The sequence below is a fragment of the Electrona antarctica genome (genome assembly GCF_951216825.1).
Source record: "Electrona antarctica genome assembly, chromosome: 5".
Classification (NCBI taxonomy): Eukaryota; Metazoa; Chordata; class Actinopteri; order Myctophiformes; family Myctophidae; genus Electrona; species Electrona antarctica.
In genome coordinates this window covers 19,379,503-19,506,364 of record NC_136810.1, presented here as the reverse complement: position 1 = coordinate 19,506,364, position 126,862 = coordinate 19,379,503, and the positions used below count along the sequence as shown (strand labels likewise).

The 126,862-nt window shown below is 43.2% G+C and overlaps 2 protein-coding genes across 2 annotated transcripts; both read left to right on the top strand.

The window, feature by feature from the left end:
- The first annotated feature begins 9,917 nt into the window (after positions 1 to 9,917).
- On the top strand, positions 9,918 to 75,532 carry tp53i11b (tumor protein p53 inducible protein 11b). Its single transcript, XM_079501942.1, has 7 exons — positions 9,918 to 10,070; positions 55,773 to 55,910; positions 59,373 to 59,431; positions 59,712 to 59,760; positions 61,855 to 61,951; positions 68,827 to 68,928; positions 72,756 to 75,532. The coding sequence occupies exons 2-7, from the start codon at positions 55,785 to 55,787 to the stop codon at positions 72,884 to 72,886; spliced, it is 564 nt and encodes a 187-aa protein (XP_079358068.1). The 5' UTR covers positions 9,918 to 10,070; positions 55,773 to 55,784; the 3' UTR covers positions 72,887 to 75,532.
- A 3,563-nt stretch (positions 75,533 to 79,095) lies between these two features.
- On the top strand, positions 79,096 to 123,938 carry cd82b (CD82 molecule b). The gene is made up of 9 exons (XM_079501526.1): positions 79,096 to 79,187; positions 88,720 to 88,804; positions 91,827 to 91,899; positions 113,140 to 113,264; positions 114,885 to 114,959; positions 120,325 to 120,423; positions 121,583 to 121,756; positions 121,939 to 122,022; positions 123,790 to 123,938. The coding sequence occupies exons 2-9, from the start codon at positions 88,742 to 88,744 to the stop codon at positions 123,865 to 123,867; spliced, it is 771 nt and encodes a 256-aa protein (XP_079357652.1). The 5' UTR covers positions 79,096 to 79,187; positions 88,720 to 88,741; the 3' UTR covers positions 123,868 to 123,938.
- Positions 123,939 to 126,862: the final 2,924 nt, after the last annotated feature.

Sequence of the window (126,862 nt, the reverse complement as noted above, 5' to 3'; positions counted from 1 at the left end):
TTTGTCATTTACTGTTTTAATTTATTTGTAATAATTATTTTGGAAAATAACCTCCTGCAGCTCCAGCTCCAGCTCCTCCTCACAAAATCAAAAATAATTATTAAAAATAAATTAAAACAGTAAATAACAAACCACGGCCCCTCACGTATTAGAAGAACATTATCAGTCAACAGAAAATAGGTCGGGTGTTTTCGATGAATAATGTTGTATATAGGAAGGGGGCAGGGCAGCTAAAATTAATATCAAATATCTAAATACTGACTGAAGCAACTTAAAAACTGTCTGGGGTGTTCACATGAGACTGGGTAGATGATGAAATTACCAAAAGTTTTTTTGAAAGTGAAATTAAAAACTACAGATTGAAAGAGGATAATTCAAGCTACAATTTATCGACCAACTGTGACTTTTTATATGAGTCAGTAGGGGTCAGCGTAGAGCTGTGTTTGTGAAACAGTTTTATAAAATGTATACAACTGTTTCACAAACACAGCTCTACGCGAATAAAAAGTAAAGTTCATTTCTTTAACATTTAATGTTAAAGAGTTGAACTTTACTTTTTATTTGTACTTTTATGCATACATATTTTCTCTGCAACATAGACATTTCCATTTAATATAATTTAAAAAAGAAGGATGAATCAACAGCAGGTGTGGAATGTCATCATTTTAGAGACGAGGACAACAATATTATTCTACTTGTGACATTTTTATATAGCCTACTGTAACTATAATAATACCAATGAATGTCACGTGGCATTCAGAGGTACAAAGGTAAAATAGTTCATCTGTCTGTCTGTCTGTCTGTCTGTCTGTCTGTCTGTCTGTCTGTCTGTCTGTCTGTCTGTCTGTCTGTCTGTCTGTCTGTCTGTCTGTCTGTCTGTCTGTCTGTCTGTCTGTCTGTCTGTCTGTTTTAAATCAGTGCTTCACAAACTGGGGTCAGGAGACGCTCAGGCTCAGGGGTCTCTCTGGTATATGTTGGGGTCTCTGCCAGACTGCCACAGGAAAAAAATATCCCTGGGGATCTTGGTCTGGCATTCCTCATTTTGAATTACATTTCACTCATCCCAGAGTTGTGGGTGACCAATTGATTGATTGATTGAAGTATTTATTAACAGGTTTTGATTGATTGATTGAAGAATTTATTAACAGGTTTGCAGAATTACAGTACATTTCAAGCACAAACTCAATACAAAGGCTGTTAACTGTGAGTGGACGACCCAATTAAGCATTACACTTGTTTCCAATAGGGTCCACCATGTTCAAATCATCAAAACATTTAGAGACGTACAAATAGACACTTCTATAGACAGAACAGGAATTCATCATAAGGGAGGTAAAAAGGGAAAAGAAATATATACAGTGAGGGGAAAAAAGGGGGGGGGCGGGGGGGGGGGATTCAGAAAATAATTTAGTCCCTTGTTTGTGCCGAATCTGGGTTGTACATGGTTCGTTGCACTCCCTCTGGTGTTGTGGGTGTGGACTTCGTTAACATTAAGGAAGTATCTAGACAGGTACATGGGTATCTTGGTGGTGTATCGAATCTTGTGGACCAGACCCATTGCAAGATGCTGTACTCTGTCGTCGACCCTAAGCCATTCCAGCCTGTCGAAGTTGGCAGGGGTGAGGTGGGTTCGGGGGGCTAGATCAAGTAGGAGCCTGACCAGTTTGTTTTGGGAAGTCTGGAGCCTGGTTTTAAGGGCCTTTGAGGTGCTGTGGTACCAGGAGGTGCATGCATAGTCAAAGAAACCTTGTACAAGGGCTCCTGTTAAGGTCTTCAAGGTGTTTTTGTTGACCAGTGAGGAGATCCTGTAGAGGAATCTTGTTCTATGGTTGACTTTTTTGATTACGTTGGTGGCCATTTTATCACCGGAAAGATTAGCCTCCAGGATGGAACCTAGGTAGGTAATTTCATCTTCACGTGTGATAACATTGTCACCCACTCTAACCAAGAAGCCATTTGCCTTGCTGAGATTACTAATAGAGCCAAAGATAATGGATTCAGTTTTTCCCAGGTGTAAAGATAGTTTGTTATCAGCGAGCCAGGTGCAGATTCTACCGAGTTCAGAGCTGAGGGCATTTTCAACCTGCAGTTTGTCCCTGTCCGAGACCAGCAGTGCTGAGTCATCTGCGAACAGGAACAAGTTGCAGTCACAAGCTGAAGTCATGTCGTTTACATATATTAGGAACAGTAGAGGCCCTAGTATGCTTCCTTGTGGAACGCCACAGCTCACTGGGAGGGGGTTGCAGAATTACAGTACAACTCAATACAAAAACTGTTAACTGTGAGTGCACGATCGACACCATAAAGCATTACACTTGTTTACAAGAGGGTCCACCGTTTTCAATTCATCATAAGAGACGTACAAATATACACTTCTATATAGCCAAAAACAGGAAATAATCATAAAGGAGGTAAAAAGGGGGGAACAAACATATACATTGAGGAGGAAAAGGGGTGGGTGGGGGATTCAGATTTTATGGGGGCCAGTTTCGAATTGCAGCCGTCCGTAGGTGCCCTTTGAGAGTGGTTTTGAAGGAGTCAAGGGATTCACATGTCTTAATGACAGTTGGTAGGGCGTTCCACATTTTTGTGGCATAGGAGCGAAATGAATTTAGCCCCAATCAGATATTCAAAGTGAGACTATTTTGTTGTGATGTTGGAATCTTGTTTGTATTGTAACCACCCTTTGGAAATAAATCTTCCACACACTTCCAGACTATGTCAAAAATATATGGTATAGCATTAAAGCTTTTAAGCTACACAAGAGAGTGTCATTCAAGTATGGGCATGCCTTGATTACCATTATGCTCCACAGTTATGTAAGGGCATTGGCTGAAATGCAAATCAAATCACATGTAATTTCTTTAACCAATTGACATTTTCCACATACCGCTATTCTCCCCAATTTAATCATTATGCCAATTTATCTTGGTCAATGTTGCTGCTACCCCCCTAGTGAGTCCAGTGAGTCACTTGTGATTCTTTAACTCTGAAGGCTCATACATAGTCTGGATTTTCGGTGGTGAGGTGACCACCGAACTACAACATGACGTCACGAGCCGCGGTGAAGAGCAAACCACCGCCACCGCCCCAGGCCTTCTCTCTGTTTTTACTCACCACTGCTCAACGTTATTTCAGCTCTGGTGGTCACCTCACCACCGGAGCGGTGGTCACCTCACCACCGAAAATCCAGACTATGAATGAGCCTTGACAGTGCACAAATGGAACCAAATGGACCCTTGCAGGTCTTTAATTCTGAGAGTAGGCCTATACAAATGGAACCAAATGGACCCTTGCAGGTCTGTAACTCTGAGAGTAGGCATATACAAATGGAACCAAATGGACCCTTGTCCCTTACAGGTCTGTAACACTGTACGTAAGTCAATTAAGTCATGTATCAGTTTGTGGAAAAACAAAAATAAAACGATCTTTTCTGTAACACTGCAAATTAAACCAATACAAAATTGAGAACTCAAGTTAGGATTAGAAGGCATGCATATTTTGAATCAGCCTCAGGTCTAAATGGGTTCATCATTAAGGGCCTTTCTCGGGCACACCCTTCTCCCATTGTTTATATTGTGTTTAGTTTCCAAGATGGCCGCAGCACCAGGAGGGGGTGGGGCGGAGGTGAGCGTGCGGGGTCGACATACTGGGCTGCAAAAGTGCCCTCTTACAGGAGTGCCCCCGCCTCTCTGTCACTCTGTGCACGTCCCTGAGCACCAGTAAACATTGGATGTTTGTGAGATCATCCGTCACCCACTTAGGAGACAATTTTGCAGGATTTGGGTACCATTTTATTTAGTTTACTTTAATTTAGTCAAATAAAAAATAGGTTAATGTTTGACCTGTCTGTGTGTGTCTGTGTGTCTGTGTGTCTGTGTGTGTGTGTGTGTGTGTGTGTGTGTGTGTGTGTGTGTGTGTGTGTGTGTGTGTGTGTGTGTGTGGGTGTGTGTGTGGCAGTTTAATGTTTTCACTCTCTGGTGATCTTCCTGTATACGGTGTAATCCACTCTAATCTGTTTCTACTGGCTGTAACACACACACGCACGCACGCACGCACGCACGCACGCACGCACGCACGCACACACACACACACACACACACACACACACACACACACACGTTATAGCCATGATGGGGGAATCCAAGCTCATAGAAACTACAGCCTCTCTCTTCTTGGAAAGTAAACATGCCGAAATAGAAGCCATGCATTCTGAGCGTTAATTAAGATGTGCAATAAGACAACATGAATACAACATGAAAAAATAAATAAACTACCCAAGCCTTAACCTGAGGCCGATTCTAAAAAAAACTTTTCTGAAAAAGCTACGTATGTTTCTATGTCAGTGGTGCTCAACCTTTTTCATGTCAAGGACGCCCCGAATTATCTGTATTTGGCCGTTGACCCCCATCCGGAAATATGTAGTTCCAGGGACCCCCCCAGGAGCAAAGATTTGAGTTAAAAACATTCGCTCTGAATATATATATATATATATAATATTATATATATATATATTCAAAATATATTCAAAGATTTGCACCACATTTTCACTATTTTTCAATAGCTAAAGCATAACATAATGCTTAAAACACCAAAAGGTTCCCGTACTGAATGGGTTAATATAGCACTTGACTGAGATGAAATGGAAATTTAATTAAACTTGAAAGAGAAGCGACATTGTTTAGCAGATTAGCTCTCTGGCCACGTTAGTTTAATCCACTACACAAACATTGTACGTCCTTAATTCATCCTTTCATGTTTCCTTCATAAATGTACGCCTTCATTTATACTTATAAACAGCTCTCAGCTGATTATGCAGGGCCAAATTAGCCATTGGGCAATGGCTGGGAAACTGGACTATGTGGTACTGGGTTTGAGGCCCTGAAATGGCTCCTGGGGATTGTGTTAAATTTTTGCAGATATTTTCTCTTAATTATGCCTATATTAAATCCAGTCCCATCTTTATGCAAATACCTCCTTCAAATCATTTTGCATTAATTTAAACTCCTAACCCTGACTGCAGGGGAGGGAGTCTGGGAGATCTAATGATCATTACAATGTCCTGATGTGAAATAAAATATATATTTTTTTGTATAGATGCACTGTGGGTAATGTCTGAGAAACTCTGCTGTCCATTTCACATGCACAGTGTGCACGCACGCACACATACATGGCGCACACATGCACCTCCATTCTGGATGAGATTATTTTCCAGCTGAGACCCTTCAGATCAATGTCAAGTTGCCATAACCACTTAAAAGCATTCACACCTGCAGCCCAGGCAATGACATCCCTAATCTTGGCATCACGTCATAACAGGCCAAAATATCTACCATCTGAAATAGACCTGAGGTCTAAACCTCAGGTCAAATGCTTGGCTAGCCTATACGGTGTGTAGTTTACCAGCATTCAAATCCGAGGGGGGTAAAAAAAAATGTCTGGCCTTCTTTGGCCCTTGGTCGTGGAACAGTCCAGACTAAAATTGGCTTTGAATGTTCCCTTGAGAAGTTTCAAAAGGATCATCTTAGATGTAGTCCAACACCTGCACATGTTTGGATATGTACTAGCCTATATGTTCATGCCTATATATTTATTATTCCTGTTTATATTTTGTACATTGTGTATTTTGCCCTGTTACTAAAAGATTAGGACTTTGGTGATTTGTTGTATTTATTTCATAGGTATACTTTGAGGTGTATTTACATGGATGTTTTATTTGCTGTTCCAAAACGTGACATTTACGATGTAGTATTGAAACTGAAAGTGTAATTTTATTTCTGCCTCTTGGCCAGTTCCCACTTGTAAAAGAGATGCAGTCTCAATGTGTTTTTAATGGTTAACTAAAGGTTAAATAAAAATAAAAAACAACCTCAAAGTAGATCTAAGCTCAAATGAAAAATGTTGTCCCTCGATCCCTGCTCCCCCTCCCCCTCCATTTTCTTTTTCTCTCTCCTTCACACCTGTAAACCTGCCATGTGACAATCAATGATATCCTATAATGGGATGTGTTTGTACTCGATGGGTATGAGGTGTGTCTATGAGTGCGTGCGTGTGTGTGCATGCATGCATGCATGCGTACGTGTGTGCGCACGTGCGTGCGCAGACTTCACACCGTAGTCTTCTGGATCCTGAGGAGGATAAATAGCAGTCAGGTTGTCATGGCTGCGTGTAGCCTATGCGAAGATGGTAGACATTCCTCTAATGGACCACCCCCTGGCCTGCACCCCATGTGTCCCTGTGCACCAGAGCAATTCAAACACATCATCTCTCTCACACACTGCTGTATACCCTCAATATCACTGCATCGCTTCTGAATCGTGTTGGGCCTACAAATCAGTTTGGTTCTTAATAACTAGATTTCCATTTAGATCTGCCTCTTTCACACGCACGCACACACACACACACACACACGCACACACACACAGAATTGCATGCACTGCGCTAACATTGTGACTTCGATATGGACTATTGGTTCCCTTTCTTCCATTACTTCTATTGAGTATACATTGCAATTTGTACCCTCTTCCACAGTCATGAGATAGGAGATAGGAGATAGGATATCTATGTGTGTGTGTGTGTGTGTGTGTGTGTGTGTGTGTGTGTGTGTGTGTGTGTGTGTGTGTGTGTGTGTGTGTGTGTGTGTGTGTGTGTGTGTGTGTGTGTGTGTGTGTGTGTGTGTGTGTCACTCAGATTACACTGGATGCATGCTTCTAGTTCCATACATTACGGTAGAGGCAGTCTATTCCACTGTTTCCCAAACTTTTTTATGGGTAATTAAAAACAAAATCACAACTTTTCACCAATTAAATGAATTCCAATATCAAAAGTATTTCATAAATAAAACTAGAAAAAGTGCCCTTCTGGGCACAGGTCTAGGACAGGATAGGAGTGTGTGTGATGTTTGGCAAAATGTTTAGGAGTAATATAAACATGTTTGTGTGTGTGTGTGTGTGTGTGTGTGTGTGTGTGTGTGTGTGTGTGTGTGTGTGTGTGTGTGTGTGTGTGTGTGTGTGTGTGTGTGTGTGTGTGTGTGTGTGTGTGTGACACGACTTGGCCTGTTGTAGCGCCACCATGACGCTGATTTGAAAACTGTCAAGTGGCATTTCTTCCTCAGCCTATAGTGGGAATATGCATGCACAGTTTTACCGCAATCGGACGCTGCGTACAAAGCGGGCTACTCCTGAAAACATTAGAAGCCAATCGTAGCCAATCAGGATGGATTATGAGAAATCAAACAAACCTGTCTTGATCACATGACTATGGAGAGCATGTGTACCGATTTGCATTACATTTGGATAAAATCTGAAGGAGTATTATTATTAGAAAATGTGTTTTACATATGTCGGCCTCCTGGTGGCGCTATAAAGAGCAGATGTGAAAAATTCCAGGCAAAGATTTTTCCTTGGCCTCTAGGGAGTGTGCATACAAAGTTTTACACAGATCCGTGCAGTTAGAGGTAAATACCCTAATTGGCAAGTTATAGTGCCACCATGAGGCTGAGTTGAAAATGTTCCAGTGGCATTTCTTCCTGGGCCTAGTGGGAATGTGCGTGCACAATTTCCCGGAAATCACACGATGTATTCATGATTTGCGGCATTTTGTTTGAAACCATGCACTCCTGCGAACTTTGGTAGCCAATCTTAGCCAATCAGGTTGGAATCTGAAAAATCTGAAGGACATGTTTCGTTGAATGGCTGTAGCGAGGCTGTGTACCAATTTGCGTGATGTTTGGACAAAATCTGTAGGTGTACTGTCCAAAAAATTGTTTTGCACAAAGCGGCCTCCTGGTGGCGCTATAAGAGGCCAATGTGAAAACCTTGGGGCAGAGGTTCAGCTCTGGCCTCCAGGGAGTGTGTGTGCAGTGTATGGCTGCGATCGAGCCAACGGTGCCGGAGATTAGCTGTCCACAGACGGACGGACACACAGACACACGGACGGAGTGCAAAACATACTCTCTCCCCATGCCTTCGGCCTGGTGGAGACAATAAAATAAATCAAATAATTTCCATAAATAAATAAAAGAGACCTTCAACTCTCACTGGAATCGGTCCATGGTCGATTGTGCAGTGGCTGGGATGAGATGGGGGGATTGGATTATACTGGATCTCCACACATTGGGATCCCCCAGGAGGAAGTTGCTAATGATACTCTGGAAAGGGAAGACTGGACATTTCTGTTGGAACTGCATGTTCCAGATAAGCGGTTGAAGATGGATGGATGGATGGAAATAATGAAAAAGCGTTTAAGAAGTAGTGAAAATAGCCGATCTACAAGATCACAACGTGGCTCGAAGCAACTAGTTTGGGTCATAGGCGAATGTGTAATATCTCTTTTGGGCTAATGAAAAGGGATTCATTGATTGAAATGAAAACATTTTGCAAAAAAACAAATCACATGAAATACAGTTTAATACAAATACAATACTAAAATGATTGAACCCAAGAAAGCACTGGCTTGTTTCCATTGGGGTCTTGTGTATTCAATTCATTGAAGCATTTAGTGCCAGACACATGGCCTACAATACTAACATGAACAGCAAAAACATCATAACTATTCTATTCCACACAGTATGGTAGAGACTGAAAACTGAATCCATTTTCTTTGGTTCAAATAGTAATCACACTGGCACAGCCGACAGCTTTAAAGTGGGTGACAACAATGTTATCACAAGAAAAGATGAAATTACTATAACTAGGTTCCATCCTGGAGGCAAATCTTTCCGGTGAAAAAAGTGGCTACCAATGTAATCAAAAACGTCAACCAAAGAACAAGATTCCTGTACAGGATCTTCTCACTGGTCAGCAAAAATACTTTGATGACCCATAACAGGAGCCCTCATACAAGGTTTCTTCAACTATGCATGCACCTCATGGTACCACAGCAGCAAATGCCCTAAAAACATCCCAAAAAATTCCACACATCCCAAAACAAACTGGTCAGGCTACTACTCAGTCCTTATACTCCCAGAACCCATCTCTCCCCTTCTCATTTTGATAGGTTGGAATGGCTTATAGGGACGGCAGAGTACAGCAACTTGCAATGGGCCTGGTCTACAAGATTCGCTACAACACTAAGATACCCTGCATGCATGTAGGCCTACCTGTCAAAGACGTATCAAGGCAGAAATGGAGAGTGGGCTCAACTGGGGAGATCTCGAAAGAACGACTCAAAGCCGAGTGAAATGGAGGACATTCAATGGGCTAATGCACCCTAGGAGCAAAGGAGTCAAGTACCTGTACAAGTACTTCCTTTAATGTCAACAAAGTCCACGCGAGCACAACACCAGAGGGAGTTCAACGAACCACGTTCAACCCAGATTCAAACAAGGGGTTAAATTAATTTAGCTCCTATGCCACTAAAATGTGGAACGCCCTGCCAACAGCCATTAAGAAATGTGAATGCCTCCTTCAAAACAGCTCTCAAAGAGCACTTATACGGGAGCTGCAATTCAAAACTGGCCCCTGTAAAAAGTACCCCCCCCCCCCCCCCCCCCGCCCCCTATATTTTTCTATAGTGTACACGTTTCCCTTTTTTAACGTATTTGATGATTTTGTATTTTTTTGCATAGCCTAGATGTGTATATGTGTAGGCCTTTTGTCTTTAAATGTTTTGATGAATTGAAACTGGAGGACTCTGATGTAAACAAGTCTCAGTGATTTTTTTCTGGTTTTATCCTCGTAGCAGTTTCTGTATTGACCTGTACCTTTTGAACGGTAGGCCTGCCCATTCTGCAATACTACACATTTCAAGCAGTCAATCAGACTCAGACTCAGAATCTATTCCACACACTACGGTAGAGTAGAGGCAATCTATTCCATACAGTACGGTAAAGAGGCAGTGACTCCAGTCCACGCAGCTCTGTTATGTTTGCTTCTCCAGCGCGCGCGCACACACACACAGAGTGTGTGCGTGTCACACACACACACGCGCACACACCCAACAGCCACACGCATCCAGCGTGTCCATCTGAGTGAGCGTGCGTGTGTTCCAATCCAATCCATTCTGCTACAGTGCTACCTCACACCGCGGCGCGGACTACATCGTGCGCGTCCATTCCTGCCTTCATTCCTGTAAGTTATTAATTTCTTTAACCTCATGTTTGTATGGAAGTAATGGCACGGCATATTTGCATGTAGCGCGGGGTTTGTGTGCGTGCGGGTTGTCTTTGATTCATGTTTTTTTTACGCGCTGCAGGTTTTTAGGCGTGTGGTTCGGAATTCGGATCGGTTTGTTTAGTGTTTGTGCGTGCTGCTGAGTTGTGTTGTGAATCACACACGCTGTTCAAACTTGTCAAGGTGTTTTCAACTATAACGCCGGCATATTTTAACATAAGCCTATGCGACAAAATGCGTAACACAGAAGTCTGGGGAAGAGATGATGAGTCAAAAAGATAAAGTAGTTTTCATGTTTTTTATTTATTTATTTGAGTTTCGAGCGTACCAGACAGTGGAGCTGGAGCACATTTAATAGTTGAAAGACAACAAGTGACTTTATATTTCCACGCAAATGTCTTAAACATGTTTTTTTAACGGATTAAATGAACAAAGTAATTTATGTTGTATTCGTTTTAATGTGTCTGACCTGTTGTCAACCCCGCCCAGAGAATAACGCTCTGGATTTCTGGTTTCTTAAAGAAAAGTAGAAAACCATATTAGACGTACTATATCTAAATGATTGAGCCATATACAGTTTCATATCATGATATAACTCAGACAACACGTGCAGCTTAAAGGGACTTCACCCTTTTTGCAAAAAAATATATGTTAACTAGAAAAAGTGCCCTTCTGGGCACAGGTCTCCACCAGGAGGATAGGAGTGTGTGTGACGTTTGGCAAAATGTTTAGGAGTAATATAAACATGTTTTTTTGTTTGTTTGTTTCTTGCAACAATTTTCTTCATTTTGTTGAGGAAATGCATAGCCAGATCACTCATAGCATCTCTGAGGATAGAATTCTGGATGAGCAGGACATGTGCAGCATTTTGTACAAAACGGGCTACTCCTGAAAACTTTGGAAGGCAATCTTAGCTAATCAGTGTAGAATCTGAGAAATCCAACAGGCTCGACTTGATCACATGACTACAGAGATCATGTGTACCGATTTGCGTGAGATTTGGATGAAATCTGTGCAACATAAACAATGTGTTTTGCAGAAATCGGCCTCATGGTGGCGCAATAACCGGCAGATGTGGAGGGATGCAGGGAAAATGTTTTTCCATGGCCTCTAGGGAGTGCACATACATAAGTTGTCGATGCAGTTATAGGTAAAAACATGAATTGGCCTGTTATAGCGCCACCGCGAGGCTGATATGGGAAAAAAATTGTAGCAAGTCATCCTTGGCCTAGTGGAAATGTGCGTGTATAATTTCATGGAAATTGGACACTGTTTGTGATTTGTGGCATTTTGTTCGAAACGGACCAATCATGTGAGCTTTGGAAGCCAATCTTAGACAATCAGGATGGAAGATGGGAAATTGTGCAGATCTGTGTTGATCACATGACTATGGAGATAGTGTATACCGAATTGTGTGATGTATGGATAAAATGTGTACGAGTTATCTACAGAAATGTGTTTTGCTTAAATTGGCCTCATGGTGGCGCTATAACAGGCCGAATATTTGGGGCAGAGGTTCGTCGTTGGCATCCAGGGAGTGTGTGTGCAAAGTTTGGCATGGAACGGGCCAACGGTGCCGGAGATTAGCTGATAACGGACGGACGGAAGGAAGGACACACACACACACGGACGGAGTGCAAAACATACTCTCTCCCCATGCCTTCAGCCTGGTGGAGACAATGACGTTTAGAAGCTTTAGAACACTTTCCTGGGGGTCTTATGTGTAATATGTGGTTTTAGTGAGCCCATAGCAGTGAGCCCATAGTGTCTCTGATGTCATGGACACTGTGCTCACTTACTTCCTGGACTACTATTCCCATAATACTTTGGTGCACTGCTCCTCAGTGACGTAGACTCCGTGGGGGCGGCGGGGCTCGAGCCCCTAGACCTGAATAGTATATTCGCCTAGTCGGTTCGTCACGACTCGATGACTCAGTGCAAGTGTTTAGAACCTAAATGCTTAGGTTCTAAACACTTTTTTAGGGATTTGCATCCCTAATGGAAAAACGCACTTCCCATTCAAGTCTGTGGCGAAATAAAGTTTATCTACCATAAATAAAATCCGGCTTTTTCCATTCAAGTCGATGACATAATGAAGTTTATCTACCATAAATAATATCGGGCAATTCCCATTAAAGTCAATGGCAAAATAAAGTTAAGTCACAGTTGGCACCGCTCAAAACGTTTAAGCATGCAGGACGCCGATGGACATACAAGCTTTCTATATGACAGAATATAATTACGTGAACAGCTTGAATCTCAACAGGGGAGTTAATTAATTTATTCCCTATACTCCAAACATTATACAGTCGTAGGTCTTAAACATGAAGCTGAACTTTATTAAACCTTTTATGGAAACACTGCTATTATTAACCTCTACAGCTGTTTGTCAGGCTAAGGATCTCTTAGCTGAGAGAGGCAGGGATCCCCCATACGCATTGGATTAGTGTTAAATGTGTGTGTTTTCAACCCTCAATACTTTGTAATCTTGACCTTTTTGATTGATTGATTGAAATATGTATTAACAGTTTGCAGAATTACAGTACATTTCAAGCACAACTCAATACAAAAACTGTTAACTGTGAGTGGACGACCCAGTAAAGCATTATACTTGTTTACAAGAGGGTCCACCTTGTTCAATTCATCAAAACATTTAGAGTCATACAGATATACAGTACACTTCTATCTAGCCAAAGAACAGGAATTCATCATAAAGGAGGTGAAAAGGGAACATAAACATATACAGTGAGGGGGAAAATGGGTGGGAACCTTTGGCTCGGTCTGCTCTTTTTCTTCTCCCTACAGCAAACCTCTTTGCCGAAAATAGCCGATATACAATCTCACAACGTGCTGTGAGCCAGCTTGTAGATCTGCTATTTTCAGCTAATGTTACCCGCGAGTGGTATGCCTACTGTATTGTACTACTGTGCGTGTGTGTGTGTGTGAGTGAGTGAGTGAGAGACACTGACTGCTCAACAGTACCATCCAGTGTAGCGGACCTGCTGGATAATAAGGAGCTGGAGCTCGACTGATGAGTTATAGCCTGGTATCCAGCCTGCTTCGCTACGTTCGGCGGATTTTTTTTTCTCTCTTCGCTTATCAGTCTGGAAAGCCTCCCATTGGGAGGTTTTGCAGAACTACACTAGAACTACATATGTTACGTAGTCAACGTCGTTGCTGATTGGATGTTGTTCCAACGAATGAGAGTAGCGTTAGGCAACCTACGTCATCAGCCAGCGCCACCCTCCATGCTTTTCACACGCGCTTTGCTATGACGTCTCACTGGTGCTTTGTCCCGCCCCGCACCACAGACCAATCAGAAGCCACGTTAGGTTTCGAAGCTTTTGGCATGTCCCGCCTCCCTTGGAGATAGGAGGCTTTCCAGACTGATAAGCGAAGAGAGAAAAAAAAATCCGCCGAACGTAGCGAAGCAGGCTGGATACCAGGCTAGATGAGTTATACCTTTTTCCCCCTTTCCAGCCAGGTGCTAATTCATTGAGTTTGTCCGACTCAAGGTCCATCGTGTCTTAAAAGTTACATGACAAGTTTCTCTTTGTCCATGTAAATCAAGCCAAACATTTCTGCTTTTGTTTGTGCCACCCTTGCATGCTGTCTGTAACAAACATTTCTGCCCATGCTTCTTCTTCTTTTAGGTTTTCCGGCAGTGTAGACGCTACTAGGCGTATTACTGCCCTCCACAGTTAGGGAGTAAACTCCTTTATGATTTATCTCATTCTTTAAAATGGCTTAGTCCACCCATGTTACCCCATCTCCATCTGTGCTCCCATTTCCCCCCCTTCTCATTTCTCGTTGGTCATCCACTCCCTGGCCCACTCGCCGGAGTGGACGAGAATCCCTCCCTTAGCTTAGTGTCCAGATCTTCTCCTGTTACATCCACCACATTGAGGAACCTGCTGGCTGCATCCAGCACCCTTTTAATTCTCTCTGATTTCGTTTTTATATCCGCGGCACAGTTGATAACCATAGCAATGAACGCTAGAAATTGCCTTCTATCCATAGTGATGTTCTTATCGTTATTATTCTCCTGAGTCTCCTCTGTATTCTCCTTTTCTGCCTCACTCGTGCTCCCCTCCACTTTCCTCACTGCTTCCGCATATGACAGTACTCTCTTCGATTCTTCCCGGATTTTGCTCACTTTCGCCTCCTTCACTTTTCTTGGGCATGCCGCTGCCCCTGCGTAATGCTTTCCACTGCAGTGCAAGCACTTGGGTTCTTCTTCTCTGTTGCACTTTTCCTCGCAACAGTTGTCCTTCCCACACCTCCCGCATCTACTACTTCCCCCACATACGGCCACAACATGCCCATAGTCCTGGCACTTAAAACACAAAAGGCCTGACCCTGTAGCATATGTAATCCATATATATTCTTTCTGGTAGCGCAGTCCCCTCAAACGTCAGGCGTACTGACTTGGATTTTTCCCGTTCCCCTTCTCTAAAGCGTGTTAGCCTTCTAGCTTCACTCACTCCACTGACCTCGCAAAATACTTCCTCCTTCATTGTTGTAGGCACTCCGCTGATTACTCCTCTTCTCCTTTTCTCTTCCTTCGAGTCGAAAGCATCTTACCGGGCACTCTCCAAACTTTTTAATCTTCACAGCTTTTCCCACCTGCTCCTCGTCCTTGCACTGGATGATGACCATTCCGGTTCTCGTGATCCTCACTAGTTCCACCTTCCCGACTGCACTCTCCACAAACTTTCCCACTTGACGTGGGTCACTGAAGACACCATCTCTCTGAGCCACCGCTGTCATTCCGACAGCACATTTGTCCTTGTCATCCCTGGCCCCACTAGCTTCGCTCCTCCGCCTTTTCCCATGCACTCTTCTGTCCTCACTTTCTTCAGCACCTGACATTTCCTTGTCCGACCCCAACTCTTCTTCACAAGATGCCACTTCCTCACTCCCTTCTCTCGTTTGTCTCAGGTCATCGTCAGACACGGTCGGGTTGTAGAACGGACTAGTGGGCCTCCTTTCTCTCATTTGTCCCAGCTCGTCATCGTCAGACATAGTCTGATTGTAGACCGGACTAGTGGGCCTCGACGGCAGGGAGCTGGATGGGTTGTACCCACCCTCGTTCCCCGCCACCTTCCTCACTCGCCCCTTCTTCCTCCCTTTTCGACTACCTCCTGTGTCCTCCGCCATCCCTCCAGCGGAAGACCACACGCCTCACAGACAGTCACTCACTACACAGTCACAGTGACAGCACTCCGACCTGCGTTCAAACTAGCCGCCCCACTCTAAACAAACACTCAACTCTTCCGGAAAAAGTAGGCTGGCTGTCATGTTTCTGCCCATGCTGTCACTGAGCCAGACTTAAATAGCCCTCTTGTGGCAGCAGGAACAACCTGGCATCTACTTCCGTCTATACCCTTCAAAATAAAGGTCTAGCCTTCTTGGGGTCCGTTGCATCCAGCGATATTGTCACGGTACTTTCGTGCTCATACAGACAGACACACACAGACACACATAGTCACGCATAGGAGTGACTAGCACCACTCAAAAATAAAAACTAATTCCCTATCACACAAAGATTTGGTGCCCCCATAGAACACTGCCATTCTTATGTCTATGTTCTGGGAGGGGACAGAATATTTTGTATTTTAATGACGGTCATTGTATTTGCGAGGAGATATAACATTTCGTAATATTTGTCATTTTAATGCCTCACTCTCACCCTGCTGCTAGCAGGAAACGGTCTATTGTGCCAACATGGGGGGAGGAGAGAGAGGGAGAGAGAGAGAATATTGCTTGTGTGTTGCCCTCATAATGTGTGTTTTTGAGAAACAATGTTTTGTTTTTCATGTTCTTCTTTCCCCGCCATTCTTAGTCGACTAATAGATGATTTTATAGTAATATATGTAAAATATCTATCTATAATAGATACTGGCTGCTTTTTTGGCCCAGGTACCCCTTGCGGGGAATCATTATTTTCCAGGTACCCCCTCATCCTCGCAACACCGATAAGCATATTTGCAACCTTACATTTAGATGCCATTGGAACTATTTGTATTAAAACTTTTTTTTTATAATTCAACGTTTTATTGGTTTTTCAAAATTGTACAAAATCTAGATTCAGTACAAAGCAGCATCAACATTATAAACCTTTACAAATAGCCAGTCCAAGAAACGTAACAGTTAAAATGAAAAATAAAAAAAGAAGAAAAATAAAAGCAAAGAAATTAATGTTCATTTAGGGTTCATATACATCCAGAATTCATCCCATGTCTCTTTCATTTTGCTTTCTGCAATTACCCTGCCCAACATTCATATGATATTTATATAAAATATAAAATATGTTATTTTGATCATTTCTTCCATCATTCCATTCTTTAAGCCCAGGTGTTCTGGGGACTTTCCAATGACGCAACCGTATTCTGGCAGCGGTAACAAGTCCAACCTTTATAATATTGAAATCATTTTTAGATATGCCATTAAAACTTTTCAATCAAAGTCACAACACATTTTCACAACATTTATTTAAGATGCTATCTTAGAATAGACTAGATTACCTATTTGACAGTGCAGAAACATAATTGCCTTCCTTGATGCATCAATTAAGCGTCAACGACCATCAGCTGGTCACAGTCACAGACACTCAGCCTCTGCAGCACTCTAAAGGTGGCCTTACACTAGCCGATAATCGGGCATTTTTGACGCTCGGGGGGTGCCCGAGCGATCAAAGCGCGATCAGGATCGGCCCGATCAACATCAAGAATGTTTGATATTTGCTCTGCCCCGCTCCGATTATCCTGTAGTGTGTGCCTGTGTGGTGCTATCAGATTTCAGATTGGAAAAATCGGCTAGTGTAAGGCCACCTTAAGGCCCAGGCTACACGTATATGGATCTTGTTGTGCGTTTGGGCCTTTCAGCCACACGCAAATGGCGTTTTCGGCCACTCAAACAGAGGTTTTTGGAAACCGATAAATAAGTGAAGATTTTGAGCTTTTGAGGATCGATGATGTCACCGCTTATTAGCATCATTTTTACTATAATTAGGTGAGAAATGCAGCTTGCGCCTGCACGGAAGCTACACGGATCCAATTGTTCACTGTTAACAACTTTAAAACTTATCATATGGTTGCACCACGTCACCAGCGAGCAAAGGCTCCAATAATAAATAATATATCGGCCTACTATAGTCCAGTGTAGTCATTTGTATTGGTGCCGTCGAGTGCGAAGCTTGAACAATAGGTTAATTGCGGACCGCTACAGAGAAACTGTGGATATATTAACCTAACAATAAGGACCCAGGCCAAATAACATTGCACAGTAGCCTACACCAACAAGTCTATGCGTGGCGTGTGCATAGCCATGCTGCATGTGAAACTATTCTCGTGCCGCATTTTGCTCTCCGTTTCATGGTCATGGGGAGGGAGAGAGAGAGGGTGCAGAGAGAGAGAGAGAGAGAGGTGTGTGTGAAATGCAATATCGCATCGAATTAAGTATAGTAGGTCATGTCAGTCGCAAAGGACTTGCCAGCCAGAGCAATGGGTAAGTGTCTATCATTTTTAAATTATATGGAGAGAAAAGTCGAGAGTCGGCATTTGAAGATTTACGTACATAGTGTGACATGAGTTTAGAGTTTAGAGTTTTCATTAAGAACAATACAGTGCCTGCTTTGTGTTTTTTTTTGCAAAAATAAATATTGACCAAAAAGGTGTAGGCTGAAGCCTAAGCTTATTGTGCCTACCCTTCTAACAAATAATTAGCTTTCATAGGTAAAATAATACAACAAAGCAAACAACAGAAGGGAAATAAAAAACAAGAAAACAAAACAAATACAAACAAACACAACACAAAACGAAAAACTAAGCAAAAACAAGAACAAAGACAGACAGGAAAAAACAGTTAACAGGAACAAGACAAAAAAGAACAAAAACAACAAAAAACAACAAAAACGAAACATGCTGACAGACAATGAAAGAAACATGTTCCACTTCCACTCACAATTTAGGTGGCTTTTAAAATATGGTACTTATTCCTCATTAAAAAATATGATAGGCATAGGCCTATGTATTTGGCACCTCATAAGTGTAAATATAAAATCAAATATAATGTAGCCTACAATTGAAACCTGCTACTGCAGCTATTTTCTTCTGTGTTCAATGCGTTTCTGCGTTTGTGTGTGGATACAAATATCTCTGTCGTATGGGCAAGGATTCTTTTTAAACTGAGGACGAAAATATCCGTTTTGCAAAAGATCCATATACGTATAGTATAGCCCAGGCCTAACTGAAAGTGACTGCATGGAGTCTGTTTCATTTGTATCCAAAGGTAATTGAATGATGGAATATGATTAAAGGATTACTGTGATTATGGTAAACTCGCATATCATAATTCACTGGCAAAAAAACAAACATTTCTGGAACCCCACTTTGGGAACCACTGCTGTAGGCTATATTTGGGCTCAGAATAGGGACTCTAGCCTGGGATCAGGTGGTTAAGTTTGAAGTGTAAACATGAGTGTTGGATCACCGCAAGTACTGTCAACAAAGCCTGACCGCATGTGAGGGCTGTGTCACCCTCACCACTACTTTATTATTTAAGTTGGCGATAAATGATCATACAAATAATGGCAATTAACGATTGAATTGGTGTGTGTGTGTGTGTGTGTGTGTGTGTGTGTGTGTGTGTGTGTGTGTGTGTGTGTGTGTGTGTGTGTGTGTGTGTGTGTGTGTGTGTGTGTGTGTGTGTGTGTGTGTGTGTGTGTGTGTGTGTGTGTGTGTGTGTGTGTGTGTGTGTGTGTGTGTGTGTGACGTCGTGACTGTTCTTTTGGGCACATGGCTGAGGCACAGTTTACATCTGTACTCCTATAGATTAGGCTATCTATGTTAGCTATACAGTTTATAGATCATGCTTTTTTTTTAAAGATTTGTTTTTGCCTTTTATTGATAGTTATTAGTGAAGACAGACAGGAAAGTGGGAGAGAGAGAAGGGGAGAGACATGCAGCAAAGGTCGTCATGAACGGGACTCTAACACGCAGCATGCTGTCAGGCCAGAGCCTATATGTGGCATGCGCCTGGACCACTAGGCCAGCGGGCGGCCCATAGATCATGCGCCTGGACCACTAGGCCAGCGGGCGGCCCATAGATCATGCGCCTGGACCACTAGGCCAGCGGGCGGCCTAGTAATCACCCCCGTGTGAAGTGAGGGGCGCTAATATATTAAAGTCTAACTCATGTTGCTATGATTAGGTGATGTAATGGTGAAACAAACATTAAACTCTCTTTATTGTTAAGGGCATTTAATGTTTGTTTTGACAACTAAAGTAGAATGTGGTTCTTTGATGCGCATTAGGATTCGAATGAGGCTTCACACCTGCCAAACGAAGCACACTTTCCGACAATGTGCAGCAGGATTCATTTTAATCGTAGTAAAGCTTTCTGGTGTGAAGGCGACCTAAGACAAAAAGTATCCAAAGGCATTCCTGACACTTAATATTTGTATGTGTGTTTCTTCCGACATGGAAACGATTAAGACGATTATGCAAAATAAATTAGATTATTGCAAATAATTGACGAGCATTTGACGATTATCATGTAATGTTTGTGACGGGCCTAAGTCGAAGTAACGTCGTAACACAGTTTCTGTCTAATGTGTGTGTTTAAATCTGATCCCATTTTATCCTCATACATCATCACATTACGGAAAGAGGACTTTTCTGTCCTCACTTTTTCCAGTGTTAGCTCTTGAGCCCCCAAGGGCTAATCATTTGTGCTTAAGAGGTCTGAGTCTGAGTATTGTATCTCTCGAGTATTGCTCAATCACGCAGGCCAATCACAATTTGGGTCCTCACTTTTCCGTCCTTCATTTTCCGTCCTCACGTTTTATCGTCAATAGAGGGTTATATGTGCATGCTTAAAGTGAATGGCACATCGAGTGGCAAAGCAACAGGCAAAGTGAGTTTAACATTGTTTAACGTTGTTTAATGCAATCAGATGGGACTTTTCTGTTTGTATGTATGGGCTGTCAAGGCCAGAAAGTAGTTTTTTGCCACTCAGTAGGCGTTCCTGCATAACCTCCAGGTTTGATGATGCTGTCACTCGCATACCCTCTATAACTTTGCTCGGCCATTCAAAGCATCGCTATGGGGTGCTCAGCCATTGGATACACACAAACACACAAATCTGGGCATGAGGGTAAAAGAAAACAAAAAGATATATACAGTGTATATATATTTTTAATAATTTTAGAGCATATTTTTATATTTGTGGTCAGATGCCAATAGATATATTGGGGAAAAAGCCAATCTTAATTACTTCCCGTGAACGAAAATGTGCTGCATGATGACATAGATCGACTTTCTTGAATACAAATGAATCAAGCTGCACATTCATCCAAAAACAGCTGTTTGTTTGTATTACTAATTGTAAACTTAAAACCTTACTGGGTAATTTGAATTTCCCTGCTGGTCACTACCATACACCGCTGGTCACTACCATACACCGCTGGTCACTACCATACACCGCTGGTCACTACCATACACCACTCACAGTTGGTACAGAATGCAGCAGCTAGACTTATCACCGGGACCAGGAGGTCAGAACATATCACCCCGGTTTTAGCGACACTGCATTGGCTCCCTGTAACCTTTTAGAATTTATTTTAAGATTTTATTGTTGACTTTTAAAGCCCTTAACGGCCTGGCACCTTGAATCAGACCTCCTGGAACCACATGTGCCGGTCCGCTGCTTGAGGTTTGATTGATTGAAATATTTATTAACAGTTTGCAGAATTACAGTACAATTCAAGCACAACGCGGTACAAAGACTGTTAACTGTGAGTGGACGACGCAATAGCATTACACTTGTTTACAAGAGGGTCCACCTTGTTCAATTCATCAAAAAAGGTCCTCCAACTTAGCCCTTCTAGAGGTCCCTAAAACCAATCTGGTGACCAAGGGTGACAGGGCCTTTGCAGCCAGGGCCCCCTCTGGAGCAGACTCCCACTTGACCCCAGGGTTGCTAGTTCCCTCACATTTTTTAAAACGAAACTAAAGACACATTTATACAGAGGCCTTTTTAATTTAACCCCCAGAACTTGATTGATGCCTAGTATAGCCAAAAGTACCTAGTATTTTGGCTGTAATTGCTGTGACGTTTGATTGCATTTTATGTTGTTAAGCACTTGGAAATGGTGGGCATTTTATTTTGAAGTTTCAGCTTGCCTATGCTGGAAACGCTGGCTCTGAAGTTTCTGAACCAATCAGAGCGTTGCATCCCTCCAGGCTATGGGTCCTATATGTCCGTCTCATGCACAGTGGTTTGTTTACAAAGTGACAGACTGCAGAAAAGCCAGGGGATGTTTTTCTAACCTGTACACAACCTATATATACATATTTTAGCGTGATGATTCGGTTGAAAACGAGTAATACACTGTCTGGATATCATCTTCAATTGGATTAAAAACAGAGGATTTCTGTAATCAGTAGCACCTGTGTTCTGACGGACGTGCAGATATGGGAATCAAACTGGTGAGCTTCATTTTTATTGGCTTTTATTGATGTGGGCCTCGACACGTCATCACGCACATTTTCGTTTTCAGGAAGTCATTAAAAAAAAATTTTTATGGACTTTTGATATAAAAACCACACACAAATGAGAATTTGCCCATTTTTTTTAGCATCCATTGTTAGGTATGCCCATATGATGATCATGGATATGGTCTAAAAGTGTGAAACATATTTTTCATTTCACTACAACTTTAAAAAGGTGCTATATAAATAAAGATTATTATTATTATTACCATCTCATTGCAGCAGGTATTTAGTTAATTCCTGCACTTCCCAGGAGCTCTGAAGTTCAAAGGGATTAATTAAAAGGGGTTGTCAACCGTGTCCTGTGCTCATTAGTGCACCGACAGCAATCGCCAATCACTTTAATAGCCGCCAGGCTAGAGCCCCCCCCCCCCCCCCCCCCCCAAGATAACCTTTCAATAGAAAATATGTTTGGAGAAGGCTTTGCATTTTGTTGTGAAATCAAATTTAACCTTTTTATTTTATTGAAAAAGTTACACGGTATAACTTTAATCAGCACACTAAGATATCTATCTGAAAATATTTTAGGTTAGAAATAAGCAACTTGTTTAAGGGAAATTGAGTCCCTATTCTTTACAATGGAGAAGTTGCCGGAGGATGAAGCCGTGCGCTGCAGTGTTGTTTTTGGCAGCAGTTTTAGTCATAGTCTTTTGAATAGTTTTCCTTTATTTTTAGTCACATTTTAGTCACCAGGAATGTCTTCGTGTTAGTCTAGTTTTGGTCGACTAAATCTACTAAATCACATGCTGAAAATAGCCTTCACACCTGTGTGAATTGAGCAGTGCTCTTATCATCATACATCATCGGCCAATCAGAATTTCGTCTTCAATGTTTGTTTTCATAATGTTTTGTGTTTACACGAACACTAAAAACTGTCCATTCATTACTGATGACGTAACTAAGGTACGTTTGGTGATCGGCTGGGTATGTATTAGAGACTGACACGGGAGTGGACTTTCACTCCTGTCCTGTCCCACTCCCACAGAAAAAATCCTGTCCTGTCCCAATCCTGGGCCAGAGTTTAAAAAAAATCCCATCCTGTCCCACTCCTGTAGAATGACTCCTGATCCCATCCCGCTCCCACTCGAAATTACTCCCGCTCCCATCCCGCTCCTGATTTATTTTGATTTATTTTATTTTTAGTTAGTCATTAGGCAATTGATCGATCGGTCCATCTATCCATCTATCTATCTAGGCCTATCTATCTATCACTTCTGGCTTCTCAAGACAGATATCCTACCAATAAAATTAAAATAAATAAAGTGTTGGATTTAACTTTGACTACCAAATACAGTTCCGACACTTAATTTAAGTCCTATGACACTGTTTTTCCCTGAACAGAACTTAAAGCTTAACAGTTAAAAAGTGCTTTGTCAATTAAGATAAAAAAAACCCCTCAGTGTTAATTTAACTAATAGTTTGGAACCAAATGGACCCTTATGGGTCTAACAAATTATGTTATGGGAGTGTACAAATGGAACCAAATGTTGTTCCATTTGTACACTCAGAGTTAAATTAACTTGATTGATTTTACAATATAATTTGGGGGTCCCAGCGATAAAAATGCCATTAAATGGGGGTCCGTAGACTAATGCATGTCAAACTGGGGGTCCTTGCAATTAAAATGGTTGAGAATCACAGCTAGAACCGTAATAAAAATATTCTCTTATGGGGGTCGCCGCCCCTGGCATCTTTTCAAATGGGGGTCCGCGGGCTAATAAATGTCGATTTAGGGGTCCTTGACACGAACATGTTTGGGAACCACTGGTGTATGGGACTCGGTTGGGATAAAGAAGGCAGACGATGTATTGTAGAACATTCGCTCAGACAGCTGTTCAGGGAGCTAGCTAACAGTAACAGCGTTAGCATGTAGCTAACGTAGCATCACAATTGAAATGGCGATGGAATTTGGAACTCCATGGTAATGGCTGAGTCACAGCGACATGAGCGTGACCTCCCTAAAGCAATTATATTCATTTATTAATTTTGTCGATTGTTTATTACATGGATTCTGATTAGCTGAGGTCCATAGAGTATTTGTGATATGACGCAAAATGAGTTTCCACTGCATTGGGTGTGGGGAAAGCAGAGAGTTGTAGGCAGCTCTGAAGTGAGTGCAGAACAATACAAGCGTGGCCTTAAACCCCTTTTTAGACCTGGTCTGACCCCATGCGTGTTGTCAGGCACGCTGATCATCATCATTTGGGAGCCAGGCTGGTATACACGTGAGTGTAGGTCCCGTTGGCGGCACACAGGCCACTGCTTGTCTCCAGTCTGGCAGCACTGTTGGGCATCGCTGGCCTGTTCTGACAGTAAGGCTCTCTCAGAGTTCATTTTGTAGAGGAGCTGGGGTCAGTGGGCTAGGCAGGGGGATATGCACATTATACAGTCTAAATGTCTGTATCCAGGGGAAGGGGGCAGGTGCGGGACAGAATACAGATGTCGGTCCGGTTATAGACACATTCATGATCATTCATTTCACGTGTCTTTGCGACTTGCCAGCCTGCAGGAATTAATGTCTGTGTGACTCAGGGTTACAAGAACCACTGGAACCAAATGGACCCTCGCGGGTCCATTATTTTGGTTCCATTTTGACATTCGTCAGTTATGGTCGCCCACTGATATTGTAATTGTATAGCAGACGTGAAGTCCATATACCAGCTCCATATACAGTGTGATGAAACCCATTGATTGGGTTCAATGGGTTTCGAACGGTTCCATCACGCATGATGGCAAAAACAAATCTATATATTCCAGTGAATTGCTGTCATGTGTGCATCAGGTCTTCGATGGAACTCTTCCATATTTGGAGTGAAATGCATTACTGGCTGACTGGGGGTCATTTTATGAGCAGACTGTGGAATGATAATGGACTGAGGAAGGAGCAGAGATGGGAGCCATTGATAGTGGGCTCATTTGTATTCATTTATGATCTTTCTGTATTCTTTCATAGACAGTGGATTCATTGTGATTTTTTTATAGACCATAGATAGTGGATTCATTCTGTATTATTTCATAGATGGTAGATTCATTCTGTATTCATGTATAATCTTTGCCATGTTCTTTCATAGACGGTGGATTAATTTTGTATTATTGTATTATTTCATAGATAGTGGATGTATTCTGTATTTATTAATAATCCGTAGACTGTGGGATTTTATTTTCTGTATTTGTTTTTTTGGATTTTCATGACAGCCCATCATAATCAAACATGCAGTTCACACCAGACACGGTATACTGTACAGTTACTTTAAACGCAATAACCTTTTTCATATATTTTATTTTTTCATGTATTTATTCATTTTTTCCCCCCAAAACCCTGGGTGCTCACAAGTCCAATTAGACATTAAAGGAGAATTCCATACTAATTTGTAGTTGTTACGTCCCCACCAAAGAGGTCCAGGTGTTATTTTGGGCAAAAGCACATTATTGGCTATTTCCCCTACCATAAGCCCTCAATGAATTGCATTGAATTGAATGGGGCTATGGGGTGCTAATTCGCTTATTTCCATCGCTCAAAAATCAATATTTTTGTATATATCCTCTCATAATGTAAATAGTATCCCAAGCGGCACACTTTACTACTTATTTCGATGGTAATAAGCGAATTAGCACAAAAACCCATCCCCATTGAGGGCTTATGGTAGGGGAAATAGCCAATAATGCACTTTTGCACAAAATAACACATGGACCTCTTTGGTGGGGATGTAACAACTACAAATAAAGGTAAGAAAGCCTTCTAGTGTGGAATTCTCCTTTTAAAGTGAAATATCCCTTTTAACTCGTATTTGGCCTCGGACCCCCATCTGAAAATATTCTGTGCGAAGGATACAAAATATGTTATTGTTCAAATGTTTCAAAAAGATTAAAAAAAAACGTGTCACCTTCTTTTGCAAGTGTTTTCCAGGCTCCTTGACAGTTGGCGCACACACACACACACACACACACACACACAGAAGAGGTGTGATCTGTTGTGCGGAGGGAGAGCTGGTGTCGTTCGTGTCAATCTTTCCTCGCAGCAGGCGGTCGGCTTGTTAGCATGCATTTGCATACATCTGCATTAAATATGTTTCTCTCCTCCTGAGCTCATCTGTCTCGTTATGTAACGGCTCATTAACGCGTGCAAAGCGATGTGACACGTCACACGCTGTGACACTTGTAGATGTGGCAGGTTTTTTTTCTCCTCCAAGCAGAGCAGCCAGGTGCTCTAATGAGGCTTTGATTAGACAGCGGTCTGTTATATAGTAGCCTTGGAAACCTGGATGTATTTATTTCCAGGGAGAAAAAAAAGATTCCACTTCAATTCGGCATACAGTAAACGTCAAACGTCTGTCTCTCTCTGCTGATTTCTGATCGTCTGCACCTTTGTTAAATTGACGGACACACGCGCCCACACACACACACACTCCTCTCTCTCTCTGTCGCTCTAATTAGTCTCATGTCCAGCAGCTGTGCCTAGTTTCTCCCGGCGGATCCTGCCGGGAGCTGCCCATGCCATAAAAAGCATAGGTGAGTTCCAGTCTAGTTATATAGCTGATAGTCATTATTCAGAATCTAGACCTGTGCCTGTCGGCCACCGTCCTACTTGGGAACGATTAAAGTTGGGAACCTATATGCAATACCCACCTATATGCATAGCATCTCTGTGTCTGTCTGTCTGCCTGTGTCTAAAGAGTGCAAACTGTCTGTGAAAACTGGAGTGGTTAAGTAATCAAATGGCAGGTGTGTGGTTGCCATGGCAATCAATAGGGCTTGCAAACCTCGCACCTTTGGTATGCAAATTCGGGGGGTGCACCATTTTGGTTGTGATGAGTCACTACTATACCTGGCCAACAGATAGGCATACAGTGGTGGAAAAAGTACTCAATTGTTTTACTTAAGTAAAAGTACCAATACTGCAATTTAAAACTACTCCGTTACAAGTAAAAGTATGGAATTGAAAATGTACTTGAGTAAAAGTATCGGCATCAAAATGTACTTAAAGTACTACAAGTAAAAGTACTCATATTGCAGGGCCAGGAGACCACCATGGCCCATCACCATTACTTTTTTTTAACCGATATTGATAACATCCTGCTTCTCAAGACCGATACCGATAACTGATAATAAATTCAAATATATATATATAAAAAATTATAAAGATATAGGCTATTTGTAAATGTATATTAATCTGTGTAGTATTAGCACACCTGAAGGTAACAAATACTAGTAGTGGCGGGCAAAGATGGATTTAACATAGCTTTGACTTAACCAAATACAGTATATCATTATTCATTATCATGACTATTAAAACAAAACCCAGAATAGTTCTGACTGAATGAACATATTTATTATTTCAAGTCCTAATATGATGATTCCCCCCAAGCAGAACTAAAAACCTATGGGTGCTTTGTCACTTGTCAAGAAAATAAAATGGACAATTGAAGAGAGCAAGAGACTCTCCGAATCAAATCTCCGCTTTGAAATTGTTTTTACGAAATAATGACTTTATGACTCAGAGTCTCAGTCACTCGATCTGTCCCAGACTAGTCGCTGTCCCAGTCAGAAGCAGAAAGCTAACGCATGAAGCTTAGCTAACAGGTAACATTGCCTGGAAGGCTGGAATGCCTTCAGAGGAAAATGTGTGTGTGTGTGTGTGTGTGTGTGTGTGTGTGTGTGTGTGTGTGTGTGTGTGTGTGTGTGTGTGTGTGTGTGTGTGTGTGTGTGTGTGTGTGTGTGTGTGTGTGTGTGTGTGTGTGTGTGTGTGTGTGTGTGTGTGTGTGTGTGTGTGTGTGTGTGTGTGTGTGTGTGTGTGTGTGTGTGTGTGTGTGTGTGTGTGTGTGTGTGTGTGTTAGGGATGTGTAAATGTGTCAAAAATGAAAATCGATTAGCATAATTCAATATTAATCAATTATCGACAAATCGATAAGCCCGTGTTGAGCCAATTGATCACCATGGCTTGATGCATGTTGGCAATGTTTACAACTTACTAGATGAGTGGAGTTGTGCACGACACACGTGGACATATTATATCCTTTATGGAAGAAGGGAGATGGGGAAACACCACAAGAGTGACAAGTGACAACTGATCATCAGGCAACTACAAACATGTGTTCTCTCTGCAGTAGAGGTTTTATGTTGCAGGCTAGTTTGTTGTGTTAGCCACCTAATTAATATAGCCGAGCTTGACTCTCATTGACTGTCGCCGTCGGTCGGAGATATTAAATAATAAAATGACCGAGGTGGAGGTTTGACAGACAGATGGAGCAGCAGGTAGGAAACGGGTCGCCGATCTACTCACAGACGCGAATGTATAACGTGTGTGAGATATATGAGAGAGAGAGAGAGGGAGAGAATAGTTATATATCCATAATATAGCGAGAGAGAGAGAGAGAGAGAGAGTCACACTCAGGCGGCAGTGAGATGAATGCGCCGGTGAAACGTTAGTCCATTATTTATTTTATCCCCTTTATTCTGACCTTGTTTATGGTGAGAAGCCTACTTGTATTTCACACAACAGTAGGCTACTCAAGTAGGCTTAATAAATCCCATTTTGGCGAACTGAAAGAGCTCTAGCACCGTGCACTAAACACTCAAACACCAACTTTATACACTTGATGTAGATCTAATATGTAGTAGGGCTTGTAGGCCATCACAATCACAATGGCGCCGGTAGGCGTGACAGCCTACCGTGACGTCAGCCTTGCATCTCCTATTGGCTGAGGCAGAGCATTGTTAGAGGTCTGGGGACTTGGCCTCATTAGGTCCACTGGCAGAGCCTGACCAGAGCCTTTCGTGGCAGTTCTGGACCACCGTGCGTCCGTCCGACCGACGCGAGGCCGGACACTGCACTCCGTGTGGTGGTGGGGAACGTGTGTCAAGTTTAAAGTCGGTGGGTCCTTGACATGGAAAAGGTTTGAGAAGACTGCTTTAAATCAAAGCTTCTACACGTTTCTCTTCCATGAGCAGTGAGTTACTGTAATCAGTTCCCTTACTACAGACGTAGTCATATGACTTTATGCCCCAGTGCTTGGGGGGTCAATGGAGCCAGCAGCACAGTATACATTATATTGTGCTGCAGTGAGGGATTAATACACAGTGCAGCAGTACAGTACAGTGTTTATATCCTAATGAAAGGATTAATACCGTTTAATACCAATGAAAGAGAACTTTTGTCCAAACAAGGAGTGCAGGGGAATTTGACACAAAGTGAATTCTGCCCCCGCTTACAATGATCCACTGTGTACAGCACGCACTGCAGCAACACACACACACACACACACACACACACACACACACACACACACACACACACACACACACACACACACACACACACACACACACACACACCAATTCAAAGGGCACAGACACACACACACACACACAGACACACAGACTCCAGGCAAGCAGGCAGTGTCTGTAAAGCAGACCTGCTATACACATGAATATCTTTTCACACACTGCACACTTCTTATACTGCTCCACCAGACACATCAGTACAGGCTCTGATGCCCCCGAGGCCCCGGGCCTCTGAGCTTCTGATGGCCCCGAGGCCCCGGGCCTCTGAGCTTCTGATGGCCCGAGGCTCCTACAAATTCAACATACCACAGGATATCTCACTGATGCTCTCTGAGTCATCATAGCCTCGCCCTGCGTCCCTGACCTAGCCTCACGTACCCCACCTTCATCTGCCTTTGCCGTGCATATTGCCCCTGGCAGATTAAGTCTGGCCCCTGGCAGATTGACCCATTCTGGGCGGGAACCACCTTTTGGTGTTTTAAAGCATTATGTTAATATGTTATTCTTTAGCTATTGAGAAATAGCAGATCTACAAGCTGGTGCCGCGCTATGAACTGCTATTTTTTAAGGCTTCTAAATCCTACATTATTTCTGTCAGTGGTGCTCAACCTTTTTCACGTCAAGGACCCCCAGAATTATCTCTATTGGGCCACGGACCCCCATATCAAAATATGTAGTTCCAGGGACCCCCCAGAAGCCAATATTTTAGTTAAAAATGTTCGCTCTGAAATATATATTCAAAGATTTGCGCCACATTTTCACGACTTTTCAAAAATAGCAGACCTACAAGCTCGTAGCGAGCCACTCTATGAGCTTGTAGAAATGCTATTTTTCAATAGCTAAAGTATAACATAATGCTTAAAACACCAAAAGGGGTTCCCGGTTTCCCGCCCAAAATGGGTTAAGGCAGAATTCAATTTACATTCCATTGATAAATAAGGGCCTATATGCCATGCTGGTGTGTGTGTGTGCCCACATAATGACATGCTGATGTGTGCCCGCCCCACACTGTGCCCACATCATGCCCTGCTGGTGTGTGCCCAGTGCCACACGGTGCACACATAATGCCCTGCCATGTGCCCAGTGCTACATCACACCGTGGTCCACAGGGGGTGGGGCACAGCTGGCCAAAATTCACAAGATGTACTGTAACGTACGCGTCACCAGGCTTTACACCGTGGAGGGAAGCCAGATAATCTTTCTAAAATTATCCTTGTGATAATAAAAAAATTCTGTCATAAAATAGACAGAATAAGACAATAATAGAACCAAAAGCATATACATACATGGGACATAAGAAAATGAGCAACAAGATAAATCTAAGTAAAGGCTTTAGTGTATAAATATGTTTTCAGATGCGACTTGAAAGTTTGCACTGAGTTAGCTAGCCTTAAAGCCAGAGGAAGATCATTCCAGAGTCTGGGTGCCCGAGCAGCAAAAACCTGGTTGCCCATAGTGACTAGGCAAGTGGAGGGAACTTCCAAGAGAGCCAGACCTGAGGATCTAAGAGTGCGTACTGGCCTGTATGGTTTCAGCATATCTGAGATATAACTGGGAGCCAGGCCTCGTAGGGCTTTAAAAGTAATCAATAACATTTTTAAAATTCTGGCTGCTCTCCAATGGTCCTGCCTCCGAGACCTTGTTAGTAGTCTAGCTGCAGAGTTTTGTACAAGTTGAAGGCGTGAGATAACTTTGTTATAGTAAACACGAGTAACTTCATGGAATAAATTGTGACCTACTTGCATTGTTGCAATAGGCCTAATATTGTAGTGTTACTCCACTACATTTATTTGAAAACTATAGTTACTAGTTTATTTGCTTGTTGTTATAAAACATACACTAAACAACATCACTCCTATATTGCAGTATTGATACTTTAATTTAAGTACTTTTCCCACCACTGCCTACTTGCAAGTAAGTCTTTCTATATATGCGCTGCCTGCGGCTGGTGCTGAGAAATGCACTCTCTTGCGAGATCAAATTAATGATTCATACTTATCTCATAGCCTAATTTTTGTAATGGTTTAGATTAGATACAAGCCCGGGATTTATTCTGGGGAACAGAGACGCATCGCTCCAACGATGTGCTCATTGTCTTGTGATAGAAGTTGGAACAATCCTTACCTCGACATGAAACGGGGAAATAAAGCAACGCTTTGATTTTGGTTTCAATCAAATTAAGGTAGGCCTACAAGATAAATGTGTCACGGAGGGAGCTTTACCGTGAGAGACAAAAATCCATGCATACCAAAATAATCGCATTTCAGCTTGACCTGTTATCATTTTTGTAATCAAGGTTTGCTGCCATACTACTATTTGGCCAGGAGATGGGGTCGTTGCCCAGGGCCAGCCGTATTTGGAATAGGTCGCCAATTAGCTACCGGATGTTGACATCGGCTTGAACCGGAAGTGAAAGTTGGCCATTTCAAAGTAGTCTATCTAGGCCTTTCTATACTAGCGATCCATTTTATTATCATAACTAAATCAATCTAAGGTGTAATCAAGCGCCAAATATCGCATTCTTTGCCGATTATGAGCCATAATGCATATAGATACGGCTTGTGCGCGTGCACGGGTGTGCACACTGGACTTTTGGCCGTTTTTACGTGAAAATCGCTCGGAGCTAGCTAAAAATGTTGCAACATGCTAGCGTGGTGCTAATCAAGCGTGGATTCATGCGGATTAAACAAAACTCGCCTTTACGGCCCTGGCACCTGGGACAAAGTAGGCTAATTCTGTCTTAACACTTAGCCCGCTAGCATTTATTGAAAAATGAGGATCTAATTCACGCCAGCATTTTTTAAATTTGAGCTCTTATTTTGAAAAGCCGCATTTCCGGTCCACTAGCAGTAGACATAACATAGGAATCTACACGGAGCTGGGCAGGCTTTGTTTACAATGTGAATCCAGACCGGAGCTCTGGTCTCCACATTGTCGGCTCTGTGCCGTCAAAGAAACGTTGTTTTGACCAAAAATCCCATCTGGGACAAGGAATAGGAGATACTAGCTGTTGTTGTGACAACAACAGCTAGTTACCCGATGCTAACGTAAGTAGCATTATGGCTCGATCCATCGAATGCACTATAAAAGTGCAATTGACAAAGGACTTCGGCAATGGCGGTATAAGTGTTAAGGTCTGTTAAAGTAACATTGTGTGATTAAACGTGTGTGCTTTCTAATACCGAGAAACTTAAAGTCAAGATTCTAGCGACTCCGAGGCTTATATAACTCTATGCTCCGAGGCATGTGTGTGACGCCGTGTCTGTGCTCTGTGTTAATAATAGGCAGGCAGCGAGGCATGCAGGCAGGCAGCTGATTTATTCTTCATTGTATACCAGTGTCATGTGGTGAGGCAAACATAACTGATCTACAAGCTCACAACGTGTTGCATCAACAACTAGGGATGTCCCGATCACGCTTTTTTGCTCCCGATCCGATTCCGATCATTTGATTTTGAGACATGGATTTTTCCTGTGCACTTTTATGCCATGTGAGAAATGTATGTCAGTCTAGTCTAGTCTGTTGCCTTTCAATTATTCAAAGGCAAAAATATGTGACTACTTTTATTAGAAAAGTGCCACTGCTGGAACTAGTGCCCCAGGAGGACAAACATCACATGACAGTTTTCACAAAATATCATTGTTTATACATCTTTCTTTGAGATTTACATTAGACACAAGCCTATTTAGACACACTATTTTATTGAAATGAAAATGGCGTGATCGGCTCCGATTTCCGATCACCGATCCAATCGGGACATCCCTATCAAAAACACATTGTCGGGGGCACGGTGGCACAGTTGGTAGTGCTGTCGCCTCACAGCTAGAAGGTCCTGGGTTCGATTCCCGCTCAGGGCACTGTGGGTGCTGGCGGCGTGTTTCCTCCTCCGCGTCATCAGTGCCCATACCCGAGGCAGGGTTGGCGAAAGGGCCTTTCTGTGTGGAGTTTGCATGTTCTCCCCGTGTCCCCTAGGGTAGGTACCCTCACAAAAACATGCAGTAATCCTGGTCTCTAAACTGCCTCCCCCTGGCCAGCCGGGGCGCCTGATGGAGGGGAAAGGAACTGGTTGGAATAACGTGTTCCTTCCACGCGCTACGTCCAACCAGGGAAACTCCCCCCTGTCAGGTGTAAAGGAGCAACTTGGACACTCAGGCATGAAGGAAGCATGAGTTCAAGTCCGTTGCTCTCCCCATGTCCCCCATATATGGGGACTAGGTTGGCGGAGGGTGTGTAGAGCCCAGGATCACATTAGATAATTGACACAGGGGTGAAAAATGGGTTACAAAATCGTGGGATAAAAATTATTATATTAAAAAACACATTGTCCGCTGTGGGTGCTGGGGGCGTGTCCTGTTCTCCACGTCATCAGTGCCCATACCCGAGGCGGGGTTGACGAAAGGGCCTTTTTGTGTGGAGTTTGCATGTTCTCCCCGTGTCCCCTAGGGTAGGTACCCTCACAAAAAAAATCCTTTTAAATATAGCTTATTTTCACCAAAAACGATGTCTGGGAACAGAATGCAGAGAAAAATAATATTTTTTATAAATCCTATAATACGCATTTTTTCCGCTGGTCCTCTGACCTGGAAACATAGATTCACTTACAGGTTGTGGAAGAGCTCCCTCTATCGTAGACACTAAAAACACCAAATGATGTGTATACGTCAATGGAGTTAAGACCTTTTAAATACCAGAAAGCAGCATTTAAAAGTAAATTGCTCAAACATTGTCAGAATTGTCAAATGATTTAAGAAAGAAGCAAACATTTTGAAAATAGCTGATCTACAAGAACGCCTCGTTCTGAGCTTGTAGATCAGCTATTTTCACAATGTGTCTGTGGTCTGTGTCTGTGGAGTGGAACCGAGTCACACTAAATGTAATGCCTCAAATTGTACATTCCAAGTGCTTGTCAGTGGGGGCGGTCCCCAGTTCAGTGCTTGTCAGGGTGGGGGTGGTCCCCAGTTCAGTGCTTGTCAGGGTGGGGGCGGTCCCCAGTTCAGTGCTTGTCAGGGTGGGGGGTGGTCCCCAGTTCAGTGCTTGTCAGGGTGGGGGCGGTCCCCAGTTCAGTGCTTGTCAGGGTGGGGGCGGTCCCCAGTTCAGTGCTTGTCAGGGTGGGGGGCGGTCCCCAGTTCAGTGCTTGTCAGGGTGGGGGTGGTCCCCAGTTCAGTGCTTGTCAGGGTGAAGGGTGGACCCCAGTTCAGTGCTTGTCAGGGTGGGGGCGGTCCCCAGTTCAGTGCTTGTCAGGGTGGGGGGTGGTCCCCAGTTCAGTGCTTGTCAGGGTGGGCGGTCCCCAGTTCAGTGCTTGTCGGGGTGTGGCGGTCCCCAGTTCAGTGCTTGTCAGGGTGGGGGTGGTCCCCAGTTCAGTGCTTGTCAGGGTGGGGGCGGTCCCCAGTTCAGTGCTTGTCAGGGTGGGGGCGGTCCCCAGTTCAGTGCTTGTCAGGGTGGAGGGTGGTCCCCAGTTCAGTGCTTGTCAGGGTGGAGGGTGGTCCCCAGTTCAGTGCTTGTCAGGGTGGGGGGCGGTCCCCAGTTCAGTGCTTGTCAGGGTGGGGGGCGGTCCCCAGTTCAGTGCTTGTCAGGGTGGGGGTGGTCCCCAGTTCAGTGCTTGTCAGGGTGGGGGCGGTCCCCAGTTCAGTGCTTGTCAGGGTGGGGGTGGTCCCCAGTTCAGTGCTTGTCAGGGTGGGGGTGGGCCCCAGTTCAGTGCTTGTCAGGGTGGGGGCGGTCCCCAGTTCAGTGCTTGTCAGGGTGGGGGTGGTCCCCAGTTCAGTGCTTGTCAGGGTGGGGGCGGTCCCCAGTTCAGTGCTTGTCAGGGTGGGTGCGGTCCCCAGTTCAGTGCTTGTCAGGGTGGGGGCGGTCCCCAGTTCAGTGCTTGTCAGGGTGGGGGCGACCCCCAGTTCAGTGCTTGTCAGGGTGGGGGCGGTCCCCAGTTGAGTGCTTGTCAGGGTGGGGGTGGTCCCCAGTTCAGTGCTTGTCAGGGTGGGGGCGGTCCCCAGTTCAGTGCTTGTCAGGGTGGGGGCTAGGGATGTCGGGGTTAACCGGCTAGCCGGTTAGCCGACCGTTAAGAAATATCCGGGTATGCTTATCAGCTTTACGGTTAATTTGCATAATAATAAATGCGTGTTCTGATCTTAAATCCCTTTTATTTTAGATCATTTTAAGTAATAGTACAACATACACATTACAGAGACTGTAGTTGTCACTGTACAATACTTTAAAATAGTTGTCATGTTGCACACATGCCTAAAATTGCTGTTATTTGCACCGGCCAGCTTGTCACACTCCAGGCTGCATGAACAGCAGCGCTCGGGCGCTGTTTTCTGCCCCCGCAATGTCGTTGTCCCAAAGTTCTCTGTTGTACTTCAAATGGCTAGTTGGCTACAACGGTAGTTTTGCGGTAGTCAAAACTTAAGCGAGTGACAGCGAGACGAGATTAACACAACATGTCGACCGTATCAATGCAGAGACCTACTACTTGGCATTATTAAATCCATTATTAGAACGTTTACAGCCGCCGCCGCTTCCTCCTCCTCCCCAGTGTGGCACGGCTTACGGCTATCAAGTTAGCCAAGTGCTATCGATGTTTGAGGGTTTTCTCGTCAGCGAAAAGTCAACAAACAGAACACGGTGACATGCATGCTGATCTTCCTTAATAATAAAAAAAGGCTTGGCCCATGCATCCAGTGGCTTTATAGGTATAGGCTGCTCAGATCTGGACTGGACTTATTTATGTTTTGGACTAGAACCAGCGGACCTCTGTACTGTAGACGCGCAGATGCATGCATGCAGATGCGATGCGTTGTTTATTGATGATTAAGCCTACAACAATTTATTTATATTGTCAAATGTTGCTTTTTTGTTTGTCTTTTAAAAAGGAACATAAATAAATGTATACCATTCGTCTACCAACTTTAATTATGTAGCCTATACATGCATATTACATTTGGGGTAGCCTATTAAAAAAAAAAATCAACAACCGTTAATTAACCGGATAATGCCATCGGCTACCCGGCTGGCAAATTAACCGTTACCGACATCCCTAGTGGGGGCGGTCCCCAGTTCAGTGCTTGTCAGGGTGGGGGCGGTCCCCAGTTCAGTGCTTGTCAGGGTGGGGGCGGTCCCCAGTTCAGTGCTTGTCAGGGTGGGGGGCGGTCCCCAGTTCAGTGCTTGTCAGGGTGGGGGCGGTCCCCAGTTCAGTGCTTGTCAGGGTGGGGGCGGTCCCCAGTTCAGTGCTTGTCAGGGTGGGGGCGGTCCCCAGTTCAGTGCTTGTCAGGGTGGGGGGCGGTCCCCAGTTCAGTGCTTGTCAGGGTGGGGGCGGTCCCCAGTTCAGTGCTTGTCAGGGTGGAGGGTGGTCCCCAGTTCAGTGCTTGTCAGGGTGGAGGGTGGTCCCCAGTTCAGTGCTTGTCAGGGTGGGGGGCGGTCCCCAGTTCAGTGCTTGTCAGGGTGGGGGGCGGTCCCCAGTTCAGTGCTTGTCAGGGTGGGGGTGGTCCCCAGTTCAGTGCTTGTCAGGGTGGGGGTGGTCCCCAGTTCAGTGCTTGTCAGGGTGGGGGCGGTCCCCAGTTCAGTGCTTGTCAGGGTGGGGGTGGTCCCCAGTTCAGTGCTTGTCAAGGTGGGGGCGGTCCCCAGTTCAGTGCTTGTCAGGGTGGGGGCGGTCCCCAGTTCAGTGCTTGTCAGGGTGGGGGCGGTCCCCAGTTCAGTGCTTGTCAGGGTGGGGGCGGTCCCCAGTTCAGTGCTTGTCAGGGTGGGGGGCGGTCCCCAGTTCAGTGCTTGTCAGGGTGGGGGCGGTCCCCAGTTCAGTGCTTGTCAGGGTGGAGGGTGGTCCCCAGTTCAGTGCTTGTCAGGGTGGAGGGTGGTCCCCAGTTCAGTGCTTGTCAGGGTGGGGGGCGGTCCCCAGTTCAGTGCTTGTCAGGGTGGGGGGCGGTCCCCAGTTCAGTGCTTGTCAGGGTGGGGGTGGTCCCCAGTTCAGTGCTTGTCAGGGTGGGGGTGGTCCCCAGTTCAGTGCTTGTCAGGGTGGGGGCGGTCCCCAGTTCAGTGCTTGTCAGGGTGGGGGTGGTCCCCAGTTCAGTGCTTGTCAGGGTGGGGGCGGTCCCCAGTTCAGTGCTTGTCAGGGTGGGGGCGGTCCCCAGTTCAGTGCTTGTCAGGGTGGGGGCGGTCCCCAGTTCAGTGCTTGTCAGGGTGGGGGCGGTCCCCAGTTCAAATATGGTTTTTGTGTTATCTGTCTGACTCTCTCTCTCTCTCTCTCTGACTCTCTCTCTCTCTCTCTGACTGTCTGTCTCTGACTGTCTGTCTCTCTCTCTCTCTCTCTCTCTCTCTCTCTCTATCTCTCTCTCTCTGTCTCTCTCTGTCTCTCTCTCTCTGTCTCTCTCTCTCTTTCTCTCTCTCTCGGTCAGTAACACACGGTCAGTATACGTTGACAGACTCAACAGGGATGTCTTTAATGACACCGGGGGACAAATGCAACCTTTCCCCTGATTGGATCAGCATGTGCTGATTGGACACTTGAAACGTCCCCCCCCACCCCTCCAACATTGTGTGTGTGTGTGGCAGAAATTTAGAAAGTGACACACGGGTAAATGGTGTTTATAGCGCTAGTATGTTTGAATTAAGTTCAGTGAAGCTCAGTTGGAGACACACTCGTGTGTGTGTGACACACACACGCGGGTAAATGGAGCGTTTATATAGCGCTTTTATTCAAAGCGCTTTACATAGATTGTACATTACATTCACCCGTTCACACACCAATGGCGGAGGAAACCATGCAAGGCACCAACCTGCACATCGGGAGAAATTGAGGGTTCAGCAGACCGACAATAACTCTGGGGGAGCCCAGGATCCATCTTGGAACCTCACGGTTTCCCATCCAGCGACTCTAGCCCGGCCAGGCGGCCACTCTACCCCTGAGCCACAGCCACTGTCGGGTACAGAGCAGTCCAGATGTTCCAGTGTCGTAACAGCAAACAGCTGTAACCTCTGCTCCTTTGGCTTTGAAGTGCATTCTGTTGTTGTCGGGCAGAAACCTCCGATCTGTAATATGTTTTCTCGTAAATTAATGTCCTACTACATCATACTACACTGTCGCACAAAAGTAGCACACAATTGCCCGATGCAAGAGCTCACAATACAACATGTCACATTGTAGTTTAACGTGTGCGTGTGCCGGAAATTAGTGATGGGTGATTAATCTGCAAACACATCGGTATCAGACGATATTGGCCTTAAAAGGATATATCAGTATCGGTGAAATAATATATCGGTTTTAGCAGATATTTATTTTTTCTAATAATTACGTTGGAAAATAAATTAAAGCCTGAAAAAAGCCATTTGTTTGATGAAGGCTGCAAATTGTATCAATGTTTTCTGGGGAAGCGTTCAAAAGAGTCAACAAGTTGGAACATTTTTAAATTCAGAGTTTATAAGCCTTTTTTCAGAATGGTAAAAATTATTATATTTTCTTAATACAGAATGAGATCATATCAACATCCGTTATATTGGTTATCGGCCATAACAGCAATTAATAATATCGGATATCGATATCGGACAAAATGTCTCATCGGTACATCCCTACCGAAAATGTCTGTCCGGAACATCTGTCAGATTTATTTCCCCCGGATCATACAATATGTGTCGACCAATCACCACACTTGTTTCATTCACAGAGAATGTAAACGGAAGCGTCAACGTAATTTCCTTGAGCGGTACCGCCAAATTCCATCAATGCACTCTACAGCGCTGCCCTGCAGCGCGGCATGTTGTTTAGACCAGGGGTTCTCAACGTTTTTGGCCGGGGACCCCCGGAAATGTTTTGGCAATGTCTAGGGACCCCCGCCCCGCCCCCTCCCGACCCCCAATATAAATTGACTGCTACGATAACCTTAATAATAATAGAGACAATACACCATAAATAAATACTGAAACCACATATAATCATTAGGAAGGTGTATGCATGTACTATGTGTACCATGTAAACTCTTAATTTTCGATTTTCCATCCATTCAGTTGGGAAAAAAATAATAATAATATATATATATATATATATATATATTTTTTTTTTTAATAATTCGGGGACCCCCCAAAATAATTTGGCGACCCCCCCCCGAGGGGTCGCGACCCACGGGTTGAGAACCCCTGGTTTAGACGGTTGCTATAGCTTCTTGCCTGGTGGGGACCCTAGAATGCTGAGGCCTTACTGTCTCTCTGCATCTGATATGTGTATGTGTTGTGTTATAACAATTTACAAATTTAGCAGAAGCTCTTAATCCAGAGCGATTTACAATAAGCATGAACAAAAAGCATGTCAATAAAAAGTAGTTATCATGAAACGGCTAAGAACGTAACGGTGGAATATCTATATAATGAAACTTACTTATTGTAAGTCACTCTGAATCAGAGCGTCTGCTAAATGCTTAGAGGTCCTTGCAGTTTGAAAAACACAACAACCTCTATGGTGTAGTAAAATTATAATTGCAGATGCACTGGCCCAGACACATTGAATGTTTTTTTAATCTGGTGTGATAATAAAGTATGATTAATTTGATTAAAATCTGGCTTGATATTATATTATACTGCTTATAGATGATAAAGTTGGTTCATAAGTGGTCCATAAGTGGAAAAACCAACGCCAGAGACATTGTTTTTAATAACCTGGCAAACATCAAAATGTATTATCTTTATTACTCTCTTATTCATCCTTCATGATGTTGTTTTTAATGCAGCTATAAAATACATTAATAAAATAATTACAGTCGATACATCGAATTGATGATGTTGTAAAAGAACGTTGCTTCACAACACATCAACACAATGCGCGAGTTCATATTTCACTAACAAGCAATGAACTGTCTCTCTCTCTTAACTCATTTCCTGACATTTTACGTGACAGTTGAGACAGTTGCCTCTCTTAAAGGGATAGTTCACCCCCAACATGACTTTTTTCAATCAATTAGCCCTTCGCTAAGTCCCTCCCCAACCCGTCCTTTGTCCAATAGGCACGTTAGCAGCAAAGAGACATGTCAAGCTGTCCTTCTCACCCATTGAGATGCATGTTAAATAAATGACGGGATTTCTCCATGTAAATAATGGATAATTTCAGAAGCAAAGGCTTCAAAATGTCTTCTAAATCTGGTCAACCAGGCCTGCAGTAAGTAGGCTGTGCACTGGGCAAATGTGCATGACATTATTTAAATAAACTAGAAATACGAGGAAATGACAGAGGGAGTAATCAACTTTTAACGACCGCCCGACAGGAGTTTTCATCTTACACGGTAAGACTACGGTCATTAGTATTATTGCCATCGCCTGGGTGGGTCAATCGTGTAACGTTCCCGACGTTAAGTCGTGTAAATGTTCAACAACACAGCCATGCAAAATAACATTGACAGCTATGAGGTGGCGGAAGCTTGACCCGCATAGCAACAGTTTAACTAAAACTAAACTATTTGGATTGGCATTGAGCGAAGGGCTGATTACTCACCCCATGGAGACTTGAATTCATGGATATTTGTTTGTTTTTGTCGCATTCCTTAGCCAATAATTTTAATTTGACCAGCAGGGGTTGACACAAATAAGGAGACTCTTTGTGTCTCCAATAGGAATGTAGCCACAGCCGGTTATCAAAGCAGGCTTAGTCTCCATGGGGTGTGTAATTGATAGAGAATTTCTTTGGGTGAACTACTCCTTTAAATATTGCCAAAACATCAAGTGCTTTCATACGGGGGAAATAATCATACAATGGAAAACACATTATATCAAATAATCTGTCATAATCCAAATGTGTGTGTGTGTTCTGCGTGTGCGTGTTTGTGTCAAGAGTGTTAAGATAATAGTTCAATTGTTGAGGTTTTTTGGCCTGTTTTCCTCAGTTTGTCATGTGGCATGCAGTCACATATTGTGCTGCAGGTCCCTCTCCTAATAGAATCAGTTGTTTGTTATTGTCATCTTAACAACTTACATTTCTTGGTATTCTGCTCTTTTGTTGTTGTATTTGTCACATTGTTAACCGTTTCACTGCCATCTGGTGGACGCAAGAGCCAACGCTTGACTGCCGACCCAGATCTACTTCGTTTTAGTGTTTTGCACGCTGGATGCACGTCCGGTTTGGGCGGCCATCTTAGATGCTAAATAATTAGCGTCAATGCTAGCGAGCTAAAATGAGTCCAACCTTGCTCTAGAAAGCGCCAATATTCCAATCGAGATCACCGGATAATCAGAAAAGACCTCATCGCGCGTTTTGTCAAAACCATGGAGAGCTCCGTAGATTTAGAGTTATTCAGCTTTTTAGTCCGCCTGTATACAAGAAGTGAACGGCAGTGTGCACGCGCAAAACCGGTCTAGGATCGCTGAGGAAGGAAAGGCCAAGCAAAAAAACAAAAAGGAAAAAAAAAGCAAATCAGCGATGCGGTTTGATATCAATAATAAATCTTATCTGACGTAACATTCCACCAAAAGCGGTTGCCGGTTGGATTCTAATTGGCGGAACTTTCCGTCACGGCTCACGAGCAGTTAATTTTGTTATGGGAATGTGCATCTCCGTCTCTACCTCAGCTTTGGTACAGACCACACAGCACACACTCTTAGTTCTGGAGGCTTTTCTCTGTCTCTACCTCAGCTTTGGTACAGACCACACAGCACACACTCTTAGTTCTGGAGGCTTTTCTCTGTCTCTACCTCAGCTTTGGTACAGACCACACAGCACACACTCTTAGTTCTGGAGGCTTTTCTCTGTCTCTACCTCAGCTTTGGTACAGACCACACAGCACACACTCTTAGTTCTGGAGGCTTTTCTCTGTCTCTACCTCAGCTTTGGTACAGACCACACAGCACACACTCTTAGTTCTGGAGGCTTTTCTCTGTCCCTACCTCAGCTTTGGTACAGACCACACAGCACACACTCTTAGTTCTGGAGGCTTTTCTCTGTCTCTACCTCAGCTTTCTCTTAAATTGTATTCATTTTTCATGAACCAAAATAATAATAAACAAAAAACGTACAGAAAACAATAAGACAAACAAATGAACATCACAGACACACAGCGCACACTCGTAGTTCTGGAGGCTTTCCTCTATGGCCAGACTGCAGGTCTGTGTTTGGTCAGGATCTGTCTCTGCTTTTTATTTGACCGTAAAAGACAAGAGATCCTCTGCCGGTTTATATATGCATAGTTTAGGGACAGGTGGCATTAAGTTTGTTTAGAGTTTTGCTTTGATTGGTCCAATGTTCCAGATGGGCATATTTTGTTATTCCCCCCCCCCCCCCCTCTTCTCTCACTCTCTCTCTCACTGAGTTAACCAACCAACAGTTTAACGTACATGCATGCTTGTGTGTGGCAGCAATTTAGAAAGTGACACACGCATGGATAAATGGTGCATTTATATAGTGCTAGTGTGTTTGAATTAAGTTGTGTGTGTGTGTGTGTGTGTGTGTGTGTGTGTGTGTGTGTGTGTGTGTGTGTGTGTGTGTGTGTGTGTGTGTGTGTGTGTGTGTGTGTGTGTGTGTGTGTGTGTGTGTGTGTGTGTGTGTGTGAATCCATCAAACCATATCTTTAGTCAGAAATTTGAGATGAGAATCTGTCTAAAGAAATGCAAAGACCCCACATTCCTCCACAGATAATGTTCCTCCAGGGGAGGATGTGCGTCAGCAATGCTCAGCCTTGAGCCCTTGACCCATTCTGAACGGGAACCCCATTTGGTGTTTTAAGCATTATGTTATACTTTAGTTGTTGAAAAATAGCTAAAGTAATAGAAAAAATAATATAATATATATTATTAATAGATCTACAAGGAGCTTGTAGATCTGCTACTTTTTGAAAAACCGTGAAAATGTCGGACAAATCTTTGAATATATTATATTGAATATTCTTTCAGAGAACGTTTTTTTACTCAAATCTTTGCTTCTGGGGGGTCCCTGGAACAACATATTTTCAGATGGGGGTCTGCAGCCAAATACAGATATTTCTGGGGGTCCTTGACATGAAAAAGGTTGAGCACCACTGACATCGAAACATATAGTTTTTAGTCGGTGAACTTTGGAATTTTATGAATATGAATTACATTTCTGTAACCTTTGATATGCTTTGAAAATAAATGTTAATAGTGCAAATAGACAATCCAAGCTTACAACACTATTTTTGAAAATCTTAATTAATATAATATATAATATAATATAATATAATATAATATAATATAATATAATATAATATAATATAATATATAATATAATATAATATATAATATAATGACACTTAATGCAAAAAAAAATGTGATTAGACGACTATGTGTTTCTGTCTGCCAGGTCAGGCCACACAGAAGTGCCACAGCCATTGTGTGTAAATGTACCCAAACAGGTTAAAGTTTAAAGTGAAGCCTGTCTTCACTTTAAACTTTAGCCTCCACATGTCTGCTTCACATTCCAGGAGCTACACACTCCATTAACTACATGAGCACGCACACACGCTCCAAAACAGTGACTCATATAGGCTAAGTAACTTAGTTGGCCTATATTGTTGAGTGACACCGAGTGAGGTGACAGAAAACGTGTCATCTTATAATGAGCCAGTAGGGTACAACAATATGTCTTTCCTGAGGGAAAATTGGTGTAAAAAGTGTGTGTCTCCAAGCTCATATGGGGTGTTGTAAATAGGCTGATATTTTCTGATGTTGCTCTTTTTTCCGTCTCTCTTCTTTTTACTGTTCTTTTTTTTGTTCTATTCTTCTTATTACATGATACTTCATTGTCTGCAAGAAGCCGAACAAAAATCAGTTTTACGCGTACGTGCCTGTATAAACGAGATGTAATAATAAAAACGCAACCTTTGTCCCTTCATCTTCGTGAAATGAAAACTGCTCTTAATGGATGTATTATGGACATCTTGTCTGCCTCCTGTAAAGCCTCCGGTCGGCTCAATTATTTCATAACGTTACATAATAACTCATCTTCAGCTGGTTTACTGTGATGTCAGCAGCAGAAATACTGCACATTTATCACTTTTGAACATTTCTGATCTCATGCTGTTAAAAATCCCTGCTCATCAATTCCAACTAGACTTGTACGTGCCCGTTGGCCACCGGCCTACTTGGGAACGTGTCATAGCACCCGTTTTAACTATCTGTCTTTGTCCTTTTTGTGCCCATACAGTATATGGAGATGTCTGTAGTATATAATACCTGTTGTCATAGCACCCATTTTAACTGTCTGTGTCCCACATGGAGATCTCTGTATCTGTCTGTCTGTCTGCCTGTGTGTGAAGAGTGCAAACTGACTGTGAAAAGTGGACTGGTTAAGTAATCAATTGGCAGGTGTGTGGTTGCCATGGCAATCAATTGGCTGAGGCAGAGGCTGGAGGGAAGGCAGGTGAGAGGAATTGGCCTCATTAGGCCCACTGGCAGAGCCAGAGGCTGGAAATTGCACAGGTGAGGGGACTTGGGCTCATTAGGCCCACCGGCAAAGCCTGACCAGAGCCTGTTGTGGTGGTTCTGGAGAACCGTGGGTCCGACCGACTCGATACCGGGCACTGCACTCCCTGCGGGGGGGTGGACCGCGTGTGTCGAATTTTAAGTCGGTGGGGCAAATGGTTCTCGAGTTACGTGCATTACAACCGTACACACACACACACACACGCACGCACGCACGCAGACACACACACAGTAGCCTTCGGAAACAGACATTTTTATTTCCAGGGAGAAAAAAAAAAGTCTGGGGCCGAGTCCACTTCAATTCGGCATACAGTAGCACAAACATCGCTCTCTCGCTGCTGATTACTGATCGTCTGCACCTATGATAAATTGACGCACAAATGTACACACACACACTCCTCTCTCTCTCTCTCTCTCTCTCTGTCGGCCTAATTAATACGTCTCATGTCCTGCAGTTTCTCCCGGCGGATCCTGCCGGAAGCTGCCTATGCCATAAAAAGCATAGGTGAGTTCCAGTCTACACACACACAGACGTGGCACATTTATAGTAGGATGGAATAAACATAATCCTCATTACTATGAAAAGATGATTTTGTTATCTGGTGACTCCATTCTCTATAGAGGTAAACTGTCCACATGTTGTCTCAGTGTTAATTTAATACTGTTATTTTTGTCTCCCAATCTCTATGGTATGTATGTGTTACACACTCTGTATGGTAGCGTATGTGTTAATACAGTATAATTTACACAATCTCTATGGAATATTTTGTCTCCCTGCTTTTGGGTCATTCATGAGATATTTAGATCGTGTCAAAGATCATGTCTCACCTAGACACAGAAAATGAATAAAATCTGCACATCCAGTCGAGTAAGAGTCTTTGTTTAATGATCAAAGTGCTCCGCAGCAGCAGTCATACCAGACAGACCAACGTGTTTCGGCGCGCAGGTCTTCGTCAGTGTCAAAAAAAAAAAAAAAGACACAGATCATCTGACATAATTTTATACCTGATGGTCAAGATTCAGTCTATCCCCTGAGCAAGCAGGAAGGCTCGATTAGATCAATGGTAAAAAATGTCAGCACTTGCACAGGAAACCTGGTTCAAATCCATGGTAGAAGAGGAAAACATAGTGCTGCTATAAGTTATGTAATGCACAATCTATGTTGTAAAACGTCTTGGATAAAGGCGCTATATGCACCATTTGCCATTTCATTTATAGTGTGGGCGTTAACGGTGTGAAGTTAAGTGTAGAAATGTGTACGATGTCAGTTACAAATGAATGAATGAACACATTATTTCAGTGTTTCATGTCCAGCAGAAACAACTTCACAAACTTAACAAACACACTTAATTAAAAAAAAACAAAGATGGTGATTCATTGAAACCCTGCTTACATTTCACCCTTTTCTCTTTTTATATTCATTATTTACCCAGGGTAGTAGCTGAGCACAAGTGCTCCTCATTTCCAGAAACGCCCTTCACACACACACGCACACACGCACGCACGCAAGCAAGCGAGCGTATTTCCAGACACGCGGTCCTGTGAAATTGTCGTGCTTGCTCATTTGTGCACACGCCCATGGGCGACTAGAAATGGATTGTGGTGAGCTCTTTTCTTTCAAGCTACGCGTCCCGTGCCCCCCATGAGCAGATCTGTCCCTGATCCAGGCAAGAACGCCTGCGTCACTAAAGTCGCTGCCTGTCTGAAGTGGCCTTACAATCCCAGTCACTCTGGATGCGTGCACACACCGATCTGCCCCAGCAGTACGACCTCCACACTCTCACGGAGGAGACTGCCGACGAGTGGCGCCGTCCTCTGGCCAGGGAACGCCAGAGGCGCCACCGTCGGTACAACCACGGTCTTCTACTGTTGTACTGGTAGTCCGGCAGCCGAGGTGGACGGGTGAGAAATTTGGTATATCTTTTTTATTGGCCAAAAATGTTGTCTATATATATACATTCATGAATCCACTTGCTGACCGGCTGAAAGTATTGGGCAATTTTCTATAGGGCTTTCTTGTGACCCTACCATTAACATCCTATGGCAGGCAAAAATGTAAAAAATGTCAAACTTTCCTTTGGCTTTAAGTAGCATGTGACATGTCAAACTAGGGGGTTTTCATGATTCTGAATCCATTCCAAGCATTAGTTTTGCACAAAATACACTCCTTGGGCTAAAAACGGCCATAGACATCATGACAAATGTGATGAGGTCGGCACATTTTGGGCACATTTGGGCAAGTGGCTATGGCTGCTTTTAGCCCAAGGAGTGTATTTTGTGCAAAACTAATGCTTGGAATGGATTCAGAATCATGAAAAAACCCTAGTTTGACATGTCACATGCTACTTAAAGCAAAATGAAAATTTGACATTTTTGCCAGCCATAGGATGTTAATGGTAGGGTCACAAGAAACCCCTATAAAAAAGATTGCCCAATACTAACAGCCGGTCAGCAAGTGGATTCATGAATGTATGTATATAGACAATATTTTAGGCCAATAAAAAAGACTATATACCAAATGTAAGAAGCCTGTCGGCTGCCGGACTATGGGAGCTGCCCAGTACAACCACAGTCTTCTACTGTTGTACTGGGAGCTGACCAGTACAACCACAGTCTTCTACTGTTGTACTGGGAGCCGACCAGTACAGCCACAGTCGTCTTCTGTCGTACTGGGAGCCGACCAGTACAGCCACAGTCTTCTACTGTCGTACTGGGAGCTGACCAGTACAACCACAGTCTTCTACTGTTGTACTGGGAGCTGACCAGTACAACCACAGTCTTCTACTGTTGTACTGGGAGCTGACCAGTACAACCACAGTCTTCTACTGTTGTACTGAGAGCTGACCAGTACAACCACAGTCTTCTACTGTTGTACTGGGAGCTGACCAGTACAACCACAGTCTTCTACTGTTGTACTGGGAGCTGACCAGTACAACCAGTCTTCTACTGTTGTACTGGGAGCTGACCAGTACAACCACAGTCTTCTACTGTTGGACACTGAGCAGCTCCACTGGAGCAGTGCCTTGCTCAAGGGCACTTCAGTGGTGTTGGGCCGGGGTGAGTGTTGGTCATTCTCCTCCTGACGTTCCGGGGAATCACACTGGGAAACCTCCGGCATGTGCACTCCGCTAACGTTTAGGCCACCACTGCCCAGTCACTCAGCATCAGCGCAGCTGCTTTCATCAACAGACAAGCCCACTGCTCCATTGGTGGTTGCTAGGCAACTGCATCAGCATCAGCTGTGGAATGTGGAAGATATTAGATTCACACATTGCGCGCACACACACACACATGCACGCACACGCAACACACATGCACACAAAACACCCTCATTTATTTGTATTGCTGCATCTTATTATTCGGTTTACAAAACAGGGTCGTTGTTTTGTTTGTTTTGTTTTGTTTGTTTTGTTTGTTTGTTTGGATATTGTAGCAGTCGTCCTTGGCAGTGAATGTGTTTTTGTCGCATATCTAAGTCAATCATTTGGTGGCTGACGTAATCTCATGTAGGAGACTGAAAGAGGTCTCCAATAGAGAGTGCATGCTTAAAGTGAATGGCACATCGAGTGGCAAATCGAGTGGCAAAGCAACAGGAAAAGTGAGTTTAACATTGTTTAATGTTGTTTAATGCACACAGACTTTTCTGTTTGGTGTATGTATGGGCTGTCAAGGCCAGAACGTAGTTTTTTGCCACTCATTAGGCACTCCTGCATAACTTCCGCGTTTGATGATGATGTCACGCGACCCTCTATTGTACGCTTTCGTCTGTCCAGTTCAAGACTTAGTTTTTCGCTGGTTGTTGACTTTTTAATGTAGGTTTTATGTTCTATTGTTATATTGTTATGCCCCCATGCTGAAGGAATCGGTTTTCTCTGGAAAATGATGATGGCATCTCTTGTGCAGTCGATATAATCATGTAATTGTAGCAATCTGTAGGTCAACAGCCCGTACGTGATGTTAAATCAATGTTATGAGCTTTGGTTGTCAAACTGTAAGTGCTGTTATCTATCCCCCCCCCTCCCCCATGGCTCTCGTCTGCGTATTGATGCTGTCTAGTGGCTATTCACTTCAGTTGCCTTTTTATGATCGTGCCGCCAAAGCACAACAACTTGTCTGAAAATGACAACATAATAGAGAGAACAGAAATCAATCAATCAATACATTTTTCATTCATTATTTCATTTAAGTGGCCCATCCCTCAACAAGTAACATCACAGTACATATGAGTTTTGCAACTGTCCTTTGGCTTAACATGTTCATCGGATTCAAATCAAGTATTTCCAAACTAGCCTGGTTTTGTTTTGTTGTCAGTGTCACTTCGAGGTGAAAACAAATTCACTGAATGCAGCGAATTGGGCTGGAAACCAGGCTATTTCCAAACGAGCACTTCTGCTTTTTTGTTGTCTCCACCAGGCCGAAGGCATGGGGAGAGAGTATGTTTTGTTGTCTCCACCAGGCCGAAGGCATGGGGAGAGAGTATGTTTTGTTGTCTCCACCAGGCCGAAGGCATGGGGAGAGAGTATGTTTTGTTGTCTCCACCAGGCCGAAGGCATGGGGAGAGAGTATGTTTTGTTGTCTCCACCAGGCCGAAGGCATGGGGAGAGAGTATGTTTTGTTGTCTCCACCAGGCCGAAGGCAAGGGGAGGGAGTATGTTTTGCACTCTGTCCGTGTGTGTGTGTCCGTCTGTCCGTCTGTATAACAGCTAATCTCTGGCACCGTTAACCCGGTCAATGCAAAATTTTGCACACACACTCCCTGGATGCCAACGATGAACCTCTGCCCCACATTTTCCAGAACGGCCTGTTATAGTGCCACCAGGAGGCTGACTTTTGAAAAAAACATTTTTTGATAATACTCCTCCAGATTCTGTCCAAAAATCCCACAAATCGTTACACAGTATCTCTATAGTCATGTGTTCAAGACAGATCTGTCCGATATTTCATATTCCATTCTAATTGGCTAACATTGGCTTTCAAAGTTTGCAGGAAAAAGCCTCAAATCATGAACGCAGCGTGCAATTTACGTGAAATCTTTCACAGACTTTCCTACTAGGCTGAGGAATATATCCCACCCTTTTCACATTGGCCTGTTATAGCGCCACCAACAGGTGGATTTTTGCAAAACACATATTTGGAACAAAATGCCTCAAATCATCCAATTGCCATCGAAGGCGTAAGAAGAAATGTCACCCTTTTTCACATTGACCTATTATAGCGGTGGAGACCTTTTTCTAGTTTATCTATCAAGACGGTCTGCGAGGGTTCCGCACATGCTATTGTGTGTGTGTGTGTGTGTGTGTGTGTGTGTGTGTGTGTGTGTGTGTGTGTGTGTGTGCGCGTGTGCGTGCGTGCGTGCGTGCGCGCGCGTCTACTGTCATCCTCTCCAGTTGATGCTCCTGACTCCATTATTATTATGTCTCTCCTGTGAAAGGGGGGAGGGGGGGGGGGGGGGTGAGAGAGTGACACAGTGACACGTTGCCACCCAGAAGGTGTCCGAACACAGGTTGTGTGTGTGTGTGTGTGCGCGCAATACTATACTAATGCCTCCTCTATACTGTCTCCTTTCATCCTCTATGATGCTCTTGACTCTATTATTATCATCCCTCTCCTGTAGGGGGGAGGGAGGGGGGGGGGGGGGGGGGGGGGGGGTGAGAGAGTGACACGTTGCTGCCTGGAAGGCGTCCGAACACAGGTTGGTGTGTGTGGGGTGACATCAGTGATGACATCAGCATTGCAGCGATGTCATCACTTTATGATTATAGTGGCGCTGTCAGGGCAGAAACCTTGTCTATCTATATAGTTTTTGGTGAATCGATACCTTCTTGGGCAAAAGTATCAGAAATAGCCGATCTACATCATAATAGAAAGAGAAAAAAAGATCCTATCACACAATGACTTGGTGGCCCCCTGTAGTAACTCTGAGGACCCCCTATGGGTCCCTGGACCCCTGTTGAAGACCCATGCAGTAGAGTGACTATAGTTTTCTTTCTTTCAATCATTTTATTTGTCATTTTTTGCACAAACTGATACATGACTCACATACACATAGACATACCCACATAAGTCCATGCATCATCTTCTTCTTGATATTCATATAGTCTTCGAAATCATAAAACCTTTGTACTTAACAGGAATGGTTCCTTAATTTGCAAAAGCCCTTGATAATATTTATTGCGTATTCTCCTCCCATATATTCCACAACTGGGCCCCAAACTAAGAAGAATCCATCCATGTCTCCATGGAGAACATGTGTGAGCCCTTCCGGATCTATATTCACGTTTTCTGTCTTGCCCAATTCAATTCAGCTCAGTTCTCATTAGCTTCATTGGCAGATTAGCACGGTAATAACGCCGGCAGCTCTAACTAGCCCATTCTGGGCGGGAACCCTTTTTGGTGTTTTTATACTTTAGCTAATGAAAAATAGCAGATCTACAAGCTCATAGGGCGGCACCGAGTGCCGCGCTACGAGCTTGTAGGTCTGCTATTTTTGAAAGGTCTTGAAAATGTGGCTCAAATCTTTGAATGTATATTCTTGCAGAGTGAACGTTTTTAACTCAAATCTTTGCTTCGGAGGGGTTCCTGGAACAACATATTTTCAGATGGGGGTCGGCGGCCAATTACATATAATTTTTGGGGTCCTTGACATGAAATATTGAGCACCACTGATACAGAAACATGAGGTTTTTCAGAAAATTGTCATCATTTAGAAGACATTTTTTTAAATTTCGACGTCAGGCCTAAATGGACTAGACGCACCACAGTGTTGGATCCATGCAGACCTCTGGTCTTCTAGGCATTATGGATCTACCCCCCCCCCCCCCCGATCAATGAGAACGTGTGTCAATACTCCCCTCTGGTGGCACACATCAATAATGGATGCAGTCCATCTTTAATTGATCACCTTGATTAGATGACCTAATTAATTTCAGTACAGTTCAGAAAATAGTAATTGGGGAATGTAACATTGTATTTACATTTTACATTACTGTATACTAATACTCCGCTACATCAGCAAAAGCAAGTATTGTACACTTTTTTTTTTTTTTACTCCACTGCAATTATTTGACAACTTTATTACCGTAGCTATTTTCATCATTATTATAACAAAACATACATTGAGCCCTATTTTGCCAGTCTTCTTCCTGGTTGTCACTACTAGTAGCCTACTGCCACTCCCAAAGACTTTCAGTAAATTAAACATCTACTGATGCACAAACGTGGACACGTCATCAGTGTTGTAAACCTGGAATCGTTCCAGGCGACACGACCAGGGCTGATCAGACCCCTGGCCTGTGTTCAAGTGGCATGCTACAGCCCCCACTGTCTTGTGAGACTGAGAGACAGTCCGTAGGGAACAGTGTTGATTTCGTCAACTAAAACTAAGACGAAAAATGTTCGTCGACTACCTTTTTTTCACTGACGAAAACTACATGGAAACTAAATGAAAACTAAGATATGATGACTAAAACTATAAGACTAAATATACTGACAATTTAAAAACTAGACTAAAATGTTAGGAAGGGACTAGTGGACAAGAGATCCAGTAGAAGTCATTTTGCACTTGGTTGCATGCTTGTACCTGAGTGACGGCAGACACAGCAGGACTGCAGACCGAGTTCATTGAGCTTGGTTGACCGAGGCCAAATAATTTTTGTCCCTTTTTCAAGGGGTGGTGGGCTCTCTCGCTCCCGCTCTCGCTCTCTCTCGCGCTCTCTCTTGCACGCACGCACACGCACACACATGAAAAGGTTTACTAAGGTCAAATTACTTACATTTTCTCCGCAGACGCGGGAGGGGAGTTGGCGCCACCTGCTAGGGCCATTAATAAGAACTGCGGCGTTTGCATTACTTCCGCTTTTGGCTTCATTCGGCATTCATTCGGAACCTTGGAGCCTGGCGTGCATACAGGGAGCAGCTGCACAGGTGTATTAATTAGTGTGGCAACTGACAAACAACACAGAGCATGTGAGTGGAGCTGAGGGGGCGGGGGGAATGCCCCAGGGCCAGTGAACCGTTGTGTATACGTTGTTTATATGTAGCCTATAGATAGCTGCTTGTACCATGATCTACCATCATTATTATTGGTGGTGGTGGTGGTAATGCTTGATGTGTATATGCGGCTTTAAACAAATGGCAGGCCAGTGGTACATGTATGTATACTGAAACTCATCTTCTCCTCCTACAGCAGAGTGAGGACTTCCCTTCATTGCCATCTTGACTCACCTTGTTTATGCTTTTAAAGTACCAGTTATAGCACATTCACCGATATATTTGCACTTTCATTCCTCTGTTGCTTAACAGCTGCTGATGTGGTGGTTGGTGGGGTGGGTGGGAGAGGCTGAGCAAGCTGTCTGTGTATTTATGTATTTGTATGTTGTCTCTGTGTACTGTACGTCTTATGTAGCTTGTCTGTATGTTACGGGACCCCCTCTAAAATGAGATGCTGCAACTCAAGGGGCTTTCCCTATCTGAAATCTGGTGGAGTGGAACGTGTGTCAAATTTGAAGTCGGTGGGGCGAACTCGGGTTACGTGGATTGCAGACATACACACACACAAACATGGTGCATTTATATATACACACACACACACAGTTGCTCATGCACCGACACGCACGCAAGTTAGCAGCACCGACACAAATGTAATATACACGCGCAAGTCATGACGCAAGCAGCGACGGATTAAATCGAAACACAGACATAATAGGGTCACCACCCGTCCCGTAAAATAAGGAATTGTCCTTTATTTGAGAATTAACTGATGCGTCCCACGTATTGAACCAATACGAGACGCGGTTTGTTCCAAATTCTAAATAATGAATGGTAAATGGTGCATTTATATAGCGCCTTTATCCAAGGTGCTTTACATAGATTGTGCTTTACATTCACCCATTAACACGCCGATGGCGGAGGAAACCATGCAAGGCACCAACCACCTGCACATCAGGAGCATTCAGTGTCTTGCTCAAGGACACTTTGACACTAACTCTGGGGAAGGCCCGAGGTTCCCACCCGGCTGTTCTACCGGCCACTCTACCCCCGAGCCACTGCCGCCCCAAATTCCCCCTGCACGTATGTGTCACACACTTCTAACATTGAATTTAACAACAATGAACAAAATAAAATACCGGAAATATTAAAGTCAGCGCAATTGTTCTGGTGGGAGGCACGCAGGACCTTCCATGAGCACAAACATCCCGTGGCTGCGTCTGGTGCACTCTGTGCCAAATCCTCTGACTGTATCTGACACATCGCTGTCTGCCCGGCCCCTCCGCTGCCTGTATCTGACGCATCGCTGCCTGCCCGGCCCCTCCGCTGTCTGTATCTGACACATCGCTGTCTGCCCGGCCCCTCCGCTGCCTGTATCTGACGCATCGCTGCCTGCCCGGCCCCTCCGCTGTCTGTTTTCTGCCCCACACATTATTTTTTAGTGGTGTAAACAACTCCTACAACTGGCTTTGTTAGTTTACGTGTCTGTTCGTACCAAAACATGAGCATGGTTGCTATGGTCACCCAGTTCACACGGGTGTGATTTCATTACGTCAGACATTATGTCAGACCACAGCTGATCAGTCTATATAAGACCTTACACCACTCAGTTCACACGGGTGTGATTTTTACATGTCTACAGAGAAATCAGGAAAAAGCAGGCTACAGATGTGAGTGGGAAGAGGCAAATCCTTGGCTTGACGGCATCATGGTAAATGGTGCATTTATACAGCCTTTATCCAAGGTGCTTTACATAGATTGTGCATTACATTCACCCATTCACACACACATGCATACACCGATGGCGGCGGAAACCATGAAAGACACATCGGGCGCAATTAGGGGTTCAGTGTCTTGCTCAAGGACACTTCAACACTAACTCTGGGGGAGCCCGGGTTCAGACTGGCACCCTTTTTTACCATCCAGCCACTCTACCCCTGAGCCACCGCCGCCCATCAGTGGAGGTGATTACAAAGCGAACTGTAAAAGTATGTCGGCGTATGTTTTCTGTGGCTCATGGGGGACTGGCTGACAGCATGCATCAGAAGATCAACATTCCCGAATCCCGATATATAAGATGACAGAAGACCCAAACAGTAGTCCTAGTGTCACAGTTCTTCATGACTGAAACATCTCCTGAGATCGATTCAGATCGATCTTATTTATCTGTGTTTTTACAAGATGTCACATCAGTAGTATTTCTAATACCTGCCCAATACATCTTGGCTGATGTGGGCAAAGCCTAGACTATAGGCGATTTCACTAGATTTTTAGGCTATAGTTGATTGTTTATTAATGTTGAGTTTTTAAAAGTCTAATAAATAAATCTGTAGAATTATATATTGTGCCCATTTAAAGAACAACTCAGATTGAGAATCAGAACTCTTATGATATGCTCATTTGTGGATGTCATTATGGCATGAACAATAAGTTGAAGGGTACATTTAGCAGATAATCATGCATAATTTAACATTATTTACTTTTTCATATAGCAATTGACAATTTCAAACTGCAAAACATACACAGGCTCTATAGAGGTCTTCCGAAATGCATAGATGTCCATGCATTTCAGAATGCATAACCCCAAAACACACGCCTTAAAGCGTGTCCCTTATTCCAAGATCTCAAAGGTGGCAACCCTAACTGCTTACCTACCTACCGTCTATCTCTCTCTCTCTCTCTCTCTCTCTCTCTCTCTCTCTCTCTCTCTCTCCCTAAAATACAACCAGCAGACATCAAACCATGAATTTGTAGTAGTAGTGTGTACAAGTTGTACCTCGCTGTCATTATCCATACTTTTACCATTTAAATACGTGTAAAGGAAGATGGGACTGACCTTTCTAAAGTTCCTAACTTCCTGGTCTACTGGCCAAACACAGCAGATCCGCAATTCACCCTTTGTCAGCCTTCTGATTGGTCCCTGACTGACTAACCAGAAGGCTCTTTCTGCCTTGTTCCACCCTGGTTCCGCCATGTTTATGTTGAATTTGCTATAACATCATTTTTGGAAACTGAAAACAATGATATGCCCACTTTGCCCATTCACCATGCTGCGCCTGTGATGTTCCTTTTTACTGACACCAAGTTTAAAATACGAATTTAACGCACAGAATATCAATACGAAGCAACTGAAAAACATGTTATTTCAATGGTAGTGGAAGGAGAGAAAGGATTTTTGTCCAACCACGAAGAGATGGGTCCGAAGAGGGGCACAACCATGGGCGGGACTTGACAAAGGGATGCCTAGATGGACAGCAACTACGATGCAAAATCACACCATCAGAGTTTCTTTTTTATACGTAGGCAAACGGCATTGTCTTCAATAATACTGTCAAATGGCATTTAGAAGGACAGTGTATTCAGACAGTAAAAGAAACTATTGAAAATATCAGGAAAACATCATAAAATATGATAACTCTTAATCTCTCTCTCTCTCTCTCAGGTGTGTATCGTCATGACAACTAAGCCTCCTCCCCTAATGAAGAAGCACAGTCAGTCAGACCTGATCAGTCGATTGAAGACCAGGAAGATCCTGGGAGTAGGGGGAGAGGACGATGACGGAGAGGTTCACCGCTCAAAGGTCAGAGGTCAACTCACAGCCGCAAACTTAAACATGTCGGTTTAAGTTTTTTTGTAAATGAACGGCCTACCCCTGGAGTCTACATACAAACACACTATTAGTGCATCTATTCTATTAACTCCTTGACACTCTGGAACTCCATCCCTGATGATGTCACGTGATGACACAAGGCATGACTATAGTAAATGCGACCTGCGGTCAAAAAAATAAAATAGTGTACACGACCAATAACGCATCATCTACCCGTATCGTATGTATCTAAAAATAGCAGCGAACAATCACAAGGGCATTACCTGACCATGGATTACGTCAAGGGCGTGCAATATGACTACGGTGCACATTCCACTTCAAATCATATTATTATCTAACTGATTATTCATCCTGAAAGCTAGCTTCTCTAAGCAGCCACCATACCAAGCTGAGAGAACCACATGTGTGCTGGAGGCAAATCCTCAGACTTCCATTATTTTACATTGATCTTCCTATACCCACCATTAGCGTTGTATGAATCCGGTCAGCATTGCACTGTTGTTTTTGGCAGCAAATTTAGCTTTTAGTTTTAGTCATAGTCTCTTGAATAGTTTTAATTTAGTTTTAGTCACATTTTAGTCACCTGGAATGTTTTAGTCTTAGTGTTGGTCTATTTTTAGTCGACTAAATATCATAAGATTTTAGTCTACTAAATCTACAGGTGATTTAGTCGGAAAAAAATGTATTTTGGCGGGCCTTGATGCCGTCGTATAATGACTGTTTTTTATCACTTGCTGAAAATAGCCGATCTACAAGCCCACAACGCGTCGCGTCGCATCACGACGCATTGTGGGTAGATCGTCTATTTTCAGCATGCAACTAATTGTAAAATTATTTATACTGGATCTCTTGTCCAATAGTCCCTTCCTAACATTTTAGTCTAGTTTTTATTTGTTGACGAAATTGTCAGTATATTTAGTCTTAGTTTTAGTCATCATAGCTTAGTTTTCATGTAGTTTCCATTTAGTTTTCCTCAGTGAAAAAAAGGTAGTCGACGGATATTTTTCGTCTTGGTTTTAGTCGACAAAAACAACACTGCAGCATTGGAACAGACACATTTTATTTAATTTTTAATATGTCCATATAGAATCTCAGTTTATTAGAACATCTTAGGGGGACAGAGCATAGAGTTATATGGGACAGCGCCCTCTATGGGTCGTCTGTCAGACTACAGATGGACTATTCAAATATATTTACAAATCTCGTGAGTGTGTTGCTGTTGGATAGAGAAAAGTAGATTCTCCTGATTTGTCTCGCTAGAAAAAAACAAACATTTTAATATGAACATCTTGGAAATATTGTGTGGCTTGTGATGATTCAGTGACCATGGGGACTAAAGAATGGTTCAGAGCTGTGTTCACATTTCATTCTCCCATTGGAATAAATAGACTCCAAATCCTCCGGTCCTTCTAATAATAATCTGTCCGTCCACTCCATGATACGGGAAGTAAACCGGAGATCGTGTGTCTCGCTTTCCCGTCTTGGGTGACGGTGACAATGTTATGTTGACATGGGGGTGCATATCGTCTCTGTCCGGTGGAAACTGTTACTTTTCAGGAAATGTCAAAACAAAAGAGAACAACCTGTGTTCACTTTCACTTAAAAAATAAGTAATTGGCAACGTGTTCCGAAGGGGTAACGAATAACAATATGTTAACAATAGTAGGAAGGGCTTCTGTGTGGCTTCCTGCCTCTCGCTCTCTGTTTACAACTCAGGACATTATTATTGGGCGAGCTAGGAAGAGAATACATGTTATCTCCTCTCTCTCTCTCTGGGTGACTGCCACTCCTCCCCATTGACTCTCAGCAGAGCAGCGCCTCCACAGAGCTATGTTTTCAGTCCACTCATGTACTCCCTCTATACCCCCAACTGTGTGGCTTGACATCACTCATCACCTGAGACCACGAGGCAGCGTATAGAGCTGGACCGAGCTGGAGAAGTGGTGTGAAAACAGTACACAGCTGAAAACAGTACCTAGAAAAGTATTTAGAAAACGTTATATAAATCGGATTATAACAATGTTTCCTTTTAAAACTTGAATAAAGATTTTTTTTCTCCTTCTGCTCTCATCTCTCCTCTCATGTCTCCTCATCTCTCCTCTCATGCCTCCTCTCATGTCTCCTCTCATCTCACCACCCCTCCTTCGCTCATGTCCTCATCTCTCCTCCCCTCCTCTCCTCTCTCTTTGCCAACTCTCCTCCCCTAATCCTCTTCTCCTCTGGTCTCCTGTCTCATCCTGTCTTTTCTCTCTTCCCCTCCCACAGCCCCCTCCTCCTCCTCTTCTCCTCTGGTCTCCTGTCTCATCCTTTCTTTTCTCTCTTCCCCTCCCACAGCCCCTCCTCCTCTTCTCCTCTGGTCTCCTGTCTCATCCTTTCTTTTCCCTCTTCCCCTCCCACAGCCCCCTCCTCCTCCTCTTCTCCTCTGGTCTCCTGTCTCATCCTTTCTTTTCTCTCTTCCCCTCCCACAGCCCCTCCTCCTCTTCTCCTCTGGTCTCCTGTCTCATCCTTTCTTTTCCCTCTTCCCCTCCCACAGCCCCCTCCTCCTCCTCTTCTCCTCTGGTCTCCTGTCTCATCCTTTCTTTTCTCTCTTCCCCTCCCACAGCCCCTCCTCCTCCTCTTCTCCTCTGGTCTCCTGTCTCATCCTTTCTTTTCTCTCTTCCCCTCCCACAGCCCCTCCTCCTCCTCTTCTCCTCTGGTCTCCTGTCTCATCCTTTCTTTTCTCTCTTCCCCTCCCACAGCCCCTCCTCCTCCTCTTCTCCTCTGGTCTCCTGTCTCATCCTTTCTTTTCTCTCTTCCCCTCCCACAGCCCCTCCTCCTCCTCTTCTCCTCTGGTCTCCTGTCTCATCCTTTCTTTTCTCTCTTCCCCTCCCACAGCCCCCTCCTCCTCCCCTCTCCTATTCTCCTCTCCTCTCCTGTCTCATCCTTTCTTTCTTCTCTTCCCCTCCCACAGCTCCCTCCTCTCCTCTCCTCTCCCGTCTCCGCTCCTGTGTCTCCCTGGTACCTGTCCGATGCTTCTCACAGAGCTCATGCATATTCATGAATATTCATGAGCATTTGTAAATATTCATATCACCTGGGGAGACTGTAAAAATGTACATCATCGGATCAAAGTGATTCTTAACAATATCACACAAGAGATCAGAGGTGCGTGCGTGCGTGCGTGCGTGCGTGCGTGCGTGCGTGTGTGCACGTGCGGCCGTGCGTGCATGCTATACTCCGTGGTCCATTTGTGTTCCTGGACTCAGTAAAATGTTGTGTGGTCTATCAGATCAGTAAAATGTGTGGTCTATCAGATCAGTAAAATGTGTGGTCTATCAGATCAGTAAAATGTGTGGTCTATCAGATCAGTAAAATGTTGTGTGGTCTATCAGATCAGTAAAATGTTGTGTGGTCTTGCAGATCCGATCAGTAATCTGTTTTGTGATCTTGCAGATCAGTCAGATGTTGGGGAATGAGATCAAGTTTGCAGTTCGAGAACCCATCGGTCTGAGGTGAGCAGAACACTGATTGGACCACTCATCTGTCAATCATTTTGTCTTACTGACATTAAGGGCAGTAAGTGTTTTAGCTAATAAGAATAATAACATTGGTTTGTTTGTGTAGGTTGTGGATTCTCATCTCTGATTGGTTCATATCGTATCATTGGTTTGTTTGTGTAGGTTGTGGATTCTCATCTCTGATTGGTTCATATCGTATCATTGGTTTGTTTGTGTAGGTTGTGGATTCTCATCTCTGATTGGTTCATATCGTATCATTGGTTTGTTTGTGTAGGTTGTGGATTCTCATCTCTGCGCTGGCGTTCACAGGCATGTCTGTTTTGGTGAGTGTTTTTAAACTATACAAACTAGTTAAGAGATAGTTAACCGAGTCTTAGCATTAACTATACCTAAAATAGTTGAGAGTTAACTAAATGTTAACCCATTAACCCTTTTAGACCTGAGGACGATGCTACAAAGGCCTTCTAAATGCTAACAGTTTTCAGAAAAACCCATGTTTCTATATCGGTCGTTCTCAAACATTTTCATGTCAAGGACCCCAAAAATATATGTAATTGGCCTCCGACCCCCACCTGAAAATATGTTGTTCCAGGGACCCCCCCCCCCCCCCCAGAAGCAAAGATTTGAGTTAACTGAATCTGAAAGAATATATATTCAAAGATTTGCGCCACATTTTCTCGATTTTTCAAAAATAGCTAAATAGCTAAAGTATAACATAATGCTTAAAACACCAAAAGGGGTTCCCATCCAGAATACGTAGGTTAAAACCAGAAAGCATCTGTGTCAGACTCATTTTAGATTTTAGCCATATCGTGTCCAAAGCTTTTCATGATCCAAATTCAAAAATAGCAAAAGTAGCAGATCTACAAGCTCAAAGTGACGTGTTGCGAGTTTGTGGATATGCTACTTTTGGTGCTTTTGTGTAACGCTGTAGTATGATTAAGTCGGGCGTTAATTTACAAAACTAAAACGTTAAAATATGGACATAAGAGGTTTCTGCCCGACAGCAACGATTGGCATTTTCGAAAATTGTCATTATTTTTATTTTATTTTATGATTCAAAGTTGTATTTCTTTTTCAGTTTAGGCACAAAGGAATGACTGAGAATGTACATAAAAGAATCATACAAACAATTAAGACAACAAATGAAACAAAACTTGACAAGAAAAAATACAATACACTACACTACACTACCAAACCTTTACAGAAAAGACACTACACTACACTACACTACACTACACTACCAAACCTTTACAGAAAAGACACTACACTACACTACACTACACTACACTACACTACACTACACTACACTACCAAACCTTTACAGAAAAGACACTACACTACACTACACTACACTACACTACACTACACTACCAAACCTTTACAGAAAAGACACTACACTACACTACACTACAATACACTACACTACACTACACTACACTACACTACACTACACTACCAAACCTTTACAGAAAAGACACTACACTACACTACACTACAATACACTACACTACACTACCAAACCTTTACAGAAAAGACACTACACTACACTACACTACACTACACTACACTACACTACAAGCGTCGCAGTCCCGTCGCAGTCCCGCCCCCTACCCTGGACCAGGAAATGATTCTCCGTTCATTTTCCTCATAGACATTTCAGAAAGTATTTATTTAAAGACGTTTACGCCGCGGACAAAGCCAACTGGAGTCGTGACAAATCATGATAACAAACAAAAAAATTTGGGCCGAACAAATAATTAGAAAGAAGAAAAAAAACGGCAGGTTACAACACTTTTTTTGTTGTTTTTCTTCTTTGTAATTATTTGTTTGGTCCAAAATATTGTTTGTGAGTTGTCACGACTCGAGTTGGCTTTGTCCACGGCGTAACCGTCTTTAAATAAATACTTTAAGAAATGTCTATGGGAAAAATGCATTGGGATTCATTTCCTGGTCCATGGTAGGGGGCGGGACTGCGACGCTCTATACACTACACTACCAAACCTTTACAGAAAAGACACTACACTACACTACACTACACTACACTACACTACACTACACTACACTACCAAACCTTTACAGAAAAGACACTACACTACACTACCAAACCTTTACAGAAAAGACACTACACTACACTACCAAACCTTTACAGAAAAGACACTACACTACACTACCAAACCTTTACAGAAAAGACACTACACTACACTACCAAACCTTTACAGAAAAGACACTACACTACACTACCAAACCTTTACAGAAAAGATAATACAGTATAGAAAACATTTTTAGAATCTGCCTCAGGACCTAACCCCCCACCCCCGTTTGGATATTGACAGTTGAAAGTGATGGACACATAAATCGCCTGCAGGCAGATGGAGTTTAGACAAACATGGAGACATGGTGTGTGTGTGTTTCAGGCGCTGCTGTTCCCCCGCCAGCTGTACGAGGTCATCTTTGATGAGCAACTGACATCAGCCAACCTCCCCATCCGCCTCTATGGAGGAGCACTGCTGAGTGAGTCCTCCTCACAACTATACGAATACACCGCGCGCACACACACACACACACACACACACACACACACACACCCCTATATACATTTATATATATTTAGTCACATCATCTGTTTAGAGGTGCAAAGCTCTCAGTGCTTTCACTTTGTTTGCGCTCGCAACCCCCCCCCCCCCCCCCCCTCCTCCTGAGTCCTGACACATAGCAGATTCTCATCATTTCAGAGACATGCTGTGGGTTGGTCTTGAGAGACGTGAAGTCCATGTTTAAGGTCTTCTGAGTTCTCTTCTTGCTTAAAACCATGCTGCAGCGATGGTTTGATGATGTAGCCAACACTTCTATCTCATGCAAGTCACTGTTGTCAGTCGCGCTCCAAAATGTGAACATGCTGGGTTCCATTAATGGTCCTTAAATCAGCCAAATGTGCTACAATAGTGCTCCAGACATCCCCAAAACAAACTGCTCAGCAGTGTTGTTTTTGGCAGCAAATTTAGGTTTTAGTTTTAGTCATAGTCTCTTGAATAGTTTTCATTTGGTTTCAGTCACATTTTACTCACCTGGAATGTTTTAGTGTTATATAGACTAGTTTTAGTAGACTAAATGTCATAAGACTTTAGTCGACTAAATCTACAGTTGATTTAGTCGACTAAAATGTATTTTGGCGGGACTTGATGCCGTCATAATGGTTGATTTTATACTTGCTGAAAATAGCCGATCTACAAGCTCACAATGTGTCGCGAGCTTGTAGATCTGCTATTTTCGGCATGCAAAATGGCTTTTCTTTTACTTATACTGGTATCTCTTGTCCACTAGTCCCTTCCTAACATTTTTCTCTAGTTTTTATTTGACGACTAAATTGTCAACATATTTAGTCTTAGTTTTAGTCATCATAGCTTAGTTTTCATTTAGTTTCCATTTAGTTTTCGTCAGTGAAAAAAGGTAGTCGACGAACATTTTTCGTCTTGGGTTTTAGTCGACGAAAACGACACTGCTGGGTCAGGCTACTACTTGGCCTTCCGGTGCCTACAACTCACCTCACCCCTGCTCATTTTGCTAGGTTGAGCCAACTCACCTCACCCCTGCTCATTCTGCTAGGTTGGCATGGCTCAGAGTAGAAGGACAGAGTACAGCAACTTGCAATGGGCTTGGTCTACAAGATTCGCTACACAACAAAGACACCCATGTTCCTGTCAACCTACTTCCAAAACGTCAATGCCGTCAGCGCCACACTAATCACGTTCAACCCAGATTTGGCTCAAACAAGGCGTTAAATTTGTTCTCCTATGAGGATAACTACATTTTCAATGGGCTCTAACTACTGAACAGATGGACGGATTTACGAGCTTTTTTTTTTCCAGTGAAGATTAACATTCTGTGACTAGGAAGGACTACATCTGTGACGTAAATATGGGAAAAATGCCTGGCACCTGGGCTATTTTGGTTAAACCATTTAGTACAGAGGCCGGTTCTAAAAACGCCTTCCGTTTTCTTTATGACCAGTAGGTCTATTCCAGCTGTATGTCTGTCCTTCCCTCCCTTCCTCCCTTGTAGGTGGTTAACCCTTTTAGACCTGACATCGACATTTTAAAAATGTCCTGACAGTTTTCTGAAATACCGATGTTTCTATATCAGTGGTGCTCAATATTTCATGTCAAGGACCCCCAGAATTATCTGTATTTGGCCCCCATCTAAAAATATGTTGTTCCAGTGACCCCCCCCCCTTTAGCTATTTTTCAATAGCTAAAGTATGAGAAAAGACTTTAGCCCCAGCACACCAGGTTCAAACAAAATCCTTCTAGGTGCAAGGCTCGAAGATATAAGTCGAGGTGAAGAAAATGCCAGCACTCATTGTATGTCCTTTTACATGATTTTATTTACCTCTGAGACTGAAAACGTACGAGTTTCGGCCTGTATGGCTTTCCTCAGCGTTTGTCAAACGCTGAGGAAGGCCATACAGGCCGAAACATAACATGACATAATGCTTAAAACACCAAAAGGTGTTCCCGCCCAGAATGGATTAAGACATTTCAAACCAAATGAAAACAATTCTTTTGTGTATTATTCCCATGCTGCTGTGCATCTTCTGGTGACACAAATAGCAGATTAAGACTTAAGCAGGGACACAGGTGTGTGTGTGTGTGTGTGTGTGTGTGTGTGTGTGTGTGTGTGTGTGTGTGTGTGTGTATGTGTATGTGTATGTGTGTGTGTGTGTGTGTGTGTGTGTGTGTGTGTGTGTGTGTGTGTGTGTGTGTGTGTGGGGCGCGCGCACGGCTTAAGAAAGGACACAGCCTTCATTATGTAGCAGTGTGTCTCCTTATTTCTAAATGTCAGCTGGATTGTGGCGGATTAGCGAGCCGATCTGGTAACTTCTGACAAGACGGGTGCAAAGGTGGTATTGATGGCTTGGTCTCCATGGAAACCCTTTCTCCATCCCACGCACGGGGAGCACACGAGGACTGATGTTTTTTAGTGCACGAGTCGGGTGGAAACCTTGTAATGCATGTCCAGAACTGTTACTATACACACACACACACACACACACACACACACACACTTAAAGGAGCACTTTATCCACTTTCAACCTTATCTTATCTTGGTCGTCTCTAATGCTCATTATAATATGGCACCATTTCTGTCTCTCTCTGGCCCTCATTTGTCACCCGAGAAACAGGCGTATACGCCGAGATCTCTGTCACTTTCCGGATTTATCAAACTATCGCGACTCTCGTCTGGTTTCAGGTCATGTGGGCTTTGGCTACAACAGTTTGTTTTCCATCGTAGACATGCTGTGCAGCTTTGTCTAACAATCTGACTGGCATCTAGACACGTGTATCCACTACAAAATGTATATCTAACACACTAATAAATAATCCCTGTGAAAATATAACATTTTATAAAGGAATACATTGTAGGAGAAAACTATCGCACACCTAGCAATCAGGCGTATGCACAGGTGCGTAGGCCAGTGGACATCAATGAAAGCAATAAGGTACACCCGCACACTGTGTATCTGCTCGGCACAAGAGTATTGTCTTATTTAATAATGAATTATTAAATAAGACAATACTAAGACAATACTCTTGTGCCGAGCAGAGTAAAGGAATACCTTGACATGCACGTCTATTTTATTTCCCAGTGTCAATGTCAAGCAATTATTTATTTTTTGTAACGGAAAGGCCTTGTGCACTCCTACAAGGCCAGGTGCGTCGGAGCCGGCAACCAAATGCGAATCATGAGAAGAAAAGGGTCCCAAACACTGTCTTTCACTTATAACGACCTTCATCAGGTATCCAGGTATACCTGATGAAGGTAATTTAGACCGAAACGTTGTCATCTAATAAAACTACTGCTCTATAAGTGAAAGACAGTGTGCGGGACCCTTTTCTTCTCAATGTCAAGCAATTAAAATCAAGCGATGAAAACAATTTTAACATGGCCTATAGAGCGCCGAAGTCCCCTCGATTCTCCTGGTTCACGGAAGTCATTTCTCTATGGAGAATAACATGGGCTCATCTTAAAATCGTTTCATATAAGCGCTGTGGTCCATAAATAAACAAGCTGTCTCGGCGTTATTGTCTGGGAGGTGTCTCTGTATCGTTTACGACAGTCAGTCACTCATATAATGATACAGTCTGTTTCTAGCGAAAATTTAACTAATTCAGTAGCAGTAACAATAGCGTTTTGATTCTTCACATCCATATGAGTGAAGTGGACTGGATGATTTGTTTATTTTTCAAACAGTTATTATATGAGGCGATCTAAAATCCCCCTATGGGGATTTACAATGCAAATAAAAAGTACATGAACCTGTGGATTTGCGCCCTCTACCGATATTGACGTCAGACTTCGGTGCTAAGTTGGGTGCTTAATCATTCACTTCACCCATTTATCACTTTTTTGCCTGGGAATTCTTCAAAATAAAGGCACCAGAGTACCAGCAGATATGGCAGATTTTACTCTGAAAGTTCCCCCCCCCCCCTTCCGTTCCCCACCAAAACCGGGAGGCATAATCTTCCGTTCTTACCTCGCACTGGTCACGCTAAAGTCTCTCTAGAAGCGTTAATATTCCAAATGAGAGGCATGCTGAAGTCAGAGATGAAGACGGAACATTGTTCCATCTGGTCAAAACCATGGAGAGCTCCCTAGATTAGGAGTTACGAGCCATTCTTTTGGAGCCGTAAACAAGGAAGTGAATGGCAGCGCGCATGCGTGAAACACAAGGAGTACACTGCAGAAGGAGAGGCAAAATAATAAATAAACGTTTGTTTATTTATTTTATTTTTTATATATATCAATAGAAAAGACCAAAGGATGCCTATACACGTCCTTAGCGCCCCATGGTTTTGATTCTAAAGACGTGTATACTGTACATGTTAGGGCATTCACTTCTAGTCATTTTTACTAGTTGACTAGTTGCCTAGTTTACTAGTCGACTAGTTGTAAATATTTATTTAAAAAGAAAAATATATATAGGTAGTTAAACTTAACTACCTATTTATTTATTTATTTATTTATTTATTTATTTACTAGTTGACTAGTTGCTTAATGCCGTAATACACGTTCAACAATGGAAACAAGTCCCCATAGACGTTTAGGCTCTGCCAGGCCAATAGGCATGGCAAAAGATTATGTTTTCGCCCCCTGTCCGTCCGTGTGTCCGTCGTTGGCTCAGTCGCTACGAATCGCACTGCTCCAGTAATGGGTTAAATGAATATTACAAAAACGTATTCCCTTTGTGATAATGTGAGGCTGTACTCACTGCTTGGCAAAAGATTATACCGTTAATCCCTCTGGCAAAACACTAATCGGACTGCAGTTTGCCAAAATGCACACACAGTTGAAAACGATGACTTGCATGAGATGGAAGTGACAGCCAAAGTTGACAACGGTGACTTGCACGGTTGAGATAGAAGTGTTAGCCACAACCTCAAACCTGCTCGCTGCAGCATGTTTTTAAGCGAGAGGGGAACTCTGAATACCTAAAAATGGACTTCACGCCTCTCACAACCAACCCACGGCTCTGAAATGATGAGAATCTGAGAAACTTTCCATGTCGAAGTTGCTTTGTTTTTGTCGTAAAATCTGGCCGTTTTGAGTGTATTTAAGGGAGTGTTATTTAAAATGACACTCTGTTTCAGCCATCAGATTTATCAAGCCTCAGACCTTTTGTACGCTGGGATTGGCTGTATATGATAGTTTGATATATCACACGTGGACGTGCTCATAAGTATGGTCTCGAGGCTGGTTTCTACGTTCCATGTATAAATGACGGCTTCTGTGTCTCAAAGGAGGCCTGTGGACAGTTCAGAAACCTGCCTACCAGTCAGTGTTGTTTTTGGCAGCAAATTTTGATTTTAGTTTTAGTCATAGTCGTTGGAATAAAACTTAATTTAGTTTTAGTCACATTTTAGTCACCTGGAATGTTTTAGTGTTAGTCTAGTTTTACTCGACTAAATGTCATAAGATTTTAGTCGACTAAATCTACAGTTGATTTAGTCGACTAAAATTTGTTTTGGTGGGCTTTGATGCCGTCGTAATGACAGATTTTACACTTGCTGGAAATAGCTTGTATATCTGCTATTTTCAGCATGCAACCAAGTGTAAAATGACATACTGGATCTCTTGTCCACTAGTCCCTTCCTAACATTTTAGTCTAGTTTTTATTTGTTGACGAAATTGTCAATATATTTAGTCTTACTTACTTTTAGTCATCATGGCTTAGTTTCCATGTAGTTTTTGTCAGTGGAAAAAGGTAGTCGACAAACACTTCATCTTAGTTTTAATCGACGAAAACAACACTGCTACCAGTGACATCACCGATGGGGAATCAAAGCTGATAGAAACTGCAGGCTTTCTCTTTCTGGTCAGTTTAGCATGCTATAATTAGAAGCTGTTGTTCTCACAAATGTAAGAAGAAAATGACCAAACCTGCCTATACTGATGATGTTACTGGTAGGCGGGTTTCTGAACTGTCCACAGCTGTCCTCTGAGACACTGGGTGAAAAATGGTCCTAAACGATTGGGTCAAATGCACACATCGCTTCATAATTTTTTTTGTATAATTATTTGATTGAATTTAATTTTATATTTTTTGAGAGGGCATTTTGGGCATCAGGATAAAGGGGACGGTGTCGTTTATCCTGTATCCTGAATGAGTTCTCTCTCCTGATTGGATCAAATTGGTATCCCAACCTCAAAATGCATTTTCTGTTGAAGAGATGGGGAGACTCCTGTTACTGAACACACTTTTTATAGCAATGATTAGTATCACAATATGGTTATTTAACACTTATTTTAACAATGGATTATCACTTCAATTTGATGTAACTGTTTTAGACATGCATGGTTTCCACCTGATGGTGGCAATTATGCAAATAAAGGTGACGTGCCAAGTTTTCTGAAAAACCTAGGTTTCTATATCAGTGGTGCTCAAACTATGTCATGTCAAGGAGCGCCAGAATTATCTGTATTTGGCCACCGACCCCCCCCCCCCCCCCCCCCCCCATCTGAAAATATGTTGTTCCAGGGACTGCCCCAGAAAATAAAATGAGTTAAAAAATGGTCGCTCTGAAAGAATACATATATTCAAAGATTTGCACCACATTTTCACGATTTTTCAAAAATAGCAGATCTACAAGCTCGTAGCGCGGCACTCTGAGCTTGTAGATCTGCTATTTTTCAATAGCTAAAGTATAATTTAACAAGAGCGTGTAACTAACTACATTGGATCCATTTGAACACATGCTCTTTTCCTGCGAAGCAACTGTTTCAGACATACAAGGTTTCCACCCGACGGTGGCAATTAAATGGTAAATAAAGGTGACTTGCCATTTACTCACCCACTCGTGACCCCTGACCTCCGATCTCTGACCTTTCAGGCCTGGCCCTCATCTTGTGGAATGGAGTTTACTCGGCAGAGAAGGTGGTGTTACAGTGGACCCTGCTGTCTGAAGCCTGTTACTGCACTGTCCAGATTATAGGTGTGTTTTATTTACTTTATCCCTGCTGTTTTAAAAGGATCCCTGGCTAATGAGACAAATATGCCTTAAAACATTATACTTGCCCTCTACAACTAAGATATACAAATAAAAACACCTTTTTAAATATTTTATTTCTTTCATAAAAAGAGAATCTTTCAGTCAATAGGAACTGCTCCCGTCGCAAGTTGATGATGTCATGTGTCCATGTGTGATCCAGCCCTATGGAATGTATGTGCTAATACAAAGTATTTAAAATATTGCTTTGATGCTCATATTATCCTTATGAAGTACTAAGTTGTTTTATAACTTAGTACGACCTACCGTCGCACTAAAATTGTGTTGCTAATTCAACTTTCGGATTCAAGTGGATAATGTAATAAGAAATAAATAAATCCTGTCACACAACGATGTGGTACCCCTGTAGCAACCCCACCTGTTGAAGACCCATGGGATACTAAGGTGGTTGCACACTGGACGCGTGTTTTGGAAAACCGATGGAGAAACGCCGCTAAAAATCTGATCTCAGATAGGCTTCTAATTTCTGAATCTGAGACCAAAAACATGTAAGAGTAAGCACTTACAAATATCATTATTGTTCAAAGAGTACTACTACTACTACTACTTATGGAACCAAATGGATTAAATCTGTTAGGATCCTTTTGGATCTTATTTGTACACTCACAGTTACAGACCTGTGAGGGTCCATTTGGTTCTCATTTGTACACTCTCACAGTTACAGACTTTGGGCCAAACATTGAGAAATGGTGAATTAGCTTGTTGGAACAAAGCATTTTATTTTTAAGTGTTAAATTACTCTATATTCTGATAGCACTGTGATAGTAACAATAGACTATAGCAATGATTAAACACGTGGAATTGGAAGTGATGACGTAAAGACATGAGGAGACAAATTTAGAACTGGAATACTATCTGAAAATGTATGTTCAGGGGCACGGTGGCACAGTCGGTAGTGCTGTCGCCTCACAGCTAGAAGGTCCTGGGTTCGATTCCCGCTGGCGACGCTGTGGGTGCTGGCGGTGTGTTCTCTCCTCCGCGTCATCAGTGCCTATACCCGAGGCAGGGTTGGTGAAAGGGCCTTTCTGTGTGGAGTTTGCATGTTCTCCCCGTGTCCCCTAGGGTAGTTACCCTCACAAAAAACATGCAGTAATCCTGGTCTCTAAACTGCCTCCCCCTGGCCAGCCGGGGCGCCTGATGGAGGGGAAAGGAACTGGTTGGAATAACGTGTTCCTTCCACGCGCTACGTCCAACCAGGGAAACTCCCCCCTGTCAGGTGTAAAGGAGCAACTTGGACACTCATGCATGAAGGAAGCATGAGTTCAAGTCCGTTGCTTTCCCCAGGTTGGCGGAGGGTCTGTAGAGCCCAGGATCACATTAGATAATTGACACAGGGGTGAAAAATGGGTTACAAAATCGTGGGATAAAAAATGAAAAAAAATAAAATGTATGTGACCTGTTATACTGAACCAACATCCTATAGCAATGATTGCAGAATTGCTTTTACTGTTTAAAGTAAAACGTTTTGTTTTAATCCAAACAATCACTTACCCCAACTACCTTTAACATTTTGAAAAGGGGTTTATTTTATGTGTTCTATTTTACTTTTGCAGTGTCTTGGAATGCTTTTGTTTTTCAAAGCTGCTAGTTGTTTGAAGACTCATCCACCATCACCTCTATTCATTTTGCTGTGTTAACGTTGCCCTCTAGTGGTCACGGAGTCAAGCTTTGCATGTTTGGTGACACATGATTACTTATAGGATAATAATAATAATAATAATAATAATAATAATAATAAAGGTGTAGTAGTAATAAGAATGTATTGGTTTATTTCATTGCTGTTTTACCCCCTTTTCCTCCCCAATGTAGTTATCAGTCAATTAATCAATCAAAACTTTATTTATATAGCACATTTCATACTGCAAGTGCATCCCAATGTGCTTCACAGATTAAAAACAGAAGGAACATTAAAAACATTTATGGAACAAAAATAAATAAAATGGCTGTTCCATGTTATAGGACCGGAGCCTTTTAGTTTTAGGTATAGCCTTTGGAACTTCTAAGAGACCAGTTCCAGAGGATCTGAGAGGCACACACCCAGGGAGCATTGCAGATAAATAGGCAGGTGCATTTCTTAAAAACCAGCAGAAGGACCTTAAAGTACATTACTTAAAGGGAAACTTGACCCTTTTTGCAAAAAAATACATGTTAATGATGTTTAGAAGATTTAGAACACTTGCCTGTGGGTCTTTATGTGTGTAATGTGTGGTTTTAGATATTTTAGATTTTAGCAGTGAGCCCAGTGTCTCTGATATCATGGACACTGGGCTCACTTCCTGGACTACATGTTGCCTCAGTAAGACAGTCATAGAGACACACGGGGACTACAAATGTCACGCCCCCAAATGAGACAGCGGCCCCACTTCTGGTCCGTTTCAACTGTGTACTGCAGCTGCCAATGCAATCCCTATGAGAGTCATCATAAAATACCCTAATTTCACTGGTTCATTACTGAGGCTATAGCGATTTTTCTTTGTGTTATAATAAAGTGTCCCATATGTTTGATTTGTCCTTTTCAATGTCACATACCTGCCATCTCAATATACATCCTACAATGTACTATAATATACTCCATCAGTTTGTGAAAAGTGCTAGCATTGTAAATCTCAAGTCAAAGTGGTCGCACGGTATATACGTCACGGATGCATCCCTTGAGGTTTTCAATACCCAGATATATTTGTTGTATTTCGTTTTTTATGCTATGTATTTGTTGAAAATGATCTAAACAGCATCTTGCAAGACTATTATTAATACTCATCTGGAGAATTCACTAGGTAGTTGAAAATGTCAGGATGTCACTCTTCCATTTAGCTGGGTTATTTTCCCATGCAACTATTCAGCAAAGTTAATTATACAACAAGTTGACAGCGGTAAAACACACCGTCGGAGCTCCGTGGTAGGTAGAACATATATAGTTGTGACATGTTCAAAATATAGACATGAATAACAAAGTCAGTCGGGATGTATATTGAGAATTCCACTCTTCAAAGTCGGCGCTCGTAGCCTCGTAAAGGCAGTGACGTCCCGTAAAAGCGACAGGTTCTCTGTCTGCCGTCTCCCCTCTGCTCTGTTAACATTATGGGTAACTCATTCAAGTGCTAAATTAAATGAGAAATACATCCTCTATTGAGAAAACAACAATATATGTTGACAAAGACACTTCATACATTTGGAAACGTATTTTTATTCAAATCAATATAGTCTTCAGTTCATTTCATATTATTTTAAAAGTAGGCTAACTACAGTTGAATTTCAATGGACTTCTATGGGCTGGCCTGCAGTATCCGTGCCAACGGACCAGAAGTGGGGACGCTGTCTCATTTTGGGGCGTGAAATTTGTAGTCCCCGTGTGTCTCTATCCCCCTATCCACAAGGAGGAGCAAAGTATTATGGGAAATGTAGTCCAGGAAGGAAGTGAGCCCAGTGTCCATGACATCAGAGACACTGGGCTCACTGCTAAAATATCTAAAACCACATATTGCACACATAAAAATCTCATACGAGTATGTGCGGTGACATTTGTCACCCAGACCCAGGGACACACATAGCTGTGTAATGGAGTGGTTGCACCACTCAAAAATACCCTACAAGTCCTGGGACCTCTACAGGTGGAATTATGAAGACGTGTGGAGACAAATAACAATTATTTTTTTAGGAAAGGAACTAGATGGATGAATGAATGGATCTGTCTGACATCTGTTATTCTGTTATTATTATTATTAATATTAATTGTGGTCGTGTGTGTTTTTCAGTGACAGGCGCTGCCCTGGTAGAGGCTGGCACGGCGCCCAGCGGTGCCACGCTGTTGCTGCTGAGCAGAGCGCTGTTCCTAGTGGTCACCCTGGGGTACTACATCCAGCTGGGGCGCAGGAACAAGAAGTGAGGCTGCAGAAGACACGCACGCCCCCAGGGAGGAGCTATAGGGGGACATTTTGGGGGGAGGAAGTGATTTTTTTCTTTGTGAACGTACGCCCTCTAGTGGAAATGAGCGGCTTGTCATCGCCGCTCACCAGACTCTGGCCAATCCCTCGGTGCGGGTGTGATGTCATCGCTCTCTGGAGGTGGGGCTTGGGGATGGCAGGTTTGTAGTGTTGTTGTCCTTGTAGCTGTAGATATTTCCTGTGATTTGATTGGTCGGTGTACAACGTCATTCAAATTATGTTTTTCCCGTTTGTTTTTAAGTGCAGCTACAGGACGTATTTTTCTAGATAATGTATTTTGAGTGATGTAAAAATATATAAATATGTTTGTGTATATATATATATATATATATACAGTATGATGTTACTTCTGAACCAAATGAACCCTATAAATTGTGTCATGAAAAGGCCAGCATTCCGCAAAAATCTACAGAGCTGGTTGTAGATGTGCTATTTTCACTAATTTGTACAACAAACGGGTCTAAATGGTTCAAACTTTGATGTTTCTATATTTGCTAAACGTTCTGCCTCTGCTGCACACACAATGATACTGATGCGTCTTTTTAACACATTGACTGCCCCCTGGTGGACGAATGTGGTGGCGCCTCACTGCCGACCGGATCTGCATGGTTTTTTGTGCGACGCACGTCTGTTTTGGCGTTCCATTTTAGCTGCTGAATTATTAGCGTCGATGCTAGCGAGCTAAAATGAGGCCATCCTTGCTCTGGAATACGCCAATGTTCCAATCGGGATCACCGGACAAGCAGAAAAGACCTCCGAACATTGGCGTTTGGTCAAAACCATGGAGCGCTCCGTAGATTTAGAGTTGGAAGCCTTTTCAATCGGCCTGTATACAAGAAGTGAACGGCAGTGTGCATGCGCGAAACACAAGGGAGTCCGCTGAAGAAGGAAGGGCCAAGGCTAAAAATAAAAATTTGATTACAGTGATTCCGTTTTATATCATTAAAAAAGCTTCTATGATGGTCGACGGAGCATTCAGTCAGAAGCAGCTGACGGTTGGATTTTATATAACGGAATACTGTTTATTTGTTAAAATAATGCTGGAAGTTTTATATTAACGGGACCATACAAAGCATCATATTTGAAGACTAAGTTAATCTAAGTGAGGAACAACTGTACTTGAATCTGCGCGCACACACATTCTGCAAAAAAAACACACCAAAAACATCAACCATGAACTGTAGACAGTTAAGTGGAAATATTTGTTTAATATCAAACACTTTGGATTAAATAAACAGTAAATAAGACATTTCTATTTAATTCAAATGAAATAAGACATTTAAATTAATTCACATTAATTAGACCGTAAAACAACATTTTAAAGGGAAAACGTATGATCTTGTTTTTGTAGCATTCTTCAAGTTTCTACCAAAGTGAACGAGTCCAAATTATTGTTTTCATTCTTTAACATATAGGTTTGTTTAGAATAATCCATTGTTCTCTGCTTATAGATCTGTATGCACGTGCCAGACTCTTATGCATGATCAGTGCTTAAGTTGTGAGCTTGTACATCAGCTATTTTGTGCTCAATACCGTCGTGCAATGAAGTGTAAATCAGGCTTTACAGAAATGTTCCTGAAACACTGGACCTTTCAGCTGACGTTTCCTCATTGGACAATGATGTAGCACAATGTTGTTTAGATCAGTGGTTCTCGAAGTAGGGTCCAGGGACCCCCAGGGGTCCTTGATGGGGTTCCCAGATAAATGACTCAATATATCCTCACAATCGGTTTTAACCATTTTAACCCCTTTATACATCGACCTTTTGAAAAAATAAAGTCTAAAAGCTCACATGTCACATTGCGTTAGCTTGTAGATCTTTTAATCTTGCACAAAATATTTTCAGATGGGGGTCCATCGGCAGATACATATTCATTGTTGAGTCCTTGGCATGAAAATGGTTTGAGAACCACTTTTTTTTAAAAGAAAAATATCTTTATTCCTGCCTTATAGCACGAACAGTGGTTCTCAAACGTTGTCATGCCAAGGACTACCATCTGAAAATGTGTTGTGCTAGAGACCGCCATAAGAGAAGATTTATATTTCTTTCCCTTTTATTTTTAGCAAACTAATTTTTTAAAACAAATAGGTTTTTCCAAAAATATGAGTTTAGATCTGCTATTTTTAAATAGCCCAACGTATAAATGGATAAAGGGGTTAAAATGATTGTGATGCTGTATTAAGATCATTAACACATTTTGCTCGGGACCCCCTGGAAGCCCCCCACGGATCCCACTTTGATAACCACTGCTTGTAGAAAACGACTTTACCAGAGCAGTCCAAACACAGAGCGTTCCTTTAAATAATGTAAAAAGTGTATCATCTGCTATTCCTTTGAACACAAAAATTGTGTGTGTGTGTGTGTGTGTGTGTGTGTGTGTGTGTGTGTGTGTGTGTGTGTGTGTGTGTGTGTGTGTGTGTGTGTGTGTGTGTGTGTGTGTGTGTGTGTGTGTGTGTGTGTGTGTGTGTGTGTGTGTGTGTGTGTGTGTGTGTGTGTGTGTGTGTGTGTGTGTTATTTACAGTATGAAATAAATCAGTTCTAAGTAATGTGATGTATTTTTAGTATGAAATAAATACATTTTAATTGACATTGTATTCTGACATCAAACATTTTGTAACTGCATGCAGTTGAAATCTATTTTTACACCAGAGAAATTGTGCCATGAAGCATAACTCATTCTTTAAAGTGGGTGTATTGTAATCATTGCTATATAGCAATGATTGCTATCACAATATACTGTAGCCATTTAAAACAGTTAACAAACACACTATAGCAATGAATGCTATCACAAAGAGCTGTAACGTTTGATCAAAAACACTTTAAAACAATATCACAGCACTGTTAAAGTGACAGGGCTGAAGTCTTCAGAAGTAAAATTCCAATTTCACCTTTGACCTCTCGGGCTCAATTTGGCCAATCATATTGAACACTCCACGTGGATTCAGTGTTATGACGTGTAAGCCATGTACAGTCATGACTGTAAACCAATCAGAAGGTCTCAGGATTATGACCATAAGCCAATCGGAGATGATTTTAGTGTTACGCTGTCATTTGAAGTTGGACGGAGAACATAGGCGTTCCCTCTAGGAGGGTGGCCCGCACGCATGCACACACACACAGGTTTGTATATACTTGAGAAGACTTCAACATGTTTAAGACATTGATTTTATGAATGGTAAAATGCCATTTTTTGTATTGACATTTTTAACCATAAGCCTAAAGCTGAGAAAAAGCTGTTCTACAAGCTTGTAGCTATGTTTCGGTGCGCAACACCAGTGTAAAAGTAAGTATAATCAAGCAGAATTCTAACTCCTAAACCTGACCTCTACTGCATTCAATCCTAATCCTAAACCCAACCTGAATCTTTACCCAATTTTAAAACCCAATGCCCAAATTCCTTTTAACCATGAAAACAAAGCATTTCTCAAATTCTACTATACATGTGGGGACATCTGGGCCATTACAAGTATTTTAACACACACGCACGCGCGCGCACACCAAAACCAGCAGGTACGTCTCAGTGTGTAATGGGAGCGGTCCCAGGCAGGCAGAGGTTTTTGGCGTGGCTCTGGGGGCGTGGCTCTGGGGTTTGTGGTCGAGTTAAAAGGTTGAGTGTGTGTGTGTGTGTGTGTGTGTGTGTGTAGAGAGGGACACATGTTCTGGTATAGCCTACACACACACACACACACACACAGATGTGTGTATAGTTGGCACATGACACAGATGTGCAGTGTTCGGTAGCAGATAGAGGGACGTCAGACATGGGTGAGGTCTTGCTGTGAGTTCTGTTAAAACTAGTAATTATCTTCTTCTCTTTCTACTGGTAGTGTTTAATCAGCCTCATGCGCTCCGTGTAGCTCCTCCTGAAGCCTTCTGCCCTGAACTGCACCATAATTATGATGTTCTATAAGAAAAATATCATTCATTCCATTTCTGTCTACAAAGCACACGCGCACACACACACACACGCACGCGCTCAGCAGGCCTCATGAAACGTTTCAAATGATGGAGGAGAGAAATGGAGTTATTTCTGGATGGGAGGGCCCGGAGCACACTATACCACAGCGGTTCCCCAACCTGTGGTTCCGTGGACCACTGGTGGGCTGTGAGGGCATTGTAAGGGGTCCCCAAATAATTAGCAAAATGCCAACATTTCAATGATAATTATCATTGCTGCTATGGGCAGGGACGTGCACACATGTGCATCAACGGGGGCTTCAGCCCCTGCCCTTTTACCCGTCTGTAAAACAACTGCCCATTCCACACCACGAATGCAGCATTTACTAATGGTGAAAGAAATGCAAATGCCACAACTTTCCATGCCAGCATAAACGAAAATTGCTTTTTTTCCCCAAAGTCTCCTGAACATGATCACAGTATTTTGCTTTGAACAAATTTGTTTAGAAATCCATGTTGTACACCGCATCTCCACTAGCTAAAGAGTGCTGGGTTGTGCCCCGAAAATAGCTGATCTACAAGCTTACAACGCGTCGCAGTGTGACGTGTTGTGAGCTTGTAGATCTGCTATTTAAGTGCACGTCCCTGCCTATGGGCTGGGGTAGAGCCTGTCAGCAGGGAGTGTTGGGCGGGAGGAGTAGGGTGGAGCCTCTACATCCTCCCGGTGGGGGCTCCTCACTGGCAGGTGAGTCGGAGGACAGCAGCTGTGACAACGCACAGAAATGTGTGGGGTGGAATTGATTGCCATAACGACTAAATTGGGGAGAAATAAGGGGTCAGATATAGCCTATTTATCGTTGTGATAACGTCAATTATACATTTATCCACGATTGATTAAAATAAATATGCTCTTGGCAAGACTTAAGTGGTCATATGGGTGCATGGGCCCAAACCTTTTTTTGAAGTGGGCCCTATATGCGCTAAATGTTAAGAGAGCCATGCACTGAACCGGTCTTAACCCGCTTTCACTTTCAAAACGTTTCAAAAAAAGAAAGCCGATCTGCAGGCTCACAGTGCGTCACTATGCAACGCTTTGTGAACTTGTATATCTGCTATTTTTTTAAACTTTTACGCAAGACGGTTGTACAACCAAGTTACAAGTAAATTCACAGAAGAAGGAAAAATAAAGGTTGAAATATTATGGAGATTCACGGCTTCTGCCCTGCGACCAGTCACATTAATGAGGTTGCATCACACAGTGCTACTGGATCATAAAGTAATGAGTTAATCATTTCTATGTGAGAGCTGTGAAGTCTGATTTCACAGCAGTTTTCAACTGTGGCACTAAGGTTTTTTTTTGAGTGGTGCAACCACTCCAAGGAACAGCAATGTCCTTGTTCAACTATGTTTGTGTGTTTGTGACTATGTTTGTGTGTGACTATGTGACTATGAGCACCAGTCAGTACCAATGAGTACCAAAAGTGGCACTGTTGTGTCAGAAACGGAGAGAGAGAGATAGTGCTGCACTGTTGCCTGCTAATGAGAGAGAGAGAGAGAGAGGGGGGGGGGGGTGATTTGCACCACTCAGTTCACACGGGTGTGATTTCTTTGATTATCATTGATTAATACTGTGTCCTGCACAAAAAGGCACTATTTATGCTTACGCAAATTTGTATTCACACAATCTGAGAACCCATTGTCAAAACGACTAGTATTCACATAATGCATTCCATCACAGCTCAGAATTCTCTCCTGAACTAACTTGACATAATAAGATTTGCCACAACAAAAGCTCTTTACCTGAAACAATATGTTTTACCTGATACATAATATGTTTACAAATATGTGTACAACTTTATCTCAAGTAGTCTGTCTACCTGCCTGCCTGCCTTGCTCTGTCTGTCTGTCTGCCTGCCTGCCTGCCTGCCTGCCTTGCTCTGTCTGTCTGTCTGTCTGTCTGTCTGTCTGTCTGTCTGTCTGTCTGTCTGTCTGTCTGTCTGTCTGTCTGTCTGCCTGCCTGCCTGCCTGTCTGTCTGTCTGTCTGTCTGTCTCATCAAACATAGGTCTTGAATATACCTGCTGTGTAAATAAAGGTTACAAAAAAGAAAAGAAAACGCATGCATGTCCTTGCGCGCTTTGATTGGCTGATCGGAATCTACGGATTGTACCACTGTCTGCCGCATGGTGGCAGTGTGACAGTGACACACACACGCACGTGTTGCGCGCGCGCACACACACACACACACACGCACACACCGATTCAGTCAGACAGTCATTCCGTGTGTGTCTCTACAGCGGTGCAGTCGCTGGTTTCTCTTCATCCAGAGACATTAAAGTGGTAAACAGTGAGTATCGATAATCTATTAAAATCTATAATTGTACTTTGTTTATTGATGACGTCACGCACACTGTTGTCGTTCCGTTGTGTTTGCTTGTGTTAAACTTTGAACAGAAACCCAGAGAGAGAACATTAAGCCACGAGTTGAGTATGTAAAGTAGACCACGCAGTTAATGAACGACTTCATTCGTAAACCTCAGTTAAACTTTAATCGTTGTCTTCGTGCTGATAAAAGTTAAAACATCGCTAGTTAACGTGTTTTTAACCAGTCTGCCGCGAAATGTTTAGTTAAAGTGATATAGGCTACAGTGTACTGTCTGTGTACAGTAGCCACGCACCCTTAGAATGTTGGCTTCACTTTTACTTTTGATTCGTTTGCTCCTTAATACATGCCTGCCGGCTGCCCTATACTATATTGTTTAGGCTATTCTTGTTTATTGTTTGTGTAGATGGAGAACGACAGTATGAATTCCTGATGGAAAAGACCTGTCATGTATGTATTCCTGGAATACATACATGACATGTAGACCTATGTAATTATAGCCGCAATTTGCAACTATATTTTGTACATTCATTCATGCTATGGGTGTCACTCATGCCAATAGCAGTGGTTCTCAAACGTTGTGTCAAAGACCCCCCAAATGATTTTGGGTGATGGAAATAATGTTGTGCCAGCTAGGGACCACAAGAAGCGAAGATTGGTGTTAAAAAAAGAAAAGCTGTTAAGTTTAGCCATAGTATTATGGTTATTGTGGTTGAAATGATTGTGACGCTACAGTATATATTAACCTGCTGGGGGAAAGTTTCAAGATTGTTTTGAAAATAGTTGAATATAACATAATATAATGTGCTGCATTGAACTCTAGTCCTTTATGCTTTGATATCTGCCTGAATAGGTTGCTGTATAGGCTACTGTGTATCTCTCTCTCTCTCTCTCTCTCTCTCTCTCTCTCTCTCTCTAGTAGTGTCAGTTACAGTTGTACAGTAGGCTACATGTGTACGCTGTCAACGCAAATCATTTCACACAGTCAATGGGGGACAAATTGGCCTGAAACTTTGCCCAAATATGGAGATGACTGGCATCAGTGCTGACAGCATAAATGGTGTCATGGACTGTCCAATGTCTTCCGAGATCCATATGGAAGCTACACCGATTTTTATTAAAACTCCATATCGCTTATGTTTATGTTTTTGACCCTGTCTGTCAGTCAGTCAGACAGACAGACAGGAGATTGTAAAAGTAATAATGTTTTTGGACGTGCAAGGTTTCCACAGATTAGGTTGGATTGGGTGGACATGAGTGACTGGCCACACTTCCTGGTGGAGGTAAACATGTGTGCTAATGAGCGCATGCCACCTTTCTTGTTATATTTTATTCTTTAAGTTCTACATCAGTCATGGCTGCCAGTTCCCACCTGATGTTGTGTGGGAGTTCTGACTGCTCCAGACCGTACCGAATAACTGCCAGCTTGCAGATACGTCTTCAGACTAGGACTCGTGTCCAAGACATTAATTTCATCATATTTGAATCCTCCAAAGAGGATGATAAGATCTCCCACCATGCAACAGCAGCCATACCTATTTGAAAATAATTAATTTCCCTTGGGCTTAACCTGTGTCCAGGAGAAGGTTTTTAGATTTAATTTCCACAGAACATTATCATTGATGTAAATCGCAGTTTTTGCCACCAAATATGTACACCTCCATTGTAGACAAAGGCTGAACGACCACAGTGTTTGTCTGGAAGAAGCTGGCGGCATGCTCAGCCAGTTGTTGGTCTCTGTGTCAAACACTCTGATGTTGTTGTTGTACCATCGGCTCCCAAATACAAACATCTTTGTCCCAATGATGGTGGCAGGGTGACTTGATGAACCAGCTGGTGGAGTGCCTCTGGTGTTTGTTGACTAAAGCCCAGACCGTTGTGGTGGTGTCCAACTTGTAGATGTCATTGGGGCTTCCACTAGTCTGTGAACCATCTATGGGTGTCCACATCAATGCATAAAAGAACGTTGCAGTATTCTCTCTGTAGCGATCATACCCTCCCCAGATGTAGACGATATCTTCTATCGGCACAACAGTGTGGCCACATGTGGCACACATGGGGCCAGACACCTCAAGGGTGACATTCTCCTCTTCTAGGTGTCACTTCTTGGGGCAACGTCGTCCATTGCAGAGACACTGTGTTGAAGATGTGCACATCAATCTGATGATCCTTTAGAGCAGTGGTTCCCAAAGTGGGGTCCGGGGACCCCCAGGGGGTCCTTGAGGGAGTTCCAGGGGGTCCCCATCTAAATGATAGTTTGGAATCAAATGGATGGACCCTTATGGGTCTGTAACTCTGAGAGTGTACAAATGGAACCAAATGGACCCGTTACACTCTCAGAGTTAAATTAACATTGTTTTTACAATATAAATTGGGGGTTTCAGAGATAGAAATGCCATTAAATAGGGGTCCGTAGACTAATATGCATGTCAAACTGGGGGTCCTTGAAATTAAAATGGTTGAGAATCACTGCTAGAGCCGTAAAAATCTTCTCCTATGGGGGTCCCTGGCATATATTTTCTAATGGGGGTCCACGGGCTGAAAGTGTCCATAATTTGGGGGTCCTCGACATGAAATAGTCTGGGAACCACTGCCCTACCATAAGCTCCAAATGAGTAGACCTCGTAGTTGTACCCCACCCCTACCACAACACGTGATTGTCCTTAATCGGTATATTTCTCTCACTTCAACTGTCCAGTGCAACATGTCACTGTTACAGCAACACTTACGATAAAAATCACACCCGTGTGAACTGAGTGGTGTAAGGTTTTATATAGCATGATCAGCTGTGGTCTGACGTAATGAAATCACACCCGGATGTGATTTCACAACTGGCTTTTTTTGTGCAGAAAAAATGAGCATGGTTGCTACGGTCATCCAGTTCACCCGGGTGTGATTTAATTACGTCAGAAATTATTTTGAACATAGCAACCATGCTCATTTTTTTCTGCACACAAAAGCCAGTTGTAGGAGTGGTTTACACCACTCAAAAATCAGATGTTCAGAATCCTTTCTTGTAAAAGAGCCCTGTTTGGCCTAGGTGGTTTGGCCTAGGTGTGGCCTAGGTGGCCACAACCACACACAAAGCTTTTGTCATGTGTGCAGTTGACATATTTTCTTTTGGCAAAAATTGAACCCCATGACTAGCCTTTATTTTAATGTAACAATTGGTTTACACTATAAATGCACATGCATTGAATAGCTTTCCGTGTGTGTAAGTGGGGGTCTGTGTCTACATTGCGTGTGTATATGCGCTATATATAGATAATATGTACTGTATGTGAGATGTGAGCGAGTGCACATGTGTAGCACTGTGTATAAGCAATATAGTGTCTGTCTGTATGAATGTCGGGCTATTAAAACCTGCTTTTAGCTCATAGGCCAAGGGAAGTGGGAACGCAATCCTATTCCAGCAAGTTAATGGACTCACAGATGTGTATATGGGTCAAATTATTAATACCATACTGTGTGCGTGTGCGTGTGCGTGTGCGTGTGTGTGTGTGTGTGTGTGTGTGTGCGCGCCAGATGGTATATTTGGCACAGTGTCATCAAGGCAACTGACGCATTTTTGGCATTAATCATGAGATTATTCTGATCCATTCTTATAATACTCAACTCTTGGGATCCAGAACCGGATGCAACATTTTGGAACTGTTTCTGAAAACCATTTTTTTTTAGTATTGTTTTTTAGAGCTAGACTGTATTGACTTCAACTCTGCTATACAATTACGATACCAGTGGTTCTCAAACTTTTTATTTTTATTTCAAGGACCACCGTAACTATGAGAGTGTACAAAGGGAAGCAAATGGACTCATAAAGTTCCATTTGTACACTCTAAGAGTTCCAGACCTGGCTGTAAGGGTCTATTTGGAACCCCCTCCTCATTCCTCAAGTAGTTACCAATTGGGTCCCTGAACCTCACTTTGAGAACCACTACAATAATAAGTGTGCAACACTGATTGAATTTGCGTTTATCAACAATTATGGCAAGATAGTTTTTTTGAGGGGCTCCTATGCCCAGCTCTGTGTGCTTGTGTGTACCCCATAGTGATGATTTGATTGGCTGAGCACCCCATAGCGATGATTTGATTGGCTGAGCACCCCATAGTGATGATTTGATTGGCTGAGCAGTGAGCACCCCACAGTGATGATTTGATTGGCTGAGCACCCCATAGTGATGATTTGATTGGCTGAGCACCCCATAGCGATGATTTGATTGGCTGAGCACCCCATAGCAATGATTTGATTGGCTGAGCAATGTACGTATTGAGTAAGTGATTTGCCGGATTGGACTTGAAGATAAAACGCGAGGACAGAAAAGTGAGGACGCCACACGTGATTTGCCGGATTGGACTTGAAGATAAAACGCGAGGACAGAAAAGTGAGGACGCTACACGTGATTTGCCGGATTGGACTTGAAGATAAAACGCGAGGACAGAAAAGTGAGGACGCTACACGTGATTTGCCGGATTGGACTTGAAGATAAAACGCGAGGACAGAAAAGTGACTACTTAACCATAATAAGATTGATTCCTGATCCACTTGAACGCCAGCATCCATATTCCGGCAGGAACATTGGCCCAAAAATAGCAGATCTTACAAAGCTGCATAGCGTGCATGAGTTGTTGTGACCAGGAGACAGAAGAAAAAAGGTTTGTCAAGTACAACTCAGATCTAGTTGACGAAGTCTAGGTCGTTGACTCGTTATAGTATAGTTCGTTTTTTGAGAAAACTCTTAGGATTTAGAACGGTGATTCTCGAAAATGGCAGATAGTCAAGCTCACAGCATGTTGGGGGAAAAGTTTGAGAACTACTGGTTTAGAAGGCATGGGTAGAATCAGCCTCAGGTCTTAAGGGTTAAGTGGTACGCATGCACACATGCACACACACGCACGCACACACACACACGCACACACACTCTCACCATGTGGCATCATCGTGTCCATCTGACACGTGCTGGAAGGAACTTAGGAAGACTCAGCACTTTCACTATGCAATCAAATATAATATTCATGAAACAGATTTTACCGTAGGCTACATGTAGAAAGTCCAGCTCAACACTTCATAATGACCATGAGTTGCGTCGGCAGCTTTTGTAGCTTGGTAAAAGGTGCGAATGGGGCAGCCAATGTATTTATTGTTGTCGGAGGAGTAGATATTGTTTTCTCACCACCGTGGGCTTGACTGACTCAACAGAAAATGTTTCTTATCCGTTTCTTATCTGAACGTCAACATGAAACCATTATGTGAAGCTGGGGGATCTTATAGGGGATTAAAATGAAACCTTTCTATGTAGCTGGTGGATCTTTAGGAGTCTAAATGAAACCATCTTAGGGGGGTTTCCATTTGACAGTGTAATTCACAAGTCACAACAAGGAAACACTGTAGTCACTCACTGTTTTCACTTGTACTGGTCAAGGTGTGAGGTTATTTCCTGTCTGTTCTGTGACTGTCGGTGTGTATGGATGCTAGTTAAAAGTAAGTGCAAGCATGTGTAGCAGTGGGTGCAGTACTTAGTCATACTTAGACCAGTCATTAGTCCTACAACTACAACCTATCTCAAACCCTCACCCTGAACCTAACCTCCCACGGGGCAGCACACCTAAACCTAACCTTAACCTATGTCTATCCAATGACTAGTCTAAACTAAGTATGCACCCCGTAGCGGTGTGTCAGTCTCAGTCAGTGTTCTGTTCAAATAAATAGCTCTATATTGTGTGATAGTAATCATTGCTAGAGTGTTCAGTAACAGTGGAATTGTAGTTAGTTAGTTAAGCATGCATGTAATGTGTAGCAGAGCATGTCAGAGCCTCTGTCTGAAGACCAGAAGCCTAATATTCCCTCTTAGGCAAGCGGTTAAGATGTTTGGGCTTCAGTGTCCCTTCCCACGCAGGGAGTCTGGGGATTGAACCAGGCAGAGCAAGTCACAGGGAGTTGTCTTCATTTTGTAAACAAGCACACAAATCATAAGTAGCGCGTTTAAGCCCTCACTCTTCCTCCCAGGCTCCCACTACACACGACGAGACAAAACCCACCACCTACACTGTTGTGTCTGCCTTATGGAGTTGGTATAGTGTACTGACCTTGGTTGGAGTCAGTGTTGCTAGGTTTTGCAAGAGAAAGAGCAACCAGGTCTGTGAAAACAAGGCCACATGATCACTTTAAACCTTCCGTATGTAAATCGACTATTTGAAAATAGCAGATCTGCAAGCTCAACACAGTATCTTGGGATTTTTAAATATATTTTTGAAACATTTGAACTAGATATGTGACGATTTTCACTCCAAATGACTCGATCAGAAATCTACCCAATCTAACCTCGCGTCACCAGGCTTTCCACCTCGGAGGAAAGCCTGGTCTGTTTTCCAAAATCGCCGTGTGAACCGGTCTGGAGCAATGGTAATTTACGTCATGTTGTAGTCAGATTTGTAGTCATCAGGAAGGAAACCACAAGGCGGAATAAGAAAGTACCTATTCATAGTACTGATTCCGCCTTGTGGTTTCCTGCCAGATGACTACAAATCATTGACTACAACATCACGAAAGTTACCATCCGCTCCCGACCGGTTCATAAACCCAAAATGGAATGCTGCCTTTCTGGAGAAACCAATCTTTTATACTGTTTAAGTGGTATAAAAGTCAATCAGATATATAGTATAATATCATTTTTGCATCTTTGCGACAGGCCTAAACATTCACCCCTTCCTCCCCACACACACAGGAACAGTTTTGATGTGGGTTTTGACATATAATTTATTTACTTATGCAAAGATCGGTATCGGCTGATCGTGAGTAAAACAATCGGTGATCGGGATTGGTCCCAAAAAACTATGAGCGCTATGAGCTTGTAGATCTTCTATTTTTCAATAGCTAAAGTATAACATAATGCTTAAGACACCAACAGTGGTTCCCGCCCAAAATGGGTTAAAAGACTATCAAGTATATAAAAGCATGGCATGTCATTTCCATTGTGGTCCTATTCCTTCAATTCATCAATGGAGCATCGCATATTACACATTACTTAATATGCGTCATTAACAAATATAAACGGCTATTGTGTAAAGGAGAAAAGGGGAGGAGAAAAAGTGGATGAGAAAAAGTGGATGAATGAATGTAATTGTGTAAAACCATAAATGGAATAAATTTAAAAAAAAAAGATAAACGGCACCTACTTTCAACGGGAAAAAAACCCGACCCATTGTGACCTTCAGAATGGGTCGGGGGGGGGGGGGGGTTGCCTTATTGAATGATATACAGTAGGTAGTCAGGGAACGGGGAGAGAGATGGGGGGGAAGACACGCAGCAAAGGTCGGGATCGGGACTCGAACCCGCAACATGCTGTCAGGCTGGGTGCCCGGACCGCTAGGCCAGCCCTGGGTCAGGTATCGCTGTGTTTTTAGGTTGTTGGCACTGTGCCTATATGTAGGTTGGCCACCCTGTAGTGTGATGAATGAAGTGTTGGTGATGTGAGACTGAACGCTTATCTAACCATAAACACACAGAACAGTGTGTGAGAGAGTGTGGAGTGTGTGGAATGTGGACGACATCCACCCGTCAGAATCAGTGTGGTCAGATCATGCGAAAACAAGCCCAAAAGAACAACCATATGCGTCGACTATTGAAAATTATCTGACCTACAAGCTCGATGCGACACATTGTGAGCTTGTAAATCTGCTATTTCAAAAAACTATCTTTGAAGAAAAATGCCAGAGACTCCCCCATACAAGAAGATTTGTCTTGGTGTTGGTGAAATGTTAAGTTTAACAACTACCGATATTTACAAGAAGTGGTGTTGTCGTGTGAAATGTGGGAGTTGTTCCTCGCCGGTATGTATTTAACATGAGTCTTGTTCCTTGTTGGGTATTTTCAGACTCCTCAAATAACCAACAACCACCATGTATGTGTTCAACCACACTCTGTGCGTGTGTGCGTGCGTGCTTGTGCGTGTGCACGTGTGCTTGCGTGCTCTGCCACAGACTATATTTCGAGTTTCCAGGGTGAAAAAATAGCAGGTCTGAATGACGCTGGTGAAAATCTTTACTGCTTCTCTGCAGCCACAGCGGGTGTGTGTGGCAACACAGATGTTTCTCACAGGAAACTGTGTTTAACACTGACACAGCTGCTTATGTCATCTAGCTGTGTGTGTGTGTGTGTGTGTGTGTGTGTGTGTGTGTGTGTGTGTGTGTGTGTGTGTGTGTGTGTGTGTGTGTGTGTGTGTGTGTGTGTGTGTGTGTGTGTGTGTGTGTGCGTGTGCGTGCGCGTGCGTGCGTGGGTGGCCGGTTGTCACAAGACTCCGTCGCCCATCTTAGATCATCGGCACCATAAGAATCCATTCTATCCCTTTCTTTCAATCGCCTGTATCTCCTATTCCTTGTCCCAGATGGCATTTTTGGTCAAAACAACGTTTCTTTGACGGCACAGAGCCGACGATGTGGAGCTCTCCAGAGCTCCGGTCTGGATTCACATTGTAAACAAGGCCTGCCCAGCTCCGTGTAGTTTCCTAGGTTATGTCTACTGCTAGTGGACCGGAAATGCGGCTTTTCAAAATAAGAGCTCAAATTAAAAGAATGCTGGCGTAAATTAGATCCACATTTTTCAATAAATGCTAGCAGGCTAAGTGTTAAGTTCAGGATTAAAGTACAGCCTATATACACTAGACTTTGTTCTTCACACTACAGACTGTAAGTAAAATGAAGTCGCTGACATCAGTCGGTTGAAAGGTGTAAAAAAACACACAACACCAGACCATACACACCATTAACACTTTGAAGTTGACGATTAATAGTGGAAATAGCCACTATGCGTTGTATTGTGATCTACTGACTGAGCTTGTAGATCAGCTATTTCCACTATGAAAATGTTGAACATTTTTCAACATGGAAATGATTATGATTATGCTAAATAAATTGGATTATCTCAAATTATTTCAATTAGGCGATTATGTAATTAATGTGACAAGCCTACCTGTAGCTCATACAATAAAAGTATGCTTTTATTTTTGGATTCTCACTCTCCATAAATAGGCCACGGCCATTTATTTATCTAAATGTGACTGCGGCCCACAAATGGGTCCTGACCCACTGTTTGGAGAACACTGTGTTAGATGGGAGACAGACAGACAGACAGACAGACAGACAGACAGAGATTGTTGATGTTAGATGCACAGATAGCAGGGTGATATTTGAATAGGTCAGCACATTACTGGGCGTGTGAAACAATATAGCCGATGATGTGTTGAATCAAATTGTATCTGCTCTCAAGACATTCACTCCAAACCCCTTCGTCTATCCCTGGGCCTTCTCCCAGTTCAACCCCCCCACCCCGGCCACTATATACATTCGAGGGCATTTGTGTCCATTTTAACTTGTCCTTAAATGTTCTGAAATATGAAAATATCCCTGCGTTATGAGGATTAAACTAAATACTGGTATGTTAATACGTTCCAAGTAACTCATTACATCCAAAAATCTATAAACCGTCTTTGTTTCATTTCAGGAGCACATCACCAGCAGCCGCCATGGGGAAAGGCTGCATCACCGCCACCAAGTACTTCCTGTTTCTCTTCAATCTGCTCTTCTTTGTAAGTGACCTCACTGTCTGTCTCACTCAGAATCATCTCTATTGTCACATCATCACAGTCTTTCTTTTTTTGTTAACTGGGTGTGTGCAGCTGCATCCTTTTTGCGAATTCCATAAAGGAGAAGAAGAAGAAGTGAGAGTTAGGGGAAGGAAAATATATCCACATAAATAGACATGAGTTTATGAGGTTAGACATAAGGGCATCATCGTCGTATCAGCAGGTATATAGGCATATTATACAATACATATACTGTACACTTTGGTCGCATTCACACCAGAATGCTTTACTGCGATTAAATTGAATCGTGCTGTCGGAAAGTGCACTTCGTTTGGCGGGTGTGAAGGCTCATTCGAAGTCTGATTCGGATCAAACAATTGCATTCTAGTTTGCCAAAAAAAACGGGGGTTTTGCTTCGCCTCAAAGCGCACCTGACTTCGATTCACTGCAGGTGTGAATGCAATCGCATCAAATAAAGGAAATGAAACATGAGGAGTAAACACAGTTGAAGACGCAGAGGGCATATTTTACGCAGCGCAAATATATAACGTTACTGTGGATGGACGTGGTCGAATGAGGATTAACGTTGGATAATTCATTTTGCGCTCCTGTCTCCGTTGTGAATCCGCACTCTGTCCAAAAGAACAGTGTGTGCACACACACACACGCACACATACACACATACACACACATACACCACCATATAATATATGGTGTTATCAATGTGTTCAATTCATAAACTATACAGTGAAATATTATTTCACTCTATAGTTTATGAATTGAACACATTAATAACGTGTTCAATTCAAAAGTCAAGCAAATGCCCTATATACAAACAGCAAATTAAATATGCAAGAATGATGCAACTACGATTCTCCGCCCATTCGCATCGAGTCTACCGAAGTAGAGGTGTGAATGCGACCTCTGAGGCCTCATTCACACGTACCAAACACCAATCAAGCAAATGTTTGGTCGTTTTTTTTGGCCACCGAAATGCTTTTCCAATGGGAGTCACATGGTTTGATCAAACATTTGTGTTTGATTGCTGATTGCTGGTGGTGTTCTTCCCATCCCCCCTCATCAAACAAAAATGTTTGGTCAAATCATGTGACTCCCATTGGAAAAGCATTGTGGTGGCCCAAAAAAATGACCAAACATTTGCTTGATTGGTGTTTAGTACGTGTGAATGAGGCCCCACAAAACTCATATGGTGTGTAGCCGATTCTAAAAATTCCCGATTCTTATAAATCAGTTTTTTGAAGAAGAAGAAAATGTTGCTTCAATGCTATCGGAGGTTGCGTTAGTCCGGTAATTGCCGGTTTTGACCGATATTTTATGACAAAGACCAGAAAATATTTTCTTCTCCCTACATCCTGATCGGTTGACGTGACTGCAAATATCTCTCTGTCTCTCTCTCTCCCTCCCTCTCTCTCACAAACACACACTGTTTTTCTCTGTCTCTCTCCCTCCCTCTCTCTCACAAACACACACTGTTTCGCACCTATAATGTGACAATAAAGATGATTCAGATTCTGATTCTTTTAGATCTCTCCATAGGGCTTGAAGATCTCTCTGTCCTGCCAGCACTGCAGGGGGGGGGGGGTCCGGTCCACCCCTCCCCCTACTGTTGTGAACCTTTTGATGTCAACATCTGTGTGCGTGTGCGTGTGCAAGTGTGTGTGTGTGTGTGTGTGGTGGCCTGGGGTGTTTGACAGGAAGTAGAGTGTTAATGACAGCCAGCAGCTCTTAATCAGAGCTCTAATTAGTGCTGCATCCCCCCGTACACACACACACACACACACACACACACACACACACACACACACACACACACACACACACACACACACACACATCTCTTACATGCAGCTCTTCATTATAGAGCTTGTGATCTTTATAGTACAGCGGCTTATACCCCAATACAAGAGGTATTGTGCACTTTTTCAAAAAAGCATGAAACTTCTACCATAGTTAGATGATATCATGAGGTGTATTTTCAGATGTGGAGTCAAGTCAGATTTGACCCCTGAGGCCCGGTAGAGCATAATATGTGACCAATACCCATAACATCCTATATAAGGCAAAAAAGTCCAAATTTCATCATTCTTTAAGTAGCATGTGACATATGAAACTAGGGTGTTTGCATGATTCTGAATCCATTCCAAGCATTAGTTTTGCAAAAAAACACTCATTGGGCTTAAAACGGCCATGCCCACTTGCCCAAATGTGCTGGCATCATCAATTTGTGATGACGGCATTGGCCGTTTTTAGCCCAATGAGTGTTTTTTTGCAAAACTAATGCTTGGAATGGATTCAGCATCATGAAATCACCCTAGTTTCATATGTCACATGCTACTTAAAGAATGATGAAATTTGGACTTTTTTGCCTTATATAGGATGTTATGGGTATTGGTCACATATTATGCTCTACCGGGCCTCAGGGGTCAATCTGACTTGACTCCACATCTGAAAATACACCTCATGGTATCATCTAACTATGGTAAAAGTTTCATGCTTTTTTGAAAAAGTGCACAATTTTTTGGTAATCCGCTGTACTATTATAGCCTGATTCTAATGAGTTCTGACAGAGGGTTACTTAGGCCGGCGGGACAGACAGACATGCAGCCAGACAGACTGACACTGTGTGTGTGTGTGTGTGTGTGCGCGCGTGCGCGCGCGTGCGTGGGCACTTGTTACATCCAAAACGTATGTAATATTAGCCTTTGGTAGAACGTACTTTGGCCTTAATTAGGGAGTCTGGGCCACGGTCGTTCACAAACTTGTGTTCCATGGACTGAAATTGGGAGGATTGCAAAATACGAAAGCAAAAAGGTTGGCTAAATTCTGTTCTATCTCAGCTATCGTAGGCAGTTTGTCTGTCTAATCTGGAGAAGACTAATGCGCATATTCTGGAGTAGTGAGGGAAAAAAACTCTTCTGTCACTTTTTATAGTCGAATAGTAGGTCTTCAATTGCTTTATTGTGTGTGTGTGTGTGTGTGTGTGTGTGTGTGTGTGTGTGTACAGATCTTTGGAGCATTGATCATGGGGTTTGGACTGTGGGTTCTCCTTGACAACCAGAGCTTCATCGCTGTGCTACGTAAGTTATATAACACACATGCACACGCACACACACACACACACACACACACACACACACACACACACACACACAAAACCGCATGCACACACACTGCCACGTGCAACACTGATTCTGCAATGCTGGCAAATGCGCAACCCTTTTGAGCTGTCAGTACACTTGTGTGCGTTGGTGCGTGCGTGCGTGCATGCATGCGTGCGTGCGTGCACGTTATCTGGCCTGGTTCCCACGGGAAGGAAACCATTAAAATTAAAACTACTAGAGGCATGTTTCACTGCAAACCAAAACACACACGCACGCGAGTGCGCACACACACACACACACGTTTTCAAACGCTCCCACTCATTCCCAAGAATGTGGAAAGGGGGTGTGTGTGTGTGTGTGTGTGTGTGTGTGTCATCCTTGAGGCCAGATGCAGCAGAGCTGATGATTTCAGAACAATTCTGCTCAGTTTCTGAGGAACCCGATCCACTGTTGGAGTCAAGCAGGGTTTCTATTATAAACTACAGTGATGTACTGTCCACTGGTAAGGGTCCATTTGGTTCTGTTCTCTCAGAGTTATACAGAGCTGTAGTGGTCCATTCTGAACCCCCGAGGGTCCCCACGGTGTCCCTGCAGATCATCAGCTTCACAAACACCATGCAAAACAAAAAAACGCACGGTCCGGTGCAAGACAGGATCGTACGTCTCAGTGTTGTTTTTGGCAGCAAATTTCTATTTTAGTTTTAGTCATAGTCTTTGGACTGAAACTTAATTTAGTTTTAGTCACATTTTCAGTCACCCGGAATGTTTTAGTGTTAGTCTAGTTTTAGTCGACTAAATGTCATGCGATTTTAGTCGACTACACCTACAGTTGATTTAGTCGACTAAAATGTATTTTGGCGGGCGTTGATGTCGTCGTAATGGCTGATTTTACGTTTGCTGAAAATAGCCGATCTACAAGCTCACAACGCGTTGCAGCTTGTAGGCCCAGATGCTTGTAGGCCCAGATGCTTGTAGGCCCAAATGGTTGATCCTAACCGTCTGGGCCTGCTAAATATAGTCTTTACAAGAACCACTGGGGGTGAGCAGTCTTCAAAAAATGGGAGCAAGCCTTCCGGTTACTGCTTGGGACCCAGGGAGACATCACATTTCTCTTCTGGGCCACAGGCTAAAATGTTTGGCAACCACTGTCACCGTGTCAGGGCATTCCACATGATGGTGGGCGGCAGAGTAGTAGATATTTCTTCCCCATGTTTGTGCTAAATTTTGGTAGTACCAGATCGTGTTTTGGTAGTACCAGATCGTGTTTTGGTAGTACCAGATCGTGTTTTGGTAGTACCAGATCCAGATCGTGTTTTGGTAGTACCAGATCCAGATCGTGTTTTGGTAGTACCAGATCCAGATCGTGTTTTGGTAGTACCAGATCGTGTTTTGGTAGTACCAGATCGTGTTTTGGTAGTACCAGATCGTGGGCGCTGCCTCTGGTGTTGTGCCTGGTGGGTGTCACTTTGATGAATGAATGAAGTAGTTAGACAGGTATATGTGAGCACTGGGCACTGTCCCTCTGAGTAGCGTGCGTGCGTGCGTGCGTGCGTGCGTGCGTGCGTGCGTGCGTGCGTGCGTGCGTGCGTGCGTGCGTGCGTGCGTGCGTGCGTGTGCGACAAAACTGTTTTTAAGGTAAACCACACCAATGCAACTTGATCTACCTTAAAAACCATGTTGTCCCAACCTGACCCTTTGGTGTGGTTAGGCTAGGGCTTTAGAGCTCAAATCTAAAATGTTTTCACGGTTTTAATGCTGTTACATTGTGTTTGATAGCTGGGGCCGTTTAGGGGTGAACAATGTTTTCTTTTCTATTCTTCAGTAAGGTCTGCTTCCTCCTCCCTACACACACACACACATACGCGCGTGCGCACGCACACACACACACGCCCACACACACAAAACTCCCTGTTCTGACAGATCCGCCCTGTTCGCAGTTTCACCCGCAGTCCTTATCATGTGACAAATGTCACTTTATCATTGTGACAAATGTTCACCGTATGGCCCTGGCACTCTCATTGAACCTGGAGGTTTGCAGGTTGCTCAGTGACCTTGTGGTTAGAGCGTCCGTCGCCCTGAGACCGGGAGGTCTGGGGATTGTTGTAGCTATACATTTGAACAATTATTAACGGTATTTGTATTATATGCTTCTCAAATCGTTTAGTTTGTGAGTGTAGAAACCCGTAAGGATCCATTTGGTTCTATTTGTATACTCTCAGAGTTAGAGACCTGAACGGGTCCCACTTCGAGAGCCTACTGTCCTAGACTCAGTATGGACCGATACGCAAGGTCATGGGTATGGGTAGGTGATACGCAGGGTCATGGGTATGGGTAGGTGATACGCAGGGTCATGGGTATGGGTAGGTGATACCCAGAGTCATGGGTATGGGTAGGTGATACGCAGGGGTATGGGTAGGTGATACGCAGAGTCATGGGTATGGGTAGGTGATACGCAGGGGTATGGGTAGGTGATACGCAGAGTCATGGGTATGGGTAGGTGATACGCAGGGTCATGGGTATGGGTAGGTGATACCCAGAGTCATGGGTATGGGTAGGTGATACGCAGGGGTATGGGTAGGTGATACGCAGGGTCATGGGTATGGGTAGGTGTCGGGAAGTAAAAAGTGGTACATCGCAGTGTTGTTTTTGGCAGCACATTTCTATTTTAGTTTAGACATAGTCTTTGGACTGAAACTTCATTTTAGTTTTAGTCACATTTTGGTCATCATGGAATGTCTTAGCGTTAGTCTAGTTTTAGTCGACTAAGTGTCATGCGATTTATTTATTTTTAATCTACAGTTGATTTAGTCGACTAAAATGTATTTTGGCGGGCCTTGATGCCGTTGTAATGACAGATTTCACACTTGCTGAAAATAGCTGATCTACAAGCTCACAACGTGTCGCAGTGTGACACGTTGCAAACCAAGTATAAAATGACTTATGCTGGATCTCTTGTCCACTAGTCCCTTCCTAACATTTAGTCTAGTTTTTATTTTTGACGAAAGTGTCAATATATTTAGTCTTAGTTTTAGTCACCATAGCTTAGTTTTCATTTAGTTTCCGTCAGTGAAAAACGGTAGTCGACGAACATTTTTCGTCTTAGTATTAGTCGAGGAAAACAACACTGGTACTACATGGTACATCAAGCTACCTCACACTCCAGAAACAGGAGATAGGCTGCCGACCTCTGACCTCTGACTTATGGACCACATGGCTCAGGAACCGGGACTACCTTTTTTGCAGAGCCTGGGTTTCGATGGGCGCTGAAGGCACGCTTGTTTTACAGCGCCAGCTACTACTAGTAGGCCGGGGGTTCTATAACCTCGAAAACTGTATGCCTAAACCTAACCCTAACCTCACAAAAAAACTAACCTATAAAACAAGCGCCCCTCTCAGCATCCATCGACACCCAGGCTCTGCAAAAAAAGACTCTCCCTCGAGAACCATTTGAAGGTTAATGGAGGTCTGTGTGAGAGAGGAAAAAACATTGCAGAGACAAAAGGACATTTGCAGAGTGCCGTCTCTCCACATTACTAAAGTACTTGATTGTTTTACTTAAGTAAAAGTACCAATACTGCAATTTAGAACTAAGTAAAAGTACGGAATTGAAAATGTACTTGAGTAAAGGTACAAAAGTATCGGCAACAAAATGTACTTAAGGTACTAAAAGTACTCATATTGCAGAATGTCCCATTTCACAAGTTCAAAATATGTACAAAATCTATTGGAAATAGCCGAAATAATAGGGTTGAAGTGGTTAATGTATGTTTTCTAATCAAAATGAATCGCCAAAGTAACTAGTAATAGTCGTAGTAAAGTAAAAGTACAAATTTTGGCTCTGAGATGTAGTGGAGTAGAAGTAAAAGTATTGGAAATTGGAAATACTCAAGTAAAGTACAAATACCTCAAAATTGTACTTAAGGAAAAGTACTTAGTTACTTTCCACCACTGACTGTGTTTAGAAGACCAAACTTTAAGTGTGTAAGTCCCTTATACTCACGACGCGCCATAATACAAGCACGCAGATCTGCTATCTTGTAAAGTGTTTACGATGAGATGGACTCGACGTCGTGGTTGTAATGTTAACCGTCACGTGTGTGTATATAATTTGTATCGTGTGTGTGTGTGTGCGTACTTGTATTACTATACTTGTGAGGACCAAATCCCTCCCCTTTTCCCTGGTCCTCACAAGAGAAGTGTCTGTTTTATGGTTGAAATACATCATTTTATAGATCCTTTTACAAGCGGAACAAGATTCAGTTTGTGGATAGGATTAGGTATTTTGAGGTTAAGTTTAGGGGGTAGAGTTGTCCTTATGTAGTAGCTATGCAGTAAAATAGCCGTTCTACAAGATTCTCAAGTGTGAGCTTGTAGATCGACATCTTTTGTCTGCTATGTTCCTAAAATGATTATGTCCACACTATACTGTGTGTGTGTGTGTGTGTGTGTGTGTGTGTGTGTGTGTGTGTGTGTGTGTGTGTGTGTGTGTGTGTGTGTGTGTGTGTGTGTGTGTGTGTGTGTGTGTGTGTGTGTGTGTGTGTGTGTGTGTGTGTGTGTGTGTGTGTGTGCGCGCGCTTGTGTGTGCGCTTGTGTGTTTAAAGTAGGATTTGTAATAGCAAACAGTCGGCCTCTTAACCCTTAGACTACCGTTGACGGAATTGACGGATTGGATTAATTAATCCAGACCTACCGTTGACGGAATTGACGGATTGACGGTTTTTGGGTGCACAGGCTAGGGGGGGGTCTTACCCAACTTGTCACAAAGTGTCGTGTTGCTGTGATCAATGGTTGGTTCACAATTAATTGTTCAGCCACTACAGTCACTACAGCACAACAAGGCTTATTCAAATGTTATTACCCCCCAAATGTAAATCACAACATTCAGTAGCCCTGAAACATGAGCGTCGGCCGTCGTGTGAACCGTGGCTATCATAGCACAGTCATTCAACACTTCTACACCTCCTTTCATCTGTGTCGGAATTACCTCAATGTCCCAAGCCAACAAACAATACAAAACGCTGATCAAAGGACCACACAACGCCATCACAACAGCACAACAGCCAGCCACACAACAGCAGCTCCAGGGGGAGGGAGGGGGGGGAAGCCGCGGCTCCGGTAACCCATTCCACACAACCACCAAAAAAAAAAAAACGACAACTTTCTCTCCATTTTTTTATTTGTGTCACTCTGACCCCAGGTCCCAAGCCAACGAACGATAGGAAAAACGCTGATCAAAGCTATATGTTTGCACACAAGACATCAGCACAGCATCACATCAAAAGAAAAAAAAAACAACAACTTTATGTGTTTTAGCTCCGAGGTCTAGCTGCCCCGTAATGCAAAACAAGCGACCGATCGCCTAAACAACGCCTAAAAATCAAAGGAAACCAATCAAAACAAATACTGGCATATAAAAAGGCGTGTGATTTTCCCACCGATTTGTGGGAGTAGGTCGTATTGAAGTGGAGCGTGAAGACGTGTTTGAGAGAGAGAGCGAGATATCGGTATTTTTGAGTGAGTTTGTTACCTTGTTGGCGTGTGTTGTCCGAGTTTGAGTGTCATGTCGGCTCGTAAGCTTACACCGTACGGTCCTGCGGGGCGTGGAAAGAGCCGTGGTGGAGGAGGAGGTGATGATGATCATGCCGACGATCCCAAACCTGGGCCCGTAGCTCCAGCGTTTCCAAGTCAAGCCGGGCGAGGAAAGGCCCAGAGACGCCGCCGTGGTGGTGGTGATCATCATCATCGCGTTAGCGACGAGTCCAAACCTGGGCCGAGTGGTGTAGCTCCAGCCTTTCCAGTTCCAGTTCAAGCCGGGCGAGGAAAGGTCCAGAGACGCGGTGGTGGAGGTGATCATCATCATCGCGTTAGCGACGAGTCCAAACCTGGGCCGAGTGGTGTAGCTCCAGCCTTTCCAGTTCCAGGCGGGCGAGGAAAGGTCGCGAAACACCGCCGCGGGGGTGGTGGAGGTGGAGGAGGAGGTGCTGCTGGCGACGAGTCCAAACCTGGGCCGAGTGGTGTAGCTCCAGGCGGGCGAGGAAAGGTCGCGAAACACCGCCGCGGGGGTGGTGGAGGTGGAGGAGGAGGTGCTGCTGGCGACGATGCCATACCGGGGCCCAGTGTCGCTCCAAGCGTTACAGCTCGTGGCCGGTCCAGTGGTACCCGTGGGGGGCGCAGGCTTCCGCTAGCTCCGGGCCGTGGTCAGTCGACGCTGGATGCGTTTATCCGTGCCATCCCCCGGCCTGATACGGGTTCTGAGTTCGAGAATGAAGAGGAAGATGAACCACAGCATTTGATCAAGTTATCCCAGTCTTCTATTCCGATCGATCCTGGTCAGTCCATCCATCCTGTTTCCCTCCCATCATCCCAGTCTTCTCATGTGTCGGGTGCGTCGACTCCACGTTCCCGTCACACCCGTGCATGGTTGGAAAGACAGCGGCTAGAGTCTCCATACAGCTCGCACAATAGTTTACATCAATCTCCTCTCAAGTCTGGGCTCGATTCTGGAGACGAGAGTTCCGGCCAGTCTTGGTCACCGACGCGTGCACGGCGCAGCGGCAGGGACGAGCGACGATTTACCGATGGTAAGCGTATAGGCCAGACCTATTTATGTAATTATTTATTTATGTAATATTTATTTGAATCGCTAAAATGTAAGTTGTTAGTCTGGATAGTGTCTAATTCATGCATATTGATTTGTATTCTTTTTTTTTTTAACCTTTTTGTAGAGCGATCTGACGAGTTTACCTGGACTTCTTCTGACGAGTCAGACCAATACGGCTCGTCAGAATACGAAGATGAGTCGTCTCTTTACTCTGGAGGCAAGATTTGTTTTATTCATTTTCAGAACTAACTAAATTGCAACTGTCTGGGACTGTCTGAATGATGTCATTCAAGCAAAAAAATAATCATATAAAATAGTGCACATCACCCTAGATTGTTGTTATCTGACTAAAATATATATTGTATGGTCTGCGCCATTTTCAGATGTCGAGATACGTGATGCACCCCCGCCACCAGATGCCGCTGTTGGTGCTGGCAGGACAGGCAGAGGTAAGCTACAGTGTGTGTGTGTGGGGGGTAATAAGTAATTATTATGTATGTGGGCTCTATTTACATCGATATATTTTATTGTGAGCTTGTAGATTGGCTATTTGAACTATTCAAATAGGTTAAAAAAAAAGGCAAATAAGTTTAGGTATAAGGGGTTTAGCATGTCAATCAAGCATGTCATTCAAGCTGGGTGTGCACATCCTATATTATCTATAGGAGTGCAGTTACATTTCTGCACTATTGCACACAAAATGCAAAATTCATTTATGTGTGTGTGTGTGTGTGTGTGTGTGTGTGTGTGTGTGTGTGTGTGGGGGGTAATAAGTAATTATGTATATGCATTTTCAGGTCTGAAGAGGTCTGCATCTCTCCAGCCCAGTGATGGTGCTGATCCATTTGACTTGGAAGGTAACCTATAGTTATGTAATTTCAGAACTAAATGGCAACTGAGACTGTGGGGTCTATTTACATCGATATATTGTATTGTGAGCTTGTAGATTGGCTATTTGAACTATTCAAAAATGGTGAAAAAAAGGCAAAGAAGTTTAGGTACAAGGGGTTTAGCATGTTATTATTCAAGCATGTCATTCAAGCTGGGTGTGCACATCCTATATTTATCTAAATAATAAATATATATTGTACTGTGTTTTCAGCTAAGAGTGCAAGGGAAGCGACACCACAACCACCCGATGCTGCTGTTGGCAGAGCAGGCAGAGGTAACATTACATTTCTTCACACAAATAAAATGCATTTATTGTATTGTATATGTAAATAGTGTGTTTATGGTAAATAATTATTTATTTCTTTATAATTCTAGGTCGGGGAAGGGGAAGAGGAAGGCCTGCACCTCACCAGCCCACTGATCCAGAGGCCGCTGTTGGCAGCACAGGCAGGGGTACGTTTATTTTTCTGTATATCACATTTACACACACAATGTCCATCCATCTTCAACCGCTTATCCGTAGTCTGGTTGCGGGGGCAACAGCTCTAGAGAGCTCTAGATTTCCCTCTCCAATTCACAAAGTATGTATTGTATATGTACTTGCATATCACACTTACACACACACACACACAATGTCCATCCATCTTCAACCGCTTATCCGTAGTCTGGTTGCGGGGGCAACAGCTCTGAGCTGTTGCCCCCGCAACCAGACTACGGATAAGCGGTTGAAGATGGATGGACATTGTGTGTGTGTGTGTGTGTGTGTGTGTGATATGTGAAAAAAAGAAAAAATCCTTCAACCGCTTATCCGTAGTCTGGTTGCGGGGGCAACAGCTCTAGAGCGCTCTAGATTTCCCTCTCCAATTCACAAAGTATGTACTTGCATATCACACTTACACACACACACACAATGTCCATCCATCTTCAACCGCTTATCCGTAGTCTGGTTGCGGGGGCAACAGCTCTAGAGAGCTCTAGATTTCCCTCTCCAATTCACAAAGTATGTATTGTATATGTACTTGCATATCACACTTACACACACACACACACAATGTCCATCCATCTTCAACCGCTTATCCGTAGTCTGGTTGCGGGGGCAACAGCTCAGAGCTGTTGCCCCCGCAACCAGACTACGGATAAGCGGTTGAAGATGGATGGACATTGTGTGTGTGTGTGTGTGTGATATGTGAAAAAAAGAAAAAATCCTTCAACCGCTTATCCGTAGTCTGGTTGCGGGGGCAACAGCTCTAGAGCGCTCTAGATTTCCCTCTCCAATTCACAAAGTATGTACTTGCATATCACACTTACACACACACACACACAATGTCCATCCATCTTCAACCGCTTATCCGTAGTCTGGTTGCGGGGGCAACAGCTCTAGAGAGCTCTAGATTTCTCTCTCAAATTCACAAAGTATGTACTTGCATATCACACTTACACACACACACACACAATGTCCATCCATCTTCAACCGCTTATCCGTAGTCTGGTTGCGGGGGCAACAGCTCTAGCTGTTGCAGCTAGAGCTGTTGCCCCCGCAACCAGACTACGGATAAGCGGTTGAAGATGGATGGACATTGTGTGTGTGTGTGTAAGTGTGATATGCAAGTACATACTTTGTGAATTTGAGAGAGAAATCTAGAGCTCTCTAGAGCTGTTGCCCCCGCAACCAGACTACGGATAAGCGGTTGAAGATGGATGGACATTGTGTGTGTGTGTGTAAGTGTGATATGCAAGTACATACTTTGTGAATTGGAGAGGGAAATCTAGAGCGCTCTAGAGCTGTTGCCCCCGCAACCAGACTACGGATAAGCGGTTGAAGGATTTTTTCTTTTTTTCACATATCACACACACACACACACAATGTCCATCCATCTTCAACCGCTTATCCGTAGTCTGGTTGCGGGGGCAACAGCTCAGAGCTGTTGCCCCCGCAACCAGACTACGGATAAGCGGTTGAAGGATTATTTTTTTCTTTTTTCACATATCACATACACACACACTGTCCATCCATCTTCAACCGCTTATCCGTAGTCTGGTTGCGGGGGCAACAGCTGTTGCCCCCGCAACCTGACTACGGATAAGCGGTTGAAGATATTTATTTATTTTTTTCACATATCACACACACACACACACAATGTCCATCCATCTTCAACCGCTTATCCGTAGTCTGGTTGCGGGGGCAACAGCTCTCTAGGGGCAACAGCTCTAGAGAGCTGTTGCCCCGCAACCAGACTACGGATAAGCGGTTGAAGGTTGTTTTTTTTTCACATATCACACACACACACACACACACAATGTCCATCCATCTTCAACCGCTTATCCGTAGTCTGGTTGCGGGGGCAACAGCTCTGTTGCCCCCGCAACCAGACTACGGATAAGCGGTTGAAGGATTTCTTTTCTTTTTTCACATATCACACACACACACACAATGTCCATCCATCTTCAACCGCTTATCCGTAGACTGGTTGTGGGGGCAACAGCTCTCTAGAGCTGTTGCCCCCGCAACCAGACTACGGATAAGCGGTTGAAGATTTTTTTTTTTTTCACATATCACACACACACACAATGTCCATCCATCTTCAACCGCTTATCCGTAGTCTGGTTGTGAGGGCAACAGCTCTAGAGCTGTTGCACTCACAACCAGACTACGGATAAGCGGTTGAAGATTTTTATTTATTTATTTTTTCACATATCACACACACACACACAATGTCCATCCATCTTCAACCGCTTATCCGTAGTCTGGTTGCGGGGGCAACAGCTCTCTAGCTGTTGCCCCCGCAACCAGACTACGGATAAGCGGTTGAAGATTTTTTTTTCTTTTTTTCTTCCACATATCACACACACACACACACACACACACACTGTCCATCCATCTTCAACCGCTTATCCATAGTCTGGTTGCGGGGGCAACAGCTAGAGCTGTTGCCCCCGCAACCAGACTACGGATAAGCGGTTGAAGATTTTTTTTTTTTTTTTTTTTTTCACATATCACACACACACACACAATGTCCATCCATCTTCAACCGCTTATCCGTAGTCTGGTTGCGGGGGCAACAGCTCTCTAGCTGTTGCCCCCGCAACCAGACTACGGATAAGCGGTTGAAGATTTCTTTTTTTTTTTTTTTTTTTTTTCACATATCACACACACACACACACACACACACTGTCCATCCATCTTCAACCGCTTATCCGTAGTCTGGTTGCGGGGGCAACAGCTAGAGCTGTTGCCCCCGCAACCAGACTACGGATAAGCGGTTGAAGATTTTTTTTTTTTTTTTTTTTTTTTCACATAACACACACACACAATGTACATCCATGTGTGTATGTACTAGAAGTTCGGGCCGCTTCCCTCTAGCGCTGATGTTTATTGTAAGTAATTATATATTTCTATTTTTTCAGGTCGAGGCAAACCACGGCGTGTCCAGACTTCACGCATTGAGCCAGAGTGGCGTCATCTGGATGAGAGTGGTTGGCAGCCCCAGTCCTTACCATTCACTGGAACCACAGGACCTCGCAGCGAGGCAGCGGCACTTCAGTCTGTAGAGCCTTCTGACTTTGTAGAACTTTTCCTCACCGATGAGTTGCTGACTCTGATGGTGAACAAGACAAATGCTTATGCAGCGCGGAGCATTGCAGCGATGCCACCAACGGGCCAATCCAGGGTCAATGCATGGAAGGATCTTGACCTCAAGGAGCTCAAAGACTTTTTCGGTCTTGTCTTCCTTACCGGGCTCATACACAAACCAGAGCTGGCGGACTACTGGTCAACAGACGAAGCACTGGCCACGCCGTACTTCGGGAAAGTGATGGGTCGGAACCGGTTCCAACTCATATTGAAGTTCCTCCACTACACAGATCTCCTGGAGAATAGAGAGGACCGGATCTTCAAGATCCGTCCCATCCTGGACTACCTGGTGAAGAGATGGCGGGAGATGTTTGAACCGGGTCAGAACATCGCCATAGATGAGGGTACGTTGCTATGGAAGGGACGCCTTTCCTTCCGCGTTTACAACCCGCTGAAGCCCGTACGGTATGGAATAAAATCCTACATCTTAGCAGATTCCTCTACAGCGTACTGCCATAACCTGAAGCCGTACATTGGAGAGTACCACTCCTTGTTGGACACTGTCACCACTCTTCTTGGAGACTTGGCAGGGAAGGGTCATGTCTTATACATGGACAATTTCTACAACAGCGTGTCCTTGTGTGAGCACCTCCTCCAACTGAAGACCCATAGCTGTGGGACCATTCGGGGTAACAGAGGCCCACCCCCAGAGATCCAGGAGGCCAGCCTTTCCACCCTCAAAACCAACGACAGAATAGCCATGACCACTGGCAAAGTGATGTCTGTTGCTTGGAGGGATAGCAAGGTGGTGAGGATGGTGTCGACCTTCCACCAGGACACTGTGGTCAACGTGCTAAAGTGGCAGAAAGGTGGGACCCAGTTTGCCTACGAAAAGCCCCAGTCGGCGGTTGACTACAATCAGTGGATGAACGGGGTGGATCGGCTGGACCAGCACATCACCTATTATCCCTGGACCAGGAAGACCTCGAAGTGGACTACAAAATTCCTCATGTACCTTTTTCAGATTAGCATGTACAATGCCTTTGTCCTGTATCGTATCCAAAACCCTGAAGGTCGCTGTGGAGACATGAAGAGCTTCATACATTCAGTGATCCTGAAGTGGTCTACACCCAAGCGAGAGACCCGGAGAGCGCCTTACAGGAACCCAAGGGTCAGGCTAACAGCCAACATTGCACCCCTGCCAACACTCCATGTCCTGGAAAAGCTTCCCCCCACTCTAAAGAAACAAAACCCTGGCAAACGATGCAGGATGTGTAGCCAACACAGAGAGGGGGGCCCACGCCGTGAGACCTGTTTTCAGTGTGTGGTGTGCTTCGTCCCTCTGCACAAAGGTCCATGTCACATCCGGTACCACACGGAACAAGAACTACCCTATGAATGATGTGACATGCACCTTTGTACAGAGGGACGAAGTTTTTTTTTTTTTCATGTCATGTTTCTTGTCTGTATTTCTTTGTTTTTGAAGAGGTGCTGTACTGAAAGAGGATGGCCATGTATCAGTGTTTTTGGCAGCACATGTTGATTGTAGTTTTCAGTTAGTTTTAGTCACCTGGGATGTGTTAGTCTAGTTTTAGTCGACTAAATCTACAGTTTATTTAGTAGACTAAAATGTATTTTGACGGGCCTTGATGCCGTCGTAATGGCTGATTTTACACTGGCTGAAAATAGCCGATTGTTTTTCTATTTGTCTATTTCTATATTTCTATATTATCTATATTTGCGTCACGACGCGTTGTGAGTTTGTAGATCTGCTGATTTCAGCACGCAACCAAGTGATTTAGTAGACTAAAATGTATTTTGGCCGGCCTTGATGCTGTCGTAATGGCTGAAAATAGCCGATTTTCTATTCTATTTTATATTTTTCTATTTCTATATTATCCATATTTGCGTCGCGACGCGTTGTGAGTTTGTAGATCTGCTATTGTCAGCACGCAACCAAGTGTAAGTGATTTAGTAGACTAAAATGTATTTTGGCCGGCCTTGATGCCGTCGTAATGGCTGATTTTACACTTGCTGAAAATAGCCGATTGTTTTTCTATTTGTCTATTTCTATATTTCTATATTATCTATATTTGCGTCACGACGCGTTGTGAGTTTGTAGATCTGCTGATTTCAGCACGCAACCAAGTGTAAGTGATCTCTTGTCCACTTCCATGTATACTGTCTGTAAACTACACTTATTTCTCCCTGAAAAATAAATTCATGGTGGAGAGAATTCAAAAGTGGCTGTGTTCTTTTCTCAAACCAAGGTGTATGCAACTGCCTAGAAGTAAAGCACTGAATATGCTAGACACTTATTATTTTTGGGTAAAGTAGAGTCCTTGATGTTTCATTTGAGCTATTTCATGTCTTGGTCATCATATCACATGGTTTATATTGGCCTTTATATTGGCCTTGAAAGAGTTCATTCAGAAATGCCTGGATTTCTCAAAGGGCCTTTTTTCTCAAACTATTGTTTATTCAACTGCCTAGTAAGTAAAGAACACAACATTCTAGAAACATGTCCTTCCTCCTGTGTAAAGTAGAGATTTAGAGCTTCCAAATGAGCTATTGTGTGTCACTGTAGTCATATCACACAGTTTTTTATAGGACTTCAAAGATTAGTGTAAATGGCCTAAAAGCAGGGCCTACTTTAGTCAAAGCATGGTGTTTTCAACGGCCCATAAATATAGAATGCAACATGCTGGAAACTTTTTTTCTTTTTTCTGGGTAAAGTAGATATTTAAAGCTTTAAAATGAGCTATTGTGTGTCACTGTAGTTAAATCACACAGTGTTATATGGGGCTATAAACGTTACGAAACTAAAACGGCTTGTAACTCAAAATCGGTTCTCAGAAGGGAACCTTTTTCACTCGAACCAAGGTGTACTAAAATGCTTATTAGTCAACCATGGAACATGCTACGAACATAATCTTTTTTTCTGTATAAAGTAGACACTTGCAGCTTTAAAATGAGACATTTCTTGACATTGTGGTCATATCACACATATTTCTATTGGCATTCAAATATCTCGTCAATAGCTGGCATAAGTCACAATAAGCTGTAATTAGGGGGTGGCAGCCAAAGGGTTAAAGGGCCACACAGACATTTTCAATCCTGCCCCTCTTCATGGAACTTTCCATGGAAACAAAACACACTCTCACACACACACACTCTCTCTCTCTGTTTTGGAGGCAGTCCCAGTGGACCCAAAACCCTACTACTCCAGAACGACACACACGCGCACATGCGCGCGCACGCCGGACAGTCGGGAACTGTTCTTGTTTGACGTGTAACCACTTAAACCCCTGGGGTCCACCCAGGGGTCTGTACATGGTCCCTTCATCTGTTCTCTCTCTCTCTCTCTCTCTCTCTCTCTCTCTCTCTCTCTCTCTCCCCAAATCTCTATTTTTAACCAGATGTACAAGTGTACATCACGCTGCAACATATTGTGGGCTTGTAGATCTGTTATTTAAGCGTTAGTGTTGCGATAGATAGAGCAGGTGTATTCATGGCTATACATTCACAAGGGACAGACCAAGTCTGGGCTGTTGTCACGATAAGTTGCTGATTAAGTATCTCTCAAATAATTGCAGAAATGGCTGATCCACAAAGATTCCAGCGTGTCACTTTGTACCTCAGATATGCCGAGATCGTCTTTTGGCGCCTCGTCGTGAGATCGCCTTTTTTTTGTGTGTGATCAAGTTTTTATTTTATGTTTTGTTAAAAGAAAAGGGGGTTTCCCATTGGGAAAAGCGGCATCGAGGCGGCCATCAAACACAGACGGAACACAGAACATGCGTTTGATACGTGTGTATGAGGCCTGGCTTAGATGATCCAGAGTAGGTGCCAAGGGTGCGTTAAGGGTTGGGAGAGGTGTTAGGTTTAGGTGTGCTGCCCCGTGGGAGGTTAAGGTTAGGGTGAGGGTTTGAGATAGCTTGTAGCAGGACTAATGACTGGTCCGTACTGCACCCGCCTATCTACAAAGTTCACAAAGTTGCGAGCTGGTAGATTCGCCTCTTTTCGTCGAATGTTCCCCCGCTGAAGACGGAGGCTGGTGTTCGAGTGGTTAAAGGTCGAAGTTATTTTCAACCTGTCCTCATGGAAATGAATATTCTCTCGAGTTTCTCCTGTGACATACCCACCGTATCTTAGGGGGAAGGATTTGCGTATTTTCGTACCGTAATGTGACATAAATATAAGGTGCTATATAAAGTAAATGCAGGGGTGCCAACCGTGGATGAAAAGGTTATTTATAGGGGTGTCCCGCGTACTCCCGAGTCCCAGAAAAGGTTTGAGAACCAGCCCCATAGACAGAGCAACAGCATGCATGCTCTCTACTTAAAAGAGGTGGGGCACCAAATACACGCTCCAGACTTTTCAATTATCTTCAAAACAACCGCACCGCCTGTACAGTACCGCCTGTAACCTATAGAGACCCAGCCCTCTGTGCGTGCGCGCGCGCGTGTGTGTGTGTGTGTGTGTGTGTGTGTCCACATGTACATGGGTGTGTGTATGTATACACAGTGACTTCTTGAAATAGACTTTATGTGCTGTTGAAGCAGTAATGTTCACACAGTGTCTGTCTGCATGTATATTATTGTTACTGTCGGGCAGAAACCTCTTATCTCAAAATTCTACAAGGTTGAGCTTTTTTTTTGCTGTTTTTTTGTTTGGTTTAGCTTAGTTTTCTTTTTAAATCCAGTAAAGTTTAGGTTTCCTTCCGACAGAGATGATGTGTCAATGCTGTTGGGCAGGAACCTTGTATCTTCCATATTTCAACATTCATTTTTATTTTATTCATTTTTGTGTGTAAATGAATGCCCTATTTATCATACTACAGTGTCACGCATAAAAGTAGCTACGCGTTGTGACGTAGAATACTGTATTTTTTGGTTATTCGTCTGCCTGCACATGCATGTGTTTCATTCAGGACGTGGTCGGCGACATTTTGAAATAGGGCTAAACAGTCAGTTGAAACGAATGGGAACCGGTGCAGAAGTCATCAAAGGTCAGGGTTTTTGGTGAAAATTCCTAGTTTTCGTTGTTATAGTTTCATTAAACTTTTCAGTTTTTGAACGTCAGTTGACTATTTTGAAGGGCTCGCGCCAAGCGTGTCAGCTCGGTATAAAAAACGTTGGCGCCCTGAAATACCCGTATATGTGAGTGTCGCTCTTCTCTCATAGCTCGTAGCGCGGCACCGAGTGCCGCGCTACGAGCTTGTAGATCTGCTATTTTTTAATAGCTGAAGTGTAACATAATGCTTAAAGGCGAAGTGAAATAAAAAATACGATTTTCACACTTTTAGACCATATCCGTGGTCATCATATGGGCATACCTAACAATGGATGCCAAAAAATGGGCAAATTCTCATTTCTGTGTGTTTTTATTTCAAAAATATTTTTTGAATTACTTCCTGATGACGTGTAAAGATACACATCGATAAAAGCCAATAAAAATGAAGCTCACCAGTTTTATTCCCATGCTTCTTGATTCCTCCTCCACAGCTGGTTTTGATTAAAGAACTACTCTTAATCCAATTCAAGATGACATCCAGACAGTGTTTTACTTGTTTTAAACTTAATCATCACGCTAAAATATGTATATAGGTTGTGTATAGGTTAGAAATAATCCGCTGGCTTTTCCCCATGTCTTTGTTTACAAACGAAATTCACATGCAGGAAGTCACATACTTTGAGACCCCATAGCCTGGAGGGATGCGACGCTCTGATTGGTTCAGAAACTTCAGAACCAGCGTTTCAGGCTGAAACTTCAAAATAAAATGTCCACCATTTCCGTTTCCCTACACCTTTAAAACACCAAAAGGGGTTCCCGCACAGAAATGAATGTGTTAAACTTTTGGCTGCTCGTTTGACCCTCCTGCACGGCTGTGTCTGATGACCCGGTCACTGACGACCACCTGGCGGTGAGTCATCACCACAGCCATGAGAAGGCCATTACATTGTTTCAGCCGCGGCGTTTGTGCAAAGAACACAGTGTTCATTCCAACTTTGCGTGTGTGAATATACGCCATCTGTGAGCACTATGTGGACATGATATCTCATGAAGCACTTTCTGTGGGACACGTACAGCTCCTGAATCAAAGTCCTTTATAACTTAGCTGTGAGCTCTGTACTCTGTAGCCCAGTGTTGTTTTTGGTTTGATTTTAGTTTCTCTCAAAATCATAATAATGTCTCTTGAATTTAGTTTTTGTCACATTTTAGTCACCGACTAAATCTACAGTTGATTTAGTCGACTAAAATGTATTTTGGTGGGCATTGATGCCGTCGTAATGACTGTTTTTACACCTGCTGAAAATAGCCGATCCACAAGCTCACAACGCGTCGCTGCGCGCCGCGTTGTGAGCTTGTAGATCGGCTATTTTTAGCATGCAACCGATTGTAAAATGACTTATACTCTTGTCCACTAGTCCCTTCCTAACATTTTAGTCTAGTTTTTATTTGTTGACGAAATTGTCAATATATTTAGTCTTAGATTTAGTCACCATAGCTTAGTTTTTATTTAGTTTCCATTTAGTGCATGAGGTGATTTCACTCCTCCTTCCGGGTAGGAACAGAGTGAATTCTGGGATGGATTGGGCCCAAACACATGTGCACACGCTGGCCGCTGACTATCATTGCACGCGTTCAAGTATGGAACAGCGTTCACGTATGTAACAGCGTTCATGTGTCATCATGAACGTGCGCAATGATAGTCAACGGACCAGCGCGTTCATGTGTTTGGCCCAGCGCTGCAATACCAAATTCGGCCACTATGTCCATTTCGCCTCAGGGTTTCCTCCGGGTGCCGTCTCTATTAATATATACTCTAAGGCTCTAGCCCCAGGCCTCAGATATATCACACTATCACACAAGGACTCAGGATATATGTGCTCTTATCTCAGGCGGAGCCATGTCATTATTCCCAATGGCCCATTATAACCAACCCTATATCCCTAAACCTTAACCTCTCACTAACATAATGGTTGGAATAGCGGGATGTCAAAATTATTAGCGGACCCCTCGCAGGCTATCTACTCTATCTCAGGATATCTACTCTATCTCAGGATATCTACTCTATCTCAGGCTATCTACTCTATCTCAGGATATCTACTCTATCTCAGGCTATCTACTCTATCTCAGGATATCTACTCTATCTCAGGATATCTACTCTATCTCAGGCTATCTACTCTATCTCAGGATATCTACTCTATCTCAGGATATCTACTCTATCTCAGGCTATCTACTCTATCTCAGGCTATCTACTCTATCTCAGGCTATCTACTCTATCTCAGGCTATCTACTCTATCTCAGGCTATCTACTCTATCTCAGGCTATCTACTATATCTCAGGATATCTACTCTATCTCAGGATATCTACTCTATCTCAGGCTATCTACTCTATCTCAGGATATCTACTCTATCTCAGGATATCTACTCTATCTCAGGCTATCTACTCTATCTCAGGCTAGCTATCTCCTCTCAAAACATCCAAATCTCTCCACAGAGAGACATTAATCTTCCCCTCTGCTTGGGCCTCTCAACTGTGTGTGTGTGTGTGTGTGTGTGTGTGTGTGTGTGTGTGTGTGTGTGTGTGTGTGTGTGTGTGTGTGTGTGTGTGTGTGTGTGTGTGTGTGTGTGTGTGTGTGTGTGTGTGTGTGTGTGTGTGTGTGTGTGTGTGTGTGTGTGTGTGTGTGTGTGTGTGTGTGTGTGTGTGTGTGTGTGTGTGTGTGTGAGAAAACCTCTGAAATGTTCATGGAAGAACATGGAATGTTTCTACGCATGACAATCATATTTCTGGTCTATTGTAGGGGCCTACTACAACACTGTGTACTTGGTGTGTTACTTATTAGTGTCACATAATGTATTTGGTGTACAATACTACTTATTTAAGGTGACGCATTAAACCCCAAAACATAGATGCTTTCCTAGTGGTTAACCACTTAATTATATCGGATATCGATTCGATATTGGCCAAAATGTACATCCCTACCTACAACCATTGCGTTTCTAGATTGTTGTTCAATTGTCTTTTGAAACTTAATTTCTTTTTCTCTTGCGCTTCATAGACCCTATTCTGGCTTTAGGTAGAGGTCTCGTACGGTATAAACCCTTGGGCTTCTTCTTACCTCCTCCTGGCACTGTTGTTGGTATTTTCATTGAAGAGATCTAATGTAGAGCAGTGCTTCCCAAACTCTTTCATGTCAAGGACCTCCAAATTGACACTAATTAGCCCGCAGACCGCCCATTTGAACAGATATTATGCCAGCGACCTCCGTATTTTTATGGCTCTAGCACTGTTTCTCAACCTGTTTAATTTCAAGGACCCCCAGTTTGACATGCATTAGTCTACGGACCCCCATTTCTATCTCTGGGACCACCAATTTATATTGTAAAATCAATGTTAATTTAACTCTGAGAGTGTACAAAATGTAACCTTTAATGCTTAGTATGAGGTATAAAGTACAGCAGCCTTGTGTTCCTAAAACAGAAAGATTGGGTATTGGGTAAGACTGACGTTATGTATCTTTCAGGACCTTCCACTGCTTTGTCTCAACCATTACTATATGGCTCTGGTCTCAGCCACCGCGGTAGATATTTTGACATTCCATTTTTTTTAATGTTGCCACTACTGTTGGAGCAGCCATAAACTACACAGGTTCATCCCAATGTTCTGGGCATCTTTGTAATGTTAGTGTTAGTAAAAAGCAGGTAAAAGAGTAACGTTTGAGGCAGACTAACATCGTCACTTTTCCATTCACTGTAGTATAAGGAGGTGCGGGGAAACCGCAGATATGTCGTCTCCGCCTACAGGAAATACGTTGCCTACGACCATGAGACCCGTTTCTGAATCGGTCTATAAAGCACTGAGCTGTAGGAAATGGGCCTGCTGGTTGTGAAGAGAGAAGTGGAGAAACTATAGGCCACTAGGCCAATATATGTAGACTCTCGTGTCTTATCAAAGCTACGTTGCAGATTAACACGAATGTAGGACAGAGATCATATCGTATCACCGGGGCCAATGCAAAGAACACACAGTATCGGCACGACCTTGAGGAAGAATGCTCTGTTCCAAGTTAATGTGAGGAGAACTTTAAATTTGAGTTCATGGAAGCACAGAGAACACTTCTTTAATTTGTTGGTTAATTAGTTCATCAATTAAGAGAAGAAAACATCTTTAATCTGGACTTGTGCTCCGAACTCACAGTACTCGCAGGTGTTCAGTGAAAACCAACAGCTATATAAGCATTGATTTTCAAGTCAGCTTTTATCTTAGGCAATTATATACAGTAGCGCTTTTCTGCAAAGCATTGTAAACAATGTCATTTCATGTTCACCCATTCACACACATTCACACACTGATGACGGAGGGAACCATGCAAGGCACCAACCTGCTCATCAAGAGCAGTTGGGGGTTCAGTGTCTTGCTCAAGGACACTTCGGCATTTTGGTGCACGGTGGCACAGTCAGTAGTGCTGTCGCCTCACAGCTAAAAGGTCCCGGATTTGATTCCTGCTGGGGACGTTGGGGGGCGTGCTCTCTCCTCTGTGTCCTCAGGGCCCACCCTGGGTGGGGTTGGTGAAAGGGCCTTTCTGTGTTGAGTTTGTTTTGGGGAGTTTTGGGGTGCTAGCCTCTCCTATATACAGGTTTTTTAGTTCAATGTTTGTTTTAAAAACGCCATTGACAATGAAGGGAAAATTCACGTCATCTTGTCCCTAACACAAACATTAAATGCCATTGACAATAAAGAGAATTTAATGTTTGTTTTGTCACCGTTTGTTTTACATCACCATTACATCACCTAATCAACATGAGTTAGACTTTAATATATTAGCGCCCCTCACATTTGTTTTTGTGAGGGTAGGTACCCTCACAAAAACACAAACAAAAAAAACTGATGGAGGGGAAATGAACTATTTGGAACGTGTAATTACAGCTTAGGCAACTGGCACTGGGTGAAGAATGGGTTACAAAATTGTGGGATAAAAAAAAGGTACACAACTAGCAATTAGTGGTGTCTAATGTTGACCTCGTCCTGTGTGTGTGTGTGTGTGTGTGTGTGTGTGTGTGTGTGTGTGTGTGTGTGTGTGTGTGTGTGTGTGTGTGTGTGTGTGTGTGTGTGTGTGCGCGTGTGCGTGTGTGTGTGTGCGCAGAGGAGTCATCCAACACATTGAAGGTAGCGTCCTACATCCTCATCGCAGTAGGATCTCTCTCCATGGCCATGGGATTCTTTGGATGCATCGGAGCCATCTACGAGATCCGCTGTCTTCTGGGCCTGGTCAGCGCACGCACACGCACGCACACACACACACACACACACACACACATTTTAATCATTTATTTATGTCCACCTAAGAGATACAATACAAGGACACAAATATTTACAAGGTGCTGTACAGAGTGCAATCAGCAAATCCCGGACAAATACCCACACTTCACTTTTATAAGAAACAACTAGATTTGCCCGATTGAGCTCTCTTTTATGACTTGTATTTGTATTTTATGCCACACCAGTGTCGCAAAGAAAATAATAGCCCATGTTACACATTGCATTACTGTGCTATATGACCTTACACTGTAAAATGTTATTAATAAAAATAAAAAAATTGCCCTTTTTCTGCCCAATTTAGTCGTTATGCCAATTGATTCCGCCACACACACACACACACATCTTTCTCGTCAATGTTGTATCGTACTGACCAATAGCGGCTCGTGGATTTTAGTGTGCAGCAAAAATGAAGACGATAACATCCTACTATATGTCATCATCACACTGGTTTATTTTGATAGGCCCTGTCCTAGACCAGAGGTTCCCAAACTGTTTCATGTCAAGGACCCCCAAAATGTACACTAATTATCCCCCCATTTGAAAAGACCCTCCATAAGAGAAGATTTTTACAGCTCTAGCAGTGATTTTCAACCAGTTTAAACGCTGCTGTGGGGCTCAACCATTATATATACGGACTATACATGGTACAGAGCTGTGTTTGCAGCCAATTGTGTTTGTATATAGATGCTGGACGAAGCCGAAAGCACTGCGGTGGTTTAAACCCACAACCTCAGTTTTGTTTAGTTTTCGCCCACGTTTTCCCGTCAGTCGAGATGGATGAGATGACTTTGCCTGCCGTCATCTTGACCAATCATAACCATTGTTATTGTGTGTGTATTTGTTTGAACTGCATTCAGTCAGTCCGGTTTCGTCATTTTGCACCAGGACCAGTTTAATGCAAATTAATTTGCATAATATCCTCCCAGCAGCCTGGGTGAACGTGAACGGACACACTTAACGAAGGCTCTTTGTTAGGGGTGTGTGTGTGTGCGTGTGTGTGTGCGTGCGTGCGTGCGTGCGTGCGTGCGTGCGTGCGTGCGTGCGTGCGTGCGTGCGTGCGTGCGACAGATTCCAATCCTCTGCTACTAAAGGGTTAACAGAAGAACCACTCTGACCTACTTACCCCTAATGACTGTGACCTACTGCCACACACACACAGAGAGACACACACACACACACACACAGACAAACACACACACACACACACACACACACAGACAAACACACACACACACACACACACACACAGACAAACACACAGACACACAGACAAACACACGCACAGTGTAAACTCCTACATGTTTAGCGGGGCGTTCCTGCACTGATGATTTAGTTTGGTTAAAACATTAATTTGAGGAACTAAACCGGAATCGGTTACAGACCTGAAAGGGTCCATTTGGTTCCATGTGTACACTCTCAGAGTTAGAGACCTGTAAGGGTCCATTTGGTTCCATTTGTACACTCTCAGAGTGTACCGGTATGTCATTTTAAGCAGCACAACTGGTGACTTGCTCTGTTGCTCTCCGTTGATTAGTAAAATCTCACGTTTATTGTATGTATTCTTCACAGTATTTCACGTGTTTGCTGCTCATCCTCATCGCTCAGGTCACTGCTGGAGTCATGGTGTACTTCCAGAGAGACAGGGTGAGTCACCTGTCTGTCTGTCTGTCTGTCTGTCTGTCTGTCTGTCTGTCTGTCTGTCTGTCTGTCTGTCTGTCTGTCTGTCTGTCTGTCTGTCTGTCTGTCTGTCTGTCTGTCTGTCTGTCATTATGATGGTCCATAGAGTAGACTACACAACATGCACGCACGCGCACATATAAACACACACAGCTGTTACCATCTTCCTCCGCTCGTTAACAGCTGTGTGTGTGTGTGTGTGTGTGTGTGTGTGTGTGTGTGTGTGTGTGTGTGTGTGTGTGTGTGTGTGTGTGTGTGTGTGTGTGTGTGTGTGTGTGTGTGTGTGTGTGTGTGTGTGTGTGTGTGTGTGTGTGTGTGTGTGTGCGTGTGTGCGTGTGGAAAGTGAGACAAGAAACAAGTGGCCTTTAGAACCTCTCGGAGGAACTAACATTAGAGACACATGTCTCTGATCATGATCTGCTCTCACTGCGTGCGTGTGTGCGTGTGTGCATGCGTGTGCGTGCATGCGTGTGTGTGCGTGCGTGCGTGGTCTGTGTAGAACTGTAGTCCCATTTCTCTAGAAGGTGTGATACTCATTTCCTGTTCCGTTTCCCCATGTGGACTTGTTTGATTGGCTCAGCACTAGCACATTTGACACCTTCATGTGTGCTGGCGAGCCAATGAAACAAAGCTATCTGCTGTGGAGCCAATCAAATTAAGTGATGGGAAAATTGAACAGGAAAGACATTAGATGTAAACAGTGGTGTAAAGTAACTAAGTACATTTACTTACAGGTGGTGTAGTACTGTAAGTGATATTTTCTTTCCCCCTAAAAACGGTGAAAGCTCCATATTGTGTTAGTAATCATTGCCATCCATACAGTGTTGTTTTTGGCAGCAAATTTAGATTTGAGCATTTTGGCGGGCCATGATGCCGTCGTAATGACTGATGTTACACAGCGCTGCGACGCATTGTGAGCTTGTAGATCGGCTATTTTCAGCATGCAACCAAGTTTAAAATGACTTGTCTTTTACTTTTACTGGATTGTCAACTAGTCCCTTCCTAACATTTTAGTCTGGTTTTTATTTCAAGGTCAAGGTTCAAGGTTTCTTTATTTTGTCTCCCGAAGGAGAAATTTGTCTTGGACCCCAAGGACCCGCCCTGCAGCATACAGATACAATACAATACAATACAATACAATACAATACAATACAATACAATACAATACAATACAATACAATACAATACAATACAATACAATACAATACAATACAACAAAGGCACACAGTGACCCGTAATACATTTAAATACCACACACCACCATACCTAGTGCAAAAGAGGGGAAGAACATCACCTCAAAATCTTCGACCCCTACCCTGTCTGCCCTCTGCAAGGACTCTGTTAAGGAGTGTGATTGACAGAGGGACAAAGGAATGCTTGTACCTATTATATTTGCACGCATGGACCTCGTACCTCCTACCTGATGGCATTAGCCGATACTCAGGGTATAGTACATGGGAGGGGTCAGACACAATTCTTAACCTGTCCAATGGTGGCCTGCTCAAAGATGACCTGGGGGGTGATCGGAGGTGTAGACATACCCATGATCTTCCCTGCCATTTTGGCTAATCCAAGGATCTCAGATTTGTATTTTACAGTTAGGTTTCCAAACCAACTGGTGATACCATACCTTAGAATTGACTCTATAGAAGATCAGCATTATGTTTCTACTTACACCAAAAAGTCTGAGCCTACGGAGAAAATGAAGGCGCTGGTGTATTTTTGCACATATACTTGTCACATGGTGTGTGCCAGCTCATATCACAATCCATGTGCACTCCTAGATATTTATAGGAGTGCACATGGATTGTGATATGAGCTTGTGATATAGGATTGATGTCATGACCATGTATGGTGATCGTGGTGCGGTCACCTATTTGTTGACGAAATTGTCAATATATTTAGTCTTAGTTTTACTCATCATAGCTTAGTTTTAATTTAGTTTACATTTAGTTTTTGTCAGTGAAAAAAGGTATAGTCGACAAACAGTTTTCTCCATAGTTTCGTAATCATCACTGCATCCACATTGTGATAGTAATCATCATTGCATCCACATTGTGATCGTAATCATCATTGCATCCACATTGTGATAGTAATCATCATTGCATCCACATTGTGATAGTAATCATCATTGCATCCACATTGTGATAGTAATCATCATTGCCATCCATAGCGTGTTTGTTCACAGCGGTCTCCCCATTTCTCCAGCTCTTTAACCTGTTTAGGCCTGACGTCGAAATTTAAAAAATGTCTTCTAAATCCTTACAGTTTGCTGAAATACCTATGTTTCTATATCAGTGGTGCTCAATATTTCATGTCAAGGACCCCAAACATTATATGTAATTGGCCACCGACCCCCATCTGAAAATATTTTGTTCCAGGAACCCCTCAGAAGCAAAGATTTGAGTTAAAAACATTTGCTCTGAAAGAATATATATTCAAAGATACATTCTCAAGATTTTTCAAAAATAGCAGATCTACAAGCTCGGGGGCTTGTAGATCTGCTATTTTTCAATAGCTATATAACATAATGCTTAAAACACCAAAAGGGGTTCCCGCCCAGAATGGCTTAATAAACTGAACATCTTCAAGTGGGTTGCCAATTTCAGCCATAAATACGTGTTTTATTATTATAGGTTAAACATAAAGTCAATCAAACCAGTCCCACTTTTTAACAGCACATTAATGCAATAATAATTACAATCCAATAGAGCGTTGCAGTCCCGCCCACCGAAGACAGGCCCGGAAGATAATTTCCCATTCATTTTTTTTCCCATAGACGTTTCAAAAAGTATATATTTAAAGATCTTTTTAAACCTCGGACAAAGCCAACGCTCGTTGTGACAAATCATGACAATAAACACAACATTTCAGGCCAATCAAATAATTAGAAAGAAGAACAAAAGGGCAGGGTACAACACTTTTATTTTTCTCCTTATTTCTAATAATTTGATCGACAATGATTTGTCACAACAAGAGTTGGCTTTGTCCGAGGCTTAAATGTCTTTAAATAAATACTTTTTGAAAAGTCTATAGGGAAACTGAATGGGGAATTCTCTTCGTCATGAAAGGGGGCAGGACTGAAATGCTCTATTGTATATGATTTTCAATTGGACAATTCTGCATAATCAAGCAATTAATTTGTCTGAGATGCTGGCACAAATCATTCTGTGGTGAAACGCCACCACCTACTGGCCACAGGCGCACACTGCAGCAGTAGAACGTACACTACGTACACCTGATGAAGAATATAATTTCTACTGTGTGTGTGTGTGTGTGTGTGTGTGTGTGTGTGTGTGTGTGTGTGTGTGTGTGTGTGTGTGTGTGTGTGTGTGTGTGTGTGTGTGTGTGTGTGTGTGTGTGTGTGTGTGTGTGTGTGTGTGTGTGTGTGTGTGTGTGTGTGTGTGTGTGTGTGAACATATACTTTTGACGGCTAAATGTCCCTACAACTATAGTAGAATGGTTGGTTTATGGTTTCAAAATATTTTTTCGAGATGCGTTTACAATGAGGGAAAGGTTGGGGTTATGTTTTGGATTAGGCATTTCGAAGTTAGGGATCAGAGTTATGCCTGATAGTGCCTTGTAGAGATAATATGCTATACCTTTCAGCTTTAGGCTCATGGTTAAAATTGCCACCATTTATTTTTGTATGACCTCAAGTATAGTTGTGTGTGTGTGTGTGTGTGTGTGTGTGTGTGTGTGTGTGTGTGTGTGTGTGTGTGTGTGTGTGTGTGTGTGTGTGTGTGTGTGTGTGTGTGTGTGTGTGTGTGTGTGTGTGTGTGTTGCTAAGGTTAACCACAGGGCAGGGTGGTGCCCTTTCCCAGATCAGGGCGAGGCTTCTGTTACTAAGCTGCGCACATACACACACACACACACAGTAGTTGTGCAACATGTGCGTTTCAGACCAGGTTGGGGTTTTCTGCCTGTAGTACAAACCTCAGTTGCAAACCGAGGGGGGGGGAGGAGAGAGAGAGAGAGAGAGAGTCTAATAACACGTCCATGTTACTGTACTTGTATAGTAGCAGTGTAATAATTCTATTAAATGTATTGTAGGGGGGGGGGGGGGGGGGAGAGAGAGAGAGAGAGTCCAATAACACGTCCATGTTACTGTACTTGTATAGTAGCAGTGTAATAATTCTATTAAATGTATTGTAGGGGGGGAGAGAGAGAGAGAGTCCAATAACACGTAACACGTTACTGTACTTGTATAGTAGCAGTGTAATAATTCTATTAAATGTATTGTAGGGGGGGGGGGGGAGAGAGAGTCCAATAACACGTAACATGTTACTGTACTTGTATAGTAGCAGTGTAATAATTATATTAAATGTATTGTAGGGGGGGGGGAGAGAGAGAGAGAGAGTCCAATAACACGTCCATGTTACTGTACTTGTATAGTAGCAGTACAGTAGAATCAGAGAAATAGACATTGTGACAGTGTTGATTTCGTCAACTAAAACTAAGACGAAAAATGTTCGTCGACTACCCTTTTTCACTGACGAAAACTAAATGGAAACTACATGAAAACTAAGCTACGATGACTAAAACTAAGAGTAAATATATTGACGATTTCGTCAACAAATGAAAACTAGACTAAAATGTTAGGAAGGGACTAGTGGACAAGAGATCCAGTATAGGTCATTTTACACTTGGTTGCATGCTGAAAATAGCAGATCTACAAGCTCACAACGCGTTGCGACGCGTTGTGAGCTTGTAGATCTGCTATTTTCAGCAAGTGTAAAATCAGTCGTTACGACGGCATCAAGGCCCACCTAAATACATTTTAGTCGACTAAATCAGCCATAGATTTAGTCGAATAAAATCTTATGATATTTAGTTGACTAAAACTAGACTAACACTAAGACATTCCTGGTGACTGAAATGTGACTAGGAAAGGAAAACTATTCGAAAGACTATGACTAAAACTAAAATAAAGAATTGCTGCCAAAAACAACACTGCGTTGTGAGGACTGTTGTCCTGGTGCTCACAACAAGAGAAAAGGTTGTTTTATGGCTGGAAAAAATATGTTTAGAGGTTTACAATTAGAAAAAAAAAGATTCAGATTGGGGTTAGGGTTAGGAATTGAGTAGTTCTGTTTAGGGATTAGAGATAGATTTATACCTGATTTACATTTGGTGTAATGCAGATTTAGGGTCATTGGTTTAAAAAAGAAAAATGCATTCATAGAATCTGTAATAAAGGTGTGTGTGTGTGTGTGTGTGTGTGTGTGTGTGTGTGTGTGTGTGTGTGTGTGTGTGTGTGTGTGTGTGTGTGTGTGTGTGTGTGTGTGTGTGTGTGTGTGTGTGTGTGTGTGTGTGTGTGTGTGTGTTACAGTTAAAACACGAGATGTCCAACATCATAAAGGACATGCTGGTGAACTACACTGGCGTCAACAGAACCACTGAACACACCTGGGACTACATCCAGAGAAAGGTGAGTGTAGAAAAATAACCCCCTTCGGCGATGATGACACACCCCGGCTTACGCCTCAGTGTTTAGTCATCCTGCGGGCAGGATTTCTCGACAACTACCGCCGCGTCATACATGATTATCCCTTGCATAATCATCATCATCATCTCCGTTCATAATAATGACACAACGACCACTGATTCACCAGGCTGAGACAGGCTGCATCCCACATGTCCTTCAGACGGAAGCTTGTAGACCCCATATATTATGAGGGAAATGTTTTGGTGACGAGAAAGAAGGGTTGTCCGCACACTGCATATCAGCTCCCAGGAAACTTTTATTGAATAAGCTCCCAGGTATTGAATAACAATAACGTTTTCGACCCTTCCCGGGTCTTCGTCAGGTATACGAGTACAAAACATCAAGTAGGCGTAGTATATACAACAGCATATGGGGCAGGTCGACAAGGAGCAAGCCGTTTTACAATGAAGGAAATTAAGCAAGACACACCCACCGCATCTGAAAGGATAGGCCTGCATTAGCATAAAGGGCACTAATACTAACTAAGACCAACTCTTCACCCCACGCCTCCATATATGCTCATGCCTTGTGACATCCCTGATGTCATCAACATTGGCCAGCAACTCTGCATCTGACCTCAAACCCTTACATTCCATATGTTGATCCTTCCCCATCCGTCCTTCCTCTTCGATGTCTCCCTTTTGACTGATACCTGTCCATTTAAACTCGGGCCCGCCCCAAAGTTATTAGTGCAGCCGCGCCCGGCAGCCGGCGACAACTAGAATAGACTTCTCAACAAGCCCGAAAATTAAGACCAAGCCCTACCTAGGCCCTCATCAAACCCTTTACACTCAAGACACTTCCCCCCACTGCCACCATATCTCCATATATGGAGCTGACCTGTCTACACTCAAGACACACTCCATATATGGCCTATACAGAATTAATTCCATATGTTGATCTGAATCCCCCAGGCCAAAGCACCAGCGCTCGGCCAGCAGTCTGCGGTCACCCTTTAGGGCGAGGTCGCTTCTCGCCCACAGGCGTCTTACTGGTTATTATTATTTTGTGTGCTGTCACGCTCGTTAGAGCATGGCTTATTCAATCAGATTGCTTCGTCGGAACTACCCGTTGTATAATGTGATACGAACGGTCTGAACAGATGCAGTGCTGTGGCTGGACCGGGCCGGGCAACTGGTCAGACAACACTGCCATCAAGAACAGCTCTCAGATCTTCTACGCGTGTTCGTGTCGAAACGTGAGTCTGCCTGGAACCGACGTGAGGGAGACCGGCCTGTGTGAGCACCTGTCACCAGATGTCCCTGTTTATGACACGGTAGGTAACGCACACACACGCACGCACGCGCACACACACACAGTAACTGTATGACATTATAGTTAGAAGCATTTTTAAAACACATTTATAGCTTATTGTTACAGTTGGCATGCTCTGTGTGCACAGTCCTTAACTGTAACAAGTCTCTCTCTCTCTCTCTCTCTCTCTCTCCCCCTCCCCAGGGATGTATGCACAGTGTGGAAGGCTGGCTGTTGGAGAACTGTGGAGTTATTCTGGGTATCTGTGCAAGTGTAGCTGTCATAGAGGTACGTGTGTGTGTGTGCGTGTGCGTGTGCGTGTGCGCGTGCGCGTGTGCGTCTGTCTGTCTGTCTTGGGTCAGGATTAAGAAGGCGTTTTTCTAATCAGCCTCGGTCTAAATGGGTTAAGGTAAATAAACAAGAGCCAGAGAGTACAGTCCTCTGGCTCCCTCTAGTGCGTGTTCCCTGTATTTCACCCCAACCAGAGCAACAATACACAGTGAAGTAGCAAATCACTCGTTTCTACATCACTCCGGGCAGCGCACCACCCGCGCCTCCGCCTCCCAGTTCTTCTGCCCCTTTTTCCATACGGTTGTCACGTTTTTTTCCTTTTACTTTATACCTGATGTAACCAAGTCTTAGTGGTTTTTTGGCTTATTTTTGAGTGGTGCAACCACTCCAAGGAACAGCAATGTCCGTGTTAACCTACCTATGTGACTATGAGTAGCAGTAGGGGTAAAAGTGGCGCTGTTGTGCCAGAAACAGAGAGAGAGAGATAGTGCTGCACTGTTGCCTGCTAATGAGAGAGAGGGGGGGGGGGGGGGGGGGGTGGCAGGGGGAGAGGGGAGTTGCACCACTCAGTTCACACGGGTGTGATTTTTGTGTATTGGTAACTGCGGTTGCTCTAAAGCCAACTCCACATTGCACAAATTCGTTCACGATTTTGCATCGGCAGCTTGTCGGCAGGAGACTCCCGACGACAAGCTCCCGTCACTTGCCGACGCGTCTGAACCCGTTGATGAAGAACCGAACATGTTGGGTCGGCTGTAGAGATGTCCCGATACTGTATCGGGATCGGATCGGAAGCGAAAAAAATGTATCGGGACATCCCTAGTCGGCTGGTCACCCTTGGTAGCCGACGCTATCCGTGTTGTAGTGATAAGGGGCGTAAATACTCCACTGTAGAGAGTGGTTCTCTACCGTCTGCTCGTCTGACTCGTCATGTATCAGTGATGACTACTCGTGCAGTGTGAACTAGATACCATAATTATTCTCAATGTCAACTCTCAATTCATTATACCATTTGATCAACTCCAAAGCTATAGCGGGAAACAAATGTTGTGTGTTTTGTTTAGTTTAGTTTTGCGGGTGCGATGCACTGAGAGGCTCCAGTTTGGTGACAAGCTAGCTTGCCAGATTCTGTGAGTGAAACAAGCGACCAGGTCTATGAAAACAAGCCCAAAAGAAGCAACCGGTTTCACCACTTGAGCCCTATTACATCTGCAATTTTCAAAAGGAATCATGAAAGCAAGCCAAAATAAGCAACTACACTTTGGAAATAAGCCCAAACTAAAGTAACGGGCAACTATAAATATGTTGCTATGTTACAGGAAAACTAGCCCAAAATGCTTTTTGCAATTTGCATGGGGGAAAATAATGTTTCGTCGGGCGACTGGTTTTGTGCCGATTCAAAAATGTCTGTTGCAATCTGACAGTTTTAAGTAGTCTTTGACTGGTCTGAAATGAAATGAAATGATTACTATATTTACCCAGGGTATCTGGGCTAAGCTCAAGAACTTGTTTCCAGCCAGGCCCTGCTCATAGAACATTTCATCGTAGTGGTTCAATGCCTTGTTCAAGGGCACTTCAGCGGTGGTAATTTTAACGTGTCGGACCGCTGATTCGAACTGGCGACCTTCCGGTATGAAGACCGCTCCGCAATCCGTTCGGCCACCGCTGCCCAAGTTTGCTTGGTGTGGAGTCACCTTTAGTCTCAACTCGATCAAGGTGTCAGACAGGCTAATCATGAAATGTGTGTGTGTGTGTGTCTTTCAGCTGCTGGGAATGATCCTGTCCATGTGTCTGTGTAAGAGCATCGTTCTGGAAGATTACACCAAGGTCCCCAAATACTGAACACACACGCACGCACGCACGTACACACACACACACACACACACGAGCGCCAGTCAGAGGACAACGTTGTTCTTCTCATCCCTCGTTTTCATCATCATTTTCATGATCTGTGTGTGGCTTGAAGCCACATGCCTATAGCCAATCTACAAGCTCACAACGCATGGTGCGGACGCCATGCGTTGTGAACTTGTAGATCTGTTATCTTTGACGAAGCATATTAAATTAATTTTGAGGTTTTTCCTCTTCTGTTTGTTGTTTGTTCTTATTGACTATTTGTCATTTGACTATTTTTTTTATAAATATATCTGATGTTTTATTATATTGTTATATATATATACAGTAGCCTACGTGAAGGGAGTTGTTGCCCTTAAAAGAATAGTTCACCCAAATAAACTCTTGAATTATTATTTTTTATTTTTTTGTTTTTGTTTTTTGTTTTTGCCGGATTGGATTATTGGCTCAGGAATGCAACGGGAACAAAAAGAATAGGTGAAGTATTCCTTTAATGTGCTTCAATAGCAGTGTGACATGCTGGAGGTGCTTTATTTCCTTTATGGTGCTGTTTATTCTTGCTCAATTCATTCCATTTGTTTCTGTTAATGTTGTTTTTATTTTTGTTTGTTCTATTTTCATTCCCACTGTCACATCGTCCTGTTGGCACTGTTTTCTGCCAAATCTGAAAAAAGAAAAAAAAGCCTTTTTGTTTGTTTTAAAGGCATTTGTGTCTGTCTGTCTGTCTGTCTGTCTGTCTGTCTGTCTGTCTGTCTGTCTGTCTGTCTGTCTGTCTGTCTGTCTGTCTGTCTGTCTGTCTGTCTGTCCTCAGCATTTCATTTGCATGCTGAGGTTACATCAGCACTTCATTTGCATTTCCTGTTGTATTAGTTAATAGTTCAGAGGAGTTGAATTTTAACGATAATATTTTTATTATTGTGTTTGGTCTATTTGAGGGAAAAAAAATATTCAGCTGCCAAATGAACACATTAATTTAAATTAAATATGTAGATGATATTAATCTATAGATTTTATAACTTAAATATTTAGATGAAGGTTTTTTTTACTTGTTTTACTTGCGTTTCTAAAATGTTTTTACATACAAAACAATTGTATTTTGTAAGAAGAAAAGAAAGGGTTCCAATGTTGTTGTTTCTTTGCTTTTTTTTGTGTAAAAGAAAGTGAGAATAAAGTAAATTGTTACAAAATAAAGTAAATCCACAAGAATCTGCATTTAATTTCATTATCTGTGTGACTGCAACATAATGTCAGACTAATGATCCGTCGGAATTACGTGCGGATCCCACAGATGGATGGATGGATAGATAGATTCTACCAAACTACATTATCTGTCCTGGAACTGTTGCAGTGAACATAACTTGTATAATCCAACAAATATATGTTAACGATTTTAAGCTTGTTTTATGTGTCAGGCCCTGTCATAGTGTCGTGTCGTGCAGGCCCTGACACTTCAGCTTGTGCTCAACCACAATTTACAATTTACAATTTAGGCATTTAGCAGACGCTCTTAATCCAGAGCGATTTACATTAAGCAAGAACAAAAGCATGGGAATACATCACATATATAAAAAGCATTTATCAAGAAACATGCGTAAGCTAAGAACGTAGCTAGAACATATCTATATAATGACACTGTACATATAAACTATACATATATACTACACTATGCTGTACATATATACTATGAAGTGCTATGACTACATACAATGCAATTATTGTGCTGTCTACATAACATGCTATAAGTCTGTATCAAATGCTATCTAAGTCTAAAAAGTGCTGTCTAAGGGGGTAGGGTAAGTGCTATGGGCCATGGTGGAGTCTGAAAAGGTGGGTTTTCAGACTACGGCGGAAGATTGGGAGTGATGCTGCAGTTCTGACTGCGACGGGGAGTGCATTCCACAGTTTTGGAGCCAGAAGGGACCACAAGCTGAACACAGTTTTGGAGCCAGAAGGGACCACAAGCTGGGGGGTGCATTCCACAGTTTTGGAGCCAGAAGGGACCAGAGACCAGGGACCAGAAGGGACCACAAGCTGAACAATCCAGTTAAAAGTCCAGACTGTCGGGCCCCTCAGTCAGGACACACCTGTCACGGGAATTCATAATAAACTTTATTTACAGTTGGGTGCCACCGATATTGTCCCTTATCATTTGACCCATTTAGGCCTGACCTCAAAATTTTAAAAAATCCTTCTAAATCCTCCAGTTTTCTGAAATAAATATTTTCACGATTTTTCAAAAAATAGCAGACCTACAAGCTCGTAGCGCGCCACTCGGTGGCGCGCTATGAGCTTGTAGATCTGCTATTTTGCAATAGCTAAATTATAACAATGTTTAAAACACCAAAAGGGGTTCCCGCCCAAAATGGGTTAACTGTCCTTTTGCGCAGATCACGCAAACCTCAGCAAAAAGAAAAGGACAATATCGATGGCCTCCAACTGTATATAGCACCTTTCAAAACTGTTCCAAAGTAATTTACAAATGAACATACAAATCGATTAAAAACAATTAAAAAAACAATGTAGATAAATACACTGACTGCACAATGCACATGTAAAACAGGTGTATTAAAATCAGGAGGAATGGGCATTTTTTTAAGCAAATCTATACGAGTTTTAAGGAGGGATTTAACACGGGGGATAGACTCTGTGAGCCTGATCTCCAGGGGCAGAGCGTTCCAAAGAGTTTGAGCCTCATGGTAGCCAAAGCCTGGTCTTCTTTTGTTTGGACATACACTTTGGCATGTCCGGCAGTGCTTTATCGGAGCATCTCCGTCTACGTGTTAGGACATATAGGCTATAAGGGTATAGTAGGTTCAAGATATAGGCCTACAGACGGACAGCTGGGAGCAAAACCCAACCTGTATTAGTGAGTAAGATTTAGATAGATCAATTCTAAACATGGGATGCTACAACAGCACGTGAGATATGATCTTTAACCATCAGATGTCAGTCGGTCAGTCGCAGTGTTGTTTTCGTCGACTAA

Coding starts and splice junctions, on each gene's coding strand:
- cd82b (XM_079501526.1), top strand. CDS start 88,742: ATGGGGAAAGGCTGCATCACCGCCACCAAGTACTTCCTGTTTCTCTTC. Junction 120,424..121,582: donor GGGACTACATCCAGAGAAAG/GTGAGTGTAGAA, acceptor CGGTCTGAACAG/ATGCAGTGCTGTGGCTGGAC. Junction 122,023..123,789: donor CAAGTGTAGCTGTCATAGAG/GTACGTGTGTGT, acceptor TGTGTCTTTCAG/CTGCTGGGAATGATCCTGTC.
- tp53i11b (XM_079501942.1), top strand. CDS start 55,785: ATGACAACTAAGCCTCCTCCCCTAATGAAGAAGCACAGTCAGTCAGAC. Junction 59,432..59,711: donor CGAGAACCCATCGGTCTGAG/GTGAGCAGAACA, acceptor TTGTTTGTGTAG/GTTGTGGATTCTCATCTCTG. Junction 61,952..68,826: donor CTATGGAGGAGCACTGCTGA/GTGAGTCCTCCT, acceptor CTGACCTTTCAG/GCCTGGCCCTCATCTTGTGG.